The 144,179-nt window shown below is 35.8% G+C and overlaps 9 protein-coding genes and 1 long non-coding RNA gene across 10 annotated transcripts; 5 read left to right on the forward strand and 5 right to left on the reverse strand.

Annotated features, from left to right (window-relative positions):
• Nucleotides 1–2,811: 2,811 nt before the first annotated feature.
• LOC126712767 (protein GLUTAMINE DUMPER 5) lies at nucleotides 2,812–3,680 on the forward strand. The gene has a single exon (XM_050412226.1). It carries the CDS (start codon nucleotides 2,901–2,903, stop codon nucleotides 3,447–3,449), a length of 549 nt encoding a protein of 182 aa, XP_050268183.1. The 5' UTR covers nucleotides 2,812–2,900; the 3' UTR covers nucleotides 3,450–3,680.
• Nucleotides 3,681–16,229: 12,549 nt separating this feature from the next.
• LOC126712768 (protein ENHANCED DISEASE RESISTANCE 2-like) lies at nucleotides 16,230–17,521 on the reverse strand. Its single transcript, XM_050412227.1, has one exon. It carries the CDS (start codon nucleotides 17,377–17,379, stop codon nucleotides 16,438–16,440), a length of 942 nt encoding a protein of 313 aa, XP_050268184.1. The 5' UTR covers nucleotides 17,380–17,521; the 3' UTR covers nucleotides 16,230–16,437.
• A 1,661-nt stretch (nucleotides 17,522–19,182) lies between these two features.
• LOC126695864 (uncharacterized) lies at nucleotides 19,183–21,829 on the reverse strand. The gene is made up of 4 exons (XM_050392663.1): nucleotides 20,957–21,829; nucleotides 20,177–20,803; nucleotides 19,820–20,106; nucleotides 19,183–19,672 (listed from the first exon to the last, which is right to left on the reverse strand). Exons 1-4 carry the CDS (start codon nucleotides 21,827–21,829, stop codon nucleotides 19,183–19,185), a joined length of 2,277 nt encoding a protein of 758 aa, XP_050248620.1.
• A 15,942-nt stretch (nucleotides 21,830–37,771) lies between these two features.
• On the reverse strand, nucleotides 37,772–47,742 carry LOC126712770 (sm-like protein LSM7). Its single transcript, XM_050412229.1, has 6 exons — nucleotides 47,596–47,742; nucleotides 47,395–47,486; nucleotides 47,195–47,279; nucleotides 46,564–46,635; nucleotides 39,118–39,170; nucleotides 37,772–38,015 (listed from the first exon to the last, which is right to left on the reverse strand). The coding sequence occupies exons 2-6, from the start codon at nucleotides 47,395–47,397 to the stop codon at nucleotides 37,926–37,928; spliced, it is 303 nt and encodes a 100-aa protein (XP_050268186.1). The 5' UTR covers nucleotides 47,398–47,486; nucleotides 47,596–47,742; the 3' UTR covers nucleotides 37,772–37,925.
• Nucleotides 47,743–47,896: 154 nt separating this feature from the next.
• Nucleotides 47,897–49,875, forward strand: LOC126712769 (60S ribosomal protein L31-like). Its single transcript, XM_050412228.1, has 2 exons — nucleotides 47,897–48,079; nucleotides 49,450–49,875. Exons 1-2 carry the CDS (start codon nucleotides 47,994–47,996, stop codon nucleotides 49,727–49,729), a joined length of 366 nt encoding a protein of 121 aa, XP_050268185.1. The 5' UTR covers nucleotides 47,897–47,993; the 3' UTR covers nucleotides 49,730–49,875.
• A 1,245-nt stretch (nucleotides 49,876–51,120) lies between these two features.
• LOC126695868 (uncharacterized) lies at nucleotides 51,121–52,591 on the forward strand. The gene is made up of 2 exons (XM_050392667.1): nucleotides 51,121–51,740; nucleotides 52,537–52,591. Exons 1-2 carry the CDS (start codon nucleotides 51,121–51,123, stop codon nucleotides 52,589–52,591), a joined length of 675 nt encoding a protein of 224 aa, XP_050248624.1.
• A 5,438-nt stretch (nucleotides 52,592–58,029) lies between these two features.
• On the reverse strand, nucleotides 58,030–58,809 carry LOC126712771 (uncharacterized). The gene is made up of 2 exons (XR_007651157.1): nucleotides 58,448–58,809; nucleotides 58,030–58,365 (listed from the first exon to the last, which is right to left on the reverse strand). It is a non-coding gene; the product is annotated as an uncharacterized LOC126712771 (long non-coding RNA).
• Nucleotides 58,810–73,004: 14,195 nt separating this feature from the next.
• Nucleotides 73,005–74,147, reverse strand: LOC126695881 (uncharacterized). Its single transcript, XM_050392680.1, has one exon. It carries the CDS (start codon nucleotides 74,145–74,147, stop codon nucleotides 73,005–73,007), a length of 1,143 nt encoding a protein of 380 aa, XP_050248637.1.
• Nucleotides 74,148–75,640: 1,493 nt separating this feature from the next.
• On the forward strand, nucleotides 75,641–95,544 carry LOC126712772 (uncharacterized). The gene is made up of 14 exons (XM_050412230.1): nucleotides 75,641–76,095; nucleotides 77,367–77,493; nucleotides 77,638–77,881; nucleotides 81,640–81,681; nucleotides 83,240–83,311; nucleotides 83,439–83,574; nucleotides 83,733–83,890; nucleotides 86,407–86,491; nucleotides 86,966–87,168; nucleotides 87,322–87,483; nucleotides 89,988–90,137; nucleotides 92,464–92,724; nucleotides 93,151–93,423; nucleotides 94,707–95,544. Exons 1-14 carry the CDS (start codon nucleotides 76,032–76,034, stop codon nucleotides 94,950–94,952), a joined length of 2,223 nt encoding a protein of 740 aa, XP_050268187.1. The 5' UTR covers nucleotides 75,641–76,031; the 3' UTR covers nucleotides 94,953–95,544.
• A 7,293-nt stretch (nucleotides 95,545–102,837) lies between these two features.
• On the forward strand, nucleotides 102,838–111,413 carry LOC126712773 (probable protein phosphatase 2C 59). Its single transcript, XM_050412231.1, has 9 exons — nucleotides 102,838–103,012; nucleotides 103,129–103,410; nucleotides 105,589–105,716; nucleotides 107,321–107,419; nucleotides 107,529–107,687; nucleotides 109,836–109,922; nucleotides 110,007–110,098; nucleotides 110,616–110,690; nucleotides 110,984–111,413. The coding sequence occupies exons 2-9, from the start codon at nucleotides 103,331–103,333 to the stop codon at nucleotides 111,140–111,142; spliced, it is 879 nt and encodes a 292-aa protein (XP_050268188.1). The 5' UTR covers nucleotides 102,838–103,012; nucleotides 103,129–103,330; the 3' UTR covers nucleotides 111,143–111,413.
• The last annotated feature ends 32,766 nt before the right edge of the window (nucleotides 111,414–144,179 follow it).

Raw genomic sequence — 144,179 nt, forward strand, 5'->3', positions numbered from 1 at the left:
GTGAAACACTAAAAGTAGGACAATAAATTCTTATTCATAATTTTTGTGAGAGCAAATCAAAGAAGGTAGCCAACTTCGGTGCAACTGCAACTAAAGCTTGAGAGCTCCAATTTACACATCTTTTACATATATAAATCATTTGCCAACTTTTGGAATTAATTTTCTCTATTCATAAAAGATTATGAATAATGAAGTTCCTTTTTATTAGAGATTGTCACAATTTTTTTTTTTTTTTAGATTTATTTCATTACTAGGTTTCCTTGGTGTGGAAAAAAAAAAAGAATTTTCCTTGATCTGAAAAGAAAGTTCCTTATTGAAGAATATTCCATGTCCATCAATGAATAGAATCATCTTATAAATAAACATTATTGTAAAGGGTTTGGTGGTTTTGCCCAAAAGTCCTTCCATATGAAGAGAGGAGAAGATGTTTAGAATAACATAGAGTAGATTTTTTTAAAATAGTAGTTTGATTGTTTGTCTATTTTTGTGTAAGAGAGTACTTATTGGGTGTATTGGAGTTTTGGAATTGTGAATTTGTGTTTGAAGTTTATTAGTTAATTTGTATTTGTGAGGTTGGTAGTGTTATTTGTATAAGCTTGGTTTAAGTGGTTTGGTTAAAATTAAGTATAATCTACATGTTTGATGGTGAATTTGGTTGGTATTGCTTGTGAACGTAAATTTGGAATTAGCTTAATCATGTTAAATATTATTTATCTTGTGTGTTTGTTTTATATTATTTTTTGTATGAGTGTACTTTTGTTAGCCCTAATCACAACAGTTTTCTACTTTCCTTTATACAACCAAAAGATACACCCCAACTTCATCCAACAAAAAAAAGTAGAACCTCAAAGAAAGCAAAAAGCTAAAGCCAAACCTTCTTGAGATGATACCATGCTACATTATTTTCATTATTCATCATAAGATCATTACCGCCGAAATGGAATCCTCTATACTAGTGGGGGCCATATGGTGATTGAACTGAAAAATTATCGAAAATATCTTATCCATAGTGCCACACCCATGCAGCACACTGAGCATGGTCTAATACCTTGCAGTTGCACATGATGGTCCTCTTAAAAAATAAAATAAAATAAAATAAAAAAAAAGAAAAAAAAAAAAGAAAAAGAAAAAAAAAGGCATGGTGTAGTGGATTGCTGCAGTTAAAGGTAGTTGTGGTGATTTCAAGCCAGACAACATGAAATCAAATCACAATGCAAATGATGAAACCAAAGGAGAGACTCTACTTTGTTGCCACTTTACACACAGTTTTTATTCTCTTTTATCCCTGCTTAATGATTATGATCGCTTTTCACTATACAAAAATCTTATTGCATTGAAACGAAGTGCGTTTTAACAGTGTCTATATTTTAGATAGGGACACTAGCAACAAAGAAAATATGCCTCTCCTAATATATTGATATAATTTCGATTGTCAATGTGGAGATATGACATTGCAAACAAAAACATCACATTCTAGAACACATTAGTGGAGGTTTAGAATAATACCCATTTCTCCAAATCTGAAAAAAGCAAGATTATGATCCTTTGTAGCTAATTTGTTTTTCTCAAACACCAATCATACCCAAAGAACTGATTGTTTTGCAAATGATATTACTCCCTCTCTTATCTCTCTAAAAGTACCCCCATTTAGTGCAAATACAATTTTACCCATGCCTCACTAATCGACAAGTTTAGTCATGAACAAAATCATTTATTTTTAATTCAATGTTTAGCCACCGTAGTCATTTCTGACATGTGTGAGTAACATCTTTACTAAAACACTAAATTGACTTCCTATGCAATCTAATCCAAAAGAGAATTCTTATTTTCGTTTCAAAGATAAAATATATATGATCACAGTGTACAACACTTTTGTTTTTACGTAGATGGTCCTTAACTAATTTTTTTTATCACTCTAATTTTGAAACTAAAATCTACTATGCATCACCTAGTTGCAACAATATTATAAATGAATCAAGTTGTTTATAACTTGAGCTTGGCTTAAGAAAATGTTTGTTTATATTTGCTTATTTAGCAAACAAGTTAAACTCAAACATAATAATATGTTTGTGAATAAGCTTGTAACTATAAAACTCGATTTAATAATATATAATATTATATTTATATATATATATATAGTTGTCTAAAAATATACTAATATAGACTTGAGATTGTAATGTATAAGTTTGTAAATAAATTTATATTATATCAAATAATTTTTTTAGTTTATTGATAATATATGAGCATTTTAATTATGGTTTTACTTATTTACTATACATGAGAAATGAATAAATAAATAAATCCAAAAACAAACCAAAGCTTGTTCGACAAAAAAATAAACTAAATTTAAACATCTAATCTTAGCTCAACTCATTTATAACCTAAACAAAAACCAAGTTGGACAATTACTTTCACATGAGTCAACTAATTCCAGTCCACAATCAGCTGCATTCTTAAAATGCTAATATTGACAAAAGGTAAAATACTTAAAATGGAAAAAATAAGGACGGGCTTTGATCCAAATAAAGTTCAATCAGAGGGTCACGATTAGTGGTTGTTGGGCCCACACCAACCACTGGTCCAATAATCCTGACCCTGGCCCCACCAACTCACCCCATAGGGACACTATCCGGATGCAGAGGATCAAGTTTAAAGGAATCCTGCTTACAACAACATAACACGTCCAATTCCGTGACCCCAATAAAAAGCAAAAGCAGAAACACAAAAAATATAAAATAAAAGTGTTTTATCTATTTATCTTTCTCTTCCCTCTCTTTTTTATTGAGCTATAAATATAACCCCTCACCGTCTCTCTTTTCTCAAACTCACATTCTTTGCTTTCTACACTTTCCTAAAACACTCCAAAACCAAAGAGAAACAGCTTTTTGAAAAGAAAAAAAATGAGAACCATTGCCAGAGTTAGCTCAACAACAACAGCAGAGACTTCAATAGTGTCACCCACACCATCCATGTCAGTGATGCAGACACAAGCACAGCGGTCTCCGTGGCACTCTCCGGTGCCATACCTCTTCGGAGGCCTTGCAGCGATGCTGGGTCTGATAGCGTTTGCGCTTTTGATCTTGGCTTGCTCTTATTGGAAGCTTGCAGGTCAATTGGATGAGAGGGAAGGTGGACAAGAGAGAGACTTGGAGAATGGTGATGAAAAAGAGGCAGGTGATTCTGAAAGCAAGGCAGTGAAGGTGTTCGAAGAGAAATTCTTGGTGATTATGGCTGGAGATGAGAAGCCAACTTTCTTGGCCACACCTATGTATTCCAAAGCTGCTTCTTTTGGTGATGGAGTTAACGTTAAGGGTGAGAAAAAAGATGGGGACAACAAGGCTGAGAATTGTGAGACAATGAAAAAGGAGTTGAGTGACCGTGAACAAGCTACCACTGAAGAAACTAGAGAGTCCCCAGAGAACCAAGAAACCCAAGATCACAACCAGTGAGCGGCTTGGTTTCTTTGATTTTTGCCCACCGGAGCAAAGAGAGTTTTTTCATTTTCATTTCCTTTTTGAAGGTTTTGGAAAAATTTCTTTTTTTTCTTTTTCTTTTTTGCTTGTAGTATTCGGAGATAGTAAATTTTGCTGAGATGAAATAGGAGATGAGATGACGGAGTTTGATCTTTCCAGTTAATTACAGTCAAATTTCTGAAAGAAATGATAGCTTCTTTTTCTTTACTTTCCCAATTTTTTGTGCTATTAACATAGTTTTACAGTTGGCCAGCTTGCTTTTTTGTCTGTGACACTGTCTATTGGAAAAGAGGAGCCCAATTGATTTGTCTTTGGCTTTGTGTTTGTGTTTGTGTTTTGAAGCTAATTAGGTAATTCATGTTCATTGCATACACCATTTTGTTCAAAACCAGTGAACCCACTGAATAAAAAAACATAAATTAGCAAAGCAAAACAAATCCCCTAGGAAAGGTTTATTCATTAATTATATTTAATTAGCATTATTCTCAGTTTCACTTACATAATAAACAACAAAAAGTATAGTTTGTGTGTGCCACATAAAACTATCCACTTCCATTCATGCCAAAGATACATATGTACTTAACCATATAAAACCACTTCTATTGGATTTGGGGTCTCAATAAATATATTAAGAGAATAAAGCAAAGAAAATCTGAAAATGACATTAGGACATATTCTTATATATAATAATAATAAGCCACACAATGTGTACATATTTCATATATGATATGTCCCTTTGCTCAACAAGCTACCAGGAAATTTACCAGTGACTCATAAAACTAAGTGAGAATATTAGTCATAAGGGCATTGAAGTTGGGACACGAGAAAGAACAGAGATTGAGGCTACCAACTCAGCATTTGCCAGTTTTTTCTTTCTTCTTTTTTCTTTCTTGCGATGCAAGTAGTAGCTAAGAGAGAGACAGGACAGGTTTTTATTAAATGTTTGGTTGAAATTTGATAGCTTTTTTGGAAGGCAAACGTGTACACTATGCCAGCTGGCTACTCTCATTGTGTTAGCGGCGACGAGAAGCCGCGTTCCTCTCTTTACCAAAAACAAATTACATTTGCATTTAATGAGGAAGCTTTGACATCAAATGTACACGTCGGTATTAGGTGATGAAGTTTGAGAGATTAATAAGATTACTATGGAATTACGTGGCTCCACGTAATCTCATACTATGCACACCCAAAAAAAAAAAGTCTAGATCACACGTTATAATGTAACTATGACACGTGATAAGTGATGATTAACTTGATTACGTACCTTTTGTTATAAGTTTCATTGTACAAGTGTGCAGGCAAGTGTGTATTTATAAAAGAACAACATAGCGTAATATAATTAATACATGATGACAAGGTTTTGTTATTCTGATATTTGTAGTATGAAAATGAATTTGAATTGTTTCAAATTTTGCAGTGGTGGTGGTGGGCAGGCAACAATGACAAGGGAAGATATTGTTGTGCTTGTGCATTTGACATCCTTACAGAAAATGCATTTCACATGTTTCTATATGTTGGAATATTTTAATATTAATGTGTTATTTTAATAAATTAATTAATATTAAAGCATTTGACAATGCCCTTCTTATCCATTTTCGGCTCCAAAATGCCCTACAAGCTTAGCCCATTATAATTTCAAAGAGCCTTATAATCAAATTATATATAATTTGGTATTTTTAACAGAAATGTCTCAAGTTCAATTAATCCCACCTCCTTCCCTTTTAAAAAAAATTAAAAAATTAATCCCTCCTTACCACTTCAAGATGAATAATAAAAAACACTAAGTCCATTATAATTTGATAGATCAAAAATATGTTACTGTGTAATATGCCCTTTTTTTATCCGATATTCAAGTCTTTTTTAGCTGATTGGATCAGATATATAAGTGGCAATATAAAAAATATATGAAAGGAGTTCAAGTTATAATAGGCCAAAACTTCAAGCAATACAATATGGGTTTTCAGAGCATCTTCAGCAAATTAGGCAAATTTTTGTACTGTTTGGAAAATAAACAGTAACTTTTATATTTTAGCTACTCACTTTTTCAAATACACTTTTCAACAGATTCTCTATTTCATTTAAATATTATTTTTACATTCATTATTTATTCTTTTTTTAACAACTACACATCTTCCAACATTTTTTTATTCAATACCTTATTATTATAATAGAAAAAAAAATATTTGAAGAATGAGCAGTAGCTCATCAGACTTGATGAACTACTATTCATGAGCCAAAAAAAATTTCAGGTATAGAGAGTCTATTGGAGACCTATTTTATGGATTTACTTTCTACCATAGAGAAGATTTTGTGTTTAGAGAGGTTATTGAAGAGGCTCTCAGTACTGCCCACTGGTGTATAACCTTAGCCGCTTGGTCCCCTAATATTTTGGCCAGCAGAGCAAAGAGATTTTTTTTTTTTAATTGTTTTTTCCTTTTCATTTATTATTATTATTACTATTACTTTTATTTTGCTGAAATGAAATAGAAGATGACAGAACTGATAGTTTTTTTTTTCTTTACTTTTTCAGTTTTCTATTCTCTTGCTTAACACAGAATTACGGCTTTTCTGCGAAACACTATTGGAAAAGACTAAAGAGAGTAGATGGTAGATACGCACAATTGTCTTTTGCATTGTGTTTCTGGAAGCTCACTAGGGAATTGATGTTCAGCTCAGTGCATACAACACGTTGGGCAAAGTCAAGTGAAGCTATTGGATATCAAAAACTTAAAGCAAACCGAAGCCGCTAGGAAAGGATCCCTCATCAAGTATATATTTTTTCATAGGACCTAGTTAATTATATTTAATTACATTTTACAAGGATTCTCAATTTCACTTACATAAAACAACAAAAAGTATAGTGTGTTTCATATAAAATGATTTCACTTTTATTCACGCCAAAGATATGTATTATCATATAAAATCACTTCTAATCTATTCGAATTGGGGTCTCAATAAAATAAATATATTAAGAGAATAAAGCATAGAAAATGACACGGGACATATTCTTAAGTAGCCACATAATATTGTATGTGTTGCTACATAAAAGCACTAGCAATAGTGATGCTAAATAACTATTTTTAACATTACCAATTTTAAAAAGTGAGCTACAATAGTGAAGCTATATTCAAAAGTTTTACCTTCTCAATTACGGTTACAGCACACAGTTAAAAATGGTTGTGCATTGTAGTTCAAAACAAATATATATATATATATATATATATATATATATGTATATATATATTTTTTAATTGGTTGGTCTCTCTTCTTTTATTAAATTAATCTTTTCTCTCTCTTTCTTTTTCACATTCATTCTTTCTTCTTCACCAAACCCAACCCAGCACTTCCCCCTTTCAAAATTTTTTTTTTTTTGGTTCCTTCCTCCAGCCATTTTTTCTCTATTTTTTCTTTCTACTTCACCTTTCTTCTCCACAGTGACCCAAGTCTTAAGCCGTTGCCAACACAAATCCCAAGCTGCCGGCAACCCAAGCCTGGTTGTGGTGGGGTTTTTTTTTTTTTTTTTTTTTTTTTTAATCAGAGTTGTGGGTGGTGGGTTGTTGATTGGTTGCATTCGTGGGTTGTGTTTGTGGTGGTGGAGGGTTGTCCCAAGCCATTACTGTGGGCGGTTGTTGTTGGCTGTGGCGGTGGTGTGGGTTTCTTTTTTTTTTTTTTTGGTTGTCACTGGGTTTTTTTGGTGCTGGATTTGTGGGTTTGTTGAATTTTAGTTTTTTTTATGTGTGATTTTGGTTGGTTTTTAAGATGATTTTGTTGCAAATTTGATGAATTTGGGTTGTGTTAATGGTGGCCTGTGGATAGTGGAGGTGGTTGTGGGTTGTGGTGTTTTTTTTAGTGGATGTATTATTTGATTGTAGTAGATATATTATTTTATTGTGATGTTTATTTTATTTTATTGCGTTGAAAGCTAAAATAGATCTACTGCTGCTGTATGTTTTGTAAAATGAGTAGATAAAATAGATAAAGTAGTTTTTTGTGATGCCAAATAGCTAAAAAAATAGTTCTACTGTTGTGGATGCTCTAATATATATGTCAATATATATATATATATATATAAGGAAGAATAATTTAAATAACCACCACAATTAATTTAGTAAATATGAGTCAAGAGTTTAATCAAGTAAAAGATATCGAAAAGATTGAGATAATGTACATAGTAGCAATAATGAAATTGATTTAGATTTGATTAATGAACGTGTCATCGGAAGTCCCAAAGATAGGTATAATAAATACAACTTTTCATTCTCAAATCTCAATTGTTATTACACTTGACACTTTTCTCGCTTGAATTTTTTGCCCTTGCTTATGGGGTCAGTCCCTATTTATACTCTTCCTTCTTGTCCCATCTTTTACTTCCCCCTTCTTTTAAGGTGAAAATGAGTGGAAAACAGGATATTGGGTATTGTTCTAATGGGTCATTCAATAATAAATGCGACAATATTGGTGGGTGGATTTCATTTAATGTGGAGGGGAGAGTTGCTTAACTCAAACATTTCCTCCTCTCAACACTCATGCTTCTTCGCTCTTTGATCCATTCAGTCCCTTATTTGCCTTCTTGTTGTAGGAAGGCTTTTAGTATGTAGCCGAGGACAGGGAGATCCTCGGTGATTTGTCGATGAAGGGTTGGACCTCAGATGGTTCCTTTCAAAAAAGCGAAATGATTTGTCGATGTAGGAGAAATGATGTGACCAAAGGAGAAGAGAGAAAAAAATAATTTCGGCAATGATATTGCAACAATTGATGTTGCCCAATTTTCAACTACCTATGATTCCCTGACTACCCATGACCGAAAAGGAGCAAGGAGAAACATTTGTATCGTCACAATACCATTGCCGAAATAGGAAGGAGTAAAGAGAAAAAAAAAAAAAAAAAAAATTTGTAGTCATACACACAATATTAACTATAATATAACAATACATATTATTTACAATGCTTCTTATAATATTTACAAAGCATATATACAACAAATTATTACCAATAACCACCATAAAAAAGTAAAGAAACTTATTTGTCTTTTGATATCAACGAACTTTAATGAAATTGAAAAAAATCACAAATGTAGGATTTACTACATGTTATTATTAAGTTTCCTATAAATTAATAATAACAACGTAAAAAACAAATTAATAGCACAATCAAGAGTCATAATACAGTTTTTTTTTTCTCTTTGCTCTCTCTTATTTGGGCAATGGTTTTTTCATAATATAATTTTCTTTCCTCTCTCTTCTCTCCTATATTGGCATTGGTATTGCCATAATACAATTTTTTTTCTTCTCCTCTTTCCTCTCTCCTATGCTGGGGGTGGAATTGACACAATACAATTTTTTTTCCTCTCTCCTATGTCAGTAATGGTATTGCCACAATACAAATGCTTCTATCCTCTTTTTCAATCATGGGAAGTTAGGCAATTGGTAATGTGGCAGTCAAAAGGTCAGCAGCAATAATTGTGGCAATACCATTGCCGAAATTTCTTTCTCTCTCTCCTCACACAACTAAAAAATTTTGAACAGTACATATATTACAAATAAACTTCTATTAACCAATATATCACTATAATCATGCAAAATTTATGCAATATGAACCATATTATTAGCATGTTAAATGTCTTTCATACAAAATACGACCACTTTTTATGAAAGCTTTGCATATACGTGTGAGAAATTTTGTTTTACTTTCGTTAGAGCTTTCCTTATTTTTTGGAGTTAGTTTCCATAATTCTTGGGTTCCGTTAGGTGGGTAATTATATATAAATACAGGTTTTTATGTATTATTTAGTTTAAGTAAGATCAATAGGATTTTTTACTCAAATAATAATTATTCTCTCTCTTTTCTTTGTGTTTACTCAATCTTCTTGTAATCTTCATTTGGTATCTTGCTAAATATTTAGTAATAGTTGGATCATAAGGTTATTGATTTCATTCAAAATTCACAGTCGGCAAAAATAGAGTCTAGTCTAGGGTCGATTCAACACATTTTGGGACCAAACACGAATGTAAGATGTATTGTTACTTAATATTTTATAAGCAACATGTACTGTTAATTAATATTTCATAAGCGATATATGAATTAGAAAAAAGAATCCAACCTTTTATAATAATCTAATACATCAATTGAACTATTTTATATATATATATAAAACATATTTGAAAACTTTTGATTCTAAAAATATAAAAACAATTAGTATCAAAATAAATATCATATTTTAAATGATTATTGTCTTGCTTGGAAATGTTGGACTTTTATTATTGAACAATGAATTTTCAATAATGAATTTTTCTAAAAAATTATTAATTCGAATTTTAATTTTAATAGAGAGAGAGAGTAAAATTTTTGGAATATTGAAAATTTTACACTCTTAAACTACCACAAACATAGTAAAACGTATTAATAAAATGTTGAATATTCAAAAAGAGTACAATATTTTTAAAAAAAATTATATTTACTAAATTTTTTGGCCTTAATTAAAAATATACATTTTAAGATAGATAAACAAGACATTCTATCGGTCAATAGAAGATATATATATATATATATATATATATATATATATATATATTAAGTGAGAGGCCTTGGGCCATTACCTGATCGGCCTGATGGTTGAGCTGCTCCTGCTTGAGAGAGATAGAGCACCAATGTGTTAGATTAATGGAAGGGCCTCAAAGGTAGCTGGGTAGGCAATGAAGTTTGAGAGATTATTATAGTAATGTGGCTCCTCAGAGTCAGTTTGCTTCACATGAATCACATACATTATAGGGATAAGATAATCCTAAGGTCATGATGAGAAGGTTTGGTGATTCTGGCATTTGTAGTATGAAAATGAAATTTGAATCATCTCAAATTTTGTTGTGGTGGACAACAATGAGAAGGGACCATAGTGTGAAACTTTTTTAGTAGATAAGATTAAATATTTACATATGTCCTCTGCTATTTTTTTTGGAGAAAAGTCGTCCACTCCATGATGAGTGTTCTTGATAATTAGGCCAAAATATCAATTGGTTTTTGGTATAGGTAGAGTTCGGACCCCTAGTTTTTTTATTTAACAACAAAAAACTTTATTAGTTAAACTAACTGAAATTCACACAGTGTGTGAAACTTATTAATCAGCCAGTTTTGTACTTAGGAATCACGCAGGAAGTGTAGATTTTTAATCTGCTCACGTGTTTCTTATAAGGCCGATTCAAATCTAATAAAGAAAACCAAATATACTTATTCAGGAGGGGAAAAAATAAAGTAAACCAAATAGATTCAGTTCATCTGCATCGTGAAGGTTCTCTCTTTGAATCTTTTCCTGCCATCATAATTGAAACGCATTTGGATTTGATGTTTGATACGCATGAGAACTTTATAGTACAACAAAACCGTAAGTTGTGATTAACAAGTGTTAACTCCCTCCACTGAGTAAAAAATTCAAGCAAGAAGAGCTGAAATGGATCAAAGTAGACCATCATTTCAATAAAAAGCAATTCATCTACCCACATTATGGTTCTCTCTCTCTCTCTAAAACGCAAGTCTTAAAGGCCCAACACATTTGACTATGCCCTTCTCATCCATTCAGGGCTCCAAAATGCACTATAAATTTGGCCCATTTATTCTGTAAACTGCCTTTTTTTAGAGCCGGATATTTATTTTTTTTGTTGGCTGATTGGGTTGGACATATAGTTGAGCAATACTAGTCTACTAGAGAGTAGAGGCACCCGAAAAAAGAATCACAAACTTTTTTTTGTAATTTATTGAGGTTGTAAGTTATAATTTAGCAGTGTTATGAATATAGTTTTGGGCCCATTTTAGTTTGTCATTGGAAGAAAATATTTCAATACCAACCAATTTTGGTATACTGTTTTGGGTTATCACTAATAGATATATATATATATATATATATATATATATATAATCCAGATAATTTATTTTCACATGGATACATTATTGACACTATTTTTATTATAAACAAATAGCAACATATCATCTCAAAAGCTATATTAAAAATAAAATTATAAAATTTTTGAGTCAAAAAGGTTTTTTTTTTTTTTTTGGGCTGAATTTTTGAGTCAAAAAGTTAAATCCAATAATTTCGACCAACACGATATGGGTCTTCAGACTAATGCAACTAGATAACAAGTGAGCTACAGTATATATATTTTCAATAAGTGATATTTGAGAAAGTAAGGGGGTGTTTGGTAGAGTAGTTTGAAAATTGTTATTTGGACTTTTTTCAAAAATGTATAGGTGAAAAAGTATGTGAAAATGTGTGTAATGAATTTAAAATGTGAAAATATGAGTTTAAACTCTCTCACCAAACAGGCCCTCAATCTTCAAACTCTCTCACCAAACAGGCCCTCAATCTTCACAGAAAACCCAATGAGTGCTCCTGAAAACAAAAGCCCATAGGTGTCAAAATTGGCCCAATTTCTTTGGTTCTTGTCTACAATTGGGTGATAGCAAAATCGACTCCAAAGCTGTCATTGTTGGATTAGATTTGAAACCATTTCAGACCTAAATCAATAATGAACGAAACATCCCAAAACGTATTGGTGATGGGCTTTGATGGACTATTTAAGGTTTTTTTTTTTTTTTTTTTAAATAATTGACTATTACAATTCCTCCCTCAAAATAATATTAAATAAATAACTATTACAATTCCCAAAATATGCCTTAAATCATTTTCCAAATTCATCAAAACTCTTTTTTAAAATATCAAAATAAATACAACCAAAAAAAAAATAAGAATAAAGATAATAAAATACACTTATATGTAGGATCAAGTTGGGTCAAAAAATTTCTCAAAAAAAAAAAAGTTGGGTCAAATTAGTTGAAAAAATTATCATCTTAAACTCAACCCAATTTGAGGCTTAAAAAATAAATTCTATTGAATTGGGTAATAGCAAAATCGACTCCAAAGTTGTCATTGTTGGATTAGATTTGAAACCATTTCAGACCTAAATCAATAATGAACGAAACATCCCAAAACGTATTGGTGATGGGCTTTGATGGACTATTTAAGGTTTTTTTTTTTTTTTAATAATTGACTATTACAATTCCTCCCTCGAAAAAAAAAATTAACTATTATAATTCCCAAAATATGCCTTAAATCATTTTCCAAATTCATCAAAACTCTTTTTTAAAATATCAAAATAAATACAACCAAAAAAATAAGAATAAAGATAATAAAATACACTTATATGTAGGATCAAGTTGGGTCAAATAATTTCTCAAAAAAAAAAAAAAGTTGGGTCAAATTAGTTGAAAAAGTTGGGTCAAATTAGTTGAAAAAATTATCATCTTAAACTCAACCCAATCTGAGGCTTAAAAAATAAATTCTAACTCAAGTTTAACACACCAATTCATGAGAAAACAACTTGAGACATCAAGTTTTTTTATTATTATTATTAGAAGAAGAGATGTCAAGTCGAGTTGAGTTGAGTAACGGGTAGGTTCAGTTTAATTGAATTCATAAGTTTGATGCACACTTCTAATATCAAATACTCCCTCCGTACCACTTTATTTGTCCTTTATTCCATTTTAGGATGTTTCAAAATATTGTCCTGTTTCTAAAAATAAAAGTCATTTGTAAGGACACAAAATCTTTAACGGCCCAACAACGATGTTGGGTTCGCACACGGAAAGTCCCTCACAATAATATTTGTAGAGAGTGGGATTAAAAGGCCAGCGTTGGATCACAGGGGGACATTTCGGGCCGGACTTTAGATGAACCAACATGAGATAAAGCTTTGGGCTGGATATTTGGGCCCTTCAATCTTGTGTCTAGGAGGATTTGGCTCCTCGGACATGATCCGAGGAGCGATGGTGTTGTCCTCGGTTACCCGTCGGTGGGTTTTTAGGTGGAGTCCGGCATGTATTCTCCAGACATTCTCTTTCATCAAGTCTTTTTCCAGAAGCTCCATGGAGTTGTCCCTTTTTTTGGTCACATAACATTCTCTTTTATACTAGCTTACGTTCGTTGTCCTTCTTCCACGTGTAGGGTCGATCTCTCCTGGACAGATATCTGTCCCATCAGTCTAGTCCAAAAATTGCTGGAGATGATCCATAAAGCCTAAGATCCCGGCTCTGTTAGGGTCAGTGTCATGTCAGGGAAGGGTATTAAAGACAACTTCCCCAGGTTATTTTCTGATCTTTCTAGCGTACTCGTGTTTCATTCCTATCCCTGAGATTTTGGGCCTGCCGAGGACGAAACCGTCCTCGGCTATGTCTTTGGGCTATTTCTATGTTTCCTAGTTTCGAGCTTGGGCCCTGGCCTCCTTCAGTTTAAGACCGGTGGGCTTCCTATAAGCGTGTGGGCCGGACTCATAAATTATTGGACCCCACATCATTAATTTACTAATGTTCTTATTATACCCCTATTAATTTACTAATTCAATTTTTTGATAAATTTATTTAAGGGTAGCTTTGGAAACTTATACATTTTTAAAAGGTAGACAAGACAATAAATGATGTCCTCTTAAAAAATTTGACTTTTCAAACAGGACAATAAAAATGAGACGGATGGAATATAACGACTTTCTAGCTTTTCTTGACAACAATATTAAAAAGTGTTATAAAATATGTTATTTAAGTTAATACATTGGGTTACTATACTTGGTTAATATTTAAGCCTATAAAATAGAGTATATATTTTTTAAATTATTATTATTATTATTACAACACATAAATAAGTAACTCCGAAACAATAAAATAGTATCAAATAATACTAAAATATTTTTTTCTCCTAACCGAATCGGAACAGCTTTCGCTGCTTTTCTTTCTTTCTTTTTTTTTTTTAAAAAAGTAAAGCGGTAGATTTTATTAATTGCCAAACTTGCCCATCAAACTTGTACATTATCATTCATTCTCAAAAAAAAAAACTTGTACATTATCATTGATAAAATTAGGCAATACAGGGTGGGGTTTGCTTCAACCAAACCTATGCTTGTAGGCGGGTTGGAGAAGCACAAGATAATTCATTGGTAGCTTTGTTGCAAGCTTTGCCCACACATTAATGATACTCCACTCTTCTGAAAACCTTTGTAAATTTCTTTGACATCTTCCAGAGTATATGGCGAACGTTGCACAGTGACGGTGTTGGCGAGTAAATTAAGTACTGAGAGTATTACTCAATATATGCATCACTGTCAAGGATGCTGATCTTCAGGCCAACTTCCATAACTAAATTAGCATCATTGAACTTATATGGGCCATTAGCTTTTCCAAGCACCAAGTAAAGTAGATGCCTGGGTTACTAAAGACAATGACGCTAACTTGCATTTATATCCATTCCTGAGGCATCCAAAAGGAATGAAACATGGGGCATTATTGCGTAGGCTAGACTACATAAACAAGATCAAAAGGTATGCGCATGCGTATGCCCCTGTTATTTTAATGAAATAGAAATACTAACAAGTGATGGGACACAAGTTGCCTAGCTGAATAGCAAATGGGTGCGTTTGGTGAATGCTACCAACTCAACATTTCTCACACAACATCAAGTGAGCGGAAAAGGGCTTTTTTTTTTTTTTTTTTTTTTTTTTTTTTTTTATAGTATTTAGGTGTCATTCGTTAGATTCTCATTTTAAAATTCAGTCACGTGATTTTTTTTCTCACGGGATGAAAGTGTATTTTTAGTTAAATACAGTCACATGACTGAATTTTAAAAGAATTTTAAGAAACAACACTTAAATATTATATCTAAATTTTGATCCTTATAAAAATAGTTGTAATTCTAAACTTATTGTTCAGTGAAGTGATAAGTACAAGTGGGAAATGTGTTGATTCTATTCATATATTTGACGGATGATATTAAAATAATAAAAGGAGAACATTATGATGTCTAAAGCTAAGAAATCCCTTGAAACAAAAGGGGATTGTCGTACAAGGAATGCTATGGCGTTGCTTAGGCAAAATGATGCGCTTCCATCCCCGTCACATTAAAAGTGAACCCACCACCCAAATCTTAACAGTCCCCGTCCCACCAACCGCCGCCCAACAAAAATATATGCTACTACTTATTAATTAATTCTTCCATTAAAAGAAAAAGACAGCTAAAAAAGAGCCAAAAGTGCATTGCTAAACAAAAATGAAATAACCAACCAAACCCAACAACCGACCATCACACACAATCACCAGTTCCTTTTAGCTAATTCCTCATGTATTCCCACTATTCTCTATAATCATAATCATAGCTCTCGTATGGTTTCACTTAGTTCAATTGGTAAATTTTTGGTGGTTGAATAAAATATCTATGGTTTAATTCCTGCTTGTACCAAAAATTGATTGATGTCTTAATTTAATGATAAAAAAACTATTGTTAGGAGCAAACGTCATAGGATAAAACCCTCTCAAAAAAAAAAAAAAAAATCATAACCCTCATTTTCTAATACAACAAAATTAGAGACACACGGACCAGCTTCACAACATATTCTATTAAAAATGATGAAATCCATGTAAACAAGAATAGACCAAAGTAAAATGCTGTTCAAACCCGTCATTTATTTTTTTATTAAATGTGAATTTAAGAAATCTAATTATTAAATTACATGTCATTATTATCATATTCTTCATACTTGCAAAAGCAAGAAAAAAAATTAATTGCTATATCTTAGTTCAAATGTATAAAGTTGAGGTTTTACCATTTAAAATTATGTATAAAAAATAAATTTGATAAAAGCATAATAAAAAATAAAAAAAGTCATCCAACAATTAGACTTTTATAATTTATATCCAATAAAAACTCCAGAGAGAGAGAAAGAAAGAAGAGGAAATCAGAGCAATGTTATTTGTTTTGTTGCCATTTACATCTACATCATCCACCAATCCCCATTAAAAAGGGGACTAAAAATTACATGATCCTCGTTACATTTCCCCAAAAAAAAAAAAAAAACCTCGACACAACTAAAGTAAATAATCCCCATAAAAAATAATATATATATTTCATTTTCTTCCTCATTAACGATCATCGTTATTACTTATTATCATCATCATCATCAAGATTTTCGGATTTATGGTGATTCACCTTAGCAAAACCCAGCCCACGCGAATTTGGCGGCGCGTGAACAGCATCGACGACCGTAGATGACGACATTTCCATCTGGCAAACCCTAACGGCCCCGAAAAGCCTCTCCGGCAACTCATCCTCCGCTTGCCCCTCCACCACAAACCCCATGTCGATCGTTACGCTCGTCACGTACCCCAATGCGAGGTGAAGAATGGCGTTAGCTATGGCGGAGCTTCCGATATCGACGTCGATCTCTAAGTAATTGGCTCCTCTGTGGTAGTTACACGTCAGCGCCTTCCCTAACAAGCACGCGCTGTAGCTTCCAACCGTTTTTTTAACGATCCACGGGCCTTTGACGATCCGGTTCACGATCTTGAACCGCTGGTTCCGGAACGCATCGTCGCCATGGACGAACCGGTGGAGGAGCGAGCCGAAGGGTATAGGCTCCTCTGTGGCGAAGTAGAAGACAGCGTTGTGGTGGTCCTTACCTGGAATTTGGAGATTCACGGCGAGTATGAACGATTTCAACGATTTGCCTTGGGACTGAGCCTTGCGGAGCGCGTTAGCTACACGGTTGTCCGGGCGGGCGAGTACGTTGTCGAGCTTGGTACTCGATTTGAGCCAGTCCATTCCGGCCGGCGCGAGTAGGTAGTCGCCGGAAGGCGATTTGGTTCGTTTTGTGAGGTAGTTTTTGGAGCGGAGAGAGAAGAGGTCGCCTGGCGGTGAAGCCCAGCCGTTTGTTCCTGTGTGGAGGTCCACGTGGCGGAGGGATCCACCGTTGATCGCTTCGGATATCCACTCCACCATTGTCTTGGTGGTGGTGGTGGTGGTGTTGGTGGAGATGGAATCGTTGGATCGGGAGGTTCGGGCTCCGGAGCTGGTACGATGCTTTTGCTTCGTTGGGCACATGTTAATTTGTAGAAAGGACAAAAAAAAAAAAAAAAGTTATATTCTCTCTTTTTTTTTTTTTTTTTTTTTGTTTCTTTCTAGTTCTCAGACTCTCTCTCTCTCTCGCTCGCTCGGTGAGTGGTGGTGAGGGAGCAAAGAAGTTTAGGTTGAGTTTAAGGTGATGTGTTGTTAAATTAATAACTAATATGAGAGAGGAAATAAATGTGACCTTGCATTTCCAAGAAACTACGAGACAAGCCCTATCCTTAGCTCCACTTTTTGGGATTTGATTTGAGACATAGACAGCTAATTTTTCAATTAACATAATAATTATTATATGTATAAAATAAAAAATAAAAACTTTTTTGTTTACTAACAAAATTTACGATAGAATTAAGATTATTATATATATATATTGTCATAGAGGAATGGTACACCCAAAAAAGGAAAGCTGACAATTTTAAGTAGGCAAACTAACAACATTGTTTTTTACTATTTATTATTATTATTTTTTCATAGAAAGGTTTTTTGGAATTTCATTAAACAAGGTGTAAACCCAAAAATCTGAACTTGAGAGGCAATGATATTGATAGGGTGAGTATCCTTCAGTCGTGCATTTAGAAATATCTTTTTTTTATTTATTTATTTATTTGAAACACATTTAGAAATATCTTTGACTTTGACATATCTAGCCATTAGATGTGTCATGAGTTATTTTGTTACATTCTCTGCGAGCAAAAAGAATCTACTAGTTCCTAAAGCGGTGCTTCCAAGCTTTGGCCCCAACAATCACCTGTTGAATAGGTAAAGGGGCTGGCTTAGAGTTGGTTAGAGCATGTATAATTACTTGTGAGTCTCCTTCCAGAATAATGTTTATGACGCTTAGGTCCGGTGCAAAGTGCAAACGCCAATCTACACTCTAGGATTCAAAATGTGTCAGTGTTTTTTTTTTTTGGAGAAACGTGTCATAGTGTTTAAATATGGAAGGCTTTGTCAAAACAGATATAAGAACCATATAATAGGATATAGCACCATCAAAACTTAAGGTTATTTCCATAATAAATAACTTAAGGTTATTTCCATAATAACAATAATAATAATAACTTAAGGTTATTTCAATTCAAAGAAAAACCAATGAGAGACAAGAAGTTAATTTATAGACACTAGAGGTCAATAGAATAATATGTTAAAAATTCGATAATTTCAAATTTTATCTATCACATTATTAGTCATTGGAATTTTTGGAGTGTGAGTGGAATAGTTATATATATATATATATATATATATAAATAAATGGATGCGTAATTTACCAAGGAGCACTAGTGATACTACAACTTTCATCTAATATTGGTGGAAATTTGTACATCTGCATTTCGGGCATCAAGTGGAAAGTAAAAACAAGACATTGAGAAATGATTGTTGGAGTTCACACGGCTCATTCTTCTCGATGGCATTGTTTGGAAATAAAGAGTTGGCATACCTTCATGAGAATTGTAGAGATTAAATCATACATATATATTTTTTACATGTATGGTTTAATCTCGACTACAATTCAAGACCTATTGCTTTTACTTCTCATGAAAAAAAAAATTGTTATATTTTAGTCTAATCAGAGCTTTTTTACTTATCAAGAAAATAATCTCATATTTTATTTATGTATTTCTTTTTTTTATACAAGTATCAAGTATGTTGTAGATGAGGGCCAAAGGAAAAAAGTGAGGTTTGAATCACTGAACTAGCCTTACAAAGAATAGAATTATATCTTTTTTTTTTTTTTTTTTGATGAACAGAAAATTTTATTGAAGAACAGAAAAGAAACAAAGGCTAGCCAGCAGCTACAGCTGCTAAGAGGTCAGAATTAATAACATCTAAAAAAGGGCTAGGAGCATAACCCTGACCAAAACATCCAGATAAATTTTTCCCAAGGCACCAAGAAGCTAAAACATGGGCTGCTTTGTTTGAATCTCTTGGACTCCACCTGAAAACAAACTTCTTACCATGGAATGCCAGCAAAAGAGTATCAGCTGTAATGGATGAAATTCTCCAAGGCACTTCATCAAAGGGGACTTTGAGAGCATCAATGCAGGCTTTGGCATCGCTCTCAACCACTACAAACTCAAACCCGCGGTTAACAGTAACACAAGTCGCCAAATTAATGGCTTCAGCCTCTGCTTGGATGGGGATGTTGGTTTTCACCCGTTTGGACATGGAAAAAATCAAATCCCCTCTCCAATCTCTCGCCACAATGGCAATAAATGAGTGATCTAGCCCCACCGCTGCATCACAATTTATTTTAACAGCTCCTTGCTCAGGCCTGATCCAAGAATAAAAAGGTCTAGGCAACACTAAGGGGACATCAGTGAGCGCAACACAGTGATCAAAAAAAATTTTCAAGACTACTTGGATTTCTTTATTTGGGGAGAATTTACTTCCTTTGTGAATAGCTTGATTTCTAGCAAACCACAGATTCTCCAACACCAAAGCCCCGAATAAAAGGAAACCCTCCTTGTCAAAAGTGCCATGGGAAGAGACTTGGGGGGATAAGAGAAATTTTACAAACTGACCTGGGCAGTCAAACTGCAATGCATCTGGTCTGCAGCCCCACTCATTGCCAGCCCACAAAAATCTTGCAGCATGACAGTAGACAAATAGATGTAAGGAGGATTCGGGTGAGGCATCACATAGGGGACACTTAGGATCCATGGCTAGAAAAGAATCTTGCCAATTTTTCCTTGGTTGGAAGAATATCTGAAGCCACTCTCCATAAAACCATCTTCAGTCTATCATGAATTTTTGATTTCCAAATTTTTGACTTCACCTGGTCAGACTCATTGGGCTCAGAATGATCAAGAAGTTCCTTATATGCCGACTTCATTGAAAGTTTGCCATTATGGGATTTTACCCATACCCATTTGTCCACCCTATGACTCACTTTGACTGGAATTCTCATGATAGTCATGGCTGATTCTACAGTGAATAATTCATAGAGTTTCGACTCATCCCATCTTGATTTATCTGGTGATAGGATCTGAGACACCACCAAGCAACTAGATAGCTTATCAGGAGACAATGGAACTGGTTTATAGTTAGGAAGGTCCGGGACCCAAGGATCTTCCCACGTGAGAATGCTTTCCCAATTGATAACTTGCTTACAAGCTCCAGCCATAAGAATATGCCTGGCTGATTCCACACTTTTCCATGTCCAAGAAGCCTTCTTGGAAGGATCCGCATCAAGCCAATTTCTTCTCACCCTGTATTTAGCAATAAGTGCTTGCACACATGGTTTATTAGACTGAATTAGAATCCACCAAGCTACTTTGGACAGGAGGGCCAAATTGGTATCTGAAAAGTGCCTAAAACCAAGGCCACCCAAACATTTAGGCTGACATAAGTTGTCCCAAGCAAGAGGAGTGAAGTACCGGTTTGAATTCTTTGATGGGCTCCACTAGAATTTTTTTAGCATACTATCCATCTCCTCACATAAACTTTTTGGAATGAGAAAGCAAGACATAGCGAAAATCGGAGTAGCCAAGGCTATAGATTTCACTAGTGTTGCTCTACCCATCCAAGACAAGGATTTGCTCTTCCAGTTGCTTACCTTAGATTCCAAGGATTCTTTAAGATAAGTAAAGTCCTTCTTCTTGCTACTTGAGAGAAAAAGAGGGACACCCAAGTATTTAGTACCTTGGGAAAGTTTCTTTAACCCTCTTTGATTCTTAAGCTGATTTAGGAATTGAGAGTGAACCCCTTTTGAAGCAAAGACCCCTGACTTCTCAAAATTGATTTGCTGGCCTGACCAATCACAATATTTTCCCAAGATGTTCATGATCTCATTAATCTCTGAATGTTTTGCCTTGCAGACCAATAAAACATCATCTGCATAGAAGAGTTTGGAGATTCCAGCTATTGATGGGGCAATCCTAATGCCATTTATTAATCTTTGGGCTGAGCATCTATTAATCATTCTGGCAAGAACTTCACTTCCAATAATGAAAAGATAAGGGGATAGGGGATCCCTTTGTCTTAGGCCTCGCGAAGGCATGATTCTAGGGCCTTTTCCCCCATTTAGTAAAAGAGTGAAACTCACAATAGAGATACATTGATATATGAGGTGAATAAACTTCTGGTGGAAACCAAAATTTTTTAAAACCTGGATTAGGAAGGGCCATTCTACTCTGTCATAAGCCTTTTGGAAGTCTAACTTCAAACCCACAAACCCTTTTTTCTTCTTGGTGGTGGAGAAAGAGTGCACTACTTCTTGGGCCAACAGAACATTTTCTGCTATGTTTCTGTTAGGGACAAAAGCTGTTTGTGCAGGGTCTATTAGCTTATCCAGCAGTGGACGTAATCTTGCCACCAAGATTCTTGAAATAACTTTGTAGCAGAAGTTGCATAGGCTAATAGGTCTGAAATGCCCAAATTTATGGGCACCTTGAACCTTTGGGATTAGGGTAATGAAGGTCTCATTCATCTCCTTTAGCATCCAACCATCTCTGAAAAAACTTTGAACCGTTCGTATGAGCTGGTTCCTAACAATATGCCAAAATTTTTTAAAAAATAATCCCGGCATAGCATCTGGCCCAGGGGCTTTCAGAGGGTTCATTTCAAAAATCGTTCTTTGGATTTCTTCTTCTGAAGGAATTTTGAGTAGCATTGCATTTTCAGCTGCCGAAATACAGGGTTCAATTAGCTTCTCCAAGTCCGCAGGGAAGGATGGGTTTGAAGAGCTAAAAAGCTCACTGAAATGATCTCCAAAATACTTTTCAATATTCTCCCTGCCAAAAATTTTCCCCCCATTCTCTTCAACCGCACTCCAATTTATTAATATCTATTCACTTCAACCGCACTCCAATTTATTAATATGGAAATAAATTGTTTTGATTAAAAAGAAATGCTAATAGTATAAAATATTGTGGGTTGTGGTGTTGGTGTAATTTAATATAAAAGATTGGGGATTTTTAATTATTTAAATCGCAGAAAGCGACAAACGGGATAATAACTTTTTTGGTAAACACGGGATAATAACTTTGACAGTGTGATAGACCCTTACCGACGTTGACGATAAAGATAGCTACACGTGGTGATTAATAACGAAAAAAAAAAAACATATTCAAAAAAGAAGAAGCTGTGATTACGTCACTGATATTTGACGATTTCATTATCACAGATGCTGTTTATGATTATGACACATGGAATGGCTGATGTGCTTTGGACCGTCACAGCTTTGAACAACCTTCATCACAGAGTGGCATGGTTTTTTGTTTTGTTTTTTCTGAATAGACTGGCATGGTTTATGCTCATAATAATATTAAAAATAATAATAAAGGGTCATAACAAATCATAACTGCGTTAAACAATAATTATGTTTGCACGAGATTATATAAATTGAGTAATTTTTAATACTATTGAATAAGAAAGATTATTCTTCCACGCGAAAAAGAGAAATGCTATTTAGATTAAAATAATGTTACAATTATAAATCACAAACCATAAACTATTTTACAATATTTTTATAAATTATTATTGTGTTCAATTTTTACTAGCTTTTATTTAGATCTACCACAACTATTTCTTTTTATAAATTAGTGTGCATGTTATTAAAATTAAGGTCAAATATTATTCAGGTTCCTAAATATTACCAAATATTTTATTTTCCTAAACTTTAAGAAGATCTTTATTTATCCTTAAACTTTATAAAAAAAAAATTTCAATATTATTGACCATTGAGTCAAAAATAGAGATTAAAAAAAAACTTTTGTCAATAGTATTCAAATGAAAAATATATATATTTTTTAAATAGAGATTAAAAAAAAACTTTTGTCAATAATAAGACGAAAATCGAAATTTTTAATAATTTAAATATAAAAAATAATTTTTCAAAATTTATAAATGAAAAATAAATTTTTGATAAAATTTAAGGACTAAAATAATATTTTAGTCTTCAAATTATTACACCTTTACTTATTAAGAATAAACAATAAGTGTTAAATTAGGATGGACAAAACTTAGGAATAGCATTTAGATGCTATTTTTTAGGTTCTCTTTTTAAGATTCAGCCATGTGACTTTTTTCTCATGAGATAAAAATGTATTTTTAGTTAAGTACAGCCACATAGCTAATTTTTAAGAGAAAAATCTAAAAAATAACATTTAAATACTATACCTAAATTTTGCTGGAAGGGTGTTAGTCTAAATTGAAGGAAAATAAAGTGACGTTAAATTAGTTGACATTTGCCTTCTCAAAAAAAGTTCACAATTGTGTTCCCTCACGAGTCATGACTTTAATAGATGCTCAATGCTGACTTTATTATTGTAGTTTTTGTCTCTTTGAGTGTGAAAGGTAATGGGCATTGGACCTAATGGCTGGCTGACAATCCAGTGCCCATGTTACTGAGTGCTGGCACAAAGATCCTTTGAAATGTGCACCTTATCGTGGCATCTTCATCTTTTTTGTTTTGGTTTTGGTTTTAGAAAGTAGTTTTTTTTTTTTTTTTTTTTTTTTTTAAATTGTAAACCTGATTGGATTTCAATAATTCGGACCAATGTCCATTGAAATTACATCTTTCAAGATTTGAGTTTCAATAGTGGGAGGAGTGTCCTCAACCCATATTACACAATCAGATACATTCCTAGCAGATTTAGCTAGCAAGTGAGCGGCTACATTGTTAGTTCTTGTGTGCGCAACTGTCCAGGAGCTGAAATTCCTTAGGTACCTCTTCACTCCTTCCACAATCTTTAGAATAGGTAAGGTAGGTGGTGTTGAGCCTTTAAGTGCTTGAGCAACTAGCAAAGAATCCCCTTCCACCTCTATGTCCTTCAGTCCCAAATCCCAAGCCAGACAAACTCCTATCTCAGCTGCTTTAGCTTCTGCCTCTAGAGCCCCCCACGGGAATTCAACCCGTTTGCTCATGGCACCCATCAGTTGCCCTTTATCATTCCTAATTACAACACCAACCCTACAGCAGCCTTGTTCCTTAAACACAGCAGCATCTATGTTAACTTTGTACTTAACAGGGAGGGGAGGAACCCAACACTTTGTCCGAGAGGTAGTTAGAGCGGCATTGCCTTGGGTTGGTAAGGAGTCATGCACCTTTGTCTCATATTTTCTAGCTTCCCAAGCAATGGACTTCCCACTTTTGTAGCTGCCTCCGTGCCTTACACAGTTCCTATTATTCCACAAAAGCCAAGCCATGATAGCAAACTCCTCCCAATTTTTCTCTCCCAGTGTCTCCATCAACAACCAGACAACATCAATGAACTCCTTTAGAGATTGGCTTGGGACTGTCAGGCTTGAGACTTGCTTCATTCCAAGCTTCCCTTGCAATGTGACACCCCCACAAGATGTGGCCTGAAGATTCACTTTCCTCACATAAATCACACCTATCCTCCAGCAAGACTTTGCAATGCATTAGGTACTATTTCGTAGGGAGAACATTCTTGCAAGCACGCCACATGAAATGCTTGATTTTATTTGGGCACCTTAAGTTCCATATCATCTTCCGTATTGCTGCCATTTTGGAGTTGTCAGAGCAGCCTGGACTAGCATTACCCTCATTTGTGTCCAAGAGGTACTTGATTGTGACTTTATAGGCACTCTTGACTGCGACTTTATAGGCACTCTTGACCGAGAAAATACCATTTGCAGTCTTAGCCCATACCTGTGAGTCCCTTGGGTTCATGGGGCTGATTAGGATGCTTAAGACAACCTCGGCTTCATGGGGAAGGAAGATGCTCCTCACCCTTTCAACGTTCCATTCAGCTCTATCCCATACAATCAAACCTTCCACTTTCTCATTTGCTTCCAGTGATGGTTGTGGTGAGACCACTCTGCCAGACTCCGTGAAGGGCAGCCACCTGTCATCCTAAATTTTGATGCTTCTACCATCACCCACACACCACCTTGCCCCTTTTTGCACCATTGGTTTGGCAGCCAACAAACTTCTCCAAATGTAAGAGGGGTTTTTCCCTACCTGAGCTTCCATAAAAGAAGATTTGGCAAAGTACTTCGCTTTGAGCACTCTGTGAACTAAGGAGGTTGGATTTTGCAATATCCGCCATCCTTGCTTTGCTAGGAGCGTAAGGTTGAAAGCTTTTAAATCCCGAAATCCCATACCTCCGTCTACCTTCGATTTGCATAAATTCTTCCAAGATACCCAGGCAATCTTCCTTTCCTTCTTTTTCTTTCCCCACCAAAACCCACCAAGCATAGAGTTTATTTCCAAGCACAAAGAGTCAGGGAGCTTAAAACAATTTATAGTGTAAGTTGGTGTAGCCTATGCAACTGCTTTTATGAGTATTTCCCTTCCGACATTAAACAGCAACTTTCCTTTCCAACCCGCTATTTTCCTGCCCACTTGATCTTTACTGTAGTTAAAAGCCTTCTTTTTACCCCTCCCAACCATTGGTGGTAGCCCCAAATATCTCTCATGTTGTTGGACAATTTGGGCCCCGAACGTTTCCTACACAAAACTCTCGATTTCCCCACTTGTGTTCTTGCTGAAAAACAATGAAGTTTTACCCCTATTGAGCTTCTACCCTAACTATTTCTCATAGGTATCTTACACCAAGGCCACTTACTTGCATTCCTCCATGGTTGCTCTACAAAAAAGGATGCTATCGTCCACAAAAAACAAGTGCGAGATCAACGGTGCTTGTCTACTTACTGCCACCCTCTTAATTAATCCCATGGCTTCCTTTTGTCTAATCATTGCTGACAGCCCCTTGGCGCACAATACAGACAAATATGAGGATATAGGATCCCCTTGGCATAAGCCTTTCGAAGGAATAATGTTACCCTTTGGTTCCCCATTAATGAGTACCAAGTAGGACACCGTTGTTACATACATCATGATCAAAGAGATCCACTTTTCATTAAACCCCAACTTACGCATCATTGACTCAAGGTAAGCCCATTCAACCCGGTCATAGGCTCTACTCATATCCAATTTGATGGCCATTAGCCCCTCCTTCCCTTTTCTCTTTTTGGCAATAGAGTGCATGGTTTCAAAGGCCACCATCACATTATCTGTTATAAGCCTCCCCGGCACAAAAGCACTCTGTGCTTCGGTAATCACTGCATTCAAAAAAAATTTTCAGCCTATTCACCAAGACCTTCGATATTAACTTATAAATTACATTGCATAGGCTGATTGGACAGTATTCAGTTATCTTCTGGGGATTTTTGGTTTTTGGGATCAAGCATATATATGTATCATTTATTCCCTTTGGCATCACCCCTGAGTTAAGAACCTGTAGTACACAGTTTGATACACTAGGTCCTATGACATCCCAATATTTTTGGTAGAAAATTGGGGACATATCGTCAGGCCCGGGTGATTTTGTTGGATGCATTTATTGGAGTGCTCAACATACTTCAACTGCTTTGAATTCTTTAATCAGCTCTTCGTTCATTTCGGGGGTCACTCTCTTGTCCATTGCTTCCATACTTGCATCAAAACCCAATGGTTGATCTGAGCTAAAGATTGCAAAGAAGTACTCGAGGATTAGCTTCTCTGTTGCCCCTTGCTCTTCATGCCATACACCCCCCTCATCCATCAAACCCCCCCATTCTATTTTTCCTTTGTCTTTGGCTAGCAATAGCATGGAAAAACTTCGTGTTTTTGTCTCAATTTTTCAGCCAAAGCACTCGAGACCTCTATTGCCACATAACTTCTTCCCTAGTATAAAGCTCAATAATCTCTTTTCGGATAGCTTGAATTTCCTCAACTGTTTCATGGAGTAAATTGAGAGATTCTAAGAGTTGCAATTTGGCTTGTTTTTGTTTTAGGATTCTATACACATTGCCGAATTTTCGTTCATTCCAGCACTTGAGTTCGGTTTGACATCTCTCTAGTCGTTGCTGAATAGGTCGGACCGAGTCCTCTACATACGGATCCCAAGCTGACTCAATTACCTCCTTGCACTCCTCCTCTCTCACCCACATTGCTTCAAAAAAGAACCTCCTTTTACTCCATTTGTGGGGCTGATTCCTATTAAGAAACATTGCCAAAAGACAGTGATCCGAAGCCGACATCGAAATATGATGAACCTTTGCCTCAGGGAAGATTTGAACCCAAGCCTCATTAGCTACCATTCTGTCCAAGCGTAGCAAAGTGCGTTGCTCCCCAAACCGTCCATTACACCAAGTAAATCTCTGACCCACAAAACCTAAATCAAATAAGCCACACCAGCTCAATACCTCTCTGAACTCCTTAATTTGATTTGCATCACGCTTCTTCCATCCCGACTTTTCATCCTGGTGCAAAATTTCATTGAAATCCCCACATACCACCCACAACATTACAAATTGAGCATTCAGAGCATCGAGAAGCTACCATGAACTCTGCCTTTTGCTCGTGTCGAGATGTCCATAAAAACCCATAATCCTCCATGGACCTCCCTTGCCTTCGCCGTGAACCACTACATCTATGTGAGAGTGTGAGCAACTCTTGAATCTTATATCCGTCCTTTCTTGCCAAAGCAGCGCTAAGCCATCGCTTTTCCCATCACTCGGAACAATGATTCCTCGAGTAAAACCCAATTTATGTTGAAAGCCCTTCATTCCTTCTGTGGTCGCTTTTGTCTCTGCCAGGAACACCACCACGAGGTTTTTGCCTTTCACCTCTTCAGTGAGTGTACAAATTGCCGGAGGAGACCCCAACCCCCGACAATTCCAAGATAGCACACTCATTTGGCTCGACGGTGCTGCGTAGCAGCCACCGCCTCATCGCCAACCATACTCTCATAACCATCTGCTTCACTCTCTTCTTTGTTCAGCCCCTTTTTCGTTTGGTGCTCAGCACGTTGGGATCAAGCTCCTGTAAAGGAACAGAGCCCTTTCTCTTTGTGTTATCTGGGCTGGTCTTGATATTTGGGCTTTGTTTATTATTTTTCCTTGCCAAACACTTCCAATGCCCACTATTGGGGCCCAAGGGTTCAGCCACCTAACCTTTTTCTTTTATAAAACTCATTGCCAATGGGTCGAGTTACCTTCGGCCCAAGCCTTTGCGTCATTTTTTTTTGGGCCCATTTCCCCACAAATTTCCATCATGTTCAGCCTTTCTTCACCCATCCCTGATCCCTCCTCTATTTTTGATTTCTCCCGATGAATGCCTCTTTTTAGGTCTACTGTGGGTAGTGAGTCCAACAAAGAATCCTTTATGTTTTGAGTTAAACTCACGTTCTCTTTTTCTTGTGGCAAATTGACTTTGCCCTCACCATGAAAGGTTTCTCTTTCCTAGTTTGCTGCCCCAAGTCTATCTGTCTTGTCACTATGCCCCACTCCCTGGCAAAAATTCTGCTTGTTCACGTGATTCTCACCTAATTCCAGCCTGTTCCTACATCAGAGAGTTTCCATGCCGTGCGTACACGGCTCAGGCCTAATCTCCGGCATGACTTCTTCACCTATTTTAACTTGTTCCCTTCCTCCCCTCCTGCTCGACTTGCCCCTCAGCCATGCTTCATACTGCATACATCCCTCCCCTTCTCCATTCATCAGATTTGTTATTTCTAAGCAATCCTTTTCCCCGTGGTCTAACCTCCCACATTTGTAGCAAAAGTTTGGTAATCTCTCGTACTTGAAAAAAACTCACCTGCTCTCCCTTCCTTCAATCATAACTCTTTTCCCTCTTACCAGTTTTTTCTTTACGTCGATTTGTACCCTTGCTCGCAAGAACTTGCCTCAATGTACTCCCTTTTCAGGCACGTTGACATCTAGCACCCTCCATAGCTTTGCTTCGATCTCCATTCCCGATTCTCGAGTCATACTCTTCAGGGGGAGGTTATAAATTTGCACCCAGAACGGAGTCCATTTGATGGTAATCTCCTTAGGAACTCGCTCACCTTCAAAATCTTGTAGCAGTATTAATTGCTTCTCGTAGCTCCAAGGGCACATCTCCAAGATCCTTTTTTTATCTTTGTCGTCACCAATTTTGCCAAATACATTTCCTCTCCTATTTCGGAGACCCGTAGTCCCTTATTAGGCTTCCATAGCATTTTCAAGTGTTTTCGTAGAGCTTCTAAGCTGATGGTACGCTACGTTAAAATCTTCATGACCAGGCAGTTTTTCCCTATTTCTCTCACCATCTTCGTGCTATCATTGCCCAGCTCTATGCCTTCTCCCTCCTCTTCTATGAACGTTAACTTACTCCAAAAAGCCTCTAGCTCATTCGCCATTTTATTTCCCACCCACTTTGTTTTTCACAGAAGAAAACAGGGGTACCTACACTGGCCTCACCACGCCTGGGAGGTCACAAGACTCTTGCAAGGAAAGGCTGTAAGACCACTCACTACTACTACATGCTAGAATGCATGAGAGCACAAAATCCATCGACAAAGATGTTCGTGTGATTTACCATATTGCGTTCCTTTTATTTTATTTTACTTTTTACTTGCCAATGCTTATATATATATATATATATATATATATATATATAGGGTTAGGTTCAAGTTACATCTGATGTAACTTTAAGCAATGTTACAGCACTCAATATTTTTCAATTGGATGCGAATATTGACAAATCCACCGTTAGATTATATTATTTTCGTATATTATTCATGCTTACAAAATTTCGAGGTGATCAAAAATTAATAGTCATGTCATCAATCAATTGTTAAAATTCAAATTTTTGTAGTTTAAAATAATGCATAAAAGATGAGTTTATAGATCAAATAGTAAACAGCATCTGATTGATATGAAAATTGGCATGCATGTTAAGAACATATAGAATATGTAATTTAACGGTTGGATTTTCAAAATATTAATTTAATAACAAGTTATTGGATGATGTAACATTGCTTAGAGTTATACTAAGTGTAACTTGAACTCAATCCATATATATATAAAGATTTGTATAATTTAGTAGTATAATCTACTTTTTTTCATTAAGATAATCATATTTAAAATTTTCCTTCTCTTTCATCAAAAAAAAAAAAAAAAATCCTTCTCATACTTTATATATATATATATATATATATATATATATATATAAGACTCATCATATGTGTTTTTCAAGTACAATAAAACTATTTTTATTTAGGGTTTAGTAAAATAATATTTAAAAATGAGATATAGATAGGGTTCTAATAAAATTTTACTTAACTTTTTCTTTAAAAAAAAGAAAAAAGATAGTGTCTTAATTTTTAGGATCTTTGCCTAAAACTTAGGAACTTTTTTAAAAATAGTAAATTACACTTTTAATCAATTTGTTTTTTTTTTAATTTAAAATTATTCAACTAAAAGGTAGGAGTATTTTAGAGAATTTAAGAATTGGTGTAAGGATATTTTAGTACGCAAAATGATGAAACTCAAATAGAGAATCCTGTTATTAATAGTACACAAAATAATTTTATTTTTTATTTTTTTGTTTTTGTTTTGTTTATTGTTATAATATTTCAAAGTAATATATAAATAAGGCGAAGCTACAATATTGGTCCCTCAAGTTTACCCTATGTGTGCAATTGGTCCCTCAAGTTTGAAGTGAGCACAATTAGTCCCTCAAGTTTTAAAACTGAGTTATATTGGTTATTTTACTAATTGCCGTTAATAGTGTTCCTTATGTGGCAAACAGAATAATGATTTGGCCCTTTTTTTAATGATGTAGCTTTTTTTTTTTTTTTTTTCCCATAATGAATGAAAAAAATTTCGTTTTAATTTTAGATAATTTTATTTTTTTTGGTCACTAAGTGAGGGTTTGGATACACGTTTGCGTTTTTTGGCTTTTTTTTTCCCCAGTGCGTGAACAATAACATCACATGGATTCACTGTGCAGGAGACAAAGTGCACTGTTCACGGGTCCCACAACACTATTCATATATTAAAAAATTATTTTGCTACAATGTTTTCAGTTTCAGCAAAAATAAGTTGTATTCAAACAGACCTTAAATCACGTGACTCTCACTGCATAGACAACGTAGTTCGTAATATTTATCTAAATTTACAGTAACACACATAAGGCTCATCCATTCACAAATAAGTATTAATCAATATCTCAAGCTCAAATCTAAGGGCTATATTTTAGTAATACTCTGTTTTCGTTTGAGTTATTGATGGCATTAAGCTCATCTTGCTCCTATAGTATTGGGTTTGGTGGCATTTCATGTCCTAGAGTAAACCCCAGAAAAGCTCATCACTGTCTAAGACATGGTCAATTGGGTTTAGCTTTCTTTGCTGAGCTTGAGGAATCTCGAAGACCCTCATCGCTTCGCATTTCGGCGGATTCAACGCAGAGAGCTTGGTTCGTTGCTTGGCAAAAAGAGTTTGTTACAGCTCGGCAACTCCAACGGCCTCTAAGTAATGTTAGGATGAACTTTTTGGTTTTGATTTTGAGAATTGTGAATTGGGTTTTTGGAATTTTTTTTTTTTTTTTTAATTTTGGTTTTGGGCTTCGACTGTTGCTGCCGATGGCTAGGGCATAGGTCTCCACTGGCAGTGGGTCAGTGCTTGGTTTCTTCTCTCTCTCTCTCTCCTTTTCAGGTGGGTTTTTACATTTGGTAGAATTTTTTTTTTTTTTTTTAATTTGGTACTAGCTGTGAATATTGTTTCTTCTGTGTAAATTTAGTTTGTATTTGTTTAATTAAAAACTTGTTACGTCATTAAAAAAAAAATGCTAAGTCATTTCATTAGCCACATAAGGAACACCATTAATAGAGTTAGTAAAAGGATCAATTCAACTTAGTTTTAAAATTTGAGGGTTGTGCTCACTTCAAACTTGAGGGACTAATTGCGCACATAGGGTAAACTTAAGATACCAACATCGTAGTTTCACCTATAAATAACCTTTTGTGTGTGTGTGTGTGTGTGTATGTGTGTGTTTAACAAAGAGATAAGGTAACATGAAATAATGTTTAAAAATGGAATAGAGATAGTGTCTTAAATTTTAGGTTGAATGGAGAAGATAAAGGAAAAAACCTAAAACTTAGGAAAAATAAAATACTCTTTTAACCAGTTTTTGTTTTTAAATTTAAAATTATTTAACTAAATGATAAAGGTATTTTAGAAAGTTTAAGAATTTGTATAAGGGTATTTTAGTATACAAAAAGTTAAAAACCAAACCAAGAATCCTGTTATTAATAGTATATATATATATATATATATATATATATCTTAAGATTACTATAATTTAGTAGTGTACTATAGTCTAGTAAGTCTTCTATTTTTTATTAAGATAATTATGTTTAAAATTTTCGTTCTTATACTATTAAATTATTTTAAAAAATCATTTTTAATCTAATAATGGTAGTAGGATTCACAAGGAAGATCCTCTTTTTTACTTACTAAAAAAAATTGATGATAATAAAAATAATAATAATAGTCACAATGTAGGTATCATTAGTGCATTAACACTCTCAAATCCCCTTTTTTTTATTTTTTTATTAATTGATTTCAAGCTCTCCTCCTAATTGGCCAAAGACCTTGTAGCTGAATTGGCACCTCTCCATGTACAAAGTGTTTGGGAGTCTAAGGGGAAAAATATTCGAGTTGCAAGGTTAACCACATATTGTAATTATCTCAAAAAAAAAAGTTCTCCTTCTAATTGTAAAGGCAGAGGCATCACTACGTAGAATTAATGATATGTGTTTCAACATATTAAACAACTAACTAAAGATTACAAAAGATTATAATAATAATAAATAAATAAAACTAAAGATTACAAAAGTATTTATTCAATTCCTCGACACCAAACCCCATTTATTCTTTAGAGCGTGATCTCTCTTTTAACCCAAAATTTAAAAGAGCTGCTAACAGTGTCACATTGCATGGTAGCTGAGGTACCTATTAAACACAATTCCTGAAGTCATTTTCATCCAAAATATTTTGCAAATTAAGCTCAAATTTAGCAAGCTGTACAGACCACAAAGTCAGAATGGCTCGAGTTTCTTCCACACTTCTGTCTCACCACCTGATTTTTCGGCATTCTCTTTAAATTGTTGCATCAGTAAAATTTACCTTTTTCATGATTAAAGACAACTCTGTTATGCAGTCTCCACATGTAATCCATAATCAGGGCTGCTATTAACACAAAGGCACAAACTGCTCAAAATTTTAGTTATTAATCAGGGAGGGTATTGCACAAGGCCACAAGAAGTTCAAGATCTTGGTTATATACCACTGGGAAGAGGAGTTATTACTAACTTCTACCAAATCAAAACTACATAAACACCAATCATTTCAATGCTCAAACGATAGCCAATTTGCAGTGACAGAGCCACACAAGAGTAATAAAATAAACTTATATATATGTTGGATCAAGTTAGTTGGGTCAATTTCTCAAAAAAAAAAAAAAAAAGTTAGTTGGGTCAGATAAATTGAAAAAATTATCGACTCTAACCCAATCCAAGGCTTAAAATAAAATTTCAACATTTGCCATCTTAAACAAACCCTAGTAATCCGATTGAGTTGGATTGGGTTAGTAAGTTGGATGCACACAGCACACCCCTACTTTTTGTTAGGGGTGTACACAGTGCAGTTCGATGTGGTTTTGAGCCATATTTAGCACCGCGCCTTGTAATGCAATTAATTTTCTCAAAACCCTCACTGCATCGCATTTGAATAGATTGGTCATTCTATGATGCAATGTGGTTTTTCCAAAACCCTCATTACACCACACTTTAATAGATCGGTCACCATATGATTTTGTGTGGTTTGATCGGTTTTCATATATATTACAAATATATACTATATATATTTAATATATGCTAAATATCTATTAAATATATATTAATAGGTGTGGTGCGGGGCATTATTTGTGGTTTTTTGAAACCTTAAAATAACGTGGTTCAGTTTTAACATATAATGTATATTTAATCGGTCTGAAACACATAGCTCATATAATAAATATTAATATAATTTATGCTTTACATACTATCATGTTAGGTGTAACTTGATTCTAAAAAAAAAAAATGTTAGGTGTAACTTTGCTTACTTACTTGCCAATTAGTCAATTACTACACCTTTTTAATTTTTGCAAGTTAAAAGAAATGGTAATTTAGCAACAAAAAAATCACACATTTGATTTATGCTTTATTTACTATCATGTTAAATTTCATAATAAAATCTCACAATATTTTCATAATACCTTTATTTTTAGTTGTGGTAGATCTTACTATAATTTTTTTCTCCTTTTTCATTTTGACTTATAGTGATTTTTTTAAAAATAAAAAATAAACTAACGGCTAAACATACACACATATGTTGATGTCTCAATGAGAGGAGAGCTGGATAATTTATGTTTCTCTTCTTCATGACTTCATATGGTACTTGGGAATTAATAATCAATAGCACCCAAAGCAATGCCAAGTCATTACTATTTCCCACTTACGAAAAATGGTGCAGTGGCTTTCACTCCAATTATCATCATCAGCTTTGTCTATTGCACTACCCCCACCATTTGATTTCCATTTTTGGTTTCTTCCATATTCTCAAACAGCGTTTAATTCACGAAATGTTACATTGCATCACAATCTTAGATTCTTAGAATCTCATTACAAGAATATAATATTATGATGTTTAGTTCATTAATTGCATTCCCATCACATTTCAATAATTAAAATCAAAATTTTAATTTCAATTTTTACAATAAAGTCCAAAAGGGCCTTATTTAGTTGTGGTAGATCTTGGACAAAATGGGCTTTTGCCCTTTTCCACAAAACTAATTAGCCTTTTGCCCTTCTTCTCAAACTAAATAGGAAAATGCCCCTCTTTTGAAACTCGACTTTCTCAAAATCGAGTTAAAAAAAAAAAAAAATTCTAAAGCCCTATAGTGACGTTTTTAAGGACCTATAGTGACGTTTGAAAAACCTATAGTGACGTTTTATAACTTGATATTCACAGAATCGAGTTATAGGCAATAAAATTGCCTATAACTCGATTTTATGGATATCAAGTTACGAAACGCCACTATAGGTCCTTAAAAACGTCACTATAGGTCCTTAAAAACGTCACTATAGGGTTTAACTCGATTTTGAAAAAGTCGAGTTTCAAAAGAGGGGCATTTCCCTATTTAGTTTGGGAAGAAGGGCAAAAGGCTAATTAGTTTTGTAGAAAAGGGCAGAAGCCCATTTTGTCCGGTAGATCTTACTATAATTTCAATTTTTTTCCCCTTTTCATTTTGACTTATAGTGAGTTGATCTCTCAACTTGTTGTGAAAATATTATGCAATTTTATTGTATTTGTAAAAGAACTATACTATATTATATGCAAAGGAGTATCAATGTTTTTCTCTTTAGAGTTGTAATTTTTGTTATCATCATCATCATCATCTATCGGACAATTTCGATAAAGATGGAACTGTAGTAGGAGAATCAAAGTATAAGTTCGAATAATTTATGGAGGTTTTATAATTTTTGCTCAGATAAACAATTAGATAAGATAAAGGAGATTCGAATTCGATGCTATAATTGATTTGGAGGTTATCAAGTAAGTAAAATGAATCAAAAAAAGAAAGAAAGTAAAAGCAGTCCACAAAAGAGATTGTCTTTCCGAAAATATTTTTAAAATGAAAATCTAGGAACATAATAACATGGGTGACATTAACATAAGAGGATTTCTCTTTCTTCAATTGGTTTCCTAAAAATCCCGTGGGTGAGAGATTTTTCATTTTAGTTATTCCCAAAAGATTAATAAAGACGTGGACCACAACGAGATTTGGTCATGATATTCTGGGTCTGCGTTTATATGCTGCTTTTGAAGTTAGAATTTTAGGGGCAGTTTGGATTGAGTTTTTTGATAACTCAATTCTCTGTTTCCATAACTCATAACTCAAAAATGGTGGGACCCATAGTAAAAAGGTTGTTTGGCCAAACGATAACTCTGTTTCCATAACTCTGTTTCCATCACTCAATTCTCTGATTTTTGAGTTATGAGTTATGGAAACTGAAAACAACAAAAGGCTGTTTTCAGTTTCCATAACTCATAACTCAATGGCATTTCCGTAAATAAACACACATGAGGGACCCACAGCCGCAACTTTTGACCACCTTTTGACTTTTTTTTTTTTTTTTTTTTTCTTTTTCTTTTCCTGGGTTGGCCGTTCAGTTTTTTTTTTTTTTTTTTTTTTTTTTTTTTTTTTTCTGGGTTGGCTGTTCGGTTTTTTTTTTTTTTTTTTTTTTTTTTTTTTTTTTTAAGCTTCGGTGAGTTGGGTATTAAAAAAAAAAAAAAAAAAAAAAAAACTACTGTACTGGCTGACAGGTGTGGGACCCATGAATAGTGTGAAAAAATTGAGTGATGAAAATAAAAGTGATGTTGCCAAATGAGTGTGAAAAAATGAGTGATGAGTGATGAGTGATGAGTTATGAGTTATGAGTGATGAGTGATGAGTGATGGAAATTGAGTGACGGAAATTGAGTGACGAAAATTCCTTACCCAAACAGGCCCTTATATTTTGAAGCTCTTGCTTTGGACATTTTGTTCTTGTAAGGTCCATGAAGAGAATGGGATCAACTTATATTTGTCCATGAAAATTCCAAGTATCTTTTTTTTTTGGGTCTTTTAAGCTTGTTACAGGAAGGTCCCCAGGGACAAACATTGGTCTAGTACTCTGATTTAATTGGAAGGAAAAAGGAGTTGAGCATAATAAAGCATTTTCTTTCTTATTAGGTTAAAAAAATTTATTTTGTAAAAATCAGATTTTCTTCTGCCTCAAACCCAACATTTTCCCACAGTTTTCTTTTTATTATTATTATTAGTATTATTTAGAATTTGTTGTAAAATTAAAGTAAATGGTTAACAATAACAAGGAGAATAGAAAATATAGGTGAAATAGTAGAATGAACTTATGAATCAAGTGGTCATCCATAACTTAAATGATATTATGAATGCAATTGTGTTTCTATTTGAAACTAATATCTCTTTATTTCGATAGAAAATCTTATGTAAATATAGTTTTCTGCTTTTTTCTATGCTTGGTAGCATTAAAAAAAATGTGTTAAAAGAAAACTATTTTTGGTTAACGGAAAATCTTATTAAAAATATAAATTATTTTTTAGAAATTATTTTCCACTAAAATTTTTTGAAAAAAACCTCTATCTAATGTCATGCCAAATAAAGAAAGTTTTAAGAGGCAATATGAAAACTATGAAAAACAGTTCTATCTCATTTTTAGGGACTTCACCAAACATAGCAAAATGAAATAGTTTTTCAAAAATGAAATAGTTTTTCAAAAATTACTACGTAAACATTGAAAAATAAAATAGTTTTTGTAAAATTACTTTTTAAAAATTGACTAATTTTTTTTAGAAAATATTAATGTTAAAACAAATTGAGCCGTATAAGCTGAGGAAAACTTAGAGGCAAAGACTAAGCACTTTACTGGCTATCACCTACAGAACGAAAGGCCAAAAATTAAAAGCTTATTGCGGCCTTTAGAGTTGACTGCAGCTTTTAGAGACTATGCCCAAGTCAATCATTTAATGCAGAATTTACTCTTTTTTTTTTTTTTTTTGGTAATTCACTAAAAATTGAACCCACAAATTCCATAGTTGCAAGTTGTTTGTCAAACATAATTTCTTGATGTCTACTAGTCCAACTTGTAGAGCAAGTTAGGCCTACAGATTGAGGAAGATAATGTGTCTTTAGGCCCCATCTGGCTGGATAAAAGGGTTGGCAATCTCATCTGTGCCGTCTGTTGGGGACACAAGCATTACAGCGGTTCCCCTGCAAACCTGCAACACAATAAATCACCATCAAAAAATTTTTACCTCCAACAAGAAAACAAAGTTGAAAGAGTAAGAATCATGGAAGATTGTTTAAAGTTTTTTTTTTTTTTTTTTGTTTGATAAGTAAATAAGAAACTTTATTGAACAAGAAAAGTCACTTCCAGTACACTAAAGATTTTGCTAGTGTATCTTTCTTTCTCAATATATATTCAGGGAAATAATGGCTGAAATTATTTCCTTTCTCCACCTTTGATATGTTTAAATTCAATGCTCCAACATTGTTTTGAGTAACCAGTCACTGAATCCAGCCTTTTATTTTTCATTATATAAAGCAGTATTGAATAAAGAACTGCTACAGTGAACGTTTCTCTTTCTTAAATGACTCAGAATCCATATCATTGTTACCAACATTTTCTTTTTGGTAAAAGCGAATTGAGAAGCTAGTAATATTGACAACAATAGGCCAGTGATCAAATAATTCACAAGAACACACAAGAATCTTGGAAAATATTGAAGTACATTATTAAAACAGGTCCTACAGAATGATACCACTTTAAAGAGATTCACAACAATACAAAGATGTCTTGTCTTGCTCCAAGTCATGCCATTGGCAGCTTATTATTACATTGTTGAGAATTGTGCCGAAAACTAAGTAACTTGCCGTCAGTAGGCTTTCACAAGAAAAGTGGCTTCAAGCAGTATTAGAAAAAAAAAAAATCATTGAGCATCATGTTTGGATCCTATAATTCAAGCTCTATGATGACATCTTTTTTGCAACTACCTTAAAGTAAAAAATTTGACCATGATTAAAGTAAAAAATTTGACCATGACAGTGATGAGGTTGATCTAATGGTCTTTTGGGCAGTTAAAATCTCACTGTCATTTTACCAATTCAAACTTGTGAGAATAAAGTAAAAGGGCAAGTATTTTTCATATTAAATGGTCTAGCAAATTCAAAAGACGATAATTTTCATCATAAATAAGTTAGAAAGCATGCCAATGTGTCTTGTAACGGTAAGATCCAACCTTTGGGTTACATGCTGACATTCTAGATGTTTATATTCATGAACAATTAAATTAAATGCATATATACTGGAAGAGAACATACTATTAGGCCCAGGCGCCTGGTCTGATCAGTAGTCTTCAGTGGATCATCAGGATCTGCAGAACACAGGCAAATATTCCAAGTTAATTTGTCTAGAAATTTCAAGAAGTTGTATAAATACAGTATCACTACCAAGTTTCCTGGTAAAAGATAAGGCAAATATAGGTGATAGAAATCTGAATCCAAGAAAACAATACTACATGCAACAAAAGAAGCCCAGAAATGGATTCAAGAAAATACACATCCAATGTGGGTAGCCTTTCAGGCTTATTAGCCCTCTTATTGACTACTTGACATTGCTTACCATCTAACACTATTCAAATTAGAACAGATTGCTATCATATTTCAACAGGTGCGGGTTAGCACAAACCTACCAGAGGATACTAGCTAAAGGTGGGTGCCTACATGCATAGGAACTAAGTAATGATAACTATTACAATCCTTTGCTATATTAAAATTTCTTCATATAGCTGCCATTAACTGGCACATAGGCCTTCTAGATGGCTGTTATCTAGGAGAACCTACAAATATTGTTAAATTTCCGAATCATTCAAGTGTCAGATACATGTGAGTTTTACATCTTCTAATAAAGATAACCATCAAACTGTTTAAATGCAACTTTACTTTTTAGAAGATAACAATTTGAAAGCATGTCACTTGGCATGTTGCAACTTTAATTATCTAATCATTTGGGGCCAAATTGATCTAATGAAAGCAAGGCCAAAAACTCAAATCTCCCTTTTTATTTAATGGTAGCCCATCTGAACCACAAGGCATTGACATTTAAAATAGTTAAGCTTGAGTGCCCAAATACCCAAAAAAGACAGGATAGAACATGAAGTCTCACCATGGTGTCTTTACTCCATGTGGTGTCTCAACACTTGAATCAATGGGATTTGTGAAATGTCACAATTAAGCAAAGAAGCCCCTGTCTTTTAATTGGATTCCACTAAATGTTAGCCTTCTAAATAAAAACTACAGAACACTAAAGGATAGGCCAAAGATCATGTTCCTTTGTTTTGATTGGCACACTATAGCCTTTTTTTCCCCCTTCAGTATGCCTTATATATAAATAGGATAATCCATGATGGGGAAGTGCTGCACTAACATTGATAGGGCATCATCTATTTTTTGCATGCTTTAGCTTTTCCAATATTATCTAGAAGAGGAAATTACATTGAAAACTAAACATAATGCTTCTTTTCTTTTCCCTTTTTAAAAAAGACTTACTTTAAAGGAGAGGAGAATAGTTGAGAACCACTTTTCTTTTCTTTTTCTTTTTCTTTTTTTAAAAAAAAGACTTACTTTTTTTTTTTTTGCTGGGTAATTTGTTATTGCAGGGAATCGAACCCCCGAGTTAGCGGACACACAAGGTACCGGATACCACTCAGGCAACTACTTTTTTGGTTTTTATGCATTAATGTTATCCACCACTCAGTCAAATATAAGCAAAATAATTAAACCCATGGCTCCAGTAATTCTTGCAAATCTTTGCCTGACCAAAATATGTAAAAAAGGGTGACACCCCATCCATCCCGACAGATTGTGTCCTATCATGGTTTATCCTTATAAAACAAACTTTAATTTTTTTTTTTCATTAGAAAATTACATATGAACTCAGCAGGCCTTGAACTCATGACCTCACTCTCCACCTTACTCTTACAAGGGGAAGAGGTGTCATTTCAGGAAACAGTGAACTTTTCTTTAAGAACTCTGCCAGTCACTTAAACTCTTATGGCGTGTACCTGAACTTCTCTCTCCACATTTTTATCACCTATCACTGTTCTAGTAGACTCTACAATTTACTCAATAAACCGTTTAATAAGAAGTAAGTGCTGAAATAATCTCCATATGACAATAGCCCACATAACAAATGGCCATGTAACTCAACAGGGATTGTAGTTAAAGTGACCAAATTACCATAACAAATGGCTCATGTAAATAGACCAACGTGTATTACCATGTCTACTAAAAAATGTAGTTGGCAAAGAATCAGAAGTACAAACAGCAACAGAGAGAGCATACATACACAATAAACTAATTAGTCTAATGTTATTTTGTTGCTATTAACTCATTTGGGAAGAAAAGGAACATGAAAGTTGCCAACTGTGAGTTCATCACAGTTTTCATTTCTGATGTATTCTCTCAACAATCAGATGCAAATTGTAACCACATATACCAATTTGAGCCCCATCTTGTGCACTTATCACATGAAGCTTAAATCTTACAATTGCATTAAAAATGTTTTGCTAGGTTTTTAAAATTTTCTTCTAAAAAAAAAGGTTTTTACATTTAAGTGGGGGGAGGGGGATTTGAACCTAGATGTCTCCGTTGGAAACACTAGGCAATGCCATTGAGTTACAAGGCTCTTAGCTAGAAAAGTGCTTACAATGGAATTCAGTTCCTTCTTACGCTGGAAAGAAGCCACCCACAAATTTGGCTGATGCTCCATCCAGCACAGGAAGGAACAGGTGGGAAAACGCATGCCACCAAGTCTCAAGCAAGTCCCAACATGTGCTCTGTGAAGTGCAACATGGTGAACCAACATCCAATGTGATGTTAGATCTTGATTTTTTCTTTTGTAATTCCTTCTCTTGGAGAGAGACAATTGGTATCTGAAACTTATGGACTCACATGGTGCACAATGGACCATTGATGTGACAACAATGATATTAAAGAATAGTTCCAGTATCATATCTGATGCAAGATTATTTAGAATTCAGTACCATATTAATAATCATCTTTTCTGCTTTATTTATAAGGATTTCAACAAATAAATAGGACTTGGTAGAAGAGAGTTGTGGGAATAAAGTTTAGGATTTCCATAAGCTTAGTTGAATAAAAGAAGGATGATTTTTATTTATTTTTGAAGTAATAGATTTCATTAAAACAACCCTAGTACACGGGATTTATTGACGCAGGATGGAAGCCTTGATGGGCTTTGATACCAATTTTGATGTAGGATCCTTAGGAATTCAGCACTAAATTAGATTTCTTGATGAGATCTTAAAGGGTACTCGAATAAGGATTGATGTTTAAGGGTTTAGGTAAAAAAAAGATTGAATCTTGAATATATTGATGGCAATTTGGTGTTAAAACAGTGAATAAAACAAGAAATAATGAAAGGTAAATTCTCTATGGAATCACACTTAGGTAGGAGAAGTAAGTCACACCCTCAAAGCTCAAAATAAGCTGCCAGAATTTTATTAAAACAATCTCACTATGAATATTTTTTGATACCTCATTATGAATATTTTTGGGAATAATAAGCCTTTATGTAGGCTCTTGATAAATACTTTCTTAGAATGACTATTACTCTAAAAAACCTATTTAGAATGACTAAGATTACTATTAACAAACAAAAAGGACTTAAGAACTTCTAAACCATATAGGAAAAGTACTCAAAAGATAGAATAAGACCCATGGGCCTTTGGTACAGACAAGGATAGCCCAATCCAGATTTCTAGAAATTACCAAATTTCCCTTATTTCTAGCAAAACTTAATTAAAACTGATCCAGCAGCAAACAAACAAAAACAAACAATAAAATATGACTCAATTCAACTTTAGAAAGACTAAGAAAGGTACCAAGAGAGCTCTCCATCATCCACAATATCCCGAATTAACTCTTGAGCACTAGAACCAAATTTCCCTCACCTCTTATAAATCTTTAAAGGAGGTTTCACTTACGTTCCCAATCATTTATACAAGAGGAAGCATGAGATGTAAACCATACTTGCATATAATATGTTGACATCATGGTTGGAATCAAAGGGTATTCCCTTGAAACAAGGGGCAGTAATTAAGAGGTACATTATCTTGAACGGGTTTTACTCACATTAATAAAATCTGTACGCCTAAACAAATATGGGTGAAATCATGTTTAAATCATTTTATTTGATAAAAGACCACAATCTCTTTCGTTAAACATTACATTATAAATAGAAAATAAGCTACTAAGATGGTCCACAAGGAGTTTCCTTATGCCTAACCTCAAAGCATGAGGCTGAGAGTTCTAAAAGCCTTCAATAAATTTGTCATCAATTCAAGAGGTGTGAAGGTTTTCACTATGAAGCAGCATGGTACTTTATGTAAATGGCTAGCAAACGCAGGCATATCTCTTCCCATGTTTCTCTTACCCACGGTAACCCACCCTACCTTTTGTTTTATTATTAAACACACACACACAAAGAAAGAAAGAAAGCCCTCATGAGTGAAGTAAGACACTTTGCTGCCTACAGTAACATGTTAGAACAACTGTGTTACTTTAAACTATACTCAACTTTCCACAACAATTTTAAACATAGAAAATGTACCCAAATAAAATTTGTGGCAAAATAAAAATCAAGTGTCATCCAAACAACCATCTCAGATAGGCTCATAGGCATGACTATGTTTTGGGATTTTGCTAATATTAGGGGACAAGACCTTGGTTGGACAGACCTTTTGATGAGGAAGAAGTTTTGGGAGTGGTCCATGATTTCAATGGTGATAAAGCGCCAGGTTCGGATGGTTTTACAATGGCATTTTTCCAGTCCTGTTGGAGCTTGGTGAAAACAGATATTATGAATGTGTTTCATATTTTTCATGCCCACGCTGTGTTTGAAAAGAGCCTCAATGCTACTTTTCTTGCTCTCATTCCTAAGAAAAGTGATGCTGTGGATGTCAAAGACTTTCGGCCTATTAGTTTGGTGGGAGGGTTGTACAAGATTATTGCTAAGGTGTTAGCCAATCAAATGCGTAGGGTGGTTCACGGCCTTATTTTTGAATCTTAGAATGCCTTTGTGAAAGGTAGACAGATTTTAGATTCTGTCCTTATAGCTTCTAAGTGTTTAGACAGTTGATTGAAGGTAGGGGTTCCGGGGGTGCTATGTAAACTGGATATTGAGAAAGCATATGGTCATGTGAATTGGGAGTTTCTCATGTTTCTGTTATAGCAGTGTGGCTTTTCCGAAAAGTGGAGAAGGTGGATCAGGTGTTTTTTATCAACTGTTAAATTCTCCATTTTGATCAATGGTAGCCCTTCTGACTTTTTTGAGAGTTCTAGAGGACTTTAGCAAGGTGACCCTTTATCCCATTTTCTCTTTAATATTGTCATGGAGGCCTTGAGCTGTATGTTGGTTGCAGCTACTGCAGCAGGGCAGTTTTCGGGCTTCACAGTGGGGAATGTGACTGGTTCCTTGATGACGATGTCTCATCTTTTGTTCGTGGATGATACACTTGTTTTCTGTGATGCTGATAGCAATCATATAACAGCTTTGCGTGGGATTCTCTCTAGATTTGAGGAGATGTCAAGGCTAAAAATTAATTTAGGAAAGTCTGAATTGGTTCCAGTTGGGGTTGTGCCTAATCTTCATGAGCTAGTTGAGATTTTGGGCTGTAAGGAGTCTGCTCTTCCGCTGAAATATTTAGGTCTTCCGTTGGGTGCTTCTTTTAAAGATAAGACAATTTGGAATCCTATTTTGGAGAAGATGGAGCGAAGGTTAGCTGGTTGGAAGAGGTTGTATTTATCTAAGGGGAGTAAGGTTACCCTTATTAAGAGTACTCTCTCTAGCCTACCTACGTATTTCCTTTCTCTTTTCCCTATCCTAGGCAAGGTGGCCAAGAGGATGGAGAAATTACAAAGGAATTTCCTTTGGACTGGTATGGGGGACGAGCATAAAATTCACTTAGTAAATTGGTCTAAGATATGTAGGTCAGTGAAGAACGGAGGGTTAGGCATTAGGTGTTTGAGAAGGTTTAATTATGCCTTATTAGCCAAATGGTTGTGGCGTTCTGGTTTGGAGAATGATGCCCTTTGGAGAAGGGTCATTAGGGCGAAGTATGGGAATGAGTGGGGTGGTTGGTGCACAAAATCTGTGTCTGGGGCTTATGGTGTTTGTTTGTGGAAGTTCATTCGGAGTGGTTGGTGGAATTTTTCCAAGTTCATTCGATATGAAGTGGGTGATAGAACTCGTGTGAAGTTTTGGGATGATGTGTTGTGTAGGGATCGTCCTTTTAAGGAGGCGTTTCTAGATTTATATAATATTAGCAGGACAAGGGATGCTTCGGTCTCTGAGGTTATGTGCTTTGCAAATGGGAGAGTTTCTTGGGACATTCAGTTTCGTCGTTTAGTGAATGATCAAGAGTCACAATCTCTGGATTCGTTTATGGTTTTGATCTATTCCACAAAGGTGCAGGGTGTTGGTTCTGACAGTCTTTGTTGGAAGCCAGCCAGCAGTTGAGATTTCAAGGTGAGTGGGTATTATCGTTCTATTTCCCCTTCTACTGGCATTTCTTTCCCTTGGAAAATGGTGTGGCAATCGAAGGTTCCTCCTCGGGTAGCTTTTTTCTCTTGAACTGCGGCTTTAGGCAAGATTCTAACTATAGACAACCTTTGGAAGAGGCATTTTGTTGTCCTTGAGTGGTGTTTTATGTGCAAAAGGTGTGGGGAATCTGTAGATCATCTCCTCCTTCACTGTCCTATAGCTTATGAGATGTGGAGTATGATCTTTTGCTTGTTTGGGATTTGTTGGGTGATGCCTCAAAGGGTAGTGGACTTGTTGGATTGTTGGACATGCAATTTCAGGCGTCATCGTAATATAGTTATTTGGAGGTTTGTGCCGCACTGTTTGATGTGGTGTATCTGGCGGGAACGGAATTCTAGAAGCTTTGAGGGTCATGAACGGTCCATTATTTAGTTTAAGTCTTTCTTCTTTTTTACTCTTCTCGAATGGTGTCTTGTTTTACCATCTTTTCTTGTATGTCCCTTCCTGTGTTGCTAGATCATTGTAAGTTGGTTTCTTGATATTTTTGCCTTGTTGCACATTTCCTATGTACTAGGCTGTGTTTTTAATAAAATTTTTATGTTACTTATAAAAAAAAGGGGGACAAAGTGCCACAACTTGAAAGTTGAAACTTTGGGGTTCTTGCAGCAAAAGCAAATTCCAAAATAAAAATGAATCTTTTAGGAGCACCATGAGGTTCTTCCAGAGATAAATATTAAACATTGAAAATAAGTGTGCATAGAATAGTTTATGAAAGAAAAAATAAATATAAAACAGGCAACAATCAGCACGGAAACTGTGATGAGTTTAGCGTCCTAAAGAATGATAATAATAGGATTACATGAAGAGTTAATATTCATAGGTGGACAAATGTCCAAAAAGATCAAAATAGAAACAATTGCATAGAATGATAATAATAGGATCACACAGCAATTACTCTCACTCAAACACATACACACATGCACACACACACATGAATGCACGCAGACACACAGTCATAAACAATTGCCAGTAACTCATGAAGTAATGACCTCTCAAAAATTCTATGGCTTCATCCAAAACAAGGTTTAGTAACTGATTAAATCCGACCATAACTATTTAATTAGTTTCAACGGATGCATCAAAACCATACACACGTACAGAGGGACTCATAAGAAATTGTCAGAAATCCATGAAGTAACTACCTCTCAAAAACTCTACCGCTTCATCCAAAACAAGGTTTAGCAACTGATCATATCCTTTTAGAGTCCCCGTCACTGCAAGCCGAAACAAAATAAGTTATGTACTCGTATTAGTTCAATAATGACAACATAATGGTTGTTTGATACTAATGATCCCCCTACAGAACTAGGAATCTAGGATTGATAAGGTCAATGATAGTCAACATGGTGGCTCTTTCCGCCTTCTAGTGTTCCTAGCATACCCAGATAACACAAGATTTACACAACCATCCATAGATGCAACTTCTGTAATTAAAATCAACCCTCTAGTTTCTTGCTCTCAGAAGCAAAAAATTTCTAAATGTTGAAGTTCTCAAAAGCAATAAACATACTTTCATTTCCGTTATGAAACTAAGTCATTTGGGTAACTTTGCCATCATCACATTGAATGCCTAATGTAAACCACATCACCATAAACTCTTTTATTTGACATTCAGCATTAATTTATTTTATTCAGTTGCCCAAGCAATACGTGTCGTGGGTTCAAGTCTAGGAATCAGCCAAAGCTCATAGGCATATATGATATTCAGTTCTATACATATACCTATAACGCTATAACTAACTCAAATTTGAAATTATAGTAGCAATTACCTACCTTGTCTACCACCAGTGAGCTTGACTTGGACACCTTTGTCCACAAACTTTGCCAGGTCCAAAACGGTTTCTTTCCTGCTTCCAGACTGAAACAAAGTGTACACAGTCAATTATATATACATACATTCATACATTTATATACAATTCCAACAAATCTAAAATTGAAACGCACAAAATAATAGATGAAGGAGTAGGACTTACCATATCTTAATTGGGTTTTCTCAACCAACTCTACTCTTTTAGATTTCACTGAGTCAGTCAGCAAACAGCAACAACAACTATTTTCTAACAACCTTAACAAAAGAAAACACACCCAAGTGAATCAATTTTACACACGTGAGAGGTAACAAGTAAATCAATAAACTAACTAACTGGGTCATCTATAAAAGAAAATTATTATACCTTCAGGGAATGAAGATTTGTAAAGCAAAGAGAGAAAGTGCCCTAGATTGAGAGTATCAATTTATCTGAAAATATATAAAACTGCGTGTCGCTCCCCATATAGAGAATACAAAAAATTGTAAACGACAAACCGTTTAGTTATTTTTCCCTTTCTACCCCTCTCTTTATAAGACACGTAGACGACTTGGTACTTGGTTGCGACATAGTTTGACGAAAAGAGCCTTTACATTAGGAACAACTGGGAGGGCATTTTAGTACTTTAGACCCAAACCCCAGGGCTACTTCAATAAAACATAGCCCATTATTTCTGTGTGTGACGCCCTAGCTCATCTTTGGTAGCAGCAGCCGTAAGAGTTGAGCTTCGGAGCAGAGAGAGAGAGAGAGAGAAAGTTGCAACAATGGTGGACAAGGGCAGCAAAGGAAGAAAGGAAGAGGTTGTCACCAGAGAGTACACCATCAACCTCCACAAACGCCTTCATGGATGGTAACACAGCCCTCTCTCTCTCTCTCTCTCTCTCTGTACGTGTATCTATAAATGTCTGTGTTTCTATATGTGTGTGTTACATCATTTTTATGCTTGTTAATGGGTTAGATCCGGTTTAACTAGGATTATATTTGGTGGGTCAAGTCTGTTTTTATTAATCTTATTGATTGGTGCTTCTTGAGAGTTCTTTTTTCCCCTTTTCGTAGTAGAAAACGAGGTTGTTTCTTTTGCCTTAATTGGGTTTATTTGGATTGCTAATAATTGGATTTTTCATGTTGTGTGAGTGAATAAATAGAGGGTTTTTTTTTTTTTTTTTTGCAAATGGGTGTTATGGAGTTGGGATCAATGTCTTCTTAGCTGTAAATATCTTATGTCAATAATACTCAGTCCATTTTTGTTTTGTAAGGCTCTATTAATCATGGTGGAACACGTGAGATGATATGATTTCTGTAGAATGGTGACTTATATCATCTATTGAAACATCCTCAACATTTGAAGTTCTATCTATTGAAATGTTAAAGTATACATAATACATTTACCTTTGGGTGTGATTTGTGAGTTGTTACCTGACTGATTCTCCTTCATCAAGGGCAAACTGTGCACTGAATCATGATTACCTGACTTCTAAATGTGTTGTTGTGGTATATTTTTAGTATAATTGGAGATAGTTAGGTATTGTAGAGACCAGAGATGCAAGAGATGTATTGTTATGTTTTGCAAGGAATATTGACATTCTTTTTGCAAACATAAAGGTAGTAATGTTTCTGAATCATGCAAATCTTGTGCGTTTGTAATCTTGCATGTTCAGAACTAACTATCGTTTGGTTATATATGACTCCATTAATTAGGCCCATAGGGTGAATTTCAGAGATTATATAAGTACACTATGAGTAGCATTTGGAAGACTGTTCACTATTGTCCAAATTAGTGTGTGTAAGTTGTCGAATTCCCAACTTGTCTCTTGAGTTCAGTATACACATATCCAAAAGTTGGATGTCATTTTGGTACACATGTAGATAGCCAGCTCTGCTCTATGTGGTTAAAAGTAAGCCAAAAGAGCTTAAGCTATTTTATTAGTTCCACTAAGAAACTCTAATCTTATAAAAGATGCCCTTCTACAAGTCTTTATCTGTTTCTAAAAATCGTTTATGTTTTTACCATCTTCTTACTGCTCTCTCTCTCTCTCTCTCTCTCTCTCTCTCTCTCTCTCTCTCTCTCTCTCTCGTTACTGCTAATCTTATAATCGATGCCACTCTACAAGGCATTATTTGTTCCTAATTCTTTGATGTATCCTAGTTAGCTACTTACCTGATGGATTGTCTTTTGGGCACTTCTAAGTAACCTTTCTATTTTGCCAATCCCATGTGCAGCACTTTCAAAAAGAAGGCTCCAAAGGCCATAAAGGAAATCAGGAAGTTTGCCCAAAAGGCTATGGGAACAACTGATGTCAGGGTGGATGTTAAGCTTAACAAGCATGTCTGGAGCCGTGGAATTCGCAGTGTGCCAAGGAGAGTTCGTGTCCGCGTTGCACGTAAGAGAAATGATGAAGAAGACGCAAAGGAGGAGTTTTTCTCACTAGTCACTGTTGCGGAGATCCCTCCAGAGGGTTTGAAGGGGTTGGGCACCAAGGTCATTGAAGAAGAAGATTGAACTAAGCCTACTACCCTAGATCATAGTTAGATTGCTCCAGTTTTGGCTACATATTTCTTGTTTCAGAGATATTTTTATTTGGCCTTGGATTTTCTCCTGTGGAGAGAGCACTATGGAATTTTATTTTATCTATTTTTCTTGTTCAAGTTTTTTATTTTTCATTGAGACCTTATAAATGTTGTTACGTGTCTATGTTATATATTTGCGTGGGCTCAGCATCTGAATTCATAGCCAAATGCGATACGTGATGAGTTGAAGATAATAGACTATAATTGCAATAACTATCTTAGGCATTTGATACATGCATTCTCCCCTTCAGTGTGTGGGTTTCCACACGCACGTGCACACACACACACATATATCTCAGATGCATGATGTTTCGGTGATGGCTTTCAAGTGTTAAGCCATCTGATTGGCAGCTGTTTGCATTAGTATGGTATTTGCACCCTTAGTGTATTGTATTTTTGGTTGAAGAACCCTAATCAGCTCTTGTGCTTGTGGTGACACAAGGGTTTGGTGATCTTTTCTTTTGTTCCTAGTTTCAAGGCACACCCTTTGAGCTCCTATTTGAATTCTAGAAACTCAGAAATTGAGCTCCACCCATCAGCTCAGGTAAATAATTTTTTAAACATCCTTACCCTAAACTGTCAAGATGGTACAGTAAGCATTTCATTGCAGTGGTGAACTTTTAAATGTTCTTCGCTGTTTGATGATGATTTTATGGGTGAAATTAGCCAAATACCACGTTTTGGCAAAATTTGTGGCAAAAATGTTTCGGAAATATTTAGCAATTTACAACATTTTTAGTATTCAAATTTCACAGAATCGAGTTCTAAATGGTACTCGAGTTCAGTGAACTCGAGGTGAGTTGCCAACGTTCGCTAGCATGACATTGTTGACTTGAAATTTGAGGGATTAAAAAAACAATGTAGTACTTGATATTGCGGAAATCGAGTACTTTATAGTACTCAAGCTTAACAAAGTCAAGTACTTTTTTTTTTTTTTTTTGGCTACAAGAAGGTTGCCAGGTAGGGGAAGGGTCATAACCGATGTCCAGTAGCATGGTTTGGGAAAGGATTTCGAAGCTCCACATTCGAAATAAAATTAAAGCTTTTGGCTGGCGTGTGTGTCACAACATTTTACCAACTAGAGAGAAGTTGCGGAGTCAACAGATTATTGACGATGATTCATGTCTAATCTGTCACAGCTTCCCAAAAACTGCTATTCATGCTTTATGGGAGTGTAGGGCTGCTTAGGATGTGTGGGCTGGCTATCTAGTTCGAATTCTGCAGAAGGGGATGACTAATCAATGCAGTGTGTTAAGGCTATTTGAGAACCTGATGCATGCATAAGCTAACAGAGGAGGACGTTGAGTTTTTTCTGGTACAAGCATGGCTCCTTTGGAACCAACGCAACCTGATTGTGTATGGAGGAATGTTGCAGGAGCCGGGAAGGCTGAATGCAAGATCTGGCAGTTTCCTACAAGAGTTTCAAGATGCACAGACGCAACTAACGTTACCGGTTTTACATGGGCGCTCACACAGACATGGCAGCCACCTGAAGGACAAGTATACAAGCTCAATTTTGATGCGGCAATTTTTGCGAACTTGCTAGCTTCAGTTGTTGGAGTTATAATTCGGAATGATCGGGGTCAAGTTATGGCAGCTTTGTCGTTGAAGGGTGGTGTTGTTCAAGACAGTGATGAAGCAGAGGTTGTGGCGTGTTGGAAAGCTTTGGAATTCGCCATAGATGCTGGTTTTTCAGATTTAATCGTGGAGGGGGATAATGCAACTGTCATGAAGTCCATTGCTTCAGGTCAAACAGATTTGTCCCGTTTGGGAAATATTTATGATGATATTCATTGTCTAGCTAGAGGTTTGCGATATATGGAGTTTAATAGTATTTGTCGTAGTGCAAATGGGGTAGCCCATTCTTTAGCTCGCTATGCTAAGCATTTAGATGAGGATATTGTTTGGTTGGAAGATTCTCCACCCCCGGCTTTAGAGGCCTTGTACTTGATTCTATTTCTAATTAAATGATATTGAGGTTGCTTTCAAAAAAAAAAAAAAACTTTACTTATTTCATTTTCAACTGCTTGTGATCGTTGTGTCCACCATGTTGGATGCATCATAGCACCGTAGGTCCAACCCACACTTGATAAAACACCTCATTAAAGAGGTGGTTGGACAAGCCACAAAAGTCAGCCTATTTTCTTCTTGGGTAGTGACTTAGGTGTGTTGGACACGCTGAGAAAAAGAAGAAAAGAAAGGAGCCGATGCATTAAGGCTATTCGACCTATGGGAGAGCTGAATGAAAAAGAAATTGGCTAAAGCAAAGTCAAGGTAAGTGAGTTGCATTTATTGTGATTTGGTGTCAAGAGTGTGAAAGGAAGAAAGGAAAGAAAAGATGAAGAAATAAAAGAAGAGGCCATTCGACCAGTGAGCAAGAAGTGAAGTCCCAGAGAAAGTGAGGACTAAGTGTAGTCTTGAAGGACTGCGTGAATGAGTGAGCAAGCAACTCCAGTTACTTTGTGCTTAGCTAACTACAAATCCAGTTACTTGCACATGAACTTTTTCAAGTCCAGACACTGTACTTAGTTTGGTGGACACAACGATCACAAGCAGTTGAAAATGAAATAAGTAAAAGTTTTGTACGAAACAAAAAGTAGAAAAAGAAATAAAAAAGGAAAAAAAAAAAACAAAAAAAAAACAAAGTACCCGACTTCGTTAAGCTTGAGTACTATAAAGAAGTACTCGATTTTTGTAATATTGAGTACCATATTACTTTTTTAATTACACAAATTCCAGGTTAGCAGTATCACGCTTACGACTCAACGAGGAACTTGAGTTCACTGAACTCTAGTACTATTTAGAACTCGATGTTATGAACTCAAGTACTAAAAAAGTGGTAGATTGCTAAATATTTCCGAAACAATGCTAGTTTGCCATAAATTTTGCCAAAACATGATATTTGGCTATTTACACTTGATTTTATGAGTGTCCAAAGCCCCATTTGTTAGTTTCATTTGTTTTGACCTAAATATTTTCCATATTCTAGGTGTTTAATGTGACTGAAAATGTTAATAAATTGAAACCATTGTTTCTGGTCAACCTAAAATTATGTAGCAGGTGCGACATAAGATCTTGTCTCCTCTCTTTCCAATAAATTTTTTTTACTACAGGTCTGTGGGTTCAATGATGAACAACGTTGGTGGGCCAAGTCTGATACTTACTTGGACCTTAGTCCCTCACCAAGGCATGTCTTTTGGGCTTAGCATAAGGGATCCAGGGTCCACAATCCACACCAGTTGAAAGCGTACGGTTACTGCACTCTACCGTAATGCAAAGTGCAAACTATAAATCCCTGGGTCAGAAATCAGAAATAAATAAAAATCTTCCCCGCCAACTCCAGGCTTTTTCATAGAAGCACCAAAATTCTGCCACAGGCCACACCAATCACGAAATCACAGAACTCCCTTCTTAAACCCTCATCCAAACACACCCTTATTAAAATCTGAAGTTTTTTCAATAAGATATTGATCTCACTCATGCGCCTTTTCTCCTGTGTGTTTGTCTGTTTGTTCTGTTACTCTTCTTCTTTTCTCCTGTGTGTTTGTTTGTTTGTTCTGTTGCTCTTCTTGTTTTAGATTTGCTCTTCTTGTTTAGATAAATGTGTCGAGCAAGTCTCACATTAGATGTTCATTAGTCTTACATTAGATGTTTATTAGGTTAATTTGGGTTATATAAACAATTATAAATGGTCATATTTGTAATTTGACTAGTTCTTTGAAAAAATAGTTATTTCATTTTAGTAAGGAATTACATATTTATGAGGGAAAGTCTCATAGGTATACAGCCATTGTCACGTATTTTACCCGTACAATTGGGTTTGGATGATGACAAATATTATCATAGTCAAGTTGGTAAACTATATGGCTTGGGAGCACCATATGTTGCACAATTGTGTTGAGTTCAACATTAAACCTATACTAGGTTGATTTGGGGGTTATATAAGCAATTTCGAATAATCTTAACTGTAAGTACACTATGTATAACAGTAAATATGATTAGTGCTTCTCTCAAGTCATGATAGGAGGAATTGTTATTTGTATGGAAAGAATCACATAGTGCTACTGAGCATCAAAATTCTTAGCAGAATCGTCAACTTTTAATAGGGTTATATATACTTTGCTGGCTTTGTTAATTGGTTATTGAGTTCTATGTTGAACTTAGGTTGTATTGGAATATTAGGCCCAACTCACTTGGGCCCAATATTTAGTTACTACAATTGTATTATGTATTTCCTAGTAGTGTTTATACCCAACTCTTGTACAACTATAGGCAATTTGACAAAATAATAGAGTATATTTCTCTATCCTCTTTTTTCCTTTCCTTTTTCTTTTTTTGGTGAGTTATGGTCCCCAAGAGAGTGAGAAGGGAAAGTTTGAACTATTGACTTTTTACTTCATGGTCTTTAGTTCTACTCTCAGGGCTATTTTTCCCTATCTCAATTTTTATAGGGGGTGTTTAGTTAGAGGGAATCTAGAGTAATCTTGTTATTCAAATTGTTGGTAATCTAATGCTTGGAAATGTAATTATTTCTAATTTTGGTTTGATTAAGAATCTAATAAGATTCCTACAAATATGATATTCTTATATTTGATTAATTCCTAGAAATCTTAATATGAGTTATTATTTTTTTCCAAAATATACTTAGATTTGCAAATACAATATCAAGTCCTCTTCTTTTCTTTTCTTTTTAATCTTCCAAACAAGAAACAAAAAAAAAATAATAATGAGAAATAAAATATTAACTATAAATCATGCCAAAGTCAAACATTTCTTAATCACATATATAATACAAACATAATGATTTGAATTCTTACTCTTCAAGGCAATCACGGCACCATGTCATGTTAATAAAATAAAATAAATTTAGCATCTAATTTTTTTAAAGTTTTATTTTTATTGGTTAAAAGGTAGAAAGGAATTGGTGAAATTGTCAGTTTTTTTAAAAATGTTATGGAATTGAGTGAGAATCCAGATATTCATAGGCATCTAATTTCTTAGTGGAATTTGCAACCAAAAAAGTATGAATGCTAGGAAATCTTTCAAACATTTCCAGAAATCCTAAAAAATTTCCATATACCAAATGCCCCCTAAGAGGTTGAATCACTCCTTGTAATTGGGTTTCTCTTATATTATAGTATTTGTTTGACTTGAAAGAGTGTCATTACTCAATATTCATAATGTAAAAGAAGTATGAACTAACTTAGTTATTAGCACTTATCAAAAAGAGCTAAAAATCAATGCAAGTTTTTGCTGTGCGGATGATGATAGTAAATGGAATATTATGATAAGTTGAGAGTTGGTTTGTCCCAACTCCCAACTGCTTACACTGGATAGAGTCATAGACTAACTTATCAAGGATGGTAATTTTGCTAATAAGCTTAATTTGGAAGTCCAGGACAAGGCTTAAGCCTATATGTCTATTGACTTATGTGATTGAAATTAGTTTCCAAATGAGGGCACAGAAACATACTCCTAAATGGGTTTGTAAGTATTGATGAGAATACTTATATTACAATTTTTTTTTTCCAGCGTATACTTCATAACTGGGTAAAATTTTAAAGCATTAGGAAATATGAAACGCTTTTGTTTTTGCGTTATGGCAATATTCGCAGTCTGATGGCCTTATGGTGAAACTCTCTTGAAGAATCAATCAAAGAGTTCTCAAAAAACATTTCCACTAACTACAAGAATGGGTAGATGGTGAAGTCATGGTTCAAAGGAATCAAAACCCACTGGCTGCTGCACTTGTTTGTGGTAATACCTGATATAGTAATAATTGGTTAAACTCAAAATGATCAAATTAAAGTCTCGACTCTGAACTATCAAGAGCTATTATTGATGGTGCACCAAGACTGCCTCCGCAGTTTTAATGCTAAGGATCATTCCATGGGTTGGAAAACAAATATAGGTGTAACCTAACTAGCTTCTTGTTCTTCTATTTTCTATTTGAGCTTGTATAAAAAAAATAAAAAATAAAAAAACTATTGTATTGGGACAATTTATAACGCTAATCCTTTCACAATTTCTTTGTAAAATGTAATATTATGTTAGATAACATGATATAATAAAATGAGGTTCACATACAGAGGACAATTTTTGACATTCATAAGCAGCAAACTTTCATTGACCCATGTAACCACGTGCTAGATAACTAACATGCTGTCAAGTTCACAGCTGAGACACTCAAATCTACCTCTACCTGACTAACCTGATATGATCTAGCACCTTACACCAAAGCTCAAACCAAATCACTTACATGACACTTTTAAGCTCATTCGAACTTTCAAACAAAACTCAGAACCATCACATTTTCGTATAGTATTCACCATAAGAAAGATACTTTTAAAACTTCCAAATTCTGGTATCATATTCATTTTGTTCATTTAAGACAAGGTACAGATATCAGTCAACTTGCTTCAATCTTGTTCACAAGTTTTTTTGGGATAAGTTCAATTTTGTTCAGTCTTTCAATAAAAGGAAATCTGCAATTATGAGGAAAGAGCAGAAGGGGAGGTGGGCTGGGGAAAGGTGCAGGTAAAAAAAAAGCCAACTTTAAAATGAAAAAATGTGCTATATGGACTACATAGGCATGCAAAGCTATGTTGTTGTACTCAAAGCCCTTGAACTCAGAGATGCATAAAGAATGCATAAATTAAATCATCTAAAAGCCCTGACTTCCTAACTTAAAAACTCTTCAGCTTCAAATAGAAGAGCCATAAGAGAACAGGCTACTAATGACCCATTATATCCTGACTACATAATCAACTAGCAAGAGCATAAACTGATGCAAAGAATTTAAATTGGTAAATATGACGGGTACCCTGGAAATCAAATTAACAGCCTTTGCACTGAAGCATGACGTGTGGAAAAAAAAAAAAAACTCTTAGTTGTTTGACATTTGTAAAATCCACAACTACTACAACATGAATAGTATTGAAGCAAAGATGTGCAGAATTTTGAAATATCAAAAGAGAAACAGTACCAATATTGGGAAAACCCAACTCAGATAGCCAATATGGAAGTTAGTCACTTTTTTATGAATGGATCCATTAAGAAATAGAAGTTGCTGTACTCAACTCAATTGGGCTAATTTGAAAACCAATGCTGCAAGGGATATATATATATATATATATATATATATACACACACACATGCACACAAGACATTGTTTCATCAAAGCTAGCCCGTAACTCAGATGTCAGTAAACTGTGATAGGTCTTATATCAAATTTCCTGGATGTTTTAAAGTGTGCATTTCCTAGTGATTAAGAACTACTAGTACAACAAATATTGTGATGCAGAATGTATAGGAAAATAGAGATAAAAGAGAAACAAAATAGAACAACAAAACAAACAAACCCTAGGATTCACTACCTAGGATCTGCCTGCAAGCCCTAGGCATCACCACCTAAGGGTGTTTGGCATCAGCACCAAACAAAAGAGGAAGAAGACATTCTCAACTCATAAAATTATTATTCCAAACCATATTCCCTTTCAAGATTACAAAAGCGATAGTTTAATAGCGTTTAGGGATTACAACAATATGGAAAATACCTAATTAAATCCCTTAAAACTCTCAACATTAAAAACCAATTTCAAAAACAAAACTAATTTCAAAAGTTAAGTAAAATCTCAATTGATTTTAATGCACCTTGAATCATAAATGATGCAAGAAGCACCAAAATCATTTAAGATTTTGAATTTGAAATTATTTCTGTTTTTGAATTTCGAATTTAGATTTTAATGATGAGGGTTTTAAGAGATATATTTGGGTGTTTTCGATATTGGTGTAATCCCTAAACCCTATTTAACTATAACTCTTGTAACCGTGAAAGTCAGATGATTTGGAATAAGAATTATGATTACAGAATATGTGTTGATCTTTGTTTGGTGGTGATGCCTAGGGTTTACATGTTTGGTTTCTTGGATCACATCAGGTTATACAGAAACTGTAAAAACATTTCACACTCGCATGCACCATTTTTTATTTTTGCATTCCCTCAACTACCAAAGGAAGCATATAGCAGATCTAGAAGTAATGGGTATCCGTAAATGCACAAAAAATAATTAGTATTTTTTTTTTCTTCCTAGTTTTCTCAGCAACCAAACAGGACCTACAAAGGAAAAATAATAATAATAATAATAAAATAAAAACCCTGATATAATCCCAAAGACACAGCAACTACTGTTTTCTAGAACTAAACTTGCCCACAAGCAAAACAACATGGAATAAATCAAAACCTCTGAAAACTCAGCAACTATGATACAACACTCAAATCAAATGTATCACTACTATCACATCAACTTGCTTAAACCGTATAAAGACACGAATCAATGAAGTAAATTACATTGCAATAACAATTAAAAACATTAACATTAACAAATAGTTCTATTAACCAAAACTAATTACATAATTTTTTTTCTTGCATCACAATCGACGAATTAGGGTTTAACCAAAACCTTTGCCAATTTTGCTGAATGAAATTAGACTTTGGAGTGTTAGTTTTCAGTGTGCCTTTCTCCTCTGAGGCTGTTTCTCGGTGGCTAATCTGTAAATCCAGTAGACCTGAAAGAGTGTGAAGAGAAAGGAAATCAGAGATCTGGTTGGAATTGGAGAGAGAGAAAGAAGTGGTTTTCTGAGAGTGTACCAAAGCGAGGACGTGGGCTGCTATCAGGAGAACCACCACGAAAGGCACTGCGTCGAGAAGCCATGGCCGCGGCGATGATGAGTGCTGTTCATTCGTCATATTCTCTTTCTGCGTTGGTGTAAAAGAGCGCCTGTGAAAAGCCCTCGAAGAAGCAGGGCTTTGAAATACACTCCCTTGCATCTAGTCCAGTTTATTTAAAATAATAAATAAAAGTTTTCCGTTAACTCCGATATTCATAGTCTAAATTTACACCGGTCACTATATTAATTGTGCATTTTTATTTTTTACACAATTTTAAATAGATTGATGTAGATGAATTTTGAGTTTAGTTAGCTAAATTGTGGTATTTTTTCTATTATAAAAACTCGGATACAAGTGTTAGACCATTAGCATTAAGGGTGTAACACCCCCCCCCCCCCTTCCCTCCGAAATAGCTAATTTACAACTACATATGCCAAAATTGAGGTTTGCTATATATAGGTTGTAAACTTAAAATTTCAATGTTCTCAAGTTAGCAAAAATTGCAAAATGCAAATGCAATACAGTAAGCAAGTACTATACACTCTTGACTCTTGACACTTGAGTGTGATTAGAGATGAGCAAATCTGTAGTCAAGTCTAGAGAAGAAGACGAAGAGCTCCAGCGGAGCAATAAAAAGGTTAAAGAGGACCATAGGATGGGATCCCATTTCAGAGCTTCCCCTTCCTTTGGTGAAGAGGGCCCTAGGTCATACAAAGATAAACTTGTTGGCGAGATTCTTGGGGCTTTCGAGCAGGCGTTTGTTGTTGAGAGCAACATGGACACTGAGATTGAGTCGGATGATGAGTTTACGAAGCTCCCGTCGGGTGAGGTAGCTGTGAAACTTTCCGGAGAAAGGAAAGGAAAGATGCTTGCTCCCTGGGCAAATGCACTCATAGTGAAAGTCTTCAGCAAGACTGTGGGATTCCATTTTCTCCACTCCAAACTTTTAGGGATGTGGAAGCCGATAGGCAAGTTGGACTGTGTGGGCTTAGGTAATGACTTTTTCCTCGTCAAGTTCTCAACCAAAGAAAATCATTCTAAGATGCTTAGAGGCGGTCCTTGGTTCGTGGGAGGCCACTATTTGTCTATCCGTTGCTGGGAACCGAACATCAAATCGTCCACGGCGAATGTCTCCTTGATGGCAGTCTAGATTAGGCTCCCTATCGAGTATTATGTGCCATCAGTGCTAAGGGACATTAGGAGGGCCATTGGGCCAGTCTTGAGAATAGATGCTCATACGGCTACGGAATCAAGGGGACGGTTTGCTAGGCTATGCGTCTAAATTTGTTTTGACAGACCTTTGATCAGGAACACTAAAGTTGGTGGGATTAATCAACTAGTACAATACAAAGGCTTAACTGCCTTATGCTTCTCGTGCGGCAAGGTTGGCCATAAGGCAAAGGGATGTCCATACAGAGCTGGGGTGCTAGAGAAAGTTGGTAGATCAGAAGAGGCGGGAAAAGAGCAAAACTCGCAAGGTTAAAGCTTGTTAAGGGATGAGGCCTTTGGGCCTTGGATTCTTGTTGCATGAAAGAAACAACAAAGCAGGAAACCGCTAAAAGAAACGGATCAATTACGTCTTTTAGCTCTTGCGGAAAATGGGCCCAAAAAGTTTGCGAATATTGGGCCTCCTTTTGTAGCTCCAAGCAAGGCTAATGTGGGCCTAGGAAACAATGAAGGAAAGCAAATGCCGGTTTTACAATTTTTGTATGACAATAGCCCTAAAGCAGATCGAACCAAAGACTTTTTTTCCTTGAACAAGACAAATAACGAGTCTTCCAATGCCAAGAGTAATGGCATTGCCTGAGGTCACAAGCCTAGGAGAACACATCAGGATCAAACGTATAGAAAGCCTTCCTAGGCTTGGAAAGTGACTGGACATAGCACGCTGAAAGCCACATCGGAGATGGAAAGTGTGTTTGCTTTTGTCGAGGAGCTATGCAAAGCAACGCCGCTTAAGGTGTTTAGGGCAGGAGAGACTCCCTCACCTCTAGTTAATTGTGTGTCTATGAAGGCCAGGTCGGATCTACCGGATATGGGTCTTGGTGAAGAGTTGATGATTCAACAAGGCACAACCGTGGAGGAGAGACCAAATGAATCCCAATGAATGAACATAGACTAGGAGCTCTGTAAAACCTCTCTAAAGGAAATCCCGAATTGCCCCTTTGAAGATGGTGGAAAGGTGGGACCTAGTGTTATCACTACATGTGATAGCATTTCAAGAGCTCCCTTGAAGCACATTGACCCTTCACTTCAGCCAAGGAAAAAGAACTCACTAGAGGAGGGAAGCTCTCAAGAGCATAGTGTGCTGATGAGGGCAGTTCCTCGGACCATGAGACTGATGTTATGATTTTTGATAATGGAGGTAACATTTTTGTTGCTCCCTGAATACTGTTTTCCTTTTAATTTTCTATATGTGGATAGGAATATGCTTATTTGGAATTGTCGTGGTGCTCTTAACCCAAACTTTTTTAGCCTTATCTCTGATCTAATTCGTAAGTACCTTCCTGCAATTTTGGTTATCATGGAAACAAAAGTGAGCAGAGACAAAGCCAAAAGTATTGTTGATAGGCTTCCCATGGATGGGGCTATTTTAGTTAATAATATTGGGCTGACTGGTGGCCTTTGGGTTCTGTGGGATTCCACCCAAGTGGACTTTTTTAGCTCTTTACTATGGAGCAAGAGGTCCATGTCTTGGTGAATATAAATTCTCCTAACTACCAGGGTCCTTGGCTTCTCTCTACAGTCTATGCCAGCCCGAGACTTGCTGAAAGGTGTCTTTTATGGGATAATTTGTTTACTGTGGCTCGTCTCCATAACTTACCCTGGGTTATCGTCGAGGACTTTAATGAAGTGCTGATTGGAGGAGATAAGTTTGGAGGCAGACCAGTGAATATTAGTTGAGCCCTCAGATTCTAGGAATGCCTTGATATATGCAAGATGATTGATATTGGGTTTTCTGGTGCAAGCTATACATGGTCAAACAATAGGCTCTTTTTGCAACTTATCTAGGAGAGGATAGACCGGTATTTTGTTAATGCGGCTTGGTATGCTCTCTTCCCAGAAGCGAGTGTTGAACACCTTGAGAGAGGTCACTTAGACCACTGTCTAGTCAAGCTGCATTTGGACAAACCTCATAGTCACAGGCAGGATCGACCTTTCAAATTCCAACCAATGTGGCTCTTCCACTTTTCTTTCCCGGATATTGTGCTAGATGCCTGGGCAAATCCTAGTTCCTTATCGCGTGTTGTCTCCAGGTTCACTGATAAAGTGAAGGTTTGGAATCGGGATGTGTTTGGAAACTTGTTCCATAGGAAAAAGCACACGCTCGCCAGACTTAGGGGTGCCCAAATTGCTCTCTCCAATAACCCCTATAATTTTATGAGTTGTCTTGAACAAGAGTCGCACACAGAGCTTATTGAGGTCTCAAAATTGGAGGAAGAGTTTTGGGCTATGAAATTGCGCATTACTTGGCTGGTTAAGGGGGATAGAAACATAGGCTTTTACCACACTTCTGCACTAGTGTGTCGAAGCAGGAATCGTATTAATTACCTGAAAGATAATATAGGTAACTAGCTGACAGAGGAGAATGGTATTGCTGATTATATTAGGATAGGCTTTGCTTCATTATTTATGACTAGTCACAGTAGCTTGCTCCTTTCATTGTGGGACCCTCCTTGCTAGAGTTCTTGCTTGCAAGATGATGAAGTTGCAAAACTTGCTACCTCAATATCTGATGAAGAAATTTCAAGTGCTCTCTGGTCTCTCAAAGCACCAGGATCAGATGGCCTTCATGCGGGATTTTTTCAGCACTTCTGGCTTTTTGTTGGGGAATCGGTCAAAGCGGAAGTGAAACAGATTTTTACTTCCCAATCTATACCGGAGTACTTAAACAGAATTCCCATCACACTAATTCCCAAATGCAATGCGCCTAAATCCCTTAGCAATTACCGCCTAATTAGTCTATGCAACACCATCTACAAGATAGTCACGAAGGTGATTGTGGCCAAGATTTGCCCCATGCTCTCCAATCTTGTCTCCCCCTATCAAACGGCATTCGTACTTGGTCGAAAAAGGATTGACAATGCGATTATTGTGCAAGAGCTTGTGCATACCATGTCTAAGATGAAAGGGAGAGGAGGGTTCATGGCAATAAAAATTGATTTGCAGAAGGCCTATGACTGCCTCGAATGGAGCTTTATCCGGGATACCTTAGCTCTATTCAAGTTTCCTAATCATCTAGCTTCTCTTATTATGAGCTGTGTTTCAACCTCATTTATATCTATGTTATACAATGGTAGTGCTCTCGAGCCTTTTCTTCCTTCAAGGGGCATTAGACAAAGGGACCCCTTTTCCCCCTATTTATTTATTCTCTGTATGGAAGTTTTGGGGCTTTCATCATTGAGAAGTGTGATGCCAAGCTTTGGGACCCGATTAAAGCCTCACGGGGAGGGCTGGCATTTTCCCATCTATTCTTTGTTGATGGTCTAGTTCTTTTTGCAAAAGCTGATAGGAAAAATTGCTTGGCTATGAAAGATGTCCTTGATTCGTTTTGCTCATTATCGAGGCAAAAAGTGAGCAATGCAAAGTCTAGGGTGTTCTTTTCTCTTAATGTCAACCTGGATACTAGAGCAAACTTGTGTGAGATCCTAGAATTTAGGTCCACCCCGACTCTCGGAAAGTACTTGGGTTTCCCATAAAGCACTCAGGCACAAGACAAGACTTTGGGTTTATTATTGAGCGGATTTAGAGTCGCCTTGTTGGTTGGAAAGCAAATCTTTTGTCCTTCGCGGGTCGACTTGTCCTCACCCAATCTGTTATCACAACTGTCCCTAATTATGCAATGAAGTGTGTGGCTCTTCCTTCTAAAGTGTTCCATAGTGTGGACAAACTAAGCCAAGACTTCCTATGGGGATCAATTGATAACAAGAAGAAGCTTCACTTGGTTAGCTGGAAAAAGATTGCTAAACCCAAAAGAGACGGAGGTCTCGGTTTACATGCAAGCAAAGCCAAAAATGTTGCCCTCTTAGCCAAGCTTAACTGGCGGTTGAAAACAGAAACGAACTCCTTGTGGGCCAAGGTTCTAAATCATAAATATATGGTGGCTAGAAGAGTTACAAATGCCCATCTCAAACCTCGATCTTGCTCTAATATCTGGTCTGCAATAAGGAAAGGAGAGGCAGTGTTTAATAGGGGGTCCAAATGGGTAATCGGCAGAGACAGCCACCTATCTCTTTGGAATGACAAGTGGCTAGACAAAAGGCCACTGCGAAGTCTCATTTTAGGCCCTTTCAATCGCAAGGAAGAGAGCACTTGCTTAAAAGAGGTTACGAACTTTAGTGGATGGCATTGGCAAAAGCTTTCTTTCGTCTTACCTTGCTAATCTATTGACTGCTATTAAAGCCACCCCCATATCATACTCGGCCTTGTATGAGGATCGGCTTTCTTGGTTTTCTTCCCTAAGTGGGCCTTTTGAGCTTAAGGAGGCTTACAGGTTGGCTTGCATGGAAGGTGATGATGATCAAGCCAATCCTTTTAAAGGTGACTGGATTTGGAAGACTATCACCATCCCTAAGGTAAAGTGTTTCATCTGGCAATGCTTTGCTATCATAACAACATTTCTGTCCGAGCCACCTAGCATATCGAGGTATGGATGTCTAAACCTCCTGCCCAATATGCAATGGTGATCCGGAAACTATTATCCATGTTTTAAGGGATTGCCATTTTGCTCAGTGCTTTTGGAATTCATTTCCCTAACCTATGCCACCTTCTCTATTTTATGGGACTAGACTTATGGATTGGTTGAGGTTGAATTGTCGTAGCACAAAAAAATCTCCTTGCTCGGGGATTAATTGGGGGGTTGTATTTCCCTTTGGAATTTGAAATAGTGTTGTATTTAGCAAAGAGAGAACCCGGGCTGATCTGAAGAAGGAGGTAATGGCCAAAGCTATTGAATATGCTTATCTTGGAACAAATGGGAGGTCTAGTGGTCTTCGCACAACTATTAAGGTCAGCTGGCATCACCCTCCTGCAAATTGGGTTAAGTTAAATATTGATGGATCCTTCATTGGAAACCCTAGCTTAGCAGGAGGAGGAGGATTGATCCACAATGCTAATGGGGAATGGGTGCAAGGTTTTGCTAGAGCTATAGGGACCACTACTAGTGCTGCTTTTGAGCTTTGGGCTCTCCATGACGGAATTCGTCTGTGTATTGCCTTAAAATGTCCAGCAATAATTATAGAACTGGATGCCAAACTCGTGGTGGACCTGCTGCATAAAGAAGATAGAAACCAGAACAGGTTGGATGCTATCCTTGGAGATTGAAAAGTGAGGCTGAGGGATATTCCTGCGGTGAAGATTCAACATTGTTATAGGGAGGCTAACAAATGTGCTGATGCATTAGCTAGGAGGGGAGCTTTGCTTTCCCAAGATTTTGCTATTTTTCTTGAACCCCCTACTGATGTGTCCTTGCTGCTTTGTTTAGATGCAGCAGGGGTTGCTTTTGATCGGTCTATATCTGACCCTAATGTAGTTGTTTAGTTCTTAATGGAATTTTTTACCAAAAAAAAAAAAAAAAAACTTAAAATTTCATATTTTATTCGCTCTTTCTCTCCTAACTTATCTCTTAACTTTAGTCCCTCTCTCTCTCTCTCTCTCTCTCTCTCTCTCTCTCTCTCTCTCTCTCGTTATTTTGAATGGCAGTTTGGGTGATTGTAAATTGGTGGTTAGGCTATGGATCAATGCTTGGGTGAGTGGCTGTAAATCAATGTTGAGCTTCGGTGGTGGTGGTTGGTTATGGTTCGGTGTTTTCTGTGGTGGTGGTTGATTTTTTTTTTCTTTTTCGTTCAGTTTCGATGGTGGTGATTGGTTCAGTTGGGTGGTGTTTCAGTGGTGGTGGTGATGGGCGAGTTTCGATGGTTGGGCTAAGTTTTGGTGGAGGATTTTTGTTTACTGGTTTGGTGGTGTTTTAGTGGTGGTGGTGATGGCTGGGTTTTAGTGGTTGGGCTAAGTTTTGGTGGTAAGTGGCTGTTGGTAGTAGTGGAACTGTTAGATTTGGTAGTGGTTGTTGCCTGTGTAGGTTTGATGGATAGAGAGAGAGGGGGGGAGATGAAAGAGAGAGATGAGAGAGAAGAGAGAAATTGACTTGTTTATATTATTTAATGGAGGTAGTTTATCTATACTACTATTCAAGGGGCTTCACCTACTTGGGATCCTTATTTTCATGGTTCAAAAATACCCCTACACTTCTAGGTTTAAATAGAGATAAAATTAAAGGACAATTCGATTAAAAAAAAAAAAATCTCACTTCCATGTAAAAAATGGCCTCCATAATCAAACAATTTAGTTTGGCTCTCAAAACAAAAATTTATGACTCCATCCCTTGTCCTTTGAATCCCAAGAAAAAAAAAACTGACATATTGATAAATGTGAAGTATTTTTTTGTTCTAGGTCCAGCCTAGGGATGACAATTCGTGTTCACGTGTCGGGTTCGTATCGTGTTGACTTAGGAGTTTTCGACTATATAGGTTAACACTAACTTAACATGTTTATTATACGAGTTAATATTCTCCAAACCTAACATGCCCTGTTATTAAACAGGTCAGTAGTGTTGATCTGTTTATTAGATTTTATCAAAGCGGGAAAAAAATATAAATTTTAATATTAACCAAATTAATTTGAACTATGAAAAACCAAAAAAATAAGTTTTTTAATATAAAATTCATAATTAACGATTAACTGCTTCACAAAATCATTTAAAACTAAATTATATTTCAATATTACAAATAGTTAATCACAATATGTCAAAAAAAAAAAAAAAACCACAACAACTAATAAGTTTATATACCTAGGACTCGAAGGGTATATTGGTAAATGTCATTTAATTAAACAGGTTAGATGGGTCAAACAGGTTTTATGGGTTGGACACAAACTTGACACATTTATTAAACAGGTCAGTCATATTAATCCAAATATAACACAAACCCATTAGGGTTCAATCTATACCTAGCTAATTTCGTGTCATGCCATGTGAGGTTTGTGGGTTGTTGAATTTTGCCACCCATAGTTCAGTTGAAATCCTATTTTGGTATACTTTCATCTAGGGGTGTTCACCAAACTACACAAATCTGAAATCGCAAAGACTGCACCAAAATCACCAGTAAAACCACACCGCAAGTAATAGGGCACTGCACCGTATGGTGCAGTGCAGTTTACGGTTTTATAATAAGAAAATCGCACAAACTGCACTGCATTGCACCGCACCCTCTCTATATATTAATATATTAATTTTTTTAAATTAAATATATTATTAATAGTTTAGTTTTCAATGGAAAAAAAAATAGTTTAATAACTCTAGCAAGTATTGATTAGGAAAGTCAGCCACTAACTCAATAGTTTAAAACTTGGCCCAAAACAAAGGGAAAAATCAATTTTGAGTTGGACAGGAAAAACCCAAAATTTGAAAAGTATACCAGCTTCAAACCGTTCAAACCGTATCTTATACACCAAACTGCACATGTGACCGTAAAATTGAGGTGTGGTGGGGTTATGGTTTGGCTAAACCCTAAATCACACCTATAGGCTCCAAAGACGGGCTTGCTGGGCCAAACCACTATTTGGGCTCACAATTTATTTATCTGGTGGGTCTGGGTATCCTACCTTGGGTTGTCCTAGGCTAAGGGACCCAATGAGCTCACTTTTCTCTCTTTCTCAATGTTATCTCCTCTTTGTCTCTCTCACTCTTTTCTTTCCTCAGAATTGCATCTTCTAACTATCCATTCGTTTCTCCTATTTATAGCCTTTGTTAATGGGGTGATCATCATTATCTTCTCCCTTAGTGCAAAGAAAGGTCCAATGTCGATGAACTTAAGTGGATTTTTAGGTACGAGTGGCTTTAGGAACGGTTCCCACTTCAGTAAATGTGTTCGGCAACGGAGTTTCCTAAGGTTCTGTCGAGCACTTAAATGGCGATGTGACCAGGCAATGTGACCGAGCATGTACATAGTGCTCGGAAATGGTTTCCCGAGAATCCTGTGAGCGAGGCGTACGCAGTCCGCCTTTTAAGTGTCTGGACAACACTCAGTTCAAATTGGTAGTTATTTGTGGGTTTGGGCCGAGGCTCTTGCTGATGTGAAGGTTGGACCCTTGGCCCATATCATTGATTCATGGTCCAAGGCCCAATATGAACTTGGACGTTAGGTGCCGTACAATAGCCCCCCTTTGATTCATCTTCGGCCCCCGGGGACGAATCAAGGAGTCAGAGAGGCAGTGTTTTGCTCGAGAAATCCAACGGATGTGCTTGGGTGGTTACAGCGGTCCTAAATGCGCTCCTCAAAAGACGCGTCTCTTCAGACCCTCTGGTTCTGCCGTCATTATTACCTGGCGGTTCACAAACTGAGGCGCACGTGTGGATTGCTCTGGACATCTCTAAGGTCACTCCCTTTTTACTTCATCATTGCTAATTAATGTTACTTATTGTACACCAACTGATGCTTTCCTTGGCTCTTATAAATAGTTCATCTTAATCCATTTTCTCACTTTTCACTCTCTGTTACTCCGAAATTTCTCTCTGCCGAGCATTCTCCTGCGTTCCAATCCACTAACCCATAATCCTCCTCTCCCTTAGAGCCAGAAGTAAGTCTTCTTCCTCTTTCCTTTGTTTTTATTTTTACAGTTTTTTTTATTTCGAGTTGGTTTGCCCATGTCGCCGGGCTGTGGCGACTAAACAATTATTTCCTGGTTTTAAACAGTTTGCTTGATTTCTAAATTTGAACTTAATATCACCGGGTTTTGGTGATGACAAAATTGATTTATCATGCTTGATTTTGATTTGTGTTATTTGCCGATCAATTGTGATAATGCATGTATATTTTATCCTTCTTGTGTATATTTCAAAGTTTCCGTAAATGCATGTGCAGTTTTCCCTCGTTGGGTGATAAGGATTGAACCGAGAAGTCGGATTATGCTCTTTGGAATTCCGAGCAATTTTTCCACCTGCTCAGTGATTGGGAACGAACCGAGAAGTAGTCTTCTATCCTTAGAAAAGTTTTAAGTGAGGTTTCCACCTGCTCAGTGATAGGAATCGAACCGAGAAGCAGGCTTCTGTCCTTAGAAAAGTTTGAGTAAGGTTTCTACCTGTTCGGTGATAGGCATCGAACAGAGAAGCAGGCTTCTGTCCTTAGAAAAGTTTGAGTAAGGTTTCTACCTGTTCGGTGATAGGCATCGAACCGAGAAGCAGGCTTCTATCTTTAGAAAAGTTTGAGTAAGGTTTCCACCTGCTTGATGATAGGCATCGAACCGAGAAGCAGGCTTCTGTCCTTAGAAAAGTTTGAGTAAGGTTTCCACCTGCTCGGTGATAGGGATCGAACCGAGAAGCAGGCTTCTGTCCTTAGACATGTTTTAGTAAGGTTTCCACCTGCTCGGTGATAGGGATCGAACCGAGAAGCAGGCTTCTGTCCTTAGACATGTTTTAGTAAGGTTTTCACCTGCTCAGTGATAGGGATTGAACCAAGAAGCAGACTTCTATCCTTAGGAAATTGAGTAAGGATTCCACCTGCTCGGTGATAGGAATCGAACCGAGAAGCAGGCTTCTGTCCTTAGAAAAGTTTTTAGCTGCTTGAATTTTCTTAGCTTCCCCTGTGTCCATCAACCGGACATAGTGAATAAAAAGAATTTGCCCGGCAATAACGAACTAGTTGCATCTTTATCATATGAGTCAGTACAATGTACATTTTTTCATGCATGGACGGTCAATGATAAAACTTCTTAAGATTATAAGCATTCCAAGGTTGGGGCAAAGGTACTTCATTCATGTCTTCAAGATAATACGCCCCCACGCCTGCAATGGCTGTAATTCTGTACGGTCCTTCCCAAGTTTGGGCTACCTTCTCGACATTTGTATCTCGCATGCTTCCTATTGCCCTTCTCAGTACCAGGTCTTCGACGCTGAATTCTCTCACCCCTACACCTCGGTTGTAGCACCGGGCAAGCTTTTGTTGATACTCTGCTAGCCTTATGGTTGCTGCTTCTTGATATTCTTCAAGTAAATCTAGGCGCTCCATCAGTTGACCTTTGTTTTGTTTCGTATTGAATTCTGAAACCCGTGTGCTACATAAGTTGACCTTGGCTGGTATCACGGCTTCAGCCCCGTAAGTGAGAGAGAATGGGGTTTCACCCGTGGATCTTCAAGGAGTTGTCCGATATGCCCACAAAACATTGGGTAGTTCCTCAGCCCAGTTGCCCTTCGCTCCTTCCAGCCTTCGCTTCAAGCCGTTCACAATTACCTTGTTCACGGCCTCAGCCTGGCCATTGCCCTGGGGATACGTCAGAGTAGATTGCTGCAAAATTCGCGGAAACCTCGACTGTCAAACTGCAGCCTGTTATCCAATATAAGGGAGTCCGGGACCCCGAATCTGGTGATTATATTCTTCCATATTAATTTCTTCACATCTACGTCCCGGATATTGGCCAAAGCCTCTGCCTCCGCCCATTTGGTGAAGTAATCAACAGCTACCAACACGAATCTTCGATTGCCCGTTGCTCAGGGAAAAGGCCCGAGTATGTCCAGCCCCCATTGTGCGAAGGGCTAAGGACTGCTAATCGGGTTCAAATGCCCGGCAGGCCGGTGTATCAAAGGGGCATGCTTCTGACACTGCTCACACTTCCGAACGTATTCCGCGGCGTCCTTTTGCATCTGGGGCCACCAGAATCCCTGAGTCATTGCTAGTGACCGTCCCCCTACATGGCTGCCGCATACCTCTTTATGCAACTCAGCCAGGAGTTGGCCTACTTTCTCTGGGTGTAAGCATGAAAGATATGACCCTCCGAATGACCTACGATAGAGTTTCCGGTCTCCGGAAAACCAATACCGGGCAGCCACCCTGCGGACCTTGTTGGCCTCCTTCTCATCGTCTGAAATTTGGTCATCGGCTAAGAAATCTATGATGGGGTCCATCCAGCTCGGTCCAATTGCGACTGCTGTGACTTCGACTCTCGCAGCCCCCTCATTTCCTGCCACCTTAATGCTGGGCTCGGGGACGAGTTCCACTCTGAGAAGCCGGAGAATATCCTTGGCAATTGACGATGCCAGAGTGGCGAGAGAGTTGGCATGTCTGTTCTGTGCTCGGGCCACTTGAATCACCTTCACCGTACAAAAGTCTTCCATGACCTGCTTCACCAAGTCTAAATATGCTTTCATTCGAGGATCTCGAGCCTCAAAATTCCCCTGCACCTGGTTGACTATGAGCCTTGAATCTGAATAAACCTCTACATCCCGGGCTTCCAACCGTGAGACTACCCTCAGTCTGGCAAGCAAAGCTTCATACTCTACCTCATTGTTGAAGGCATTAAACCCCAACCTGAATGAATGCTCCAAGAGAATTCCCCCCAGGGTGATTATGACTATCCCGGCTCCAGCCCCTTTGGCGTTGGAAGCCCCATCCACATGTACCTTCCACGGGCGGTGCTCCACCTGACAGACCATCTCCCCTTTAGGAGAGAATTCTGCTACAAAATCTGCTAATACCTGCCCCTTTACTGCACTTCTCAGCTTATACCTCACATCGAATGCCCCGAGCCGTGTCCTCTATTTAGCTATTCGCCCTGTGAGATCAGATCTTTTCAATAATGACTGTAGGGGATGTTCGGTTAGCACATATACGGTATGAGCCTAGAAGTATTGAGGCAATTTCCTGGTAGCATGCATTAGGGTCAACACCAATTTCTCCAAGGGCAAATACCTGGTCTCGGCATCAACTTGAGTCTTGCTGATATAATACACGGGCTGTTGTACTCCTTGGTCCCTTAAAAGCACAGCACTTACAGCATGTTCAGATACCAAGAGGTACATGAACAATTCCTCTCTGGGCTCTGGTGCACTCAACATCGGTGCTCGCACTAAGTACTTCTTAAGGTTTTGAAAAGCCTTTTCACGTTCATCATCCCATCGAAACCTCTTCCACTTCTTCAAAAGCTGATAAAATGGACGGTAGCGATCTGAAAATTTTGAGATGAACCGGTTAAGAACGGCCAGCATCCCGGTTAACACCTATACTTCTTTCGGGTTGCTCGGCGACCGGAGACAAATCACGGCCTCTATTTGGTTGGGATTGACCTCTATCCCCCTGTTGGTGATCAAGTACCCCAAAAATTTACCAGCCCCCACTCCAAAGGCGCATTTTTCTGCATTAAGATGCAATCTGTGCTTTCGCAACACCTCGAACACTCCTCGGAGATTCTCTACATGTCGGACCTCTTGCTTGCTTTTTACCACCATATCGTCGATATACACTTTGACCGTATGCCCAATTTTATCCCGAAACATCCTCGTCATCATCTGCTGGTATGTTGCCCTGGCATTCTTTAACCCAAAAGGCATCACGGTATAATGATAATTAGCATTGGGGGATATGAACACCATTTTCTCCTGGTCTTCACCGGCCAGGGCAATTTGATGGTACCTTTGGAAAGCATCTAGGAAGCTTATCCTCGGGTGCCCGTAAGTGGCGTCCACTAATTGATCAATCTTTGGCATGGGGAACGGGTCCTTTGGGCATGCCTGGTTCAAATCCGTGAAATCCACACAAACCCTCCATTTGCCGTTCTTCTTCCGGACAACCACGGTATTCGCCAGCCATTCTGGGAAAAAGGTCTCATTTATTGCTCCTGCCTCCTTCAGCTTCTCTACCTCCTGTCTTACTGCCTCAATATGGTCTTTGGCCGACCTTCTCGGCTTCTGCTTCTTCGGGGGATATGAGGGGTCTACATTAAGTTTGTGGACAATAAACCCGGGATTAACCCCGGGAACTTCATAAGGATTCCAAGAGAAAACATCTATGTTTTGAACCAGAAACAACAATACTTGGACTCTTTCCTCGCTACTCATGCTTGTTCCAACCTAAAAATATTTATTAATGTCCGGCAGTATTTTTACCTTTACTAACTCCTCAGTACAGCCAGCCCCCATTCCTTTTCGGGGCTCCTTTGATTGCTATAATGGGTCTTTCCGGGACGTATCTTCTTGTTCAACACGCCCTTGTTCGGACCGCCCAGTCTCCTTGTCTCCTACCAGTTATCCGGTGATTTCTTCATGACTGACCTGATTCCCTCGCTTCCAGTTCACTACGGCAGTAAGACACTGTCTGGTCGCTTGCTGGTCTCCTTTTATTACAATGACACCTCGCTCGGTTGGAAATTTAATCTTTACATGTAGTGTTGATGGGACGACCCTCATTGAATGGATCCATGGTCTTCCTAGGATGGCCGTATACGGGGAAAATGAACTTACTATTGTGAACGTCACAGATACCTCTTTCCCTCCCATAATCACGGGAAGAGAGATTTGCACCTTAGGAATCACTACTTTGCCATCGAATCCAACCAAGGGTGAAGTGTGCTTCGTAAGGTCTTCCTTCTTTAGACCGAGTCCCTTGAACATATCAGGGTACATCACGTCGGCCCCACTTCCCTGGTCTATCATCACCCTTTTTGCTAAGAAGCCGCTTATCCGGGCCGTGACCACTAATGCATCATCATGTGGCTAAATCGTCCCCTCTAAATTGTCATCGTCAAACGAAACGGGCTCCCGTGCAAACTTCATCTTCTTACCCAGCGACTGTAGACCCAGGTTACCTTTTACCGGTACCACTATCAACACTCCTTTCCTCTTTCCTACAATGAGCTTCTCCAGCGCAACATGGATTACTTCAATTACCCCCACAGGGGGTAGGAGAGGGTTTCCCCTTTGCCGGGTATCTTGCCCTACGACTCTGTCCCCCGAGTCTAGCACGAAATCCTTTAAGTGCCCGACCTTGACTAGCTGCCCGAGGTGATCCTTTAATACCCGGCACTGTTCGGTGGTGTGACCCTTGTCTCGGTGATAAGTGCAGTACAGATTCTGATTCCTTCTGGATGGGTCCCTTCCCATCTTGTTCGGCCATCGAAAATACGACTCGTGTTTGATCCGGTCAAGAATCTTGTGTACCGGTTCCTTAAATGTCACGCTCACTTCTCCCATCTGTGCGGCTGGCTCTTGAATCACCAGACCCCTACGAGGCTTGAACGGGAAACCTGTTTGTCGGGGACGATTCATCATCGGCGCTTTGCCTTTGCTCTGCAGCCGGTCATCCTCTAATCGTTTGTATTCCTCGATGAGTCTCATGAGCTGCCGCATGCCTTCGGGCGGCTTCTTGGTTAACGACTCTCGTAGCCCGGAATCCTCGGGCAACCCCATTCTAAATGTGCTTGCCGCGACCCTTTCGTTATCCCCGCCTATCTCGTTGTATAGCTTCCAATACCGGCTGGCGTAACTATGGAGGGTCTCTCCCGCCCTCATTTTCATTGAGAGAAGCATGTCTACTGGCTGAGGTACTCGGTTGCATGTCACAAACCGGACTTCGAACTCTTGAATCAGCTCGGAGAAATTACGTATGGATCCTTTTCGTAACCCATTAAACCACCTCAATGTAGTCGGTCCCAAACTCGAAGGAAATACCTTGCACATGAATGCATCGTTATGAGTATGCAAAGACATTATCTGAATATAATGGCTGACGTGTTCTACCGGATCAGTCTTCCCGTCATAGCAGTTGAACGATAGGCGGGCAAACTTGTCCGGCATTTCAGCTCGCTCGATTTCGTTTGAAAACAAGGACTGAGCTACTTTTCGCAGAGCATGACTCATGGCAGCATTCCGAGGTCGCTTTTCTTCCGGGGAGAGTGAGTCCCTCACTTGATTTTCCCGAAAATGTGAACGGTCTCGGCGTTGCCCCGATTCCCGGGAGGGAAATCAGTTCCTATTTCGTCGAGACCCTCTTGAGTGTGAACGGTTTCGGTACCGATGGGATTCCCGGGAATGTGAACGACTTCGCCGTAGTCGAGGTCCAAACTGATTGGATCCCTCTCCGTATCTATTTCCCCCAATCCCGTCCTCCTGTTGTTGGTCATTTTTGTCTCCTCCCTGGCGCCTACCTCTCACCTCCAGCTCCAAACCCCTGATTAGTCTGCGAAGCCGTTCGAGCTCTTCATCCCGTTCCTCCTTCTGCCTACGTCCTGTAGCACCAGAAACCGTCCGTTGGGTTTGGTATGACCCCTCTCCCGTGCCAGACATCTCTTCTAGTTGTTCATGCCCCCTATCTTCTTGTTCTTTTTGTTTGCGCTCTCGCCAACTTGACCCCCGAGAAGACCCTACGGATTCGGTTCTCACATGGTCCCCCGAATGCCTTTCAGACATTGTCCTCGAGCTTGAGTCCCTCTAGAACTACAGCGTCGTAGGAGAGCCCCACGGTGGGCGCCAATTGTAGGCTCCAAAGACGGGCTTGCTGGGCCAAACCACTATTTGGGCTCACAATTTATTTATCTGGTGGTTTGGGTATCCTACCTTGGGTTGTCGTAGGCTAAGGGACCCAATGAGATCACTTTTCTCTCTTTCTTAATGTTATCTCCTCTCTGTCTCTCTCACTCTTTTCTTTCCTTAGAATTGCATCCTCTAACTATCCATTTGTTTCTCCTATTTATAGCCTTTGTTAATGGGGTGGTCATCATTATCTTCTCCCTTAGTGCAAAGAAAGGTCCAATGTCGATGAACTTAAGTGGATTTTTAGGTACGAGTGGCTTTGGGAACGGTTCCCACTTCAGTAAATGTGTTCGGCAGTGGAGTTTCCTAAGATTCTGCCGAGCACTTAAATGGCGATGTGACCGGGCAATGTGACCGAGCATGTACATAGTGCCCGAAAATGGTTTCCCAAGCATCCCGTGAGCGGGGCGTATGCAGTCTGCCTTTTAAGTGTCCGGACAACACTCAGTTTAGATTGGTAGTTATTTGTGGGTTTGGGCCGGGGCTCTTGCTGATGTGAAGGTTGGACCCTTGGCCCATATCATTGATTCATGGTCCAAGACCCAATATGAATTTGGACGTTTGGTGCCGTACAGCACCGTATTGCACATGTGACCACAAAAATGAGATGTGGTGCGGTTATGGTTTTTAATAAATCACACCATAAAGTGCGATGTTAAAAATGACCAAAAATCGACACCGCACCATGAACACCCCTACTTGAGTTTCATATTGCCATCTTGGATTGTCTGAATGAGTTGGGCCTTTATGCAAAATTCAAATCCAACCCAAACATCTCTCCTAAAAGTTAAAAAAAAAGAAAGAAAGAAAGGAGGAATGATAGAATCGAAAACAGCATTGTTCCTTTCCTTCGTTCGCAAAAAGGCCGAACAGAATCCCAAATTTCCTTGCTCTACTACAGGCAGGTCAAATAATAGTGTCTCGCTCTAGAGGTGCCAAGTAGACCATACGTGGCCGTTTTCTCACTTCTCAAGCAAACCGTCTCTCTCTCTCACTGTTACACGCGAACACAAATACTCAGAATACTGTTGTTGTTTGTATGTGAAATCAAATCAACCAGATAGAGAGAGAGAGAGAGAGAGAGAGAGTTCTCAATTCAAAATTCTCGTTTCGCTTGCGCATTACTACAAACACCTGCGTTGCAAACTCGCTCTCGTATGGGTTCGTCAACTCTGCCCCAATCTTCTTTCAGCTAATATCTTCCGGTAGCCAATGAGGAATGTCTTTACTATTGCCAGTCTCAACCGTCACCGCAATCTCGCAGTGCTCTCCAGAAGTACCAATCCTCTTCTATTTACTTTGCATTGTATATATTATAGCTTCTGTTTTATCCTTGAGAAAATGTAGGAATAGAAAAAAGGAACTCAAAATATTCAAAACACGTTCAATAAATGAAAACACAAGGTTAAAATTACTGTGAGAATTGAGTTTCCATGTAATTTGGTTCTCGGAAATCAAACGAGAGCTTTTGTTAGGTTTATTGTTATAATAGACATTAGATTGTTTGTTTTTTGTTTGATCAACATGGACAAGATATTTGTATGGATTATTAAGCGAAGTGATATTTTGAATATAATTTTAAATTTGTTAATGTCATTAGTGGAATTTCTAGGGGCTAGTTTATAGGTTATGGTTTGATTTATTATTGGCTTATTGCTTGAACTTTGTGTTGTTGTAACTTTCTTGGAATTTTGTTTCAAACAACTAGCGTTGTAAGAGTCAGGGTTTGGAATGTGGCTTAGGTTTTCTAGGGTGCTTAATGGTTTATTCAAGTATGTGTCTCTATAGTGATAAGTATTAGAAAAGTGGTCGTTACGAAGGCTTTAATGTGAGGCGAAGTGGAAAATTTTGGATAATGAAAGTCGGGACTAATTTCCGCCCATTGTTTGATTCTTTCTTTACTTATTTCTTGTTTTTGTTGTCATCTTTTTTTGCATGAACTAATGTTTATTTGTTGGGTATGTTGTGATTCTTGTGAAGTTACAAAAGGCTTCATCAATTGAATCTGTTAGAGATCCAATTTGTATTTCCAGTTTGCTGGTCGGATCCACCCTGCCCGTGAAGCTGGAGCTGTTGTTTTCATAGAATTAAATTAATTTAGTCTAATCTGAATTATGGAATTGTTGACAGAGTTTTCTGACTAATTAATGGAATTTTTCTATATTAGTATATGGACAAGTTTTCCAGGAGGAATCTTTTCCAACCCACTGCGTGGCGATATATAATTATCCATGTGTATTATTTAAATAAATTACATGACTCATTAAAAATGTCACGTGACTAAAAGTATATGTGGATGGTCTTTTTAATTGCCATATAGTGGGTTGGAGGAAGTTGCCTTCAAACTGGTTTGGAGATAAATTTTTTTCCCAATAATACTTTTTATCAATTGGGTGTGTGGTCTGCAACATTTTTTTTTTCATAATAAAAATACAATCCTTATTAGTTTATCTGCCATGGCCTTTGTTGTCACTTGGCTCTTACTATCTTTACTGCCAGCATGGATCATGATACTAGTCTTGCCACTTCACTTGGTTTTCCCTGCAGCTTCACGCCATGATAGTTTTGTTGTGGCTATCTTGCGGAAATGCATGTCATTGGGATGTCAAACAGAAATTGAAGTTGTTAGAAGACAAGATAATTGGATTCCATCACAGCTGTTGCTCCGAAATTCGTAAGTGGATTGGTTTCTTAAATTTTGCGAAAACTTGACACTTATGTTTTGTGTACAGCAATTCCTGAATGATTCATTGTTGTTCTTTGAAGTTTTTCTATGTCTCCATGATTGTTGTACTTCAGCTTAGAGATATTGGTGCAGATTTTCAACAGGTTTCTCCAGTGTGCATGGTGGAAGCCCATCGGCAGCGTATGCAAAGCTGAGGAAGGAATTGCTAGAAAGCGAATTTGGGCATACTCTTGGAACTTATGGAAAAAGTGTTTCCGTTGTTCCTCGTTTTGGTCCATTTTTGGCTTTGTATAGAGCAGCAATTGTTTCATTTCATGTGTTGAAGCTAAGCTTTTCGCAATTCTTTGTGCGAGACATAACAAAACGTGCCATCAAGGTATTAGACACCTTTTATTTTACTCATGCTGTGGATAATTCTCTGTTGCTTTTGGCTGAGTTTGGAACTTGCATTGATGGAGGTGTTGACCATAACTTAGTTCCTCAAATTCTGTGAAGTTGAGTTGTCGCACTTTCTTTTTGTTATGTTAAGCTGCCTGGTGGTTCTTACTAACGAGGTAGCCATATCGTGGATAAATTTCTCCTGTCTGGGCAACATTGATCTTTCATGGTTGTAGCTCCAATCCTTTAGTCTAGACACCATAGTAACTGGGTTTGGAGTTTTGTTGTGCCATTCATCTCTTTATGTTATGACATGTCTTTATGCATTTATGTGAAATGTTGGCCTACATTGTCAACCAATGCAATAGTTGGGTACTGCCATACTTTTACTTTTCCATTTATGCCATATTTGTTGTATTTTTTCAATTGTTTTTGCACTCTGTTCACTTGATTATGCACTTCATCTTTGGCACAAGAATCATTCTCTGGGTCTGGTGTAGTAAATTGTTCAGATAGTGGATGGTTTTGAGGTTGTTGATTCATTGAATGGGCATTCTCAATGAGAATGTTGGACTGTGTTAGTTCCTGCTTCATTTTTCTTAAGCTTTAAAATTTTTATTTGAGCTCAATATCAGCCTCAGTTGCCAAGAGCCTTATAACTTAATTATTTGACACCTCCTGATGTTTTTAATGGAGACATCTAGCGTTCAAATCTCCCTTCCCCTGTTGTAACTATCATTAAAAAAAAAAAAAAAAATCAGTCTCATCAACATGACAACGACATGGATATTGCACACCTGTCAGTAGGTTCAGTATGTCCTATGTAGGTTGTGTTGCATGCTATGTTGTTTCCCTTTTTTTTTTCTTTTTTTTTTTCATTTAATTTTTTTAATAAGATGCCAATTGCTTTTACATATAATGAATCTGCTGGTACTGGTACAATATCTGTGCCTCTTGCCATTCCATCATTGTTGAATCTTCTGGTAAGGGGTTCTTTACTGCTTTGTAATGCTGCTTGAGCTTTGTAGGCGGCTTTTGAGAAGTAGCCAAAGGGTTGCTTGTCAAGCAGTTGCAGCTTCTCATATTAATAAAATTTCATGAATGTTACAACCCTATCAAAGTGGCCCTACCATTTGATGTCTTATAATAATGATGTTGTTTTCTTATTTGCAAGTTTGGGTCACAATAAAGTCCCCAACTATTTTGTAGGCTTCCATCTATTCCCATAGCTATTCCTTATGGTATGTTTGGTTGGGTGAAATGATAAAGGGGGAGAGAAAATAGGAGAGAGGAGGGTTTTTGGTTGGGGATGAGTGAATGGGTGTGGGGAAACCCTTCTCCCCAATTTGGGAAGAAAACTAGAGAGAAAAGTGGGGAGGGAGTGGGTTTGATGGGAAACTACCCATCTGCCCTCCCCTTATTTAATGTTGCTTTTTTTTTTTTTTCCTTCTTCTTTTTTGTTTCTGGCTGGCGTTGAACTTGACTTTGTTTCATGTTTTGCTTTTTGCTTCTTCTTTTCTTTTCTTTTTTATTTTTTTTTTCATATCAAACGGAAACATTTATTATTATTATTATTATTATTGTTATTTTTCCATATGTTTTATTAGTTTTGTTAGTTTGTAGTAATTAAAAAAATTAATTTTTATAAACTATTAAAAAATAGTTTTTTATGTTCTAGGGGCATGAGAGTAAATTTTTTCAAACTACAGTTTCTATCCTCTCACTTTTTTACTCAACCAAATAAAAGAGTTCTCTATCTCTCAACTTTTCCACTCCCTCAACAAAACACATGAAGGGAAAACTAAATCTTTTCTATCTACCCACTTTTCCATCCTCCCAACCAAACGAACCCTTATTGTCTGCTTTGAAGTAAAATTCAAGTGTTTTGCTCCAAAGAACAAGGGAAGGACAATTCACATTTCTTTCTCTTTGTTCGACAAATTAATTTGTAAAGAATTGCTGATATTATAGATAACGTACTTTTTTAAAGAATTTTTAAGAAGTAATAATATTTATTGAAAGAGATTTTAAAGGAATTTCTTGATATGTGCTGATTGATAGTGGCTCAATTCTTGATATATCATCCAAAATAATTCCTGCATAGTTTGAGCATTGAGTTGTAGAATGGGTGATTAAGCTGTGGTGACTAGATTAGAAAGGATTCAGAGGAATTTCCATTGGGGGGGCTTCTGAGGAAAATTTTAAATATCCTTTAGTTGCTTGGGATAAGGTTTGTTTGCCAGTGGAGGTCAGTGGGCTGGGGATTCAAAGGATTGGATTGTTTAACCAAGCTTTGCTTGGAAATTGGCTATGGCACTTTGGGAAGGAAAGTAACAGGTTATGATGTCAGGTTATAGCAACTAAATATGGTGTGACTAGAGGAGGCTGGTGTATTGGAGATGTGAGAGGAACTTATGGGTGTGAAATGTGGAAGAGTATTAGGGCAGGAGTAGAGAAATTCTTTGGACAGGTAGTGCATGATGTGGGTGAGGGTCATTGTATTCGATTTTGGTACTATCCTTGGAGTGGAAATCCTATTCTAAAGGACATGTTTCTAGATTTGTTCGCTTGTTCTCGGTCTAAAGAAGCTTGAATTTCTGATTTAGTGGTTTATGCATTAGAAGGGGGAAGTAGTAGTTGGAATTTACAATTCCACCAAGCTTTTCATGATTGGGAATTAACGGGTGTATATTCTTTTTTTGAGCTTCTTTATCCCATAGGCTGAGGGGAGAGGGGATGATAACCTGACTTGGAAGTTGACTCAGATTGGTGTGTTTGATGTGCGCTCCTATTATAATTTTTTGGCCGGTTCTTTTACTAATATCTTCCCTTGGAAGAGCATTTGGTGTGTGAAGGTGCCTAAAAGAGTGTCTTTATTTTTATGGATAGTAGATAGGGGTGGGATTCTCACCATTGAGATGGAAGGCCCTAGTAAATTGGTGCTCCTTATGTCATTGTGATGGAGAATCTGTGGACCATCTTTTACTCCACTCTAAGTTTGCTAATGCTTTATGGGGAGAAGTTTTTCAGGTGTTTGGGATCCAATGGGTGATGCCGAAGCGGTCTCTTCTTTTTGCATGTAGGAATTGGTTTAGGGAGCACCATTCCACTACTTGGAATATGGTTCCAACATGTCTGATGTGGTTGGTTTGGTAGAAACGTAATACTTGTACCTTTGAAGATAAGGAGATACCTTTAGATCTTTAAATCTCTTTTATTTAGTAATTGGGGGTTTACGCAATGTCTTTCCATTCCTGATTCTTTGAATTCTATTTGATTTAGCTCTTGAGTTTTATTTATTTGTTTCATGTTCAGAGTGTTCACCATCGTGAGCATGATGTTCATTTCATTCAGTAAAAGTCCTATTACCTATCAAAAAAAGAAAGAAAGGGCAAATAAGCATCTTTAGTTTAAAGTTTATTCATGCATCAATAAGTTTATGTGCATGTGTTTGGATTAGCTTCTTCTCCTTCCTTCTTTAAAAAAAAAAAAAAAAAAAAAACTTATTAGCTTATTTTCTTATGAACAGCTTTTTAAAGCCTCACAAATTTCTAGATACAACTGCACTTTACTCAATTTCGACAAATCAGTAAAAAGCTAATCCAAATGCATAGGCTGATTTTTTTAATTTGGGGAAACATGTTACCAATATGAATATAAGTTGAAGCTATATTGTATTTATTTCTTTGGTGGAGAAACACATGAATACATGTCACTGGTTTGAATTTACAGTAACTTATGTACATTTTATTGCAGTTCCGTGAAACTTTGATCAGCTTGGGCCCATTCTACATCAAGGCAAGTCATTCGTGTCGTCGTGAAATTTTCTTGTCGTTTGTTTTTAGTAGTCTTAAAATTTGTCATATCTTCCTGCCTTTATTCATTTTTATTCTTTACTTAGAACTATATGCATTATATGAAGTTGAGTGTCTAATCTAGGATATGGAATGAAGAAATTTGTTTAAAGATAGGAGTGACTCTTATTGATGAGAAGATGTGGGAGAGTTGCTTGAGATGGTTTGGTCATATGTAAAGAAGAGCAATTCATGTATTAGTGAGGAAGAGTGATTTGATTCAAGTAGAGAGAATGAAAAGAGGTAGAGCAAGAAGTAAAATAACGCTAGTGGAAGTAGTAAAAAAGGACATGTCAATTAGGGAAGTAACAAAGAGAATGACTTTGGATAGGGAAGAATGAGAATAGAGGACCCCAAAGTTTTTGGACCAAGGTTTTGATGTTATCTTTGAAGGTCTAATGTAGGCTGTGTATGGACATGTTTGTTTGTTTCTGTTATATCAATCTTTCAGCATACATTTAACATGTAAGTGTAATTGTCAGATAGAAGATTAATATCATCAACTAATACTGAGGAGGTGAAGATTCAATTCTGTCAGTGGTTGAGGGTTGTTGTTTGTTCCCATACATCAATCTTTCAGCATTCATTTCACATGTAATTATTAGACACAAGATTAATATAATCCACTAATGCTGAGGGGTGAGGATTCAATTCTGTCAGTGGTTGAATGTGGTTGTTTGCCCCCAGTATATCAATATTTCAGCATACATTTAACATGTAATTTAGATAGAAGATTTATATCATCAACTAATGCGTAGGTTTTAATTAGCTCAACTTATAAAATTTCTTGTCATTGAATAAGAGTTATGGGGTTCAAACCCCGCCTACACAAAAAACCAGTTGGTGTGATGATAAAGAGCAATTATCAAGGAGCAGACTGCGGACACTATAAGTTGAAATTCTATCTTTTATATGTATATATCATCAACTTATGCTGAGGGGTGAAGATTCAATTCTGTTTGAAGGTGAAGGAAGAGTAGGAGAAGATGGAAGAACTTGATGAGGTGGTGTGTAAAAAAGATTATAGACATGAGATACATAGGTGTACTTTGGCTCTCTGATTTGAAGGGAAAGAAACCCACATATTCCAAAGAAAATAGGTGACATGGGTCCCTATGTGGCAGATTGTAGTGACGGTGGCTAGGTGGTAAATCCTGTTGGTAATTATACCATGGACTTTGGGATCAAATCCTGCCTTCAGCCAATCACTTTGTTGTCTTGTTTTTTTTTCCCCGGGTGTGTGTGTGGGGGAAGAAAGAGGGGGGGGGGGGGGGGATGGACCGAGAGTTGGAGAATGCTCTTTGTGAGAGAAGAATATTATTTATTCTCTTGCATTCTCTACAAAATTTGCATTAATTCTTTTACAAACTTCTGTGTGATGGATGTTACACATGGAATGTGATGAGGATTAATCACCTGGATTGGAATTTCAAATCATTAGATGACTCTCAAATTGCTATATGCTGAAATTTACTTATCTAACCTTTTATTTGTATTTACAGCTTGGGCAAGCTTTGAGCACAAGGCCAGATATATTGCCAACTGTATATTGTCAAGAGCTTGCTAAGTTACAGGTTTGCTAGATATCTTTCTATCGTTTGCCTCTTCCCAATGGGTCATGTGACCAAGTATGATGATTAGATCTTCTGCTGCCATGTTGGTTTATCTCTCACAGTTTAAGCTTTCCTGTATGTTGTGTAGGATCAAATACCTCCATTTCCAACTCATATTGCAATTAAATCTATTGAAACCCAGTTGGGTGCTCCTCTTTCACAAATTTTTGCTGACATCAGTCCACAGCCTATTGCAGCAGCATCCTTAGGGCAGGTTTATAAAGGTTAGAGACTCTCTTTTGAAAAATGGGAAGATTATATGCTCTCTAATCGGGTTGCATTGATCCGTCTCTTCGCTTTTCCATATGGATGTCCTGGGAAGATCTGTATGTTGGGTGATAACTGAAGCTAAATGTTTCATTTTGTTGTTCAAGTCTTGCAGCTCACCTGCATTCTGGAGAGTTGGTAGCTGTCAAGGTACAGAGACCGGGTATGTCACTTTCATTGACCCTTGATGCATTACTATTCCAGATGATTGGGGGTCAATTGAAGCGATTCGCTAATGCCCGCAAAGACCTCTTAGTAGCTGTGAATGAAGTGGTGAGCCTTCTGTATCTCAACTGTATAGATATCCAGCCTTCTTTGTTAATGATTTCTGCTGCTGCATATAGTATCTTCATTTCAAAAATATGCTTAAAATTGATATCTTCAAGATCTTGTATTGGATTCTTTACTCACAAAGACAATAAAACTTTGAATCCAGCTTTTAGAAATTTTCTTGTTAAAATTTACTGGATGTCCTCTCTATGCCCGATATTTGATTTATTTCCCTCTTCAAATGCTATTTAGATGATTATACATAAAAAATAGGGCTCTACAATAATTTCTTGGTGTTTTGCTTTGGAAATGGGGGTTAGTGGTTAGTGGGTTGGGCCTGATGTTGGACCATCTTGATAACTGTTTCAAGGTGTAGGCCTGCCCCAGCCCATGGATAGCCCCAATCTATTGGTACTCTCTCTCTCTCTCTCTATATATATATAGAAATAGACTGTACTTGAAATTTTATTGTATACAAATCACAACAGCTATATGACCCCATCACTATTGCTTGTATACGTGAAATGCTCAATCCAAAAGTTTCAGTCTTCCACTTTCAATCTCTTCCTCACCCTTTATCTGGTTCATGAAAACTCTTTTTTTTTTTTTAATTTTTTAATTTTAATTTTTTTTAAGTAAGAAAAAAGTATATGAAAACTCTAATGAGCATAAGAATTTATCTTTGACTTTGTTATGAGTAAGCTGCATCCCTACATCTTCAATCTTGTCATTTCCCTTATTCTTCTTCTCACTTATTTTTTATTTTTGTTGATAATTCAATAGTGGGGGGTGGGGAATTTGAACCCTTGGATATCTCCATTAGAAACACCAAGAGGTGTTAGTTGAGCTACAAGGCTCTTAGCTTATTTCATTTTCTTTAACTTCCTTCTTTTAGGATGTGTGTGTGTATTATTTTTTTTTTCATAGGTAAGAAATATGTATATTCAAAAAACTACTACATGCAAAGTAGCACCAGCATATCAAAAGTACAAAAAAAGTTGGAAAAGCAAAAACATAAAAAAAAAAAAAAAAAAAAAAAAAAACACTAATTACAAAGAAGAAGAGAGCTAAGGAATGAAGGAAGAGAATCACTAGATGTGAGTCCCCAAGCCCTAGCCCAATCAAAAAGGGAACTAGAAAAGAGAGCAAGCAGTTGATTATTGGATCTATCCAAATCCTCAAACATCCGCCGATTGTGTTCCCTCCAAATACACCACATCAAGCAAATTGAGGAGTCCACCTTTCAAGAAAATTGATGCTTACAAAGGGTTTAAGAAGAAATTCCAGCAACATAACAAGTTTACAACTAGGAGAAGAAAGTATGATTGAAGTTGGAACACTAGTAGATCAATTTCTAGAATAAAATAGTTCAAGAAATATTCAAATATTAAATTTCATATAGTAGAGAAGAAAAGACTTGATACAATTACTAAAAATATCTACTTAGTGTATATATATATGCACACACACACAAGCTAGACAAAATGGACCAATGAGATTTCTTTACTTGAGATTAATTTCTTTGACATTAGTTCTCATGTCGAAGAAAACTTGACCTCAAGTTTGACTTCAATTTTCCATGATCTTTTTGGAGGCCTAATTAATACTTTTGATAATTTTTATCTTCTTAAGTACATCAAGAAATAGTTCCTTATCCCTAATATGCTAATAAGAATTTGTGTGTAACAATTATAAGAACTTTTCTTCAGTTTGTAAGATGAACAAGTCATGGAATTACCATCATTTGTTACTATACATATTTATTCTAAAAATTGGCTCAACCTCATCCTTGCATCTTTTGAATCTTGTCGAATTGAGTCTTGATCCTTAAATTCTTACCAGACACGAAAATAGAAGCAAAGATTCTCATGATTTGACATTATGTAGATTGAAGAATTATTAAAAACCATATCTTTCCTAGTGAAAGTATTCACATTCACTAAAAAGGTTCTCTTTGGAATTTCATTGGAAGTTTTAGCTAACCGTTTTTTTTCTCTATCTTTTGTTTTATTTATTTTTGGTGTTTCCTCTTTATGTATACAACCTGTGTACCTGGGTAGTGCGTCTCTAAATCATTATAATCAAGTTAGACACTAACTTATTCTACAATGTCTTGTGCCACATGTTCTATGAGTCCTGCATCAAGGAGGGAGTTTTCTTCTATTTAATCGCATCCTTGATACTACCTAAGTACCTCCAGTATGTCAAGTGATTGTGGTTGCCTTCAAACTCTCCATACAGACTCCCACTGGTTCCCGTTGCTAAAGAGCTTGTACATTTCATGAAAAATCTTCTTTCATACACCATGGCTTATATCAGTGTGTGTATTGTTTGTATCAACTTTTGGCATCATATTTTTTTTTATATGTCAGCTTTTGTGTATCGTCAATGCTTATCTATGAAGTACCTCTTATTTCTTTTGTTTTTACTTATTCAATGGCATGTTTACCATTATGTTCTTAATGAGATTGTCAATGTACATGCTTATGGATGTCTTCAGATGTCTTTTGAATAAACAGGTCAGGCACATGTTTGATGAGATTGATTATGTCCAAGAGGGGAAAAATGCTGATCGTTTTGCTTCTCTCTATGGTTGCTACCCATGTAAGTTGTTCTGCACTTCTAACCCGTGCAGTATATGTATTAGTTTTCAAGGTCGTATAACAGTGTAGATATGAATGAATATCTTTACCTGTATGCTTAGACCATCTATATTTGAAGTGCAAATTTGGTCAGCAAGTATGTTGCATTGAGGTTTAATTTTCCTATTTCTTTGTGGCTTTACTTTTTTGAGGACCACTTGATCAAGACGAAAATATAGTTCTGAATGAAGTTTGTGGGAAATGGATGGTAACATCTGAGCCTTTAATTTATTCAGAACAGCTTGTACAGTGTGCTTTTTATAGAAATGCTTTCTGGATGCAGGGTATGCGATGGCATCTTTTTGTGTATAAGATGTTGTTTTAGGATATCAACACCCTTCCATAAGGCTCAGTGTGTGTGTGGTTGAATTTTATGTTGTGTCTTTGATCAAGTTCATGCACAATTTGTTTAACCAGAGTTTTGATGGGTGAACAGGTGATAATCAAAATAGCCACCAAAAAACTACAGCTGGGAAAACTGTGCAATATGAACGAGCTAACGGTGTTAAAGTTCCAAAAATATATTGGGAATTCTCGCGGACTGCTGTGCTTACTATGGAGTGGATTGACGGGATAAAGCTTACAGATGAAATTGGCCTGAGAAAGGCCTGTCTAAACAGACAGAAGCTGATTGATCAGGTATCAAGCAGAAATTTCTCTGTTGTGCATTGGTGGTTCATAATAAATTATTTTCTGGCATTGAACATGATCATACAATCTTTTTGCAAATGCATTGCAAGTAATTTTTCCTGAAGTTTTGTATTTATCACCCTCATTCCTTTGTATTCATAGGGCTTATACTGCTCTTTGAGGCAATTGCTTGAGGTTGGATTTTTCCATGCCGACCCACATCCGGGAAACCTTGTTGCTACGGACAGTGGAACTCTTGCATATTTTGATTTTGGAATGACAGGGGATATTCCTCGCCACTACCAAGTAGGACTTATTCAAATGGTAAGAACTAGTTGCATGGTAATTAACTGAGGGAAAAGCTCTGAATTTGAGTGTATTCATGATAGAAAATTTAAGCACTCTTTTATGGAAATTCCTTAGTCTCACAAAAATGCAAATGCTCTGTGATTTTGGTGTACACGATCATCTGTTGATGAACTAAGAGAATAGGGCCAGATATTATTCCTATTGGAAAGTTGTTATTTAGTTTCTCTGTGGCTTACAGGTGCTGATGTGCATGATGTTGCATACCATTTCTTGTGTCATGGCCTTTCCAATTTTTTACCACAAGAAGATTTGAGTTTTGGCATGGATTTATGTTGATATTTCAAGTGAAACTCTTGTTGTTAATACTATTTGCAGGGTTTCCTGAGAAGAATGTATTGCATGATTATTCATTGAGTTGTAGACATCATTGTCATCAATTTTTTTTGAAGATTGTAACACTTTGTAACTAATGTGTTATTAGTCGAGCAGTATGTACTTAAGAAATAAAATTAGATATAGTTATTACAATTTTTTTTGTGAAAAAATTAGGTATACTATGTGAAGCATGGACATACCAAAATGGGCAACGTGTTGGTGTCCAACATGGGAATGGCGCACAGCTGCCTGTGTGTCCGTGGAATGTCTGGCAAAAATAAAACTATTTTTTTATTTTTTTTTTTTCAGACGCAGCTGGGACACAACAATAATAATAACTACAAAGCCTTACTCCCAAAATCTGAAAGAAAAAGAAGGGGGGTGGGGGGAAGGGGCATTGAAAAAGAGAGTTTTATTTATTTATTTATACAACCTAGCACAATTTGAAAAATCTAGATCTGTAAAACTTAAATCAATCTCTTTCATTCTTACTTTGAACACCTGAGGTTTCCCATCTCTCTCGCCAATCTGCACCTATAGGCTCTGGACTCAGTTTGTCGACCCTCATTGGCATCATCATGGCACCACAGTGCTACTCTGTCAGCGGTGCTGCTCGTCTTGGCTCATCTACTTCTGTTTTTCTGTTCACTTTTTTTCCCCTTCATAAAGTAGTCGAACTGTTAAACTCTCTCCATTATTATTATTATTTTTTTAAAGAAAATTCTCAGTCAAGTAGTCAATGCATCTTTGTCCAATATTTTGGATTGTCTTATCTTATCTTTTCTTTTATTGGTAAGTTACACATGCACCCAATAGATCTTGAAGGGGTGTTGCTGATTGGATTTGTTGGAGACCTACGAAGACAGGGCTGTTTGAGGTGAAATCATTTTATACAGTGCTTTGTGGCAGCTTTGATTTATTGTTTCCTTGGAAGAGTATTTGGAAGGCTCATGTCCCGACTAAGATAGCATTTTTCACATTGAGTGTGGCGTTGGGAAAAATCATTATGGTGGATTTAACTTACGCAATCCAAGGATTATTTTTGTTTATTGGTCTTTCAGAGCATGAACAAGAACAGACAGCAGTGAGAGTGTTGAACATTTTTTGCTTCATTGTGAAATTGTTATGGAGTTGTGGTTTCTCATATTCAGTTTTTTTGGGGTGCAATAGGTGATGCCAAATAGGGCGATTGAGTTGTTGGACTGTTGGGGTGGGGGCTTTGGTAAAGGTTGTTCGGGTGTCCTTTGGCAGGCCATTCTTCCTTGCCTTGTGGGTCATTTGGAAGGAGCATATTGAACGAGCCTTTAAAGGTTTAGAACAGAGCATGACAGAGGCGAAGTTAACTTTTTAGTGTGTTCTGTTTTGAGTGGATGGCTGTTTACTATGCCATTCTATTTCTCTTTTTTAGATTTCTTGATTGCTGTACTGTATGTGGAGGTTGTCCTTCAGTACACAGCTTGTATATTGAAAGGAATCCCCATCTTTGATTTTTTATAAATATTTTTCTTTATCTATCCCCCCCCAAAAAAAAGAGCATAAAGTACCTTATCACGTTATTAACTTTAAAAAAGTGAATTTGTAAACTGGAGGCCCATGAAGCCATTATCTCTGGCTTTAGTTACATGTACCAAAGAGATTTGTGTTAGAGGTAGCATCTCTAACTATATTAGCATTGAGTGCCCATACACCATTCATCTGTGTATTATTTAGTTCAATCTCCTTTTTACTTGTCATTTTCTCTCTTAAACTAAAATTAGAGTTTTTCTTAGTATCTGAAAATGTGCCTTAGGTGCCCAGTGAGCTTCATATCTGGTGCACTTACATATTGATGTTCTAAAAAGCGAGTAGGTTCAGGCGACCTTTATTTACCTATGTAAAAATATTTGAAAACAGTTCCCATACATCTTTGCATGTTTGTTTATTGTTGTCTTCCTATATCTAAAATCATTTTAATGATGTCAACCTATCTCTTTTCAAGCTGAGTCATTTAAAAGTGTTACGTATTGATGAATCTTGATTAGTTTCTAATATGCTCTCACTTTTTGATTTCTCATCCTTTGCCCTTCTTCAATAGACTATAATGCCAAAAGCTGTTGAATTCACCTTAGGTTGTGTATCTGTTAATAATTTTTTGTTTCTTTCAGCTTGTGCACTATGTTAATCGTGACTCTCTGGGTTTGGCAAATGACTTTCTTTCTTTGGGATTTATTACTGAAGGGGATGATATAAAGTCTGTTGCAGATGCAATGCAAGCAGCCTTTGCTGATGGAACTAGACAATCTCAAGACTTCCAGGTTTGTGCTTATGGTTTATAAACCATTCCATCTAAATCTTGTGGCCAGCTGTGTAATCTCCACACACACACGCGCGCGCACACACACACACACATATATATTAAATATGAGATTAGTATAGCCATTATCGGCAAATCAAAGTTATTAGTCTATCCACGTTAGGATATAATTAGGCATATGGCAGATTTATTGTAAACTCTCTTGTTTGGTCATGATTACAAAAGGAAATGTTCAACCACCTATGTCATGAACACTATGTTTGGAAGTTTGGAGGGAGAGGGGAGTAGAGGGTAAGGAGGGGAAGGAGAGAAGAGTAAATGAGAGTAGAGGGAATGGTTACAGGTTACCCCTTCACCTTGTTTGGATGTTTTAAAAATTAAGTAGGGGAAGGGGAATAAATATCCCTCCTCTTTGTTTGGATTTTTTAAAAATTAAGTAGGGAGAGGAGAGGGGAGGAGAATTTAATGTAAATTGACCATTATGATCTTATTTTATTAATTTTAAAGAAATAAATATAAATTGACATATTAAGTGCAAGATTGACATTTCAATTTTTTTAATCCTTCCACTCCACTCTTCCTCCGAATCTCTCCAATTTGGGGGAATTAAAAATGAGGAATAAGATACTTCTCCAAATCCCTTTAAAACCCTCCCCCTTCCCTCTTAAAAAAATCCAAGCAAGGTTCATTAAACCATACCCCTCCCATTTACTCTACTCTCCTCTGCTCCCCCAAGCAAAGCAGATGGGAGAAGCTTTAGTTATGCCCTTCCTGCCTCAGAAAAAGTGAATGAAGTTGCTAGCTAAATTGGAGAAAGTTTACTGAGGGTGCCATTGCTATTTCCCATGTTCAAAGAACTTGAAAACTCTCATAGCTACATATTTTCATTATGTTCTGACGTCAAATGTACACCATTATCTTCTAGCTATTTTACAATTACTTACATAATATATATATATATATACATATATATATACACATATATATATATATATATATATATTATCTTCTGGTGATTTGATTTTAAAAACTAATGCTATGAAATATTGTTGCTAAGTAGTCTTTTTCCACGCTTAAAAAAAGTAAAATAGGATTCTCACTTTTCAGGTGTGTTTCAAATGTTTATATAAGATAAACGCTTGTATCTGGCAATAAGGCTGAAATTATCTAGAGAGGTTATTGATTTGAGCATTGATAAAGAAACAAGAATTTTTACAACCTTTTTCACAACTCGATGGTGGCAAGTTGTGATTGGAGCAACATCCCTTTCGCATAGGCCTACCACTTACACTACTGCACTATAGGCCACATCAAAAAGTTATTAATAACTATGTGTCCCTAGACTTATTATACCATGTTGTGAGTAGTATTTACATGTTAGGGTAAATTTGTAATAATGTATTAAGCTATTCGTATAAATAGTTAAATACTAAGCATGTGTGTTAGAATAATTTAAATAACCATAAACATACTTCCTGAGAATTATATGGTATTAGAGCCAGAAATTACTTGCTGCCACTAGTGTTGATGTCCACCATCAACGCATGTTTTTATCATCAACAACCACAATAATTGAACCCTTTGATGCTAGCAACCAAAACCATAGACTGTAGTAATTGAACCCTGTGGGCATGGTTGGTCTTGATTGAACTATACATTTATCTGTTGGTTTAGATGTCATAAAAAGATATTGAGCTGGATTGTTCCAAAAATAAGTTTGTTTATACATATACACACATGTGCACGTGTGTCTAAATGATGTTGCACTACCAGCATGTATGCTTCGTTAAATGCTCTATATTGGGTTTCCTATGGATCTGCTAGAGAACTGCTTGTGACGACTAAGCCATTAGGATATTTGAATTGTTTTCAATTTTCTTCATCGTCTTCCCTTGTTTTTGCTTCGGGGGACCTCATACATGCTTCTCTTAAAATATTTGTCATGATATCATTTAGAAACTCAAGTTTTAGATGAGATTCTAATCTTCATGTGGATAACCACATGTTATTAATTCTGTGGTGTACTCTACATTATGTATTTGCGTTTTTGAGTATTTTGACTATTGGGGCAGCATCAGGCTTGTTCTAAATATCAATCTGTTTAGAATATGTATCTACTGATGTTTAGTAACTCTAACTCTATTTAAAGTCTGTGAGGTGATGCTGTTTATTTAAAAAGAAAAAAAATGTGGGCATGATGGCCCACCGGGTATATGAGGATCACAGTTTCTTAATTTATTCTTCTCTTCTTTTCAGAAACTCCTTGAGCACAATTGTGGTTATAATAGGACAAAACCTTATTATATTGTTTCTGCATTGGATTTCAGGGAGTAATGAATCAGCTATATGATGTAATGTATGAATTTAACTTCTCTCTACCCCCGGACTATGCCCTGGTGATAAGAGCTTTGGGATCGCTAGAAGGCACAGCAAAGGTTCTGGATCCTGATTTCAAAGTTATTGAGAGTGCATATCCTTTTGTCATTGGGAGACTTCTGGAAGATCCAAATCCTGATATGAGAAAAATTTTGAGAGAATTACTCATTCGTAATAATGGATCCATAAGATGGAATCGGCTAGAGCGGCTGGTAGGTAGTCTCTACTTTTTTTTTTTTTGTCTGTCTAATGTGCAATGTAATTTCTCTACATATAAGATGTGAATTTTTTGAAACAGTTCATGCTATTTTTAATGAGATTATACTTCATAAAGTTCAAAATTTTACCTGAATTGATTCTTTCTTGATATAAGTTTTATTGATGAAGAGAAACTACCTCAAGTATACAAGTATACAGGAGGTGGACATGAAAATAGTCCAAAATTTTGCAGAAAATGATACTTACAAACAAAAAGAGAGGGAAACAATTAAATTTACAATAGAATGTACCTATTCAAATAACGGTCTTATGAAAGATGACTTCAACCAAAGTCTCTTTGATTTTTTTTTTTTTACACAGAATTTTTCAATAATTTGTTTCATGGAATTATATTAAGAGGCTTCTCTATATTGTTCCAGATAGCAGCAATATCAGAATCCAAGTCGACTGAGGAACTCCCTAATTCTGAGGAAAGTTCTTCAAGTCCTCTGGGCTGGAAATCATTTGACATGCGTGCTGTAGTCTCTGCCACTGAAGATCTTCTACAGTTCATTTTATCTGAAAAGGGTGTTAGGGTTCGTGTTTTCCTTCTTCGGGATATAATTGGAGCAGCTGATGTTTTGCTGCAGGATGAAGTCATTGGTTACATTCCAAGCGAGAAGCTTGAAGCAATAGAGATGACTAAATTCGAGGTTTGTCTAAATTGATCTTATTGATTTATCTAATAGTTGCTTAGACAATTTTTCTTAAAAAGTATCTTCAGTTACTTGAACATGCTGAGATAATTCTGAAGGCCACAGGTCTCTTTTGTTCCTAAGTGCTTCAGGTTTTAAAAGATTGAGTTTTACACAACTTTTGGTGGAGTATATTGCACAACAACTTCTTAAATGGATGTAAATCTTGAATTAATTTAAATATTTTCTCAGTGCTGTCATTTGCCTTTAAACCTTAAAAGGGAGCACCGAATAAGATAGTTGTGATATTTATTGGCCATTACAGTTGAAGTTTCCTCTGGAAGCTATTGCCTTATGTGCCTTCATTACAATGCTTATTGATTTCTTATTTGAGATATGGGACTTCATACCTTCCTGGTCAATCTGGTCAAGTGGGAATATAACAGCACAAGTGGCACTTTTTGAAACTATATTCATTTACTGAAAATCCCTTATATGTTGTTGAAATATCATGGATAATTATCAGGAAAAAAAAATACTAATTTGGTCCCTATATTATGGCTATTTTCGTTTTGGTCCTTGTGTTTTTAAAAGTTTCGTTTGCTCCTTGAGTTTTTCAACAATGTTTCATTTTGGTCCTTGTCATCATCTCAACAACGGAACAAAAAAAAAAAAATCTCCAATTTATTTCTTTTCTTTTCTTGCACTTTCTTGGTAACCAAACACAGCAATCTGAAAATTCCCACCAAAATCAAACCCTTTACTAAAATCAAACCTCAAACCCCCCCACCCCACCCCCCCCCCCCCCCCCCCCCCACCCTCTCAAACCCAAATTCTAATAGCTGTTTTTCTTCTTTAAAATAAAAAACAAAAATCTAGGCTTTGCCAATGTCCTGGCCAGAGCTAGGTCCACATGTGAACATTCCGTCTACCACATTAGCATTTTCCATCACTGAGATGATTACAATGACCAAAATAAAATGTTGCTGAGAAACTCAAGGACCAAAATGAAACTTATAAAAACACAAGAACCAAAATGGAAATACCCCAAAATATTGGGACCAAAATAGCATTTTGCCTAATTATTATGATGCCTTTTCATGGCAATTGTTCTAAACAACCACTGGTTTAGTCTGATATTCATGTTTGATCAGACAATTTGAAAGTAAGAAGAGGCGATAGATCATGTCTTGTTTGTCTTGTTTCGCTAGGTATTTGGTTCTGATGGTAAATTTTCTTAGTTTCTTCATTTCAAGTTTAACAATAATGGGATAGTGATGCTACATTTTTGTATTTTGCAGGAGCATTATTCTATGCTCTTAAGGATTTTTAAAGGTTTTCAATATCTCCGTGAAGCAATAAAGTTGGCCCCAGAGGTCTGGACAGCAATGCTTGTACGGATGGCTGTGAAGCCAGAGGTCCATAAATTTACTTTTGACATTGTTTCAGCTTTAGCCATGCATTTTAGCCATAAACTCCCAGAAAATTCATGGGTTTGTATTTCTATATTTCTTCACAAGTTGGTGAAAAACTGCAGCTCTGATTAATTAAGGCATTAGTAATCATTTAAAAAAAAAAAAATTTCATTGTGACCCATTTTATTTCTTTACATAAAATGTTAATATCTATGCTGCTGCTGGAATTGTATATATGAGAAGCAGAAAAGTTGTTGCAGTTCTAGATTGAAATGAAGAGAAAGCTCAGAGCATTGGCTTTGGTACAGAATGAAAAGATTTATATGTGAGACACAGGAATAGGGGATAAAAAATGATTTGGAATTTTGGATGATTTCTAGCCTGCAAAGGAAAGCACAAGCTTTCTACTCGTCGTGTGAGGAAACTAAGGAAATTGCAGGAAAGGACGCCATGCATATCTTTATTTCAGCATTTTATTCAGATGATGCAGGAAAAATCTATGTGATGAGGTAACTTGATTGTTACAGCATCTGGTTATTAATATGTGTAGTTATGATTGCACGGAGGGTAGGAGCTAACATGCATAATGATTAAGAATACCAGCGCTCCTCATAATCAGGGGAGATGTTAGACATTTTGTTTTCTTGTTTTCTATTTTTCACAATGACTTGTATCACTGTTGCTGTTTTCTTATATCTAAGATTTCATTGTCTGTTTTCCTTCTTCTCCTTTTCTCTTTATACTTTGTTTGGTTTGAAGGAAGACGGAGAGAAAAGAAAAGGAGGAGAGGAAAAATGCAAGGTTTCTTTGGTAGGAGAGAAATGGAGTTAGGGAAAGAAAATTTGGAGGGATTGAGTTCCATTGGCTCCACATTTTTCTTTCCTTCACATTTGAAAGGAAATGAGAGAGAAGACAGATTGTATTGGAGGATTGTTTTTCATTTCCTTTCTCTCTTACAATTCAAACACTTTGAAGGAAAATAAATCTCTTTTCTCTTCTTTCTTTTACTCTAAACTGTTCCATGCTTGCAAATTTTTCAGAAAATCAAAGATTAATAACTATATTATCAATTAATTGTTTAAATTACAAGTTTTTGTAATCTAAAATTAAGCATAATATTTGATTGATACAAAATTTGACAGTGTGTTAAAAGTGTAAAGAGCATGCAATTTAACAATTAGATTTTCAAAATATGTAACGATATTAATTTTTTAAAGGAAATTGTAGCCTTAGGCTACAATCAAGTTTATAGCTAAACTTTTTCTTTTCTTTGATGTGTATTGAACTATACCAATATGTTAACTAGTTAACACTAATCATGTTGATTTAGGAGAGACTTTGAAAGCTTTAGTAGTTAGGGAAATTCCATTCAAGGATTTCAAAATTGCATTTGGTGGATAATCCTAGTGCTAGTTGCCATTTTTCAAACGTTTGTTTGGTAGCCAAATTGGGTTTTATAAATGCTTTGCTACTTCAACCTTTGTTAAAGGCTTTGTTAAAGAGTTAGAGGTGTTTAACTGTTTATTGATTGGTGCTGTTGGGGTTAGGGGAATTTTCCATATTGCACCATTCTTGTTATAAAATAAAAATCGACTCTAATTGAAGGCAGGGCTGTTTAAGCACCAATTAGCATCGATATCGTTAAGTTGAATCAACCCACAACTTTCTTTCAACAAAATTGGCAGCCATTGTTGGTATCAAAATCTTTAAAACTAACGAAGTTAATGTGGTTCTAATCGGCTTTCAATTTCGTCAACCCTCCATGTTTGTTCCCTCCTATTTTCCCCAAAATTTTCTCCCCATCCTCCAGAGTCCCAGACCACTCCACTCTCAGTCTCAAATCATCCCAAGTTTAATCAAGAGTTTAAATTAGATTCTAATTGTATTTCATTGCTGCGTTAAGTGTCCTAATTGCACTATACTCTTATGTAAAGTGTTTGTAGATTTTAAATGAGCTTAAATTTTGTGTCAAGAGTAATTTCTCTCTCTAATATCATGTCAAGTGCGTAAATGAATGAATTTTAAAAACATATATAAAAAAAAAAAAAAAAAAAAAAAAAACTCAATCAAAATTTATCATGCTTCTATTCTTTGTAACACTTTGAATTGTATAATACTTCTAACTTATTTAAAACTATTTTAAATTTATCTAAAATTGATTCTACCTGATTCTATTTAAATTCCATATGAAGACACTTCTAGTCCATTTAAAATGAATCAAATTTATTTTTACAAAAGATTGTTATTAGTTCAAATATTAATTTTCAATGAAATTTTAGCATGTTTTAAAAAATTGGTTGTTCATTTTTCAATATATTTTTGTAATAACTTATTTTAAAAAAAATGTAATTATGTAATAAATTTACTAGAACAAAAAATTAAGTTAAGAAGAAACGAACTATATATATATATACACACACTAACATCATGCCTGCACGGCTTAATCAAGCTTGGTAATAATACAACAATTTGTATTATTTGATCTTATCCTCTATCTTTGTATTATTACAAAACAAAATAAGTCAGCAATATATATCTATATATGTGTGTGTGTGTTGGGGGGGGGGGGGGGGTTTGACAATTTAATGGCCACAGTCATATTTATAATTTATAAATTCTATATTTGATTTTAAAAGAAAAAAACATGTTAATTTAATAACAAAGTTGTATCCATCATACCTAGCATTTTAGCTTAGTGGCACTTTCTAATACCCGTGTGAAGCACTAGATTCAAATTATACCCCACATATTATCTAAATTTTGTGTTTGATCAACTATTAAAAAAAAAAAAAAAAAAAACTACTTAGCATGATATTTGAGGATAAAGCTTTAACTAAAATCTCTCAAACCTGTTGCAATTTGCATTTTCACTTATGTGCCCAAAGACATCACGTACGACAAAATAGAATTAATGAACTTCAATCTCTCAAACCTGTTGCAACCAACTTTTTTTTTTTTTTGGTCAACAAAGGAATATCATTAAACTTAGGAATTTATAAGTCTATTACAACGTAAGCAAACTTTATCAGCCGCTAGAATACTTTCCACCACAGGCGGCGGGTACAAAAAGTTGCAACCATCTTTACATCTTCACTACTATGCCCCTAAGATATCATACAAAGCATGAATGAACTACTAATTTTTTTTTTTTTTTTTTTTTTTCATTTGTCGTCCAACTTTGTTAAAGGTGAATTCTGAATATTGTTGGTGGTGCATGAACTCATCCTCACACTACTTGCATAGTTATTTAGCCAAATGTAAGTGCTGGCACTCCAAAGGAAACTAATCAAAAGATATATTAAGAGAGCAATATAAACGGAATATATTAGACTTGAATCCCGACTCCTTGCCCCCCACACCCTTGGTGCATTGGTCACTCCACAAGTATAAGTGCTTATGAGGTGTAGGGGGTAAGGGTCGAGATTCAAGTTTTTAGAAGGAAGTTTCACACATATATACACTTTTTTTTTTTTTTTTGAGAATACTAAGTATTTTAACACACACATACACACACAAGAGGAGAGGGGAGAAACATATATATACATTTAGATTAGGCTAGAGTAGAATTTCTATCTTGTATAAAAAAAATACTAATTTTTTAATATCCAGATGAGATGAATACAATTCATAAATTATTTTTTTGTGTAGTTAATTACATATTAATGATGGGTTGGCTTAAAAAAAATCAACTAAAAAAATGATGGCATTGCAATCCATTTATTTTGGAGATAAGATTTTATTTACTCTTAATAATAAAAGGATTAGACGAATAATTTGGATTGTAATCCAATTAAGATTTTTATCAACTTAGAAATCCATTTATTTTGGAGATAAGATTTTATTTACTCTTAATAATAAAAGGATTAGATAAAGAATTTTGATTGTAATCAAATTAAGATTTTTATCAACTTAGAAATCATAGGAGAAGAAGATAAGAACAAAAAAAAAATATATATATATATATATATATATATATATATTTTTTTTTAATTAAAAAAGTACAAATTTTTTTTTGCAATTTGGTGCAACCATGACTTCTAAACTCAACTTTTATTATATAGTATATGATGATTTTTTAAAATAAAACAATTAAGAATGACTAATTTGCATATTTTATCAAATAATATTATAATGAAGGATTTTTAAGGGTATAATAAATAAAAATGATTACCAATAGTATTAGAAATTTAATATGAATCTAATAATGTTTAGATTTAAATATATCCATGCTTATGAATGATATTACAAGCTAGTTATATTTCAATTTTAGTCACACGGTCTTGTATTAATTCAATAATTTAGGTCAGTGTAATATTCTGTTTTTATTCATTTGGACATTTCTCCGTGTGTGTATATTTATTTTTTACTAAAAGGGAATTGCATTAAAGATTAACTAGCCATGATGGCCAAAGTAGCAATAGTAAGTCTACCATAATACAGACCATTAGCATCCGAATTTACATAGGAAATTAAATCTATGGATGGAGGAGCATCTAAGATAGCAAAATCCTTTGTTTGAAAGACTCCCCTTCTAGCCAAGGCATCAGCACAGAAGTTTGCTTCCCTGAATACATGCTCCACTCTGACCTGGTGAAACTTTCTTAGGAGTGATCTGCAATCATTGAGAAGGGGGGAGAAAGACCTGTTAGCTACAAAGTTAGAGTGCAGAAGATCAATTATTTTTTTGGCATCAAGTTCAACTTCAATATTTTGGATACCCAGCTGAGTTGCTAGGTTTAGCCCGTCTCTAATCATAACATAATTGAAATTTAGGAAATGAATCTCGGAAGACATGCTTACAATTCTCCCATTCTCACACATAGCGAAAACCTCTACAATCACCTACTTCATTGAAAATAATAATAATTTTTTTTTAAATTTTAGGGGCACTTTGATTTTTCTTTGTTTTTTTTTTTTTTTTTTTTTTTTTTTTTTCGGGAATGAAGGGGCACTTTGAATTTGATCCTCAGCAGTTATGCATTATAATAGAATAAGATCATAAAATAAGATCGTAAAAGCTTACCTCCCATGATTTAAAAAAAGAGGAGATTAAAGAGCCTGCCTGCAACGTGTTCAACTAACAATTAGCGGGCCTAACTGCCATATTGGAATATATTGCATTAGTCATTTGAAGACTTGGTTTTTTTTTTTTTTTTGGGTTGTCAAATTTGCTTTATTTGGAGTGAGGAAGGTAACAAGGTTGTAGTTTTTGCTGTAAAATTAAATTTTAACCATTGAGAATATAGGGTGTTAGAGCAACCACATCAGCATGTGTATAGTTTCTAAAATAGAAAAAGATACCCATTTTACATATTTTAAGCAAAAAAAAAACCCACATTAGTGGGTATATGCACTAATGTAACTCTTCTATTTAATGTAACTGTAACCCACATATATGCACTGTTACTGTAACTCTTCTATTTAATATTTTAGTATTTGTTTCTCTTTCCTCTCTGTACCTCTAACTCACCTCACTCTCTTTTTCTCATTTCCTTTCTCACCTCACTCTCACTGATCAACCCTCTCATTTCATCAGATCAACTCTCTCGCTGACCCACACTGCTGACCCAAGCCCTATCGTCGATCTGTTGGTTGCGGTTTTTTCTTTTTTTTGGTGGGCTATTTTTGTTGGGTTGTTCTTTGGGTTATATGGGTTCCGATTGGTTGCTAGTGTCAATCTTGTGTGGGTTCCAATTGTTCCGATGGTGGCTATGTGGTTGTGTGGGTTGTGTTGGGTCTATAAGAGAGATGACAATGTGTGGGTTATGTTGGGTCTGTGAGAGAGATGACACTGTTAAAGAAATTAATATTTTATTGAATAAATGTGTAAAATAGATAAACTGATGTAGGTGTTTTGTAAAAGTAGGTATGTAAAATAGAAAAAGTAGGTTTTTTCTTGCAAAATAAATGAAAATTTTGCACTAACCGATGTTGCTTTTAGACGTTGGCAATAATTTATACTAAAAAAAAACTTCATATTTTTAGACCAACTTTTGTGGATTCATGGAACGCCAGTCATTATACACTGTCATAAAAAAAAAGAAAAAAAAGAAAAAAAAAAGGGTTATATGCATTACACAATTGTGTCTTATCTAATAAGTGGAACGACACTAGAGGAAAGGTTTTCTAAGCCAGTTATTTTTTGGAAGCTGACAACGATAGTTATGAATTTGACTATGCTAAATGGTTATCTATATTAGACAAATAGTTGGATCCTGATTTTTTGCCTAACCCTATCAAAGAAAATAGTAGAGAAAGGCAACCACCTTTATGGCTTTATCTCATTGTCACTTTAGTTAGTATGACATGTGAAAATCCATCAAAAGTAGGGTAATTCCTTTCCTCTTATATGACATTAAATGAGTACTTGAAGCATCTAGTTGGTACCAGTGTAATCTCTCTCTCTCTTTTTTTTTTTTTTTTTTTGATAATGATAATATAATGAATGAATTGGCTGGTACCGGTTTAGTCTGTTATTTCATTAGTTATATGTCTTATTTATAGCTTTTAGTAGTTAATTTTTTCTAGATGACTTTACAAGTAGTTTCACATGTTTCCAAAACCAATGAAAAAAAAAAAAAAAAAAAAATCTCTCAAGCCAAAATAAACAAAAATACTGTATCCACTTATTTTCACAACAAATCTTAGATAATAATACATCTCCTGGCAATTAAAATTGAGCTGGATGCCAAAGACATTGTGGGGGTGGATGTTTGGCCATTACCATGGGAATACAATGCACTCTCTTCTTATCTCCGATCGTAGGTATATGATGAAACTCATCCCAAGAGTAGACGTCAACCACTGCTTTAGGAAAACCAACCATTGCGCTGATAAGCTTGCCAAAAGTGGAAGAATCCAGCTGTTGGAATTCAGGACTTTTGAATGCCCCTAAGGACATTATACTTATTTTGTGGGAGGCTCTACTGTGACTCTATTTCTTGTCTCTAATTTACCAAAAAAAGAAAAGAAAAAAGAAGAAGTTATTTTAGTAAGGACAAAATTTAGATACAAAATTGGTTGTAAGTTGTAACTTAAGACTAAAACCTAACTTAATATTTTTTTATTGGAGGTGAATTTTGACAAATCCACTATTGAATTACATCTTCTTCTTATATCTTTCATGCTTGCAAAATTTCTAAAAATTTAAAGATCAATAACTATGTTATCAACAAATTGTTTAAATTACAATTTTTGTAGTTTAAAATTATACTTAAAATATAAGCTTATAGATCATATAGTAAATAATATCTAATTGACACAAAATTTGACATGTGTATTGAGAAAATAAAGAAAATGCAATTCAACAGTTAGAGTTTTAAAATATGTAGTGATATTTTATAACTAAATTTTGTCATTTTAGTGATGAGTTCAGATTAAAATTAATAACAATACTACCTAAAATTTGATATGAAATTGTTGTCCACGTTTTACATCCGGTGATAAATCTAAATTTCTCTATAAGATAAAAAAGAAAAATATCATAGAAGTCTTCAACTCAAAATTTTCATTTTTAAAAGTCAACATGTAAAAGTGAGTTTCGTCCAAAAATGTCAACATAACATCCAATGCCTAGAAGTTCACAAATGTAAAAAGGAAAGAAAATAAAACAAAATTACCAAGTAGCTTCTTGCATGTACGCCAAGTGTGTGGTGACAAATGAGAAAAAATTAAAAAACTCTTTTTTTGTCTCAAAATCTCAATCGGTGTGGTTGTTAGTTGTTACATTGCATGGCAATCTTGGCATTGACTCAAGACTTGGTAAAACTTTTTCCCAAATCCCCCTCTCCTCTCGTCGACGCGTCACTCCCCCTATTTTTTAGCATCAATAAACAAACAACCAGCCTCTTAATTAATTTATTTATTTTTAATCAATCCAACTAAAATTTAATTTATCTCAATATATTATTATTAAAAAAAAAAAAAAAAAGAGTGATCCTCGTGTGTAGTGACAAGTTCTTCTGGATGTGCTAGAATATGCACACGTATTAAAACCAACGCATCTGAACGTGTACAAAACAACTTAGAAACAACAGGGAAGCGAAAATAAAACGGAATCCTCTCTCTCTCTCTCTCTAAAATATTCACTCTCTCTCGTCGTTTTCTTCCCATAACGCCCCTTACTTGACTTCTCTTCTCTCCCCTCTTCCCTCTTCCCTTATGGCATTTTTCATTTCCCTTCCCTCCACCAGGTATTTTTCTCTCTCTTTCTCTCTCTAAATTTCATGTACTATTTAAGATCCAATTTCTGAAAATGTCCAAATTTGTGTATTCTGAATTCAATTATTGCTATTTTTATGGTGTGCAGGTTAAATTTGAAAATTTCGTAAAACTCTCCGAATGATCAGACTAATTTTTTAGGTTACAAATTTGGCTTGCAAAATTAAAGTCTACAACAATTTGTTCATGCACCAAAATTAACACAAATTGTTCTTGTTCATTCTTCATTTTTGCTAATTCTGGTGGTCAAATAGATAGGAGGTGGGCAATTGGTAAATTCAAGCAATAATATGGGTTATCTCAATTCTGTATTGTCATCTTCAAGCCAGGTTCATGCCGAAGATGCACCCGTTAGCGGTGGCGGCCTCAGGTTAATTTTTACTTTTTTTTTGGTTTGGATTATGGTTTTTTGTTGAATTTGATGTTATCTCATTGATCTTTATGTGTATTTGATGGGTTTGCTATATTTATTTTATTTTATTTTGTATTATTTGTCATGAATTAAGAATCCTTTGTGCATGTATTGTGATGTTGTTATAGTAAGTTCTGATGTATTTATTGTTGTGGATTAATGTTCTTGATTTTACAATATCAAGGATTAATTGTGAACATTGGTAATTTAACGTGTCTTATACCAAATGGGAAGCCCTCTTAATGTGGGTTTTTGTTTATAAATTCATAACTCATTGTGGTTAATTGGGAAATGATGTGAAGGGAAAAATTTATAGGTGAGTTTTTGCAACTTTTTGGAACATTAGTTGATTATGATAGGTTCATATGTGAAGATTTTAGAGGTGTGAACATTTTTTGTTTTTATTTTTTTGGACCTAATGTTTCATTCCCTTTGTTTTGTTTTGTTTTTTTTTTGGTTGATTTGGAGTGGCTTTTATGAGGTCTAATCCCCAATAAACATTCTGCTGTATTTAATTCATGTACATGTCACTACTCTGTGTTTTGCACTTTCATGGTCAAAGAAGTTTTTATCACATTTTGTTGTGTTGGGAATCTATTGACGGGTCAATTTCAGCTGAGGGAACCCAGTTAGTTACCTCTCTTAACGGCTTAGTTGCTGTTTATCGTGTTAGGTACAGACAATGCATGGGGATTCCGGTTATTATCCTTTTCGGCTAGTTGCTGGGTCTTTGAGCATTTTGCAAGCCTTGACCAAGCATGCTTTTTGCATAAGTATTTTCTTGTCATTATAATTGTTCTGCAAAGTATTATGCTGTTTAATATTTAGATTATATATTTATAGAAATTGTTTACACATGCCTTATACACTGACTTTTTGTAATCTCATTGATACAAGTGCTCCCCCATGCTTGCCTTGTAGTCTATATTTTTTCCTGCTCATAATTTGTGCTTATAACATTTGAAAAAGTAATTTCTCAATAGATTTGATTTTTTTTCCTCACTTCTGAATCAAACAACATCTACTGTTGATCTCCCTAGTTTGAGTTGGATATTATGTTTTTTGTACAGGCTTCACTCAATCTCTTGCCCCAAAAGGGTAAGTTTGATTGCAGATAACTGGTATTGCTTCACGTGTCTCTAGACTTGCACATAGGTTGTTAGCCATTTTCTTTGTCTTTATGATTTTTTTCAACTTTGTTATCTAAGGCAGGCCAGCCCTTGATAAAATTTTAGTTTTATGCAAACCTAAAGCCTTTCTGTTCTTCATCTTTCTCCAAACATGCCTGATTTCATAAAGCCTAACCCTTTGGGTAAACCTGTCTCCACTAATTTAACAGTGCAAGTTTGATGACTAAGAAACCCTAATAATCTGGGATAACCCTTCTATTCGAAGGCTCAATGGGAATAAAATAAATTAGATGGCTTGGAAGCACAAGTCGAAATAGATGGTAAATCATAATTATCAAATATTTCTAAACTTCTTTGGTTGCTACAGTTAAAGCTTCAATCTTGTTTCACATTAAAATTGTTTTCCATTTGAGTTTAGATGTCTATATGAGTACATTATTCTAAATAGCTTAATTATATGTGGTTAAGTCTGCTACTAAATTACCAATATATTATTTTTGAAAGCTATAGCATTTTGTGGCTTGAAATTTTTTTACCATAGCTTCATCTAAACAGTGCAGAAAATTTCCGTCTCTTTGTCCTTTTCTTGTTGTAGTACGGATATTAGTTTGTTGCTCATGGACAATGTTTACTGGGTCACATGTATTGTAACTATGCCCTGAACTCCTAAGAGTGCACATCATTAGTGTTTGTACATTGCTCTGCAGCCTGTTGCATAATACAGGAATTTGTTGGTAATATACAGCAGTATAGGGTTTATATATATATATATATATATATATCAAGGATTTGTTTGTTTGTTTGTTTTTTTTTTTTTTTTTTTTTAAGGAATGAGTAAGAAATATATCAAGGAGTTATTGACATAAAATAGGTTAACATTTCAACATTTACTGATTAATACACCAGAAATAGTTCTTTGACCAAATTTAACGTGGATCATCTCTCTCTGTCAACAATGAAATTGCATAGAATACTTTTAACACTAAATGTATATATGTTGCAACAGTCAGAATGGAAAGTTCAGCTATGGATATGCAAGCTCTCCAGGGAAAAGGTCTTCAATGGAAGATTTTTATGAGACACGAATTGATGGTGTTGAAGGGGAGATAGTTGGTCTGTTTGGAGTCTTTGATGGTATATCTCTCTCTCTCTCTCTCTCTCTCCAGACCCACACACACGCGCGCACACACACACACACACACACACACACACACACACACACACACACACACACACATGCATGGAAAAGTGGATTTTTCAATTAACATTTTGCATAGAACATACATATTTGTAAGTTTCTGTGAGTGTGAATGGACTTGTGTGGCATGTTGATCATATCTGTGTTCATGCTTAGTGTTGGAAACTTCATGATCTGATTTTGTCTGTTGCACAATGGTTCTGATGTATAGGTTTCTTTAAACTGCACACTGTAACGTCTATTGGCATTTATTGGTATCAATGGATATAGAACATTATCCCCCTTGTGTCCCTCTAATTTTGGTGTTGTACTTAACCCCCTAATGTCCCTCAAATATCAAAATTTGCAATTAACCCCCTGAACTTTCAAATTGCTGTCATTTTGGTCTTAAGTATAATTTTGTTTTCTTAGTTTTAATACTAAAATGTGTCATTTAGGGGTAGTTGACGGTCAGTAGTAAACAAAATTTTATGGGAGGGCCTAATTGATAGCAATTTAAAAGTATAGGAGGTTAAGTGCAAGTCTTAAATTTGAGTAACCAAAATTACAATGACACTAAACTTAGAGTGAGCAAAATGTAATTTAGTCTACATTATAATTCCTTTTAGAGGGATATGGCTGAAGTGATTTTGTACAGTTTTAGATATTTGGGTATCAGCTGCAATGTGGTTGCAGAACTTGGAGGCCTTTGTCAAGAGATGTTAGTAATTTGAGCTGTACCATGTGTGTTTGATTCCGAGTTATGTGACTTTGCTACTGAATTTAGATGGCACCATTCACTTATTTTGATTAGCCACTGTAGTTCTATGCTATCCTATCTGGACCAGTGACTTGTGTTTACCACACCATGAAGGCAGTCTCAGTGGTGATAGCTCAATAGGAGAATCTTTGAAGGCATGATTTGTGGATACTTGAACTTTCTCTTGCTTAACTTTGGTATTGTCGAAGGAAGTTGTGCTTTAAGCTGTAGAGCTATATGTAGAAAATTTGCAATAATGAGCTTTAACTGAAAATATTTTCATGTGTGGAGCTTTGCTGAATTATAGTGATAAAGTGCTATGAAGTTGTTACACCAGTTTAGTAACCATATTTGATAAAGAGCTTTTAGATGTGAGAAATTAAAAAAAGAATAAGTTTATTTGATCATTTTTACTATTATTTTACTGGTATTAGTCTATATTTAGTACTGGTTGTTGTTGTTAATATTGCTATTAGTCTCTCTTTCTTAAACTAGGTGGGCATGGTTGTCATTTTTATGGGCATTTCTGTCAATTTTTATTCTATTAAAAGCTAGAACAATGTGCTAGAGAGCTTTAACACTAAAAGCTTGGAATTCCCAGTTTTAGCTTAAAGATATAATCATATTATCACCATTATCTTAATCATAGAATTTATTTTCTTTATAGGCATTTTAAACTAATTAATTTTCGCATGTGTAAAAACCAAGGGCTATTTATTGCTCACATATAACTTATCTGTTCTTACCTTTGGAATGTCAAAGATAGATAACTGTCCAAATCTCTATTTTATTTTTGTGTAGGTCATGGAGGGGCCCGAGCTGCTGAATATGTCAAACACAACCTTTTCAGTAATTTGATCAAGCATCCAAAGTTTATTTCCGATACCAAATCAGCTATAGGTTTCTCACATCTTATCTTACCATTGTGGTTTCTTTTTTAATGTTCTACAATTTGCTATTGTTAAAAAATCATTTAGTGTTTCTCTTAACTTGTTCTCTCTGTGTGCAGCTGATGCATACAATCATACAGACTCTGAGTTTCTGAAATCGGAAAATAGTCAGAACAGAGACGCTGGATCAACTGCTTCCACTGCCATCCTAGTTGGTGATCGTTTGCTTGTTGCAAATGTTGGAGATTCCAGGGCGGTTATATGCAGGGGTGGTAATGGTAAGTCTCATAAGTATTATTTATTTATTTACGTATTTTTGTAGGGATTTGGTACCCATTTCACTAAGACATTTAAAAGCTTGATGTTAAAGGGACTTCTTCTTATTATTATTTTCCCCTTAACTTGGCAGTTATTTATTACTATAACGGCTTTTGAGAAGTTTGATACTTGTCAAATTTGCTTCTTTTTTGACTTTTTATTATTTATTATTTTTTTATAATTCCCCTGGTTTTATCTGTCTCTTCCCTCGCCCCAAATACTTAAAAATTGTTCCCCCTGAAAGTTTTAAGTGGTATGATATTGGTGCCTATAGTTGAATGCATAAGGAGTTGATTGTGGATATCTTCTGTACTCTCTTTTGCTTGTCTTTTCTTTTTTCATATATTCAAAATTCCCATCATGATTTCTTATCAATATCCAAGGTAGGTAATAGGTTTTTTTTTTTTTTTTTTTTTAATATTTATTTTTATATAATTTGTGGGTTTACTTTGCCAAAGTTTTTTTGACATTCACAATTTGTCTTTTTCTTCATAATTTTATAAATCAACAAGCATTTGTAATCTTTTACCGGCCTTTTATTCTTCTATGTACTTTGTATCATATCTAATTTTGTATTGGGAAGCTTGTGTGTTGTTAATTAATGTGTTTATTTTATGAAGCACTACTAGATGTATATAATCTATATTGTTTCTTCTTTAATTTCTTTCCTGGCTTGTCAGCATGGCACCAGATAATAAGTATATAGATATTTTCATGGATATGTTTTTAAAACTTCCTTGTGGTTCATTTATTTCCTTTAGTAACTGGCAATGTCAGATTTTTTCTTGGCTAGAATTTGCTAATTAGGTTGTTTCTTTACAGTTCCTTTCTACTCTTGTGTTCTTGTAAGTGGGAAACATGTCTTTGAGTGCTTTATGAAAGGTTTAAATATCAGTAAAATCTCATTTTTATCCATCCAAATGGAAAGAAAACCAAAAAAGGATACAGCAAAATATGCCTTCATTCCTTGGGTTAAGTTTGTTCATTTTTAATTCTTTCAAGGCATTCACTACTGACTTCTTTGGAGTTACTACCACTACCAAAGATCTGGCTTGTTATGGGAAAATACTTGGAAGCAAATTTTATCATGCATTCTGCCTTACTGGAGGCTTAGTTTGTTTTCATTTCTAGGAGTTCCACTGAAAAGTGCTGCAGATGATCTATTGGCTGTTTAATTATGGAGAGCAGATAATCACCTGGGAGATTTCACTGGAATGTGCAATTTCGTCGTCCACCACAAGATTGGGAAGAAGAAGCCTTTGATCAGTTTATGGAGTTGGTATATTCTTCGTCAGTGCGGGGGTTTGGCCCAGATAAGGTTTGTTGGAAGCCTGCAAGGAATAGAGGTTTTGAGGTTAGAGGTTATTATAGTTCCTTCTACCCTCCTAATCTTGTTTCCTTTCCATGGAAAATGATATGGCAATCGAAGGTTCCTCCAAGGGTTGCTTTCTTTTCTTGGTCTGCTTCCTTAGGTAAGATCTTAACAACAGATAACCTTCGTAAAAGGCGAGTGATAGTGCTTGACTGGTGCTATATGTGTAAGAGGTGTGGGGAGTCAGTGGATCATCTTCTACTTCATTGCTCCATAGCTTGGGAGTTGTGGTCTTTGGTTTTCTGCTTGTTTGGTATTCAATGGGTTATGCCTCATACTGTTCTTGAGTTGTTTGAGGCTTGGGAAGGAAAGTTTGCGCGACATCGTCACATTGATGTTTGGAAATTAGTGCCTCACTGCTTGATTTGGTGCATTTGGCGTGAAAGGAATGCTAGAAGCTTTGAGGGTTGCGAACGCTCTTTGCTAGAGATTAAATCCTTTTTCTTACGCACGCTCTTTGAATGGAGTGTGGTTTTTTCTCATTTTTCTTGCTCTTCCTTTTCTATTTTTCTTGACCGTTGTTCTTTTGTTTCTTGATTTGTGCCCCCATAGTACATCCTCAATGTACTTGGTTTGGCAATTTTTATTATTAATAATATTCTTACGTTATTTATAAAAAATATATATATATAAAATTGTATCTTTTTCATGTGAGAGGATTCTGTTGACATGTTCCCTCCTTCCTATTTTGTTAACTTGTTATATCATTTGTTTATCATCTTGTGATTTCCTGCAGCTATTGCTGTTTCCCGAGATCACAAGCCAGACCAAACTGATGAGCGGCAACGGATTGAGGATGCTGGCGGATTTGTTATGTGGGCCGGTAAGTTCATCACACATTAATTTTCAAGCTTTCTGGTAATCCGGTAAATTGCTTGTGTCTTGGTGATTAAAAATTATGTCACAGGAACTTGGAGGGTTGGAGGAGTTCTTGCTGTTTCTCGTGCATTTGGTGATAGGCTTTTGAAGCAATATGTTGTTGCTGATCCAGAAATTCAGGTGGGATTCTTAACATTCACTTTTGATACTTACCATATAAAGTGAAGTCATTTCTTTCTTTGTATGGTGGTTCAAATGAAAACTTAAGATCACAGTTGTTGGTGGTGTTGTGCGAACACCCCCCCCCCCCCCCCCCAACCCACTATCTACCTATCAAAAACAGTTTGTGTGTGTGCGGGTGCGTTTAAGTAGAGCAAAAATTGAAGCTGCCAATGTTACTATGCCTGTACGTCTTACCTTGTGTGTTCAATAGAAATTCTAGGTACCAATAATTTATGTTAATTTGAAAATGTAAAATTTTATTTTGGCATTTCTCAACTGACCTACATACGTGTATTATTGATTCTGCTAGAGGAATGTTGTTCACCGACGGCAGTCCTATATTAGTACAATTCTCTATTTAAGAGAGGTGTCTTCTGATTGATACATTTGGTTGGGTTAGAGTGCCTCTTTCCACGCCTCTCATTTTTAGTTTCGTGTGGATAATTAGCCACTGACATTCTTATGGAACTTTCAGGAGGAAAAGATTGACAACTCCCTTGAGTTTCTTATCCTTGCTAGTGATGGATTGTGGGATGTTGTCACAAATGAGGTTTGTCATTCTTCTTCTTCTTATCTTTTCTTTTCTTTTTATTTATTTATTTATTTTTTTTGACACCTGTTGCAAAAGGCTGAAAGTGGATATTGTGTCTTAATCAAAAAGTTCTACCTCATTACTAACCTAATGGATATAAATCTAGCATTTTTATCATTGACAGAAAGATTAGGGTTTATTTCTTGTGATGAATTTTTGAATGGTTGTCATGTGTTTGTCTGACTTTTGAATTAACCAAACATGCTGGTACTCCCAACCTTTCAGCTCTCTGATTCTTTCTTCTTTCTCAGGAGGCTGTTGCTATGGTTCAACCAATCGACGAGCCGGAACAGGCTGCAAAGAAGTTGATGCATGAAGCATATCAAAGAGGTAGTGCAGATAATATTACTATCGTTGTTGTCCGTTTCTTGGCCAATCAGGGAGGTTCCTCTCACAGCAGCTCTGTCTAAGCACCCTAAGCTTGGTGCAATAAAATCAAGTGGTTTTTAGTGATAGGAGATCTTAGTGTTGTACCGTTTAAGGTTAGAGATATAAACAAACTCATTAGGTTGTTAATGTGTATCACATACTATCAGCTTCTAGCATAGAGCTGTATCTGAGAGCTTAGTTACTGCATTGGGTATTGAATTTAGCTAGAAAATCGTTGTTTGAATATGTCAAAAACCTCCAAATTTCTTTATCATATTCTGTAAATGTGATTGATCAAAAACTTTATTGCTATTTTCATTTGCATGGTAGGTAGTAATTTTTTCAGGATAAATTTACCATTTTGGTTTCTAACATTTACACTGTATCAATTGGTCTTTAACGTTTAGTGCCTAACCTTTATTATGTCAAAATTGTCATTGCCGTTAAATGATTAATAGAAAATGCCAACATGGCTAATGGTCATATCTAAAAAATATTTATGCCACCTAGATTGCCAAGTGGACTACCATGTGGCCTTAATTTTTTTTTTTAAAGAAAAAAAAACAAATAAATAATTTTTTTTTTTTAAATATAACTCATATATTGGGTAAAATATTAGACCAAGTGTTAGCCCTCTATTTCGTTACTAAGAAATTACAGAAAAAGCAGTAATAATTTCAAAATACAGTAGATTTATATATATATATATATATATATATATATATATATATATAAATAAAGAATAATACCAATTGATATCATCTCAAACTTATGTGGTTTCTACAGCTTTTAATTACCTTAATTTTTAAAAACAAGAAGTCAATTTTCTTTGAGGTTCTATTTTCTCAGCAATGAAACAAAAACCATACACCCCTTCTCACCCGACAAATTCTTTTGGCTCCCCTCTCCAAATGGCCACTTCAACTCGAACTCAGCTTATCTTACAGCTCTCAACCTTGATCCCAACCACCCCATCCCTCCCAAATGGAAATGGCTTTGGAAACTCCCCACCCTTCCAAAATCACCACCTTCTTATTGTTAGCTTGTCATAATTGTCTTCCCACAAAAGATCTCCTCCTCAAAAGGAAAATCCTCTCTAAAGCCACATGTCCTCTCTATAAGAATCCTACAGAATCCATCTTTTATATCCTCACAGATTGTCCTATAGTATACCCCATCTGGGCAAACCTTGGAAACCTCCCTAGACAACAAGATTTTCACTCTCCTCAAATCCTAGACTGGATAAAAAAGATGACATCCTATTTGGGTACTACCCTTTTCCTTCCCAACATCCCTTGGAACGTAGCCCTCCCTATAGCAATTTGGACTATTTGGACAGCTGGAAATAAGTTTGTCATGGAAAATAAAGCCTTTGTAACAAGCGAGATCTTGAAGAAGATCCAAGCTCTCTCCATCGATATATTCTTCTCTCTACCAATCAACGACATAAAACCTCATTGTGGAAGTGTCCATATCAGCTGGAACCCCCTTCCCCGGGGTTTCTTCAAACTCAACACCAACGGCTTGGTGAATGGCAAGCAGGGCAAAGCAAATACTGGCAGGCTTATTAGAAACTCTATGGGAGATTGGGTTGGAGGCCTCTCTAAACACATAGGAATCACTCATTCCATGGCTCCTGAACTTTGGAGTCTCCATGATGGGCTAATTTTAGCAAAGAATCTAAGTTTAAGGAAGCTCATCATTGAATTAGACACAATTCTTACATCACATGATAACTTGTATGATTCATCTCACCCTTGTAGTGCTTTGATCTCTGATTGTAGGTCCCTCCTCCAATCTTTTGAGGAAACCTGCATTCACTACATCTTCAGCGAAGGAAATAAATGTGCGGATCTTTTGGCAAAGAAAGGGCCTCCTGGTAGTGATAGCTTTATTTTGTATTCGCACCCTTTTTCTCTATTATGTATCTTTTATTTTTGGATGCTATGAGTAATTTATACCCGAGACTTTGTATTTTGTAGTTCTGTTTAATTATATTACCTTTTACTCAAAAAAAAACAAAAAACAAAAAAAAACTAACTGGATTGGGTGGGTAAGGATAAAAGTTTGTTTGGGGCGGAAGTAAGTGCAATGTGGTGAAGGGCATGGATCAAAAGGAGGAGGAGAAGTATTTCTCAATCGGACTTTGGTGGCCATCGATCCGCTTAAATCCTCTGCTTCATTGCTGATCAGTCATCTTTAGTGTTAAACTCAGATTGGTGTCATTTAGGATCTATTTGGATACTGCTTATTACTGAAAATTAAAAACACTGTAGCAAAATAATTTTTAAATATATGAATAGTACCGTGGAACTTAATTTTAAAATTGTTTTTGCTGAAAAAAAATACTTGTGAATTTTGTGAATAGTGCACGAGATCCACAGAAAAACAACGCAAATGCGGGAAACGTTATCCAAACTCCACCTCATTTTGGTTGCTAGAGAGTTCTACAGCTCTCTCGCATTTATCTATTGAGTGATGGACATGAACTTAAATTTTGGTGAAAACTGAAAAGCAAACAACAGTATGGACTTGCTTTTTTACAAAAACTGGAAATTTTTATTTAAAGAGACAAAAACTGGATTGGGTGAATTGTTTTTGTTTCTAATCTTTAACAAAAAAATAAAGGGTGAAATCTGAAATCACTTTCCCCTAGACACAGGCAAGAACAACAATAAAAAGTGTGCGTGGAGAGATTCAATTAATATCGAAAAATAATAAATTTGAAATAGAAATAACAAGATATAAAGCTAGAAAATAATAAAATTTAAACTAGATAATAACAACAATAGAACTGTAAAACGTGTAAAACCAATAAATGTTTAAATATAGAATGGAACACGATAATGAATTTGAAATTGTAAATATTATTATTGAAATTTGGAAAACTTACCATAAAATTTTGATGTAAGTGGGAATTGAAGTATTTAGAACTTACAATTACGAGCAGAAGTGAAAGATAAAAATAAAAAAGAAGAAGGAAGAAAAAGAAAAGAATAAAGGCTACAAGAAATAGTAAGTAGGAAAACTAGAAAATACTATAGTATAAGTGTTTATAGAGTGTGGAGGGTACGAATTGGGATTCAAGTTTTCAGGAGGGATTTTCACACATATATACACTTAGATTAGGTTATAGTAGAATTTATATCTTGTATATATAAAAAAAAAGTAGGAAAACTAGAAAATACTATAGTGCCTTTTTTCTTAGAGAAATGCACTTCTAAATTTATTTATTTATTTATTTTTTAAATTTCTCTTTGGTCTTCATTGTCACTAATTGTCTTGTTGACTTTTTTTTTTTAATTCTTTGCTGCCATCATTTTGTCTATGATTTCTTTTTGGTATTGAGAGTTATTACTGGTTTTTTGAGTCACTTTTGACATTGGTTACTTATAGAGAAATGCATTTCTTTGCTTTTGCTCCTTAATGTCTTTGCTGGTCTTTTAATTATTTTCGATGAATGCTTAGTTTTTGTCAGTAAATGCACAATTTGCTTTTTGGACTTCGTTAGATTTCTTTTGCTTTTACCTTCAAAATGAAAAAAAGATTATGTGGGGTGGGGTGGGTGGGTGGTGTTGGACAAGGCATGAAGGTTGCCATTACACACTATGAGCAAACCAAAGTATGCTTCAAACTATAATCAAACCATTACTTCTACGCATAAGAGCAAACCAAAGTATTATATTTATATCTTCGTCAAAAGTAACGAAACCTTAGAAGAAAATTGCTGGCCGCCTCTAACGGACGATAAGGTCAAATATTAGAGCTTTACTTGTTGGAAAGTGTCCCTTTTTTTTTTCTATATTTTATATACTTTCTGCCTTGCCTACCAAGCCATAAATATTAAATGATAATGAAGACAAACAGAGAAATCATGCCTTGGCAAGCAAGGCTGAAAAACTATGCCCAAAGCCAAAAATTATATTATTGGTAACCTTTGTTATTTCCAACTACAACCAATATAAAAACAATAATTAAACAGAAAAAGAAGAAGTTAAGGGACCCTTTCCACTATAAATTAAGCTCAAGGCCATTATGGAAACCATCACCAAATTAATGTATGTCTGACCCTTCCCATCAATGGCTTCCATAAACTCTCTCTCCCATTCCCAATGTGTGGGTTTTAACTGGTTTTTTCTCTTCCCCTATTTCAGTATTTCCGCTTACTTTCTTTAATTTGTTGCATAGTATTATTTATAGGGGACGATGAGGATATAATATTGGTTTGCTCGTCGTGCGTAATGGCAAATTGCTTGCCTTGCCGAAATACCTTGATTGATCTGAGTCCTCTCTCTTTTTCTCTTCCTACATATGCATGCGCAAGTCTTCAAGTTAGAATATTAATATATCTTTTGTAAAAGAAGTTTTTTATTTATTTTTATATAATTTCAGTAATTTCATCTTATATTGTACACATTTGTTTAGTTTACAATATAAATCCTACATATTATAGGTTTACATTGTACTATCAAGGTATATCTTACATTGCTAGTACAATGTAAACTAAGAATTTTTATTTTTTTCATTTTCATACACCCGTGCAAATAATCTAATTAAATGCTAGTTTGGTTTTGTTTTGATTGGGTTTTTTTCTTTTTACTCGTATATCTTTTTGAAAGTCACTTTTTAATAAAGGTATAGGCTTGTTTTTCTCAAATTTTTTTTTTTTTTAAAGTAAGATTATATTATACTCTTGATCCTTAAAATTTGACTTATTTTTATTTTGATATTTTAAGTTTAGAATTTCCTATTTTAGTTCACAATTTTCTTATTATAGTATTTTCATCTGTCTCCTTTACTAAATTGGCCGTCAGAAGAGAGTAAACTCAAAATAAACTCAAAAGAAAGGAAGCCGTTTTATTAGCACTTAATTCCTTATGAGTTTAAGATCTAATGTATTTTTTAAGTTAACTATATAAATTAACAAAAAAATTAAGGATGTGTGTGTCGAGGAGGGCAAGAAATCTCGTTGAGTTATACGCTTTACCCATAGAGGAGCTCAAGATTTCAATTAGGGGGGATGAAAATCCATATTACCATTCATTTAGTATTAACAATATATCAACAAATGAAAAGACTCAAAGTAATTTTTTTTTCTTAATACAAAATCACTAATTATAAATTTATAAGTTCTCATTATGATATTAATTAATTAACTGTAATATGTACGTTAGTCATTGAACAATATGTAGTATGTGTGTCGCATTTAACTTTATTATGTAATAATTGCTATGTAGCCACTAACTAAGTCTACTGATCAAGATAGTGCATGTATTCTAAAGTATCATAAAATATTTACTATAGTTAGAGATGGAAGAGTGACTCCATCTCTAATTTCACCCATGCCCTACCTCATCCTTTTTTCTTTTTCTTTTTCTTTTTATTTATTTTATTTTATTTTTTTATTTTTTACATTTTTTCATATTTACAGCTCAACGATTGGTGGAGAGTTTTAGTCTGGAAATCAATCATTCAAAAAAAAAAAAGGCATTTGGGAACTGTTTGGATACTACTTATTTGCTAGAAATTGAAAACTTATTGCTGAAAACACTATAGCAAAATAATTTTTAAAAATGTGAATAGTGCCATGAGACCCAAAAATGCATTGGTATGCGTGTTTTTGCGTTTTTGGATGAGTCGTGAATAGTGCCGTGAGACCCAGCCAAAAACGTAAATGCTAGAAATGCACACTGGCCGCTACGCAAATGCACACTTGATATAAGATTACCTACCATAAACTCTCTTAAGTCTAGAAATCAATCATTTCACAAAAAACATTTGACATAAAATTACCTACCATTACCTCTCTCTCTCTCTCTCTCTCTCTCTCTCTCTCTCTCTCTCTCTCTCTCTCTCTCTCTCTCTCCTTACAAAAGTGTGAGTTTTGTGTATAGAGTATTATCTTCTTCTTCTTTTCTTTTTTCTTTTCTTTTTTTGAATTATTTATTTACAGGCTTACAGCTATAGAAGCCTTTCTGCCGCTCCACAAAGTCATCATATTAGGAGAAAAGATAATTAAATTGTGTAAATATAGGGCTTTACTTTATAAATTTTACATCCTGTGTAACTGTATTCGAATTACTTAGGAGGATATCATAAAAACATCCTTCTATCTTAGGCCACATTATAGACTAATGTTTAGGGTTTTATTTTATTTTATTTTTGATAATTCGATAGTTGAGGGAAGGGAATTTATAGCATGCATGTCTCTATTAAAAAATCATGAGGTGTTAATTAAATTACAAAGCTTTTAGTGGAAGAACATGTTTAATGTATATCATGGTATATTACTTAGATATTTAAAAATATAAATATAAATAAATTCACATTTTCCCTACTTTAATAATTAACACATGCACTACCAATATTGCTTCTGCCTTCATAATCATTATACCTATTACACGAGTCATCTCATTCAATTTATATTAATATACGATTCTTACAAGAAGTTTCAGAAAATTAAAACCTAACAAGCATAAGATCCATCTGGTAATTGTACACCACATCAAGAAAGAACTATCATCCACTTGAAATAGCAATGAAGGTTTTGTTCAAACACATTTAGTTACAGCATATAATAATAGAATTTGGGGTTCTTTCCTTATGCAAAAGAGCAAATTTCCAAGCTACATTCAAGAACCAATGTTGGGAAAAAAACAATTTGATAACATCACTTTGTTATCCTTATGCAATATTTGCCTCCATACAAATTGTATATTATATTTAAGAAAGGAACAAAGTTGGTCACAAATAAAATTAATATAGCTTATTATAAACCAAAAAGATTAGACCCTAAGCACGCTGTGGAAATATAATAAGGAAAGCAATTTTCGTGACTGCAACCTATCTTTGACGGATATATATAAAAATAAAGGTCGGTAGATCTCTCTATAGATCATGTTTATATAATGTTGCTTTGAAATAAGACCTTATTGTATTAATTGATTATTTTGGTATGCTTAGTATTGATCACTAGGATTATTAATTCTATCAAAATGCAACTTTTTTTCTTCTTCTTCATTTAAGAGTTGCCATAATTAGATGCCTTCTTCTTCTTCTTCTGGGGTATTTAGACCCTGGCTTGGCTAGGTGACCGTAGATAATTTGAGCACAAAGACTGATGTGTCTAGTTTTGGGATTTTGTTGTTGAATTTGAAGAGGATGTATCTTTGTGCAGGCATGCAGCCATCTCAGTTGGATTAATGGAGACATATTAATTTTAGTACGTACTGGTAATAAGGTTGTAGAATCAGGGGAACTTTTTTAACTTTAAAAAGAAGTACCCAAATATTTTGTTTGAGATATTGGTCTAATATGGGGATTCCCATCCAAACTCAAGGCAAGGGAGATAAGAGAATGTATGTCTGAAGTCTTATTGGCCCGATCTCTGTAACTCCTGTCTGCCACTTCGATGAAACTGCAGTGTTTGTTCAGTTCAGCAAGGCAGAATTTATCTGACTTTCTGGTTCTAAAGGAACTTTAGAGAAAAGTGATGGTTCAAACTCAGGATTAGGAATGTAACAAACAGGAACGACAATTCAATTGCATTATTGAATTTGCATCAGAATGAACTTTCATTTCTTTTAATTATTTTTTGAGCCAATTGATATTAATTTGTGAGGTGAGTTCACAATTTCCTTATCAATTATTAATAGCTAATGCTTCTAAATTGGCGTGAAAGCCCTGAATGCAAGCACATTAACCACAGTTGATTATAGTCACAACTACACTGCAATTGTGGACACATTTCAAGGTCCAATTTATATTTAAGAACAGAATACATTGAATTTGGACCCCAAAAAAAAAAAAAGCACCTAATATTAGAAGTTATAACTTGCATGAAACAAGGGCCTTCCTATAGTTGAGTCTGGCACACCACAATAACAATGATACACATCTATAAAATAAAATCAATTCAATCTAGGCCTTACAAACCATGTTCGAAGTTAAATACACTGTAAAATTCTAAGAAAAAAAGGTCTGACAACAAAACAAAGTAATGTTCTTGTAGCAATCATTGAAAAAATGTTCTTCTCCTTGCACATGCTACAGCTACAGATAATCTATATCATAATTCTTGTAATTGTCAATGATACTAAAAAATATAGATATGTAATACACATTGTTAATGGTAAAGCTATAGGTACCACCATCACACTAATGACTAGCATGGAATCTAACTACTAGCATTGGTGGTGAACAGTTATTCCATCACCTGCATAATATTTGGACGCCATGCTTGATGTCTATCCAAGTAAAATTGAAATAGAATAAGCACAAAGTTAAAAAGCACCCAATAAAAATAAAAAGACTGGTTTCACTGGGTGAAAGCTTGATGCTATTTTATTTTTCCTTCTAATGGATCAGCCAAAAATTGTATTAGTATTAAACTTAAAGAAACCAAATTTTAGACAAACAATCTGTAATAGACATCTTCAATCATAAAACAAAAGTAGAGTTAGCAAAACTTTTAAGTTGCTAAACTATGTTTTCTTGACATTTTACCTATCATCCTTCGTTTTTTCCTTTCCAAACTGTCAATAGGGTCACGGAATTGAGAAAAACATTGTCAATCCAATATAAAACTTTACAAATATTTAGTTTTGGTACCTTTTGTTTGAAGGACAAAAATGAATCGAATAGCGAATAAACAACCTGCACCAAAAATACAAAAAATGAAAGTGAAAGATTGAACTGAATTTTGTGGTAAAAACCTGGTCGTGGACATATATAAAGTGAAAGCAAAGTATTAAAGTGAAGAAAGAAGAAAAGAATAGGTGTAGCTACATGATAATTGATAAGTAATCCATGATGTAATGCACGAATGGTAGAATTTCCTTACCAAAGTTAGATGGTTTTGTTTAGCAATTTATACTCAATTCCGTTTTTAACTGAAATTGTCTCTTCAAGACACTTTCAAAAACTGAATTGTATGTATTTTGTGTGTTAGTGTATTAGATATTGTGTGTGTATATATATATTTTAACTTTTATGCTTTTAAATTTAATAGCAATTTTGTTGAGTTGGTGAGAAATTCATTAATCTGGAAAAGTTAAGGTGGGGATAGCTTCAACAAAACCAAAGGATCACTTTCTAAGTAGAGGCAATTTTGCAGAAACAGGTTGGAGTGCTTCGAAAAACAGTGTTGGACCACGTTGTGTGGCGTAGGGAAGTTGATGGAGGTTGACAGGCTGCCCATGGGACCAAAATGGTCCTATACCACTGTTTGGCAAAATATTTAACAATATAATATTATTTGTGAAATATTTAGTAATTTACCGCATTTTTTAAACTCGATTTTGTGCAAACTCGAGTTCTTTGAAAAATAACCTTCAAATTTGCCATGCTATTTTTTTATGGAACTCGAGTTTGTGAAACTTGAGTTACACGGCAAACTCAAGTTTCACAAACTTGAGTTTTAAAAACATGGTAGATTTCTAATTATTTCGCAAACAGTGGTAGATCCATACACATTTTGCCAAACAGTGGTATTTGGCCATTTTAGCCACTGTCCATGTATAATTTTTGGTACTAAAAAAATTTCCAATGTCATTTAAAAAGAGTAATGTAATTATTTCGTTAGATACCTACAGGTCCTGCACAAAGAAAATTAACATACTCTTGCTGAAGGTGTTATTAGGGTGAGCTTGGGTATAATTTCTTGCATTAGCTAAAATGCAATTTGCACCTTTTAAATTTGATTGAAACTCATTTCAGTCTTCTAACTTTATTTTCGTTCAATTGAGTTCTCTAAGTTTCAAAATTGTTCGATTCAAATCTTCCATTCAAATTTTGGAAGGGAATGGGACAGGATAGGGCCGAAGGATGAGGTCTTGGCCTTCACCCTACATGGTTTTATCTTACTTCGTTCTGCAAAACTTTACTTCTTGTTAATTTGTCACATGACTCACACCCCGCCCCACACCTATTGCAAATTTTTTTTATAAAACTTGTTTTATTATTATAAATATATTTGAAATTACAATTAAATTTATTACATCAAATCAAACTAAGTTTTAGTAGTGACTTACTAATATTATCCAAAGTGTTTAGCAAGATAATATCACAATAAAACAAAGTCTTAATGTTCATACATTTAAATACATAGCCATACATCACAATAAAACTAAAAAGCCTACATCCAATTTTATTATTAAACAAACAAACAAACAACAGCAACATGAACCTATTTGACAAAAATATAAGAACCAAATCAACAAGTTAAAATCTTCTCCAAAAAAAAACTCAACAAGTTAAAAATAACATGCAGGATTAAATTGACAGTGACCAAATATATATAAACTATAATGGTATTTTTGCCTAAGGTCATTCACAACATACTAGAAGCAAAGACCATTAAGGAAGTTTGGGAAAAATTTAGAAGGTCCTTTATATGAAAAAGAATCTAACGAACAAGTTGTATGTGAAGAAGCAACTTTATAATTTGCATATAATGAGGATTCAAATATGTTGGAGCATCTCAACAAGTTCAGCATGTTAAGCACTCAATTGTTAAGTTTTGGGGTGAATTACGAGAAGGAAAGAGCGAGATGGTTGTTTTTGTTGTTTCCGCGAAGCGAAGGGTAAATTGCAAATTACACCCCTAAAGTTTGGGGGTGTTTGGATTTTACAATTTGAAGTTTCAGAATTTGAATTTTACCCTCCAAAAGTTTGGAGGTGTTTGCAAAACTTCAGGGAGTAAAATCCAAATTCTGACACTTAAGAGTGTTGTGAAAGACTGCAGGGGTGCTCTCAAAAAAGAAATTTGGGTGCTTAGGGCACTTCTTTTTTGGGGCAATTGTGTGGAGTTGCCACTTTTTTTTTTAATAAAAAAATAAGAAAAAATAAACATGTCCAAAAATTCTTCGAATGTTATTAATTGATTATAGAAATACAATCACGTCATGGTAGAATGACTTTACAAGGCTTTGGACCTAATACAATCTATGTAAAATTACAAAACTTTGGTTGTAGTTACAATCTACCAAAAACGAAAGACAAAAACACCAGTCTGCTTGTCCAAAAAAACATAAGTTCGGGGGCTAGGTTACGGAATGGGAAGGTGTTAGGCACCCATTCCGCTTAGATAAAGTCTGGTCTTCTAGACTTTAATGACCATTATATAATCTTTTGTATGACATTGAATGATTTTTTGTAATATATGTAACAAACAATTTTTTGACAAAATTAATTTAAACAAATTGGTCTTATGAATATGCCATCTTCTCAAAGAAAAATCAGATTGTTTTGTACGGTTGAGAAAAAATGAAATTTGATGAACAAAAAACAGATCTGTTTTGTAAAGGATAAAAAAATGGGATTTGGTTAATAAAAATCAGATTGTTTTGTAAGGTTGAGAAAAATGAAATTGGTTGAATGAAAATCAAATTTGTTTTGGTAAGGGATAAAAAATGGGATTTTTGGTTAAAAGAGGATTCATATTCATAATTCAAATCTATTATGCATGCATCATATATTTATGGAATAACATAAGAAAAAGAACTTTAACCTAACTATTAATTCATTCTTTGAAAATTCAAAATCTGTAGTTTTTATTTAAGAAAAAACTTTTTCAAAAAACTTTTTCAGATCTGTATTTAATGAAAATACATATCTATTTTGTGACCAGAAAAATTTTCATATTTGTATTTAGAGAAAATACAGATCTGTTTTGTGGCTAGAAAAATTTTCAGATTTGTATTTAGTGAAAATACAGATTTGTTTTGTGACCATTTTTTTTTTTCAGATCTATATTTAGTGAAAATACAGGTATTTTTTTATCTTTTAAAAAAATGTTTTGGAGATTAATTGCAGATTTTGAAACCAAAAAAGAATTAAAACTTGTTAATCAACTAAAGAACATGTCAAAGAAAATTCCAACTAAACATATAAACATGGCAAATATGAATTATGAACAAGATCATGATTAAATCAAACAAAATTCATGCAATGAACAATCAAACATATTAATTAATAGAAAAGAAAAATAAACATAAGAATGAAACTAAATACCTCTTGCATGAGCGTACCCTTCAATAGAAGAATATTTTAGAAATCAAAGAAATTTTCACTTCTTTGAGGTCTAAAATACTTTACTTACAAAAAAGAAGTTCTTAAAGCCAAGGCTTCCAGAACATCTTTAACGTAAGGGAAGCAGAGAAGTCAAACAAGAAGGGCCTTGAATTCTGATCTTTTTCCTCTATTTATAGAGGTTGGGATGCATAAAAAATAAGTTGAATGAGATCAGATATGAATTGGAACATTATCTGTAAAAATTCGAAAAAGATAGGTTTTATCTTAATCAGGAGGTTCTCGAGCTGGGCCACGTATTTGGGCCAATCGGCACTCCAAGAGTACTGACAGGCCCTCTTGGGTACTGAGCCCCCTTTTCAATTTTGGTTCGATTTGGACTCCTTTTTGAGGATTTTTTAGCCAGGAAATGCACCTAGGCGCGTTTTTAATTCATATACTAAAAATTAATCCATTTTTCTAGATATTCAAGTCTTTAAAGTAATAATTATTTGATAGATAAATATTCTAAAAAGACTTAATTATCCACAATTTCTTTATTATCTGATTATCCACTTTATTCCCATGCAAGCAGGCTAATTTTTGACACTAACCAATAAACAGTTACAAAATTATTTAATTAATTTTAATTGTCTAACCAATCAGAATTAATTTAAATTAATCCCACATGATCGGTTCCACCCAAACAAAATGCATGTAGATCGTGAAACCTTGATCAGGTGATATCTTTTCATCCGACGGTCTGATTTAAGAATCAGGCATACTGTCATGACCGTTAGAATCTCAAGATCATTTTTATGATATGCAATGAATAAATTAGTGCATGTAATGCAACTAGGATTTTTTCGGGTATATAAATGGTCATTCTAACCATCTTCCAAGATTAAATTATAGGTGCAAAATTGAGTGTCTACAAGTGTAAAATTCAAACACCTCCAAACTTTAAAAATGTAATTTGCAATTTACCCAAAATAATAAAACAAACAAATACTGAGTTGCATCTTCGGACTCTATCCCCTTTTTGTGGAATTTGAATTTAGAAACAAGTTGTATGGACTAGAAGCTACGAATCATAGAAAAATTAGAAACGGGGCATATGTTAATGTCATCTCAATTTTTTAAGATTTTTTTTTAAGCATGAACACACAGAAGTCACAACCAAAACTCAAGATGCTTTTGGCTCATCCAAATCCTACCACCAATCATGAACTAACTATTTAACTATGAGAAATGATATGTCCACAACATTTTCACAATATTTTTACAACAAATCCTAAGTGGCAAATTGTTACTGGTTGTTATTGTTGAGGCAAAAAAAGTAAACTTAGTGTTATGTTCAAATTTGAACCAATAAAAACTAACCACCTATGATTTGTTGTGAAAATATTGTAAAAATGTTGTGGACGTAGCACCTCTCTTTAACCATTATATTAATCCTATCAGCTTTAACCATTATATTAATCCTATCACATAAACTAATAACAATTCACATTTTGATACACTATAACAAGAAAACGCTCTTTTTTCTAATAGAACGGTTTTTTTTTTTTTTTTTTTTTTTTAAGTTTTAACCTAGGGGTGATAGTTTTTTATCATCAAACTAAGATATAAATCGGTTTTTTGCATAGGCAAGAATTGAACCCCAAATCTCTTATTCAATCATTAGAGACTTTACCAGTTAAGTTAATTAGAACTCACACACGAAAACCAATAGCAATTCAGATTTTGATACACTAACAAGAAAAGACTTAAAACAGAATAGAACTTCTGAAATCAAAAAGTAGATGGAGCTTCGCAATTCGCAGCTCCTTGATTGCAAAACAAAAATTCATTACATTACAAAGTTAAAAAGTTCTACAGAAAATCAACGGTTTGGATTCCGCTAGTTATACATCAACATCATCAACAACAACTACACATAAATATACAAAATACAAATACAAAGCGGCCCCTATCACAGGCTCACAGCAGTGAGTCAGAGACAAATAGCACATACGTCGTTCAAAACGACGGAATGATGTCGTATCCATAGATATGATCAACATCGACCTTGACTTCCTTTGATTCGTGGGAATGTGGGATGTTGAACTGTTCTACCTTCATCATTCATAGGAAGGGCTCAACGCTTTCAAGCTGCTATGTCTTTTGGTCAAAAGTTTGGCAAGCATGATTTATCCATAACAATGACAAGCAATCCTAGGTGCAATGAAATTAGAAATGGGCTTCTACCTAGATAAGTTCCATAAGATCTGCCAGATCTACTAGCCAAAATTTTCTAATCTAATTTTGAATAGTTTAAGGAGGATGCTATTAGCAAGGGATTTGTCACATGTCCATGTACTTTTAATTGTAGATGAAAATGATAAGTTACATAACCTTTGAGGATTATTATTGGATTGTACAAGCAAAAATTCCAACTATGGGATACAAAATACCAGAAAGGCATGCATGAAAAATGAAAAATTTACTAGAAACTTACCAGGGCAATGACTCATAAGTCATATCTTGTCTAAAGGAGGAGATTCTTAACTGAGTGTACCTTTAGAGAAACTTGCCCTAACAAACAATTTCCTAAACCTCAACATAAACATGTTGTTAACCATAAACTTTATTTAGCAATCGAATGATTTTTTATGTTCATCCCATTTTTTCTTTTTCATTTTTTTTTTTTTTTTTTTTTTTTTTTTTTTTTTTGTATTATGTGCTACACATAAAAGAGAAAATATCGATATAATAATAGTCATAACCAAAATTTGAGCTACAAATTATTTTTGAAATCTAACATGTAAAGTTAAAAGTTTTAAGAAGAGGAAAAACATAATCAAAAGGGGTAAGAGTATACATATTTTTCTGATTTCAACATGTACATAACAAAAATTTAAAGTTTCAAAGTTCATACTTTATTTACACTAATGAAATACGAATTGGTGTATGTGTAGTGAAGTGTTTTTTTTTTTTTTTTTTCTTTTTTAGTCTACTTAATATTTTTTTTCATTATATCACATCTTAAATATATAATTAATTTTATATTTGAATATAAGTACATTATTTTATGTTAAATATTGAAATTATTTGCAAGTTTACACAATAATGTTTAATACTTTAAGTATTAAGGTAAAATAAAGCGAAATATTTTTTACTAACTTATGAAATAACTTTTAAAAAGTGGTGTGTAAAGGCGTAGCCGCGTATGACTCACATTACAAAACATACATCTGAAATTGCAGTTCTTCAAATGAGAAAAGAAAGGCTTCGCATTTGAATCATTTTTCAGAGCAGAAGTTACATTGTTAGGCATTTTGGGCACGATTTCAAGCTTAATTTATCATTAAAATTACTGTTTTTTTTTTTCTTTTCAAAATACAATAATAATGTGCAACTTAAACTCCACAAAATTTAAACTTTTACAAGTAATTAGTTTAGATTGCATGTGCAATGCCATATTTGATCATTTATTGCATGGATTTTGCTTCCTCACATTAAATAATGATATAAAATAGTTATTATTAATTAAAAAGGACAATATATTCATTACTATGATCTTTAAAATATAGTAAGTTTGAATGATAATATAGACTAATTGTGATGTAAATTTGTTAAAACTTTAAATATTCAACATTAACAATACTTTAGAAAAAAAATATATACTTAGCATGACAAACATTACCATTTTTGATACCTTTAAGTCGTGGTAATTCTTTTTCTCTAATAAATTTTATTTAAAAAAAAAATATCAGTTGGATACTTTATGTTTGCTTGAATTTTTGTGAACAAAATTAATTATACACTTACAAGTAACACTAACCCATAAAAGTATATGTAAGGACTAGATTTTGAACTTCAGCCCACTAAGTACAGAATACAGTGGATGATAGCCCAACGAGCCCAAAATAATATATTTGTTAGAGAATGGGTTTAACAAGGAAACGTCTCAACAAGTTAATTATGGGCCAGAATTGATGGGATGGATAATAATGAGATTGAAAGCACAAATTGATAGAAATAACACTCCTTGGTCAAGTCCAAGGATGAGATGTTCTTATATTTAACTCAAGTTTCTCTAAATACACTATGTTCTTCTTTTCTTTTTTTCCTTCCTAGATTACATGCCCCATTTTTCATGGTGGCCATCTCCTTATATAGTCCTTCACACCTTCATCTTAGCCTTCCACCAGTTGATTTTGAAGAAAATCCCTTGGATGCTTGTCCCATTAGGACCTCTTGGAAGCTTTGTGAGTAGTTATGAGTTGAGATGACACTGTTCAGGTGTCATTTCTCCATAAATGCAGCCAGTTCATTTGGTGCAGTGCATTTAATGTGGTGGTGACAACCTTCTTCCCCGATATTTCTTCTTTTATTGTTGACTGAGCTCTGCTACTTTCCTTGAAGCTTATCCTTCCAAAATGGTTACCTCCCTAAAGCCTTCCCAAGGTGGCCCGACTCCTCAGGAACCACAGCTAACCCATTACTCTTTTCCTCTGTCCTCGGTCCATTGATTCAGGCCCAACAATCCCTTTGACCATCCTCAGGCTTTTACTCGTCCTCGGTCACGGCCCATAACCCAACGTACTTGCTTAGATTTCCTATCCCCATAATAGCCCCACAAAACTCCATCTCTTTCTTTGCCGATGAAAGTGGGGTTTTGATTTCTGCTCTAATGCCTTGCACACTTAAAGAATATTCCCATATGGTAACGTCTTTTCACCTGCACTGAGCACGCTCCTGACGCTTCGGCATTCACGACACACCATTTATTGCTTCGCATAGCACTCTGCCCCCCACATTCTACGACGCAATAAAGATCCTATGACAGGGATTTTCCATGGAATTTCGAGCGAGAACTTTCCCGCTCACCTTGAACTTCCTATATAATTTCCTCCATTTTCCAAATCTTCAGTCTCTTAAAGAAGCGGTTTGAGGTGTTCTTTACATACTTCTCTGTAAGTACCATTCAGTTCATACATAGACTTTAGGATCCTTTCCTTCCTCGACCTATAATTCTTTTCCTTATTTTTCAAGAGTTTTCTTTTATTTCCTAAATGGGTAGATTTGCTAGTTTGGTAGATACTCCCGAGGGTATAGAAGCTTTTAAAGCCCGATATAACATACCATCTAGGGTTACAATACAGCACTGCCTCCTAGGTGACTAGCATGCTTTTAGGCCAAAGGGGCCGTGGTGATCCCTATGATTGCTTTTATAGAGGGGGGAATGCAAATTCCTATGGGGAGGGAAACTAGAGATTTTTTAATTGCTTAAAGACTATGCTCGACCCAATGTTCTCCAAACTTATTTAGGATACTAGGTAGTGTTGACGCCTTTAATCGTAAGATGGGGGCGAACCTCACCCATCACAATGTTAATTGGGTGTATAACTACCAATACCTTAAAGACACTGGGTATTACCTCAAAACTAGGGTTCCCTTAATCAGATTAATTTCATGTATCTCCGAATCCTACAAAGGCCTGGACCAAGATTTCTTGATCATCTCGGGCGAATGGCACGATGGCTTACATTGTCTAACGCGAGATGGGCAACCAGGTGGGGTGTTCTAGGCTTAAGTAACCCATCCCTTCCCCTTCAGAAAGTGAAAATTTTGCTTTAGTGGATATTCTTCTCTTTAATAACTACATGTCTTCAATTTTTCATATACTTTTTTTTAAAATCATGCCTTGGTTCTTTACTTTTGCAAACAAGCACTTTACAGCCCCAAACTTCAACCTAGTCAACCAAGGATATCTCAATAGAATACTTCAATTCGAGATCTTCCTTCACGAGGACGGATAACTACGCGCTACCCACGTCATTCTCAGGTACAAGCTGATCTCCCACAACTTCCAGTCTCCCAAGAACGTCATTAAGGCCAAGGATCCTCGGCTACATCTAATCAACGTTGCGGTACCCGAATTCATTACCAGCCCTCCCCCTGAAGGAACTCACCCGGTTGAGCTGCTCGACCAGCGTACCGTTGAAGAGAAGGTGATCTCTTTAGACTTGGAACAAGGAGAAGAGACCATCCGAGTGCTTGAAGTGGTAGATTCGGAAGAAGACTTCGAAGTATTTGATCGATCAAATCTTGCTGAATCTCCAATCACTTCTCCAAGACCTCTACCCTCTACCTAAGTCAGCGGCAACCGTGAGACGACCGACGTACCAGAGGCAATGGTGCTAAAATGCAAAAACACTAGCTTACTCGAGTTACTGGAATCACACGCAGGAGGATCAACGCCCGAGGTGGCAATGCATCCTTGGCCTTCAACTCCCTTTCCTTCTCACACTTCCCCTGCTGAGCCCCTAGAGAAGTAGAGGAAAAGGGACCCAAAAGGTAATGAGATGACGGAAGAGGGCAAGATTGCACCTACTAAGGACCCGGAGCCCCAAAAAAGGGCAAAAACTGCTAAAAGGACACAAAGAAGAAACATGGTGGAGGGCTTAGGCACCAAAATAGTGTCAGACTGTCATGCTAAGGTCCCAATATGGAATCCAATGCTCAAGCTAGACGGAGGCCCTCTACCCATGGACTCCTCCATGAGAGACTTTCAACAGGGGAAAGCATGCTACGTAGCCAATGCCTTGGAGCAGCCCTTACTTCTTCCCTAAGACATGGCCAACTTGAGGACTTTGAAAAAGCATGAGGTTTTCCTGACCCTGAAAAGGGACCTAGCCATGGTAAGGACCTCAACCTGTTACTCACACTACTTCTTATTTAAAAACTCTCCTAACTAAGAATCTAACTCACTTTTTTTTTTTTTCTTTTTTTGCAAGCAATCCAAACAACTCATGTAGCTAAAGAATGGGTAGACCATGCCCACTCTAAGCTAAAAGATGAGGAGGCACGTCGAGTATCGACTATCAAAAGTCTAGCCATTGCCGAAAAGAAGATTAAAGACCTTGGCACCAAGCTGACCGAGGCAGATAGGGAGAGGAAGAGTGTCGAGGCTGACGTAGCTGATGCCAAGAAGCAAGCTAAAGATCAAGGTCAATATCTTCGTAAAGTTGAAGAGCAATTGATAGTTGCTTGGGAGAGGATTGACACTCAGCAAAGAGAGTTGGAGAAGAAAGAAGAGAGTCTTGCCTAGGCTGAGTAAATTGGCTATGACGTTGGGGTGAAAGAGACAAAAGATACTCTGAGGGTCTAAGTCACAGAGGTTTGCCGAGGTTACTGCCTTCAAGTATGGACCGAGGCACTAAACATAGCTAGGTTGGACACTTCCTCTAAGCTGAGGAAGACTGAAAACATTTTTTTATCCCCCAGCTCTGCAGATAGCAGCCAAACCCACTTCTGAGGAAACCACTGCTCCCCAAGCTTCTCCCATCACTCAACCTGCTGATGCCAGTGTTGCCACCTCAAAGCCTACCAAAGAAACTGAGGTTGAGCACTCCAATCCACCCCCAACTGCCAACCCTTAGGATACTTTTTTCTTTTCTCTGTTTTTTTTTTGGTTAAAATTTCCTGTCATGTACCCTACGTTGCATTAATGAAAAGCTTAATGAGAGGTTTCAATTGATCTTGTGTTTGTCCTTTTTTTTTTTTTTAAATAAGAAAAACTCTAACCCCGTTGGTGCACTGTTTGACTTAACCTATTGAGAATCCATTTCCAGCCTTGCCAAAGGTTCAAATCCTTAATAAAATCATGCAGAACTCACAAGATTGAAACTAGATACGGCTTTTCTCCAACGTATATATATACGCACAGACGTTAAGCTTAACAATATTTGATTTTGCTTTAACAAAGCTGAGACAATAACTCTCTCTAAGTCCACAGACCGAGATAATAATCTGACTATTCCCAATCTTTCTTAACTCCTCAATAAACTAAAAATGTTAATTTACCCAAGGTATGTGGTCCGAGGAACCAAGCATGGCCGAGGTTCTGTTTAACACTTAGCGAAATAAAAAGCATTAATTTACCCAAGGCATGTGGTCCGAGGAACCAAACAAGACCAAGATTTTGTTTAACATTTAACCAAATAAAAAGTATTAATTTACCCAAGGCATGTGGTCCGAGGAACCAGGCATGACCGAGGTTCTATTTAACACTTAGCCAAATAAAAAGTATTAATTTACCTAAGGCATGTGGTCCGAGAAACCAGACATGGCCGAGGTTCTGTTTAACACTTAGTCAAATCACAAAAAAAATTAATCAATAGTAATCATATCAAAAGATGGCAAAGCTCATTTCATTAATATATATATATATATATATATATATATATATTTTCGAAGATTATTTACATTCCACGAATGTGGCACAACATTTTCATCCAAATCTTCCAAAAAATAAGCTCTTATACCAACCACCGAAGTGATGCGATAGGGGCCTTCCCAGTTAGGTCCTAGTTTTCCTCATAATGGGTTCCTTTCAGTACCCACCACCTTTCTCAAAACCAAGTCTCCAGTAACCAATGGTCTGACCTTCACTCCCATATCATAACCCTGCTTAAGTTTTTATTGATAATGCGCTAGCTAGACCGTGGCAACTTCTCTTCTTTCATCAATTAAATCCAAACTTTCTAAGAGTAACTGATCATTTTTGTCTGGATCAAATAGGCTTGTCCTCAACGTCAGAAACCCTACTTCCAAAGGGATAACAGCCTTGGAACCATAAGTCATGGAAAATGGAGTTTCCCCAGTTGATCAACGAGGAATGGTGCAATATGTCCAGAGTACATGGGGGAGCTTGTTAACCCACTTGCCCTTAGCTTCATCTAACCTTTTCTTCAACCCAGTAACTATGACTTTATTAATAGCCTCGGCTTGCACATTCCCCTGTGGGTAGGCAGGGGTTGAGTATCTATTCCTTATGCCTAGCTCAAAATAATACCTCCTAAAAGCCTTACTATCAAATTAGAGTCTGTTGTTCGAGATAAGTATGTGGAGCATCTCAAATTTGGTGACAATATTCTTCCACGCGAACTTTTTTGCATCCACGTCACTTATGTTAGACAATGGTTCAGCCTCTACCCACTTTGTAAAGTAATCTATCCCGATAAGGAGCCATCTTCAGTTTCCTATTGCCCTTGGGAATGGTCTAACTATGTATAAACCCCAATGTGAAAATGGCCACGAACTAGAGAGAGGATTCAACATGCCTCTAGGTTGATGGATGCTCGGGGCAAATCTTTAGCATTGATCACACTTCTTAGCATATTCTTGAGCTGCTTTCTACATACTCGGCCATCAGTAGCCCTAAGTGAGAGCTCTATGTGATAAGGACCTTCCTCCCGTATAACTGCCACAAATTCTTTCAGGAAACTCTTCCAGTAACGGCTCCACTACCTCAAGGTGTACACAAAGTAGATATGGTCCAGAAAAAGAATGCTTATACAACTTATGCTCCTTAAACAACCAAAAACGAGGAGCTTTTCTCAGTATTTTCTCAGCTTCTCACCTGTCATTGGGCAATACTCCATCCTTCAAAAATGAAACCAAAGGGTCCATCCAACTCGGATCAACCCTCAGTTGGTGCACTCCAACCATAGTTTGGATCCAAGTAGCATGCATTAATAAATCCTCAACGAGAATGACCTAAGGAAGACCTTGCTCCGAGGAAGTGGCAAGAGTTGCTGGGGAGTCTACATGAGTACTCTTGCTCCTTGGGACTTGTTGTATAGAAAAGGATTCAAAGCTAGACTATATTTGCCGAGCCTTATTAAGGTACCAGTGGCGACGCCACTCAGAGGTCAGGGTGTTCCCAAGAACACCCTGACTTGAAAAAAAAAAATTATATAATAATTAAATTTTTTTTATTTGTTTACCCTTAAAAAAATAGGAACACCCTCAAGCAATATCAGGAACACCCTCAAAATTTTTATGCCAAACAAATTTTGAACTAAAATCTACACACACACACACACACACACACACACACACAAAAAAGGCCAAAATCATCAGTTTTTGTCGTCACAGCCACTCACCACCACATCGCCGATCACTTCCATGTCTCCAGCCACTTCCATTTGGTCAACCGCAGTCTCCCCACCTGCTTCAGCTTCTTCTTCCTTGCCTTTTCTTCTCCGTTCTCTGTTTTTCTTCGACTTTTCCGCTTCTCTGCTCTTTGGTATTTCTAGTTTTGAACGCCAATTGCCATATGTTGTTTTGTACATTAGAGTCCCACTGCCCACATGAATACTGAAGTCTTTGAATGAGTCAACAGTTTTCAAAATTTTCAAGCTTATTTCCAACCACCCACGTGCCTAGCTTTAACTTTTGCACATTGATTTTTATTTCTTTTGTTTTTTCATTACTGCATTTAGTAAGTACATGTACTTGATAATATTATTAAACTACAACTCTTCTAAAAAAAAATTTATACTACAACCATAATTATTACTAATATTTAAAGAAATTATAATGTCAGACTTTAAAATCATTTTATATTTTTAAGAGAATATATAAAATTTTTAAGAATATATATATATATATATTTAGCGGTAATTTCAAAACAGTACACCGGTGTTAATCGGTATTAAATTATTTTGTTTCTCTAACTAAACTAAAACAGCCTCCGGTACGGTATCGGAGAGGCAAGGGTGTGTGCACACATGAGGTATGCTAGTGTGTGCTAATGTACAGTGGGGTGTGTGCTAGACTGCTAGTAGTTAGTAAAAAAAATTAACGAAGCAACTAAACATCAATAATTAATAATTTAATTAACTAATACATTATAAAAGACAAAAAAATTAAATTATGTTAGGCTAAACAACAATTAATAATTTAATAATTAATGAAACAACAATACAACAAATTATAGTTTATAAAAGAAAAACAAATTTATGAAACAACTAAACAACAATAATTAATAATTTTATTAATATTTCAAATGAACTTATAGTTTATTGTATAGGTACCTTTGTTCATTTCTTTTCATTTCATTTTTTTTTTTCCTTTTGAGATTTTTCGGTGTACAGAATGCAAATTTGTTTTGGTTTTAAGAACATTTTTTTTTTTAAGCACAAACTTCATGTTGGCCAAATCTTGAATTTCGGCTGATATATACCGAAATGTCCCAAAACAGATTGAAATTACCCGAAATTTTTTCAAAGTGGAATAGGAACACCCTGGACAAAATTCCTGGAGTCGCCACTGTAAGGTACCCCTACATCCTCTAGTCTTTAGCTTCTAACTCACCATTAATCTATCTGACGACTAATCTCGAGTCTGAAAAAATCTCCACGGCTTTACCTCCTAACTTTTTCACCATGGCTACCCCGGTCAATAAGGCTTCATACTCGGCCTCATTGTTTGTGGCTAAAAAACCCAACCTTAAATATTTCTCAATGGTGATCATCTCTGAGGATATCAGAACTATCCCGATGCTAGACCTCTTCTGGTTAGTAACTGTCGACGCCCGGCCTTGATCGGCTAAGCGGAAAAACCGCCACTGCCGTGCCTTCGTTCGACCACCCGCCATGGCTACAGCTCCTGCACATGCGAGGCCTCGTTAGAGGGCCCTTCTCAAATGTGTAAGCATGTGCATTTCTTGCAACGCTTCGGGTGCTTTCTCTCTTGATGGAGGAAGGTAGGTCTACCTTTAGTGTTATGGCAGGAATCTAGGCCAAATTTTAAGAGATTACCAAAGGTAAGTGGAGTCACCACCAATCATTGGGTTTTCTAAGGTGTGATTGGTCACCTGTTTCTAATTGATTTTATTACCAATCCTAGACTAAGAAAAAAGTCATTTTTCCTAATCTAATGTGGATGGCAAAAAATCTTGATTCTTAGGTCCGAAAGTTTGGTTATGTGTGGGGAAGGTGTTAGGCACCCCATAACGCCTGTCTGAGGAAAATCCTTTATTTTGATAAAACCTTAATTTTCAGAAGTTAGTAATAAAAACATGATTTTGGCATTGGCTTTCAGGGCTTTGCATGCATGGGGGCTTTGAGGTTTTGGCTTTTGAAAGGGTGTGGTCCTAATCTATGCTTTCCTAAGGCATTCGAGCAAAGTGCCAAATTTCCACAGCGAAAATCCGACGAGAAGTCACCTTACTTTCGCGGCAAAAATTAGGCAGTGCTAGCCTTAGGTGACACAGATTGTGACAATCACACCGAAAAGGGGCAAGCAGGTATATATATACATGCATCATGCACAATGCTAGCACACAGAGCAAGAAAGTAAATGCCTACATCCCTAGAGCATAGCCCAAAATATAGGTGCAAGAAAGTAAACAGGGGTCGCCATACTCTAGAGATGAGGAAGAATGGTACAAGGCATGATATACCAAATACAAACCATCTAAGGGAGAAACAGAGGAGGAAGGAAGGGGTTTAAAAGAGAACATAACCGAAGGGAAAAGCTAAAGTCCTAAACCTTCTGACTGCAGCCGCATGGCTCATATCCACATGCTCACATCCTCGCCCCTTTTGCTTGTGCTCGGGAGACCGCGCCCAGCTCCATGCGTCCTGGGTCCATGTGCGTACATGCAAAGGCAAAGACAGGAAAACTAGCAGACAAGCAATGGAAGGAAAAAGCGCAAAGAGCATATGAAAAGGCATAAAATAGATAAACATGATAGACATGGCAAGCATAGAATGTGATAGGAGATAGGGCAAGCGAGATGCATAAATGAACGAGAAAGCAAGCAAGCAAACAAACAAACAAAAGGTAGTGTCCGCTAGGGACAAATGTAAGTTTGGATCGAATGTCCATAGCTTCATTGTGTTGAAGTATGGACGACACACTAGCAAGTAAGACTCATGCATGGACATGTAGGCAAGCGTGTAAAGATGTAAAGAAAGCTAACGGGTGACACAAACAAGCATGATAAGCATAGCATCGCATGGAGCGGGAAAGGGGAAGGGTATGCATGAAGCAACCGGCATCACGGTGATGCATCCCAAGTGGTTACATCTAAACAAGGCCTCATGGGCGTCGAATGTAACCACACAACCACGAACCCACTAAAGGTGTCAATTGTGGCAAAGCCAATAACATGAGAGGCTAACACAAGCATAAAGCATAGAAGCAAGCAAGCATAGACATGCAAAATGGGTGATCCAAACCCTTTGATATGGGCCAAGGTTTATGGACGAAGAAAAAGACCATGGGTTCTATATCGGGTCCGAACCATTAGGCCAAAACGCAAGAAAGAAAGATAAAGCGACAAAAGGGCTACAATAGCATATGGCATGACAAACATAGCCTAGGCCTAGGCACACAAAAATGGCATAGAGCGCACAAGCATATGGAAGATGGCATAAAGCATATAGAACATAGATCCAAGCATGTAAACATGTGAACACAGAGATCTAGGCATATAAACATGTACGGATGCGGATCTAAACAAAAAACATGGCAAAAAGCGTACGAACACATAGACATCACATCGAGCATGTGAGTTCATAACCCTAACATCAACGCAAAGCAGAGAGAAGAACAAAACAAAGGAAACATGGCATAAAATCCTAAGTATGTAAATCTAAACATATAAGCATGTAGAAACATAGATCTAAGCATAAAAACATGGCAAAAAGCACATAAACACATGGATCTAAGCAAGGAACATACATAAGGCAAGAAACATGCTAAAGAAAGTAATAAATCATGTTATTATGGCAAAAAGAGCAAGAACATGCTAGGAAAAAGATTTAAAAGGTTAAGGGTGTGGATGATAGCTAAAAAAAAGTTACATCCACACCCTTAAACCCCAAATCCAAAGTGTAGAACCAATGAAAGGAAGATTAGGTAAAAAAGAAATAGCTTGTGTTCTTGGTGAAGAGAGAAGAATGAAGAGACTTTGATTTGTTTTTTGGACTATTTTTTGGTGTTTGGAAGAGAGAAAAAAAAACGTAGAGAGTAGCTAGGCAGAAGAAAATTTTCAGAAATTTTTTTTTTTTTTTGTTCTAGGGCATGCCTGGGGCTAAAATGGTATGGAACTCAAAAATCCAACAGTCAGTTCAAAAGTTATGACTCTCGGAAGTTTGCAATGCAGCGATCGATATGTCATTCTAGTTTTTGTGATATCTCAGCCATTTTAACTTCGATTTCGACCCATGAATAGTTGTTGGAACGAGAATTGGATAATCTTCGTAATGGCATTGGTTTCAACCCGTTACGGCAGTCGGATCAAAATTAGAGTTTTTGGGCCCACCTAGGATTGACTTCGGGTCAAACTTGGTCAAAATTGTTAAAAATCTCTAAGAAGCTCGGGTTTGAAGTAAAATTGTGAAAATTTTCATTTTGTGAGAGTCCAAACCATGGTTGACCTTCGGTTAAACCTAAGGCTAACCAGAGGCATTTTGGTCATTTTAATTGAAAAAGGCACTTTGTGTGCTCCAGTGCCAGAACGGGTGGCGCCACATTGTTCTGGATGTTCTCACGACCCCGTAGAGAGAAAATGATATTTTTGGATTTCCGGGGCTCGGACACTCAAATCGAGGGCGTATAAAATACGGTATCAACAGCTACCCCATCTATATAGAGCTTCCACATTGGTGGCCCAAGGACAGTAATTGTTGTGATCTATGCCCCCATTGATTCATCCTCCTCGGCAATGGCCCTTTTGGAATACTCAGTGAATTCTGCCACTAGGTCTGCTAGCACTTGCCCTTTAATGGTCATGCAGGGCAAATAGTTGATATCAAACGCCCTTAGGATTGTTCCCCACTTGGAAATTCTCCCTGTATAATCAGACCTCCGAAGTATCGACTGCAAAGGAAGTTGGGTGAGGACCACAATCGTGTGCGCCTGAAAGTAATGAAGGAGCTTCCTCGTAGTATGCACAATGGCCAAAATGGCCTTCTCCAATGGCATGTAATGGATTCTGCCTCCTGTAATGACTTACTCACATAATAAACCTCTTTCTGCACCCCGACATCCATTCTTACCAAAACTAGGCTAACCGCATAACATGTAACTGCAATATAGGCAAAAAGGACTTCCTCCTTTTCTGATCTAGAAATGATAGGAGGATGAGACAGGTACTCCTTTAGCTCTTTGAAGGCCAGGCTACATTCTTCAATCCATTTGAATCCCTACCACTTGTGTAGGAGTTGAAAAAATGGTCTACATCTATCTGCTAATCAAGAGATAAACTTGTTTAAAGCAGTAGTCATTCCGGTCAGCTTCTGAACTTCCTTAGGATTCTGAGGAGGTCGTAAGTCACTTATAGCCTTAATTTGATATGGGTTAACTTCTATCCTTCTGTGCGTAATCATATATTCTAAGAACTTGCCAGAATTGACTCCAAAAGAGCATTTTAAGGCGTTGAGATGTAGCTTATGTTTTCTTAGTACTTCAAACACACTACCCAGATCACTTAAATGCTCGGTCACTAGTTTACTCTTCACGACCATGTATTCAATATATGCTTCTACATTCTTCCCAAGTGTGAGAGACTGGAAAAATTAGGCCTCTTAAAAAAGAGAGACTTTTGTGTGCTTTTTAGGGCACCTCTCTTTTTGAGTAAGTGGTGTGGAGTCGCCACTTATTTTTTATACCAAAAAATAAGAAAAACTAAATATAAATACATGACTGAATTGTTTCCTTTCATTGATTGAATAAAAAAAATACATATTTGAAAAATTGAAAATTACATGGCTTTAGGTCCTAGTTACAAACTACCAAATAATTACATGGCCTTTTGTCCTAATTACAATCTACGTAAAATAAAAATAAAGACAAGGCTTAGATCTACTTATCTAAAGACCTAAATCCAGAGGCTAGGTTACGGAATGGGAAGGTGTTAGGCACTCATTCCGCCCAGACAAGGTCTGATCTTCTAGACTCTTGTGACCTATGTACTCCTTTTATGCATGCTATGAATGATATGTTACACACGTAAAATAAACTAAATCACACAAGTTTATTTATGAATGTATCGTCTGCTTTATATATAAAAAATACATATCTATTTTTGTGATAAAAAAAAATTTTGATTTCAGCTTATGAAAAAAAATCAGATCTATTTTTGTTATGTAAAAAAAGTGGTTTTTGGAGAGAAAATTCAGATATTTTTTTATTTAATTAAAACAAAGTCTTTTAGTTTTTAAAAGAATCAGCTCTGTTTTTAAGAACTTGGAAAAAAGAAAAAGATTTTTTGAGAAGAGGGTTTCATTCATGAAATAAATTTATGCTACAAATGTACCAAACACAATAAACACAATCATGCATGATCTTTTTCTTTATTTCAAAATCTGCACATGTTAAAAAAAATCAGATCAGTATCTAAGATACAAACTAGTTTTTTATGATAAAAAATTCAGATTTGCATCTAATGAAAATGCAGATCCATTTTTTTTTTTTTTTTTTAAAGAAAAATTTAGATCTACATCTAATAAAGATGCATATCCATTTTATTTTGAAGAAGAATTCAGATCTACATTTGATGAAGATGCAAATCTATTTTATTTTGAAGAAAAATTCAGATCTACATCTAATGAAGATGCAGATCTGTTTTATTTTGAAGAAAAATTCAGATCTGCATTTAAGGAAGATGCAGACCCGTTTTTATTTTTAAAAAATAAAGAATTAATTACATGCAGATTTTTAAAATCAAGAAAGAGATCATAACAATTATACAAGATTCAAGAACATGCTTTGAACAAAAAAATAATTAACAATTCATGTTATGGATTAAAAAAAATACACGCATCATCACAAAAGAGAAGCATAAAGAAAAAGGGTTATTAGAAACAACCTCCAGCATGGAGCATTTGTTGTTCTTGAGAGAATATTTTAGGTTCAAAGAAATTTATTCGATTATCTTTGAAATCTAAAAACCCTAGTTTAAGAGAGAATACCAGAAAAGGGGAGTGAGAAATTTGAGAGTTTCCAAAGGTGTCTCTCTTTGAGCGTAAAAGAATGTCCAGAGGGGTCCTGAATGTTCAGAGGCATCCCCTATTTATAGAAGTGTTAGTTGCTTGGAAAATAAGCTAATTATTTTGAATATAATTATCCTAAAAGCCTAATTATCTACAGTCTTTAAATATTATCAGCTTATTTGTTTTAATCCCATGCAACAAATCTCACTTTAAGAAAAATACTCCACCAATCACATAAATTCATTTAATTAATTTTAATCATTAACCATCAAAATTAATTTCAATTAATCACACATGATCGGCTTCACCCCATACAATGCATGTAAACCGTGAAAACTTGATCTTGTGATATCTTTCAATCTAACGGTCCGATTTGGAAACCGGACATACTGTCATGACCATTAGAACCTCAAAATCATTTTTATGATATGCAATGAATGAATTAATACATGTAATGCAATCATGAATTTTGGGTACATGGATGATCATTCCAATCATCTTCCTTGATTAAATCAAGGGTGCAAAATCGAGTGTCTACACCAAGTTGAGATTCAAACATTCTAGTTTCCATCCTCTGATAGGTAGACCCAACATATTTCAAGCCAAAAGGCATCACCCGATAGTGATAATTACTAGTAGGGGTTAAGAAGGCAGTCTTTGCCTGGTCAACCAAAGCTAAGGGTATTTGATGATACCTTTGAAAGGCATCCAGAAAGCTCATCCGAGGATATCCAACCGTAGCATCAACCAACTGGCCAATCCGAGGAATCAGAAAGGGGTCCTTGGGACAAGCTTTGTTAAAATTAGTAAAATTCACACACACTCTCCACTTTCCTAACTTCTTCTTTACCACAACGGTATTTGCCAGCCACTCCAGATAAAAAACTTCTTTGATTGCTCCTGTGCGCTTAAGCTTATTTACTTCTTCCTTAACGACCTTGGCATGCTCTTTTGAGTAACGCTGAGGTGGTTGCTTCTTAGGGACAACCATCGGGTTCACATTCAAGTTATGACAAATGAAATTTGGGTCCACCCCTGGAGCTTCATACGTGCTTCAAGCAAAAACATCAACGTTCTTCCTAAGGAAAGCTAACAATTCCTCTCTTTCTTGAGGAGGCAACTGGACCCCCACCTGGAAATACTTCTCCGTATCAGTGTCAATGATAACTTTCTCGAGCTCTTCACACATCAGCCCCCCATCTCTAATATTTGGGTGTTCAATTATTTCTGTTAATTGCTATGAGGCTTCCTTTTAGGAAGCCGAGGCTCCCTTCTCTGACTGATGTCTAATAGTGGCAACCAAGCACTGCCTCGCCATGGCCTGACTTCCTATCAATTCCCTGACCTGTCCCTCCGAAGGGTACTTCACCTTTATATGAAGCGTCGAAGATATTGCTCCCATGGCATGGAGCCACAGTCTTGCCAAGATAGTAGTATAAGGTGAATAAGCGTCCACCACTATAAAGCTTACTTCAACCATCTTGACTCCAGTTTGGACAGGCAACTTGATTAAGTCCTTTGGTATAACTGTCTTCCCATCAAATCCCACCAAAAGGGAATCATAACTAGTTAGGTCCTTGGGTCTCAGATTGAGTCCATTGTACAGGTCAAGATACATGATTTCAACTCTGCTTCCTTGGTCTACCAGGACTCTCTTCACATCATACCCTCCAATACGAAGGGTTACCACTAGGGCATCGTCCTGTGGTTGATAAGTCCCGATCTTGTCTTCATTAGAAAAATCCAAGGTTGGTTGGGCCTACAACTTTCCTCGCTTAGACTCTAAGACCCAACCCGCAGTATCTGGTCTTGCTATGGACATAACCCAATAAGGGTATGTCCCAATCTGGCTTGGGGCTACAAAGATAACATTAATTGTCCCCAAGGATGGCCTCAATACAGACTCCCTTTAATACCTTGATCTAGCCTGACTCCCATGCCCAGAGGATTGACGCACAAATTGATTCAACTTTCCTGCTTTGACTAGCTACTCCAAGTGATCACGAAGAGTTCTACAATCTTCGATGGCATGCTCACGATCTTGGTTGGCCACTTGAAGTAAGGCTCACTCTTTATCTTTTCAAGGATCTGGTGAACTGGCTCCCTAAACTCCGAATAGACCATCTGAGCATTTGGGTGCTTAGTGTGATGAGCAAAATCTCTCTTGGGTTGGCTATGACTATGCCTCCCCATAGGGGTCTCCATCTATCTCATTAAATGTTTCCCAGTACCTATCTGAATAAGTTTTTAGGGTCTCACCCTCTCTCATCACCATCGATAGCAAGGAATTCAAATGATAAGGAACCCTGCTACATGTAACAAATCGAGCCCCAAAAGCCCTAGTTAGCTCTTCAAAAGAGCTAATTAAACCTTCATCCAATCCGTCAAACCACCTCATTGCCACAAGTCTCAAACTTGAGGGAAAAACCTTGCACATCAAAGCCTCATTCCTGGAATGCACAGCCATCCTCTAGTTGAAATGACTGACATGCTCCACAGGGTTAGTCCTCCCATTACAAATAGTAAAGGTTGGTTGCGTAAATTGACGAGGGAGTTTAGCCATATCAATTCTATTTGTGAACGGTGATTTGGAAATTTGACGCAGCGCCTTACTCATCGTATCATTCCCCATGCTCTTGGGCCTCGGACTTTTAGCTCTCTTCCTATGATACCGCTCCTCTCTTTCCAAATGTGGAGATAGAGAGAAGGACTCGACAAGTTAAGTATGGGCCTGAATTGATGGGATAGATATTAATGAGATTGAAAGCACAAATTAATAGAAATAACGCTCCTCGGTCAAGTCCAAGGATGAGATGTTCTTGTATTTAACTCAAGCCTATCTTAATACACTATGTTCTTTTTTTCTTTTTTTCCTTCCTAGATTACATGCCCCATTTTTCACGGTGGTCATTTCCTTATATAGTCCTTCACACCTTCATCCCAACCTTCCACCCATTAATTTTGTAGAAAATCCCTTGGATGCTTGTCCCATCAGGACCTCTTGGAAGCTTTGTGGGTAGCTGTGAGTTGAGATGACACTGTTCAGGTGTCATTTCTCCATAAATGCCAGTTCATTTGGTGCATTGCATTTAATGTGATGGTGACAGTCTTCTTCCCATATATTTCTTCTTTTATTGTTGATTGAGCTCTGCTACTTCCCTGAAACTTATCCTTCCATAATGATTACCTCCCTAAAGCCTTCCCAAGGTGGCCCGACTCCTCGGAAACCACAGCTGACCCATTACTCTTTTCCTTTGTGCTCAACCCACTGACTCAGGCCTAACAATCCCGTTGACCATCCTCAGGGCTTTTACTCGTCCTCGGGCAATGTACCTGCTTGGATTTCCTATCCCCACAGTATATTATTCAAATACTATAAACTTATCAACTCACAATTAATTATTTGCAAAACTTTAATGAAATTGTGCAAGGCACACCTCTTTAAAGGAAGAGTGTCTAGAGTTATAGCCCTTATGTTGTGAATGGTAAGGGGAGGGTCTTAACTAAGTGTACCTTTTGATTGACATCTCTTAACGAACATTTTCTTAAGCATAAAAATTAGCATATAGTTAAACATAAATTTTATTTAAGCAACTAAATAATTTTTTACATTCATTCCATCCGTGCATATTTTATTTTAATTTACGATTTACCTAAAAGATAAAATATTTTTAAAATTATTCTTTGGGGAAAAAAAATTAAGAACACTAAATTAAGAACACATTTACCCACTTAAACATCAACAATGAGTCTTCATTTGTTGTGGCATTAGCATTTTTCAAAACTATTAGACTCTCACAGATGGAATTAGGGTGAGTTTAGCTATAGTTTTTTAGTTTGGCTAAAATGCAAATTACATTTTTCCTTTAAGTTTAAATAAAATTCATTTAAATACACTTAAATTTATTCAATTAAGTAAATTTTTGACATTGGCTTTAAAAGCTAGCTTTTTTTACTATTATTCATAGGTTCCATTGCACTTTTGGTATTATTCATAGGTCTCCACTGTATTATTTCAACTATCTTTTAGCTTTATCTATAGTACTTTCAGTAAAAAGTTTTTAGTTTTAGCTAAATAAGTTATTCTCAAATGGACCCCTAAAGGCTCGTTCGTTAGTGTTGTTTAAACATTATACGTATTTTCACATTTTTTCACCCACATATATTTTCAAAAAATACAAACAACATTACTAAAAATCTCTTACCAAACGGGCCTTAAGAGGCTATTTGGTTTTAAAAAAATGCTTACTCATCACTAAAATATCATCACTCATCACTCTATAACTCA

The sequence above is a fragment of the Quercus robur genome, chromosome 2 (genome assembly GCF_932294415.1).
Source record: "Quercus robur chromosome 2, dhQueRobu3.1, whole genome shotgun sequence".
Lineage (NCBI taxonomy): Eukaryota > Viridiplantae > Streptophyta > Magnoliopsida > Fagales > Fagaceae > Quercus > Quercus robur.

Coding starts and splice junctions, on each gene's coding strand:
- LOC126695868 (XM_050392667.1), top strand. CDS start 51,121: ATGGCTCCTTTGGAACCAACGCAACCTGATTGTGTATGGAGGAATGTT. Junction 51,741..52,536: donor CCCCCGGCTTTAGAGGCCTT/GTACTTGATTCT, acceptor CACAAATTCCAG/GTTAGCAGTATCACGCTTAC.
- LOC126712767 (XM_050412226.1), top strand. CDS start 2,901: ATGAGAACCATTGCCAGAGTTAGCTCAACAACAACAGCAGAGACTTCA.
- LOC126712768 (XM_050412227.1), bottom strand. CDS start 17,379: ATGTGCCCAACGAAGCAAAAGCATCGTACCAGCTCCGGAGCCCGAACC.
- LOC126695881 (XM_050392680.1), bottom strand. CDS start 74,147: ATGAGTCATGCTCTGCGAAAAGTAGCTCAGTCCTTGTTTTCAAACGAA.
- LOC126712773 (XM_050412231.1), top strand. CDS start 103,331: ATGGGTTATCTCAATTCTGTATTGTCATCTTCAAGCCAGGTTCATGCC. Junction 110,099..110,615: donor TTGCTGATCCAGAAATTCAG/GTGGGATTCTTA, acceptor TGGAACTTTCAG/GAGGAAAAGATTGACAACTC. Junction 110,691..110,983: donor GGGATGTTGTCACAAATGAG/GTTTGTCATTCT, acceptor CTTCTTTCTCAG/GAGGCTGTTGCTATGGTTCA.
- LOC126712769 (XM_050412228.1), top strand. CDS start 47,994: ATGGTGGACAAGGGCAGCAAAGGAAGAAAGGAAGAGGTTGTCACCAGA. Junction 48,080..49,449: donor CACAAACGCCTTCATGGATG/GTAACACAGCCC, acceptor TCCCATGTGCAG/CACTTTCAAAAAGAAGGCTC.
- LOC126695864 (XM_050392663.1), bottom strand. CDS start 21,829: ATGAATGAGACCTTCATTACCCTAATCCCAAAGGTTCAAGGTGCCCAT. Junction 20,107..20,176: donor AGCCCAATGAGTCTGACCAG/GTGAAGTCAAAA, acceptor GAGTGGCTTCAG/ATATTCTTCCAACCAAGGAA. Junction 19,673..19,819: donor TTGGTGTTGGAGAATCTGTG/GTTTGCTAGAAA, acceptor TTCTTGGATCAG/GCCTGAGCAAGGAGCTGTTA.
- LOC126712770 (XM_050412229.1), bottom strand. Junction 39,171..46,563: donor AGCGGTAGAGTTTTTGAGAG/GTAGTTACTTCA, acceptor TGTGTTCTGCAG/ATCCTGATGATCCACTGAAG. Junction 38,016..39,117: donor CCAGGCGCCTGGGCCTAATA/GTATGTTCTCTT, acceptor ATTGTGTTGCAG/GTTTGCAGGGGAACCGCTGT.
- LOC126712772 (XM_050412230.1), top strand. CDS start 76,032: ATGAGGAATGTCTTTACTATTGCCAGTCTCAACCGTCACCGCAATCTC. Junction 87,169..87,321: donor GACAGAAGCTGATTGATCAG/GTATCAAGCAGA, acceptor TTGTATTCATAG/GGCTTATACTGCTCTTTGAG. Junction 90,138..92,463: donor GACAATCTCAAGACTTCCAG/GTTTGTGCTTAT, acceptor ATTGGATTTCAG/GGAGTAATGAATCAGCTATA.